The sequence below is a fragment of the Haliotis asinina genome, chromosome 2 (genome assembly GCF_037392515.1).
Source record: "Haliotis asinina isolate JCU_RB_2024 chromosome 2, JCU_Hal_asi_v2, whole genome shotgun sequence".
NCBI lineage: Eukaryota > Metazoa > Mollusca > Gastropoda > Lepetellida > Haliotidae > Haliotis > Haliotis asinina.
The window spans coordinates 5,947,839-6,069,734 of record NC_090281.1 but is presented as its reverse complement, the minus strand read 5'-3'; the positions used below and the strand labels follow the sequence as shown (position 1 = coordinate 6,069,734).

The window sequence follows — 121,896 nt, the reverse complement described above, 5'->3', positions numbered from 1 at the left end:
ATCACGTGCCAGATAAATGGAGACTGTGCTGTCTTTTCAACACCTTAACTTGCATTCGACTGTTGTAAATGATGCACAGTATGAGGAAACAGAAACTAACATCATAATCCCGAGAGACGTAAGGAGGAGTGTACTTGAAAAAGGAATTGAAAAATGCGTTTATTTTCTTCATGTAAGCACTTCCTGTGTTGTGGCTGTACAGCCATTTCGTGTTTCCTGCATTTGTCACATATTTATCGGTCAGACTATTTCAGGCAGACGGGTACAGCAGTAGAAGAGCTGAGTGGAAACAGTTTGAAACGAATATGGTAATGATTATGAAGGAAAAACAGAAAAACGAAATGCCCCGGGTGAGGATCGAACTCACGACCTTCAGATTGCTCTGACTTTGGAAGCTTGACTGATTATGAGACTGACGCAATACCTACTGCGCTACCGAGGCTTGAAACGTTGGTCGGAAATTTAGATATATATTTCTCAACTGTCACAAATGAAGTGCCAGACAATTGGATACTGTGCTGGTTTTTCAACACCTTAACTTGCATTCGACTGTTGTAAATGATGCACAATGTGAGGAAACAGAAGTTAACATCATAGTCCTGAGAGACGTAAGGAGGAGTGTACTTGAAAAAGGAATTGAAAAATGCGTTTATTTTCTTCATGTAAGCACTTCCTGTGTTGTGGCTGTACAGCCATTTCGTGTTTGCTGCATTTGTCACATATTTATCGGTCAGACTATTTCAGGCAGACGGGTACAGCAGTAGAAGAGCTGAGTGGAAACAGTTTGAAACGAATATGGTAATGATTATGAAGGAAAAACAGAAAAACGAAATGCCCCGGGTGAGGATCGAACTCACGACCTTCAGATTGCTCTGACATTGGAAGCTTGACTGATTATGAGACTGACGCGATACCGACTGCGCTACCGAGGCTTGAAACGCTGATCGGAAATTTAGATATATATTTCTCAACTGTCACAAATGAAGTGCCAGACAGTTGGATACTGTGCTGGTTTTTCAACACCTTAACTTGCATTCGACTGTTGTAAATGATGCACAATGTGAGGAAACAGAAGTTAACATCATAATCCTGAGAGACGTAAGGAGGAGTGTACTTGAAAAAGGAATTGAAAAATGCGTTTATTTTCTTCATGTAAGCACTTCCTGTGTTGTGGCTGTACAGCCATTTCGTGTTTGCTGCATTTGTCACATATTTATCGGTCAGACTATTTCAGGCAGACGGGTACAGCAGTAGAAGAGCTGAGTGGAAACAGTTTGAAACGAATATGGTAATGATTATGAAGGAAAAACAGAAAAACGAAATGCCCCGGGTGAGGATCGAACTCACGACCTTCAGATTGCTCTGACATTGTAGGCTTGACTGATTATGAGACTGACGCGATACCTACTGCGCTACCGAGGCTTGAAACGCTGATCGGAAATTTAGATATATATTTCTCAACTGTCACAAATCACGTGCCAGATAAATGGAGACTGTGCTGTTTTCTCAACACCTCAACTTGCATTCGACTGTTGTAAATGATGCACAATGTGAGGAAACAGAAGCTAACATCATAATCCCGAGAGACGTAAGGAGGAGTGTACTTGAAAAAGGAATTGAAAAATGCGTTTATTTTCTTCATGTAAGCACTTCCTGTGTTGTGGCTGTACAGCCATTTCGTGTTTCCTGCATTTGTCACATATTTATCGGTCAGACTATTTCATGCAGACGGGTACAGCAGTAGAAGAGCTGAGTGGAAACAGTTTGAAACGAATATGGTAATGATTATGAAGGAAAAACAGAAAAACGAAATGCCCCGGGTGAGGATCGAACTCACGACCTTCAGATTGCTCTGACATTGGAAGCTTGACTGATTATGAGACTGACGCGCTACCTACTGCGCTACCGAGGCTTGAAACGTTGGTCGGAAATTTAGATATATATTTCTCAACTGTCACAAATGAAGTGCCAGACAATTGGATACTGTGCTGGTTTTTCAACACCTTAACTTGCATTCGACTGTTGTAAATGATGCACAATGTGAGGAAACAGAAGTTAACATCATAATCCTGAGAGACGTAAGGAGGAGTGTACTTGAAAAAGGAATTGAAAAATGCGTTTATTTTCTTCATGTAAGCACTTCCTGTGTTGTGGCTGTACAGCCATTTCGTGTTTGCTGCATTTGTCACATATTTATCGGTCAGACTATTTCAGGCAGACGGGTACAGCAGTAGAAGAGCTGAGTGGAAAGAGTTTGAAACGAATATGGTAATGATTATGAAGGAAAAACAGAAAAACGAAATGCCCCGGGTGAGGATCGAACTCACGACCTTCAGATTGCTCTGACATTGGAAGCTTGACTGATTATGAGACTGACGCGATACCTACTGCGCTACCGAGGCTTGAAACGCTGATCGGAAATTTAGATATATATTTCTCAACTGTCACAAATCACGTGCCAGATAAATGGAGACTGTGCTGGTTTTTCAACACCTTAACTTGCATTCGACTGTTGTAAATGATGCACAATGTGAGGAAACAGAAGTTAACATCATAATCCTGAGAGACGTAAGGAGGAGTGTACTTGAAAAAGGAATTGAAAAATGCGTTTATTTTCTTCATGTAAGCACTTCCTGTGTTGTGGCTGTACAGCCATTTCGTGTTTGCTGCATTTGTCACATATTTATCGGTCAGACTATTTCAGGCAGACGGGTACAGCAGTAGAAGAGCTGAGTGGAAACAGTTTGAAACGAATATGGTAATGATTATGAAGGAAAAACAGAAAAACGAAATGCCCCGGGTGAGGATCGAACTCACGACCTTCAGATTGCTCTGACATTGTAGGCTTGACTGATTATGAGACTGACGCGATACCTACTGCGCTACCGAGGCTTGAAACGCTGATCGGAAATTTAGATATATATTTCTCAACTGTCACAAATCACGTGCCAGATAAATGGAGACTGTGCTGTTTTCTCAACACCTCAACTTGCATTCGACTGTTGTAAATGATGCACAATGTGAGGAAACAGAAGCTAACATCATAATCCCGAGAGACGTAAGGAGGAGTGTACTTGAAAAAGGAATTGAAAAATGCGTTTATTTTCTTCATGTAAGCACTTCCTGTGTTGTGGCTGTACAGCCATTTCGTGTTTCCTGCATTTGTCACATATTTATCGGTCAGACTATTTCATGCAGACGGGTACAGCAGTAGAAGAGCTGAGTGGAAACAGTTTGAAACGAATATGGTAATGATTATGAAGGAAAAACAGAAAAACGAAATGCCCCGGGTGAGGATCGAACTCACGACCTTCAGATTGCTCTGACATTGGAAGCTTGACTGATTATGAGACTGACGCGCTACCTACTGCGCTACCGAGGCTTGAAACGTTGGTCGGAAATTTAGATATATATTTCTCAACTGTCACAAATGAAGTGCCAGACAATTGGATACTGTGCTGGTTTTTCAACACCTTAACTTGCATTCGACTGTTGTAAATGATGCACAATGTGAGGAAACAGAAGTTAACATCATAATCCTGAGAGACGTAAGGAGGAGTGTACTTGAAAAAGGAATTGAAAAATGCGTTTATTTTCTTCATGTAAGCACTTCCTGTGTTGTGGCTGTACAGCCATTTCGTGTTTGCTGCATTTGTCACATATTTATCGGTCAGACTATTTCAGGCAGACGGGTACAGCAGTAGAAGAGCTGAGTGGAAATAGTTTGAAACGAATATGGTAATGATTATGAAGGAAAAACAGAAAAACGAAATGCCCCGGGTGAGGATCGAACTCACGACCTTCAGATTGCTCTGACATTGGAAGCTTGACTGATTATGAGACTGACGCGATACCTACTGCGCTACCGAGGCTTGAAACGCTGATCGGAAATTTAGATATATATTTCTCAACTGTCACAAATCACGTGCCAGATAAATGGAGACTGTGCTGGTTTTTCAACACCTTAACTTGCATTCGACTGTTGTAAATGATGCACAATGTGAGGAAACAGAAGTTAACATCATAATCCTGAGAGACGTAAGGAGGAGTGTACTTGAAAAAGGAATTGAAAAATGCGTTTATTTTCTTCATGTAAGCACTTCCTGTGTTGTGGCTGTACAGCCATTTCGTGTTTGCTGCATTTGTCACATATTTATCGGTCAGACTATTTCAGGCAGACGGGTACAGCAGTAGAAGAGCTGAGTGGAAACAGTTTGAAACGAATATGGTAATGATTATGAAGGAAAAACAGAAAAACGAAATGCCCCGGGTGAGGATCGAACTCACGACCTTCAGATTGCTCTGACATTGGAAGCTTGACTGATTATGAGACTGACGCGATACCTACTGCGCTACCGAGGCTTGAAACGCTGATCGGAAATGTAGATATATATTTCTCAACTGTCACAAATCATGTGCCAGATAAATGGATACTGTGCTGGTTTTTCAACACCTTAACTTGCATTCGACTGTTGTAAATGATGCACAATGTGAGGAAACAGAAGTTAACATCATAATCCTGAGAGACGTAAGGAGGAGTGTACTTGAAAAAGGAATTGAAAAATGCGTTTATTTTCTTCATGTAAGCACTTCCTGTGTTGTGGCTGTACAGCCATTTCGTGTTTGCTGCATTTGTCACATATTTATCGGTCAGACTATTTCAGGCAGACGGGTACAGCAGTAGAAGAGCTGAGTGGAAACAGTTTGAAACGAATATGGTAATGATTATGAAGGAAAAACAGAAAAAAGAAATGCCCCGGGTGAGGATCGAACTCACGACCTTCAGATTGCTCTGACATTGGAAGCTTGACTGATTATGAGACTGACGCGATACCTACTGAGCTACCGAGGCTTGAAACGCTGATCGGAAATGTAGATATATATTTCTCAACTGTCACAAATCACGTGCCAGATAAATGGAGACTGTGCTGTCTTTTCAACACCTTAACTTGCATTCGACTGTTGTAAATGATGCACAGTATGAGGAAACAGAAACAAACATCATAATCCCGAGAGACGTAAGGAGGAGTGTACTTGAAAAAGGAATTGAAAAATGCGTTTATTTTCTTCATGTAAGCACTTCCTGTGTTGTGGCTGTACAGCCATTTCGTGTTTCCTGCATTTGTCACATATTTATCGGTCAGACTATTTCAGGCAGACGGGTACAGCAGTAGAAGAGCTGAGTGGAAACAGTTTGAAACGAATATGGTAATGATTATGAAGGAAAAACAGAAAAACGAAATGCCCCGGGTGAGGATCGAACTCACGACCTTCAGATTGCTCTGACTTTGGAAGCTTGACTGATTATGAGACTGACGCAATACCTACTGCGCTACCGAGGCTTGAAACGTTGGTCGGAAATTTAGATATATATTTCTCAACTGTCACAAATGAAGTGCCAGACAATTGGATACTGTGCTGGTTTTTCAACACCTTAACTTGCATTCGACTGTTGTAAATGATGCACAATGTGAGGAAACAGAAGTTAACATCATAATCCTGAGAGACGTAAGGAGGAGTGTACTTGAAAAAGGAATTGAAAAATGCGTTTATTTTCTTCATGTAAGCACTTCCTGTGTTGTGGCTGTACAGCCATTTCGTGTTTGCTGCATTTGTCACATATTTATCGGTCAGACTATTTCATGCAGACGGGTACAGCAGTAGAAGAGCTGAGTGGAAATAGTTTGAAACGAATATGGTAATGATTATGAAGGAAAAACAGAAAAACGAAATGCCCCGGGTGAGGATCGAACTCACGACCTTCAGATTGCTCTGACATTGGAAGCTTGACTGATTATGAGACTGACGCGATACCTACTGCGCTACCGAGGCTTGAAACGCTGATCGGAAATTTAGATATATATTTCTCAACTGTCACAAATCACGTGCCAGATAAATGGATACTGTGCTGGTTTTTCAACACCTTAACTTGCATTCGACTGTTGTAAATGATGCACAATGTGAGGAAACAGAAGTTAACATCATAATCCTGAGAGACGTAAGGAGGAGTGTACTTGAAAAAGGAATTGAAAAATGCGTTTATTTTCTTCATGTAAGCACTTCCTGTGTTGTGGCTGTACAGCCATTTCGTGTTTGCTGCATTTGTCACATATTTATCGGTCAGACTATTTCATGCAGACGGGTACAGCAGTAGAAGAGCTGAGTGGAAATAGTTTGAAACGAATATGGTAATGATTATGAAGGAAAAACAGAAAAACGAAATGCCCCGGGTGAGGATCGAACTCACGACCTTCAGATTGCTCTGACATTGGAAGCTTGACTGATTATGAGACTGACGCGATACCTACTGCGCTACCGAGGCTTGAAACGCTGATCGGAAATTTAGATATATATTTCTCAACTGTCACAAATCACGTGCCAGATAAATGGATACTGTGCTGGTTTTTCAACACCTTAACTTGCATTCGACTGTTGTAAATGATGCACAATGTGAGGAAACAGAAGTTAACATCATAATCCTGAGAGACGTAAGGAGGAGTGTACTTGAAAAAGGAATTGAAAAATGCGTTTATTTTCTTCATGTAAGCACTTCCTGTGTTGTGGCTGTACAGCCATTTCGTGTTTGCTGCATTTGTCACATATTTATCGGTCAGACTATTTCAGGCAGACGGGTACAGCAGTAGAAGAGCTGAGTGGAAACAGTTTGAAACGAATATGGTAATGATTATGAAGGAAAAACAGAAAAACGAAATGCCCCGGGTGAGGATCGAACTCACGACCTTCAGATTGCTCTGACATTGGAAGCTTGACTGATTATGAGACTGACGCGATACCTACTGCGCTACCGAGGCTTGAAACGCTGATCGGAAATTTAGATATATATTTCTCAACTGTCACAAATCACGTGCCAGATAAATGGATACTGTGCTGGTTTTTCAACACCTTAACTTGCATTCGACTGTTGTAAATGATGCACAATGTGAGGAAACAGAAGTTAACATCATAATCCTGAGAGACGTAAGGAGGAGTGTACTTGAAAAAGGAATTGAAAAATGCGTTTATTTTCTTCATGTAAGCACTTCCTGTGTTGTGGCTGTACAGCCATTTCGTGTTTGCTGCATTTGTCACATATTTATCGGTCAGACTATTTCAGGCAGACGGGTACAGCAGTAGAAGAGCTGAGTGGAAACAGTTTGAAACGAATATGGTAATGATTATGAAGGAAAAACAGAAAAACGAAATGCCCCGGGTGAGGATCGAACTCACGACCTTCAGATTGCTCTGACATTGGAAGCTTGACTGATTATGAGACTGACGCGATACCTACTGCGCTACCGAGGCTTGAAACGCTGATCGGAAATGTAGATATATATTTCTCAACTGTCACAAATCATGTGCCAGATAAATGGATACTGTGCTGGTTTTTCAACACCTTAACTTGCATTCGACTGTTGTAAATGATGCACAATGTGAGGAAACAGAAGTTAACATCATAATCCTGAGAGACGTAAGGAGGAGTGTACTTGAAAAAGGAATTGAAAAATGCGTTTATTTTCTTCATGTAAGCACTTCCTGTGTTGTGGCTGTACAGCCATTTCGTGTTTGCTGCATTTGTCACATATTTATCGGTCAGACTATTTCAGGCAGACGGGTACAGCAGTAGAAGAGCTCAGTGGAAACAGTTTGAAACGAATATGGTAATGATTATGAAGGAAAAACAGAAAAAAGAAATGCCCCGGGTGAGGATCGAACTCACGACCTTCAGATTGCTCTGACATTGGAAGCTTGACTGATTATGAGACTGACGCGATACCTACTGAGCTACCGAGGCTTGAAACGCTGATCGGAAATTTAGATATATATTTCTCAACTGTCACAAATCACGTGCCAGATAAATGGAGACTGTGCTGTCTTTTCAACACCTTAACTTGCATTCGACTGTTGTAAATGATGCACAGTATGAGGAAACAGAAACTAACATCATAATCCCGAGAGACGTAAGGAGGAGTGTACTTGAAAAAGGAATTGAAAAATGCGTTTATTTTCTTCATGTAAGCACTTCCTGTGTTGTGGCTGTACAGCCATTTCGTGTTTGCTGCATTTGTCACATATTTATCGGTCAGACTATTTCAGGCAGACGGGTACAGCAGTAGAAGAGCTCAGTGGAAACAGTTTGAAACGAATATGGTAATGATTATGAAGGAAAAACAGAAAAACGAAATGCCCCGGGTGAGGATCGAACTCACGACCTTCAGATTGCTCTGACATTGGAAGCTTGACTGATTATGAGACTGACGCAATACCTACTGCGCTACCGAGGCTTGAAACGTTGGTCGGAAATTTAGATATATATTTCTCAACTGTCACAAATGAAGTGCCAGACAATTGGATACTGTGCTGGTTTTTCAACACCTTAACTTGCATTCGACTGTTGTAAATGATGCACAATGTGAGGAAACAGAAGTTAACATCATAATCCTGAGAGACGTAAGGAGGAGTGTACTTGAAAAAGGAATTGAAAAATGCGTTTATTTTCTTCATGTAAGCACTTCCTGTGTTGTGGCTGTACAGCCATTTCGTGTTTGCTGCATTTGTCACATATTTATCGGTCAGACTATTTCATGCAGACGGGTACAGCAGTAGAAGAGCTGAGTGGAAATAGTTTGAAACGAATATGGTAATGATTATGAAGGAAAAACAGAAAAACGAAATGCCCCGGGTGAGGATCGAACTCACGACCTTCAGATTGCTCTGACATTGGAAGCTTGACTGATTATGAGACTGACGCGATACCTACTGCGCTACCGAGGCTTGAAACGCTGATCGGAAATTTAGATATATATTTCTCAACTGTCACAAATCACGTGCCAGATAAATGGATACTGTGCTGGTTTTTCAACACCTTAACTTGCATTCGACTGTTGTAAATGATGCACAATGTGAGGAAACAGAAGTTAACATCATAATCCTGAGAGACGTAAGGAGGAGTGTACTTGAAAAAGGAATTGAAAAATGCGTTTATTTTCTTCATGTAAGCACTTCCTGTGTTGTGGCTGTACAGCCATTTCGTGTTTGCTGCATTTGTCACATATTTATCGGTCAGACTATTTCAGGCAGACGGGTACAGCAGTAGAAGAGCTGAGTGGAAACAGTTTGAAACGAATATGGTAATGATTATGAAGGAAAAACAGAAAAACGAAATGCCCCGGGTGAGGATCGAACTCACGACCTTCAGATTGCTCTGACATTGGAAGCTTGACTGATTATGAGACTGACGCGATACCTACTGTGCTACCGAGGCTTGAAACGCTGATCGGAAATGTAGATATATATTTCTCAACTGTCACAAATCACGTGCCAGATAAATGGATACTGTGCTGGTTTTTCAACACCTTAACTTGCATTCGACTGTTGTAAATGATGCACAATGTGAGGAAACAGAAGTTAACATCATAATCCTGAGAGACGTAAGGAGGAGTGTACTTGAAAAAGGAATTGAAAAATGCGTTTATTTTCTTCATGTAAGCACTTCCTGTGTTGTGGCTGTACAGCCATTTCGTGTTTGCTGCATTTGTCACATATTTATCGGTCAGACTATTTCAGGCAGACGGGTACAGCAGTAGAAGAGCTGAGTGGAAACAGTTTGAAACGAATATGGTAATGATTATGAAGGAAAAACAGAAAAACGAAATGCCCCGGGTGAGGATCGAACTCACGACCTTCAGATTGCTCTGACATTGGAAGCTTGACTGATTATGAGACTGACGCGATACCTACTGAGCTACCGAGGCTTGAAACGCTGATCGGAAATGTAGATATATATTTCTCAACTGTCACAAATCACGTGCCAGATAAATGGAGACTGTGCTGTCTTTTCAACACCTTAACTTGCATTCGACTGTTGTAAATGATGCACAGTATGAGGAAACAGAAACTAACATCATAATCCCGAGAGACGTAAGGAGGAGTGTACTTGAAAAAGGAATTGAAAAATGCGTTTATTTTCTTCATGTAAGCACTTCCTGTGTTGTGGCTGTACAGCCATTTCGTGTTTCCTGCATTTGTCACATATTTATCGGTCAGACTATTTCAGGCAGACGGGTACAGCAGTAGAAGAGCTGAGTGGAAACAGTTTGAAACGAATATGGTAATGATTATGAAGGAAAAACAGAAAAACGAAATGCCCCGGGTGAGGATCGAACTCACGACCTTCAGATTGCTCTGACATTGGAAGCTTGACTGATTATGAGACTGACGCAATACCTACTGCGCTACCGAGGCTTGAAACGCTGTTCGGAAATGTTGATATATATTTCTCAACTGTCACAAATCACGTGCCAGATAAATGGAGACTGTGCTGTCTTTTCAACACCTTAACTTGCATTCGACTGTTGTAAATGATGCACAGTATGAGGAAACAGAAGCTAACATCATAATCCCGAGAGACGTAAGGAGGAGTGTACTTGAAAAAGGAATTGAAAAATGCGTTTATTTTCTTCATGTAAGCACTTCCTGTGTTGTGGCTGTACAGCCATTTCGTGTTTGCTGCATTTGTCACATATTTATCGGTCAGACTATTTCAGGCAGACGGGTACAGCAGTAGAAGAGCTGAGTGGAAACAGTTTGAAACGAATATGGTAATGATTATGAAGGAAAAACAGAAAAACGAAATGCCCCGGGTGAGGATCGAACTCACGACCTTCAGATTGCTCTGACATTGGAAGGTTGACTGATTATGAGACTGACGCGATACCTACTGCGCTACCGAGGCTTGAAACGTTGGTCGGAAATTTAGATATATATTTCTCAACTGTCACAAATGAAGTGCCAGACAATTGGATACTGTGCTGGTTTTTCAACACCTTAACTTGCATTCGACTGTTGTAAATGATGCACAGTATGAGGAAACAGAAGCTAACATCATAATCCCGAGAGACGTAAGGAGGAGTGTACTTGAAAAAGGAATTGAAAAATGCGTTTATTTTCTTCATGTAAGCACTTCCTGTGTTGTGGCTGTACAGCCATTTCGTGTTTGCTGCATTTGTCACATATTTATCGGTCAGACTATTTCAGGCAGACGGGTACAGCAGTAGAAGAGCTGAGTGGAAACAGTTTGAAACGAATATGGTAATGATTATGAAGGAAAAACAGAAAAACGAAATGCCCCGGGTGAGGATCGAACTCACGACCTTCAGATTGCTCTGACACTGGAAGGTTGACTGATTATGAGACTGACGCGATACCTACTGCGCTACCGAGGCTTGAAACGTTGGTCGGAAATTTAGATATATATTTCTCAACTGTCACAAATGAAGTGCCAGACAATTGGATACTGTGCTGGTTTTTCAACACCTTAACTTGCATTCGACTGTTGTAAATGATGCACAGTATGAGGAAACAGAAGCTAACATCATAATCCCGAGAGACGTAAGGAGGAGTGTACTTGAAAAAGGAATTGAAAAATGCGTTTATTTTCTTCATGTAAGCACTTCCTGTGTTGTGGCTGTACAGCCATTTCGTGTTTGCTGCATTTGTCACATATTTATCGGTCAGACTATTTCAGGCAGACGGGTACAGCAGTAGAAGAGCTGAGTGGAAACAGTTTGAAACGAATATGGTAATGATTATGAAGGAAAAACAGAAAAACGAAATGCCCCGGGTGAGGATCGAACTCACGACCTTCAGATTGCTCTGACATTGGAAGGTTGACTGATTATGAGACTGACGCGATACCTACTGCGCTACCGAGGCTTGAAACGTTGGTCGGAAATTTAGATATATATTTCTCAACTGTCACAAATGAAGTGCCAGACAATTGGATACTGTGCTGGTTTTTCAACACCCTAACTTGCATTCGACTGTTGTAAATGATGCACAATATGAGGAAACAGCAGTTAACATCATAATCCTGAGAGACGTAAGGAGGAGTGTACTTGAAAAAGGAATTGAAAAATGCGTTTATTTTCTTCATGTAAGCACTTCCTGTGTTGTGGCTGTACAGCAATTCCCTGTTTCCTGCATTTGTCACATATTTATCGGTCAGACTATTTCAGGCAGACGGGTACAGCAGTAGAAGAGCTCAGTGGAAACAGTTTGAAACGAATATGGTAATGATTATGAAGGAAAACCAGAAAAAAGAAATGCATCGGGTGAGGATCGAACTCACGACCTTCAGATTGCTCTGACATTGGAAGCTTGACTGATTATGAGACTGACGCGATACCTACTGCGCTACCGAGGCTTGAAACGTTGGTCGGAAATTTAGATATATATTTCTCAACTGTCACAAATGAAGTGCCAGACAATTGGATACTGTGCTGGTTTTTCAACACCTTAACTTGCATTCGACTGTTGTAAATGATGCACAATGTGAGGAAACAGAAGTTAACATCATAATCCTGAGAGACGTAAGGAGGAGTGTACTTGAAAAAGGAATTGAAAAATGCGTTTATTTTCTTCATGTAAGCACTTCCTGTGTTGTGGCTGTACAGCCATTTCGTGTTTCCTGCATTTGTCACATATTTATCGGTCAGACTATTTCAGGCAGACGGGTACAGCAGTAGAAGTGCTGAGTGGAAACAGTTTGAAACGAATATGGTAATGATTATGAAGGAAAAACAGAAAAAAGAAATGCCCCGGGTGAGGATCGAACTCACGACCTTCAGATTGCTCTGACATTGGAAGCTTGACTGATTATGAGACTGACGCGCTACCTACTGCGCTACCGAGGCTTGAAACGTTGGTCGGAAATTTAGATATATATTTCTCAACTGTCACAAATGAAGTGCCAGACAATTGGATACTGTGCTGGTTTTTCAACACCTTAACTTGCATTCGACTGTTGTAAATGATGCACAATGTGAGGAAACAGAAGTTAACATCATAATCCTGAGAGACGTAAGGAGGAGTGTACTTGAAAAAGGAATTGAAAAATGCGTTTATTTTCTTCATGTAAGCACTTCCTGTGTTGTGGCTGTACAGCCATTTCGTGTTTGCTGCATTTGTCACATATTTATCGGTCAGACTATTTCATGCAGACGGGTACAGCAGTAGAAGAGCTGAGTGGAAACAGTTTGAAACGAATATGGTAATGATTATGAAGGAAAAACAGAAAAAAGAAATGCACCGGGTGAGGATCGAACTCACGACCTTCAGATTGCTCTGACATTGGAAGCTTGACTGATTATGAGACTGACGCGCTACCTACTGCGCTACCGAGGCTTGAAACGTTGGTCGGAAATTTAGATATATATTTCTCAACTGTCACAAATGAAGTGCCAGACAATTGGATACTGTGCTGGTTTTTCAACACCTTGACATGCATTCGACTGTTGTCAATGATGCACAATATGAGGAAACAGCAGTTAACATCATAATCCTGAGAGACGTAAGGAGGAGTGTACTTGAAAAAGGAATTGAAAAATGCGTTTATTTTCTTCATGTAAGCACTTCCTGTGTTGTGGCTGTACAGCCATTTCGTGTTTCCTGCATTTGTCACATATTTATCGGTCAGACTATTTCAGGCAGACGGGTACAGCAGTAGAAGTGCTGAGTGGAAACAGTTTGAAACGAATATGGTAATGATTATGAAGGAAAAACAGAAAAACGAAATGCCCCGGGTGAGGATCGAACTCACGACCTTCAGATTGCTCTGACATTGGAAGCTTGACTGATTATGAGACTGACGCAATACCTACTGCGCTACCGAGGCTTGAAACGTTGGTCGGAAATTTAGATATATATTTCTCAACTGTCACAAATGAAGTGCCAGACAATTGGATACTGTGCTGGTTTTTCAACACCTTAACTTGCATTCGACTGTTGTAAATGATGCACAATGTGAGGAAACAGAAGTTAACATCATAATCCTGAGAGACGTAAGGAGGAGTGTACTTGAAAAAGGAATTGAAAAATGCGTTTATTTTCTTCATGTAAGCACTTCCTGTGTTGTGGCTGTACAGCCATTTCGTGTTTGCTGCATTTGTCACATATTTATCGGTCAGACTATTTCAGGCAGACGGGTACAGCAGTAGAAGAGCTGAGTGGAAATAGTTTGAAACGAATATGGTAATGATTATGAAGGAAAAACAGAAAAACGAAATGCCCCGGGTGAGGATCGAACTCACGACCTTCAGATTGCTCTGACATTGGAAGCTTGACTGATTATGAGACTGACGCGATACCTACTGCGCTACCGAGGCTTGAAACGCTGATCGGAAATTTAGATATATATTTCTCAACTGTCACAAATCACGTGCCAGATAAATGGATACTGTGCTGGTTTTTCAACACCTTAACTTGCATTCGACTGTTGTAAATGATGCACAATATGAGGAAACAGAAGTTAACATCATAATCCTGAGAGACGTAAGGAGGAGTGTACTTGAAAAAGGAATTGAAAAATGCGTTTATTTTCTTCATGTAAGCACTTCCTGTGTTGTGGCTGTACAGCCATTTCGTGTTTGCTGCATTTGTCACATATTTATCGGTCAGACTATTTCAGGCAGACGGGTACAGCAGTAGAAGAGCTGAGTGGAAACAGTTTGAAACGAATATGGTAATGATTATGAAGGAAAAACAGAAAAACGAAATGCCCCGGGTGAGGATCGAACTCACGACCTTCAGATTGCTCTGACATTGGAAGCTTGACTGATTATGAGACTGACGCGATACCTACTGCGCTACCGAGGCTTGAAACGCTGATCGGAAATGTAGATATATATTTCTCAACTGTCACAAATCACGTGCCAGATAAATGGATACTGTGCTGGTTTTTCAACACCTTAACGTGCATTCGACTGTTGTAAATGATGCACAATGTGAGGAAACAGAAGTTAACATCATAATCCTGAGAGACGTAAGGAGGAGTGTACTTGAAAAAGGAATTGAAAAATGCGTTTATTTTCTTCATGTAAGCACTTCCTGTGTTGTGGCTGTACAGCCATTTCGTGTTTGCTGCATTTGTCACATATTTATCGGTCAGACTATTTCAGGCAGACGGGTACAGCAGTAGAAGAGCTGAGTGGAAACAGTTTGAAACGAATATGGTAATGATTATGAAGGAAAAACAGAAAAAAGAAATGCCCCGGGTGAGGATCGAACTCACGACCTTCAGATTGCTCTGACATTGGAAGCTTGACTGATTATGAGACTGACGCGATACCTACTGAGCTACCGAGGCTTGAAACGCTGATCGGAAATGTAGATATATATTTCTCAACTGTCACAAATCACGTGCCAGATAAATGGAGACTGTGCTGTCTTTTCAACACCTTAACTTGCATTCGACTGTTGTAAATGATGCACAGTATGAGGAAACAGAAACTAACATCATAATCCCGAGAGACGTAAGGAGGAGTGTACTTGAAAAAGGAATTGAAAAATGCGTTTATTTTCTTCATGTAAGCACTTCCTGTGTTGTGGCTGTACAGCCATTTCGTGTTTCCTGCATTTGTCACATATTTATCGGTCAGACTATTTCAGGCAGACGGGTACAGCAGTAGAAGAGCTGAGTGGAAACAGTTTGAAACGAATATGGTAATGATTATGAAGGAAAAACAGAAAAACGAAATGCCCCGGGTGAGGATCGAACTCACGACCTTCAGATTGCTCTGACATTGGAAGCTTGACTGATTATGAGACTGACGCGATACCTACTGCGCTACCGAGGCTTGAAACGCTGATCGGAAATGTTGATATATATTTCTCAACTGTCACAAATCACGTGCCAGATAAATGGAGACTGTGCTGTCTTTTCAACACCTTAACTTGCATTCGACTGTTGTAAATGATGCACAGTATGAGGAAACAGAAGCTAACATCATAATCCCGAGAGACGTAAGGAGGAGTGTACTTGAAAAAGGAATTGAAAAATGCGTTTATTTTCTTCATGTAAGCACTTCCTGTGTTGTGGCTGTACAGCCATTTCGTGTTTGCTGCATTTGTCACATATTTATCGGTCAGACTATTTCAGGCAGACGGGTACAGCAGTAGAAGAGCTGAGTGGAAACAGTTTGAAACGAATATGGTAATGATTATGAAGGAAAAACAGAAAAACGAAATGCCCCGGGGGAGGATCGAACTCACGACCTTCAGATTGCTCTGACATTGGAAGGTTGACTGATTATGAGACTGACGCGATACCTACTGCGCTACCGAGGCTTGAAACGTTGGTCGGAAATTTAGATATATATTTCTCAACTGTCACAAATGAAGTGCCAGACAATTGGATACTGTGCTGGTTTTTCAACACCCTAACTTGCATTCGACTGTTGTAAATGATGCACAATATGAGGAAACAGCAGTTAACATCATAATCCTGAGAGACGTAAGGAGGAGTGTACTTGAAAAAGGAATTGAAAAATGCGTTTATTTTCTTCATGTAAGCACTTCCTGTGTTGTGGCTGTACAGCAATTCCCTGTTTCCTGCATTTGTCACATATTTATCGGTCAGACTATTTCAGGCAGACGGGTACAGCAGTAGAAGAGCTCAGTGGAAACAGTTTGAAACGAATATGGTAATGATTATGAAGGAAAAACAGAAAAAAGAAATGCATCGGGTGAGGATCGAACTCACGACCTTCAGATTGCTCTGACATTGGAAGCTTGACTGATTATGAGACTGACGCGCTACCTACTGCGCTACCGAGGCTTGAAACGTTGGTCGGAAATTTAGATATATATTTCTCAACTGTCACAAATGAAGTGCCAGACAATTGGATACTGTGCTGGTTTTTCAACACCTTAACTTGCATTCGACTGTTGTAAATGATGCACAATGTGAGGAAACAGAAGTTAACATCATAATCCCGAGAGACGTAAGGAGGAGTGTACTTGAAAAAGGAATTGAAAAATGCGTTTATTTTCTTCATGTAAGCACTTCCTGTGTTGTGGCTGTACAGCCATTTCGTGTTTCCTGCATTTGTCACATATTTATCGGTCAGACTATTTCAGGCAGACGGGTACAGCAGTAGAAGTGCTGAGTGGAAACAGTTTGAAACGAATATGGTAATGATTATGAAGGAAAAACAGAAAAAAGAAATGCCCCGGGTGAGGATCGAACTCACGACCTTCAGATTGCTCTGACATTGGAAGCTTGACTGATTATGAGACTGACGCGCTACCTACTGCGCTACCGAGGCTTGAAACGTTGGTCGGAAATTTAGATATATATTTCTCAACTGTCACAAATGAAGTGCCAGACAATTGGATACTGTGCTGGTTTTTCAACACCTTAACTTGCATTCGACTGTTGTAAATGATGCACAATGTGAGGAAACAGAAGTTAACATCATAATCCTGAGAGACGTAAGGAGGAGTGTACTTGAAAAAGGAATTGAAAAATGCGTTTATTTTCTTCATGTAAGCACTTCCTGTGTTGTGGCTGTACAGCCATTTCGTGTTTGCTGCATTTGTCACATATTTATCGGTCAGACTATTTCATGCAGACGGGTACAGCAGTAGAAGAGCTGAGTGGAAACAGTTTGAAACGAATATGGTAATGATTATGAAGGAAAAACAGAAAAAAGAAATGCACCGGGTGAGGATCGAACTCACGACCTTCAGATTGCTCTGACATTGGAAGCTTGACTGATTATGAGACTGACGCGCTACCTACTGCGCTACCGAGGCTTGAAACGTTGGTCGGAAATTTAGATATATATTTCTCAACTGTCACAAATGAAGTGCCAGACAATTGGATACTGTGCTGGTTTTTCAACACCTTGACATGCATTCGACTGTTGTCAATGATGCACAATATGAGGAAACAGCAGTTAACATCATAATCCTGAGAGACGTAAGGAGGAGTGTACTTGAAAAAGGAATTGAAAAATGCGTTTATTTTCTTCATGTAAGCACTTCCTGTGTTGTGGCTGTACAGCCATTTCGTGTTTCCTGCATTTGTCACATATTTATCGGTCAGACTATTTCAGGCAGACGGGTACAGCAGTAGAAGTGCTGAGTGGAAACAGTTTGAAACGAATATGGTAATGATTATGAAGGAAAAACAGAAAAAAGAAATGCCCCGGGTGAGGATCGAACTCACGACCTTCAGATTGCTCTGACATTGGAAGCTTGACTGATTATGAGACTGACGCGCTACCTACTGCGCTACCGAGGCTTGAAACGTTGGTCGGAAATTTAGATATATATTTCTCAACTGTCACAAATGAAGTGCCAGACAATTGGATACTGTGCTGGTTTTTCAACACCTTAACTTGCATTCGACTGTTGTAAATGATGCACAATGTGAGGAAACAGAAGTTAACATCATAATCCTGAGAGACGTAAGGAGGAGTGTACTTGAAAAAGGAATTGAAAAATGCGTTTATTTTCTTCATGTAAGCACTTCCTGTGTTGTGGCTGTACAGCCATTTCGTGTTTCCTGCATTTGTCACATATTTATCGGTCAGACTATTTCAGGCAGACGGGTACAGCAGTAGAAGAGCTCAGTGGAAACAGTTTGAAACGAATATGGTAATGATTATGAAGGAAAAACAGAAAAACGAAATGCCCCGGGGGAGGATCGAACTCACGACCTTCAGATTGCTCTGACATTGGAAGCTTGACTGATTATGAGACTGACGCGCTACCTACTGCGCTACCGAGGCTTGAAACGTTGGTCGGAAATTTAGATATATATTTCTCAACTGTCACAAATGAAGTGCCAGACAATTGGATACTGTGCTGGTTTTTCAACACCTTAACTTGCATTCGACTGTTGTAAATGATGCACAATGTGAGGAAACAGAAGTTAACATCATAATCCTGAGAGACGTAAGGAGGAGTGTACTTGAAAAAGGAATTGAAAAATGCGTTTATTTTCTTCATGTAAGCACTTCCTGTGTTGTGGCTGTACAGCCATTTCGTGTTTCCTGCATTTGTCACATATTTATCGGTCAGACTATTTCAGGCAGACGGGTACAGCAGTAGAAGTGCTGAGTGGAAACAGTTTGAAACGAATATGGTAATGATTATGAAGGAAAAACAGAAAAAAGAAATGCCCCGGGTGAGGATCGAACTCACGACCTTCAGATTGCTCTGACATTGGAAGCTTGACTGATTATGAGACTGACGCGCTACCTACTGCGCTACCGAGGCTTGAAACGTTGGTCGGAAATTTAGATATATATTTCTCAACTGTCACAAATGAAGTGCCAGACAATTGGATACTGTGCTGGTTTTTCAACACCTTAACTTGCATTCGACTGTTGTAAATGATGCACAATGTGAGGAAACAGAAGTTAACATCATAATCCTGAGAGACGTAAGGAGGAGTGTACTTGAAAAAGGAATTGAAAAATGCGTTTATTTTCTTCATGTAAGCACTTCCTGTGTTGTGGCTGTACAGCCATTTCGTGTTTGCTGCATTTGTCACATATTTATCGGTCAGACTATTTCATGCAGACGGGTACAGCAGTAGAAGAGCTGAGTGGAAACAGTTTGAAACGAATATGGTAATGATTATGAAGGAAAAACAGAAAAAAGAAATGCACCGGGTGAGGATCGAACTCACGACCTTCAGATTGCTCTGACATTGGAAGCTTGACTGATTATGAGACTGACGCGCTACCTACTGCGCTACCGAGGCTTGAAACGTTGGTCGGAAATTTAGATATATATTTCTCAACTGTCACAAATGAAGTGCCAGACAATTGGATACTGTGCTGGTTTTTCAACACCTTGACATGCATTCGACTGTTGTCAATGATGCACAATATGAGGAAACAGCAGTTAACATCATAATCCTGAGAGACGTAAGGAGGAGTGTACTTGAAAAAGGAATTGAAAAATGCGTTTATTTTCTTCATGTAAGCACTTCCTGTGTTGTGGCTGTACAGCCATTTCGTGTTTCCTGCATTTGTCACATATTTATCGGTCAGACTATTTCAGGCAGACGGGTACAGCAGTAGAAGAGCTGAGTGGAAACAGTTTGAAACGAATATGGTAATGATTATGAAGGAAAAACAGAAAAAAGAAATGCCCCGGGTGAGGATCGAACTCACGACCTTCAGATTGCTCTGACATTGGAAGCTTGACTGATTATGAGACTGACGCGCTACCTACTGCGCTACCGAGGCTTGAAACGTTGGTCGGAAATTTAGATATATATTTCTCAACTGTCACAAATGAAGTGCCAGACAATTGGATACTGTGCTGGTTTTTCAACACCTTAACTTGCATTCGACTGTTGTAAATGATGCACAATGTGAGGAAACAGAAGTTAACATCATAATCCTGAGAGACGTAAGGAGGAGTGTACTTGAAAAAGGAATTGAAAAATGCGTTTATTTTCTTCATGTAAGCACTTCCTGTGTTGTGGCTGTACAGCTATTTCGTGTTTGCTGCATTTGTCACATATTTATCGGTCAGACTATTTCAGGCAGACGGGTACAGCAGTAGAAGAGCTGAGTGGAAACAGTTTGAAACGAATATGGTAATGATTATGAAGGAAAAACAGAAAAACGAAATGCCCCGGGTGAGGATCGAACTCACGACCTTCAGATTCCTCTGACATTGGAAGCTTGACTGATTATGAGACTGACGCGCTACCTACTGCGCTACCGAGGCTTGAAACGTTGGTCGGAAATTTAGATATATATTTCTCAACTGTCACAAATGAAGTGCCAGACAATTGGATACTGTGCTGGTTTTTCAACACCTTAACTTGCATTCGACTGTTGTAAATGATGCACAATGTGAGGAAACAGAAGTTAACATCATAATCCTGAGAGACGTAAGGAGGAGTGTACTTGAAAAAGGAATTGAAAAATGCGTTTATTTTCTTCATGTAAGCACTTCCTGTGTTGTGGCTGTACAGCCATTTCGTGTTTGCTGCATTTGTCACATATTTATCGGTCAGACTATTTCATGCAGACGGGTACAGCAGTAGAAGAGCTGAGTGGAAATAGTTTGAAACGAATATGGTAATGATTATGAAGGAAAAACAGAAAAAAGAAATGCCCCGGGTGAGGATCGAACTCACGACCTTCAGATTGCTCTGACATTGGAAGTTTGACTGATTATGAGACTGACGCGCTACCTACTGCGCTACCGAGGCTTGAAACGTTGGTCGGAAATTTAGATGTATATTTCTCAACTGTCACAAATGAAGTGCCAGACAATTGGATACTGTGCTGGTTTTTCAACACCTTGACATGCATTCGACTGTTGTAAATGATGCACAATATGAGGAAACAGCAGTTAACATCATAATCCTGAGAGACGTAAGGAGGAGTGTACTTGAAAAAGGAATTGAAAAATGCGTTTATTTTCTTCATGTAAGCACTTCCTGTGTTGTGGCTGTACAGCCATTTCGTGTTTCCTGCATTTGTCACATATTTATCGGTCAGACTATTTCAGGCAGACGGGTACAGCAGTAGAAGAGCTGAGTGGAAACAGTTTGAAACGAATATGGTAATGATTATGAAGGAAAAACAGAAAAAAGAAATGCCCCGGGTGAGGATCGAACTCACGACCTTCAGATTGCTCTGACATTGGAAGCTTGACTGATTATGAGACTGACGCGATACCTACTGCGCTACCGAGGCTTGAAACGTTGGTCGGAAATTTAGATATATATTTCTCAACTGTCACAAATAAAGTGCCAGACAATTGGATACTGTGCTGGTTTTTCAACACCTTAACTTGCATTCGACTGTTGTAAATGATGCACAATGTGAGGAAACAGAAGTTAACATCATAATCCTGAGAGACGTAAGGAGGAGTGTACTTGAAAAAGGAATTGAAAAATGCGTTTATTTTCTTCATGTAAGCACTTCCTGTGTTGTGGCTGTACAGCCATTTCGTGTTTGCTGCATTTGTCATATATTTATCGGTCAGACTATTTCAGGCAGACGGGTACAGCAGTAGAAGAGCTGAGTGGAAACAGTTTGAAACGAATATGGTAATGATTATGAAGGAAAAACAGAAAAAAGAAATGCCCCGGGTGAGGATCGAACTCACGACCTTCAGATTGCTCTGACATTGGAAGGTTGACTGATTATGAGACTGACGCGATACCTACTGCGCTACCGAGGCTTGAAACGCTGATCGGAAATTTAGATATATATTTCTCAACTGTCACAAATGAAGTGCCAGATAAATGGATACTGTGCTGGTTTTTCAACACCTTAACTTGCATTCGACTGTTGTAAATGATGCACAATGTGAGGAAACAGAAGTTAACATCATAATCCTGAGAGACGTAAGGAGGAGTGTACTTGAAAAAGGAATTGAAAAATGCGTTTATTTTCTTCATGTAAGCACTTCCTGTGTTGTGGCTGTACAGCCATTTCGTGTTTCCTGCATTTGTCACATATTTATCGGTCAGACTATTTCAGGCAGACGGGTACAGCAGTAGAAGAGCTGAGTGGAAACAGTTTGAAACGAATATGGTAATGATTATGAAGGAAAAACAGAAAAAAGAAATGCCCCGGGTGAGGATCGAACTCAGGACCTTCAGATTGCTCTGACATTGGAAGCTTGACTGATTATGAGACTGACGCGATACCTACTGCGCTACCGAGGCTTGAAACGCTGATCGGAAATTTAGATATATATTTCTCAACTGTCACAAATGAAGTGCCAGATAAATGGATACTGTGCTGGTTTTTCAACACCTTAACTTGCATTCGACTGTTGTAAATGATGCACAATGTGAGGAAACAGAAGTTAACATCATAATCCTGAGAGACGTAAGGAGGAGTGTACTTGAAAAAGGAATTGAAAAATGCGTTTATTTTCTTCATGTAAGCACTTCCTGTGTTGTGGCTGTACAGCCATTTCGTGTTTGCTGCATTTGTCACATATTTATCGGTCAGACTATTTCAGGCAGACGGGTACAGCAGTAGAAGAGCTCAGTGGAAACAGTTTGAAACGAATATGGTAATGATTATGAAGGAAAAACAGAAAAAAGAAATGGCCCGGGTGAGGATCGAACTCACGACCTTCAGATTGCTCTGACATTGGAAGCTTGACTGATTATGAGACTGACGCGCTACCTACTGCGCTACCGAGGCTTGAAACGTTGGTCGGAAATTTAGATATATATTTCTCAACTGTCACAAATGAAGTGCCAGACAATTGGATACTGTGCTGGTTTTTCAACACCTTAACTTGCATTCGACTGTTGTAAATGATGCACAATGTGAGGAAACAGAAGTTAACATCATAGTCCTGAGAGACGTAAGGAGGAGTGTACTTGAAAAAGGAATTGAAAAATGCGTTTATTTTCTTCATGTAAGCACTTCCTGTGTTGTGGCTGTACAGCCATTTCGTGTTTGCTGCATTTGTCACATATTTATCGGTCAGACTATTTCAGGCAGACGGGTACAGCAGTAGAAGAGCTGAGTGGAAACAGTTTGAAACGAATATGGTAATGATTATGAAGGAAAAACAGAAAAACGAAATGCCCCGGGTGAGGATCGAACTCACGACCTTCAGATTGCTCTGACATTGGAAGCTTGACTGATTATGAGACTGACGCGATACCGACTGCGCTACCGAGGCTTGAAACGCTGATCGGAAATTTAGATGTATATTTCTCAACTGTCACAAATCACGTGCCAGATAAATGGATACTGTGCTGGTTTTTCAACACCTTAACTTGCATTCGACTGTTGTAAATGATGCACAATGTGAGGAAACAGAAGTTAACATCATAATCCTGAGAGACGTAAGGAGGAGTGTACTTGAAAAAGGAATTGAAAAATGCGTTTATTTTCTTCATGTAAGCACTTCCTGTGTTGTGGCTGTACAGCCATTTCGTGTTTGCTGCATTTGTCACATATTTATCGGTCAGACTATTTCAGGCAGACGGGTACAGCAGTAGAAGAGCTGAGTGGAAACAGTTTGAAACGAATATGGTAATGATTATGAAGGAAAAACAGAAAAACGAAATGCCCCGGGTGAGGATCGAACTCACGACCTTCAGATTGCTCTGACATTGTAGGCTTGACTGATTATGAGACTGACGCGATACCTACTGCGCTACCGAGGCTTGAAACGCTGATCGGAAATTTAGATATATATTTCTCAACTGTCACAAATCACGTGCCAGATAAATGGAGACTGTGCTGTTTTCTCAACACCTTAACTTGCATTCGACTGTTGTAAATGATGCACAATGTGAGGAAACAGAAGCTAACATCATAATCCCGAGAGACGTAAGGAGGAGTGTACTTGAAAAAGGAATTGAAAAATGCGTTTATTTTCTTCATGTAAGCACTTCCTGTGTTGTGGCTGTACAACCATTTCGTGTTTCCTGCATTTGTCACATATTTATCGGTCAGACTATTTCATGCAGACGGGTACAGCAGTAGAAGAGCTCAGTGGAAACAGTTTGAAACGAATATGGTAATGATTACGAAGGAAAAATAGAAAAACGAAATGCCCCGGGTGAGGATCGAACTCACGACCTTCAGATTGCTCTGACATTGGAAGCTTGACTGATTATGAGACTGACGCGCTACCTACTGCGCTACCGAGGCTTGAAACGTTGGTCGGAAATTTAGATATATATTTCTCAACTGTCACAAATGAAGTGCCAGACAATTGGATACTGTGCTGGTTTTTCAACACCTTAACTTGCATTCGACTGTTGTAAATGATGCACAATGTGAGGAAACAGAAGCTAACATCATAATCCTGAGAGACGTAAGGAGGAGTGTACTTGAAAAAGGAATTGAAAAATGCGTTTATTTTCTTCATGTAAGCACTTCCTGTGTTGTGGCTGTACAGCCATTTCGTGTTTGCTGCATTTGTCACATATTTATCGGTCAGACTATTTCAGGCAGACGGGTACAGCAGTAGAAGAGCTGAGTGGAAACAGTTTGAAACGAATATGGTAATGATTATGAAGGAAAAACAGAAAAACGAAATGCCCCGGGTGAGGATCGAACTCACGACCTTCAGATTGCTCTGACATTGGAAGCTTGACTGATTATGAGACTGACGCGATACCTACTGCGCTACCGAGGCTTGAAACGCTGATCGGAAATTTAGATATATATTTCTCAACTGTCACAAATGAAGTGCCAGATAAATGGATACTGTGCTGGTTTTTCAACACCTTAACTTGCATTCGACTGTTGTAAATGATGCACAATGTGAGGAAACAGCAGTTAACATCATAATCCTGAGAGACGTAAGGAGGAGTGTACTTGAAAAAGGAATTGAAAAATGCGTTTATTTTCTTCATGTAAGCACTTCCTGTGTTGTGGCTGTACAGCCATTTCGTGTTTGCTGCATTTGTCACATATTTATCGGTCAGACTATTTCAGGCAGACGGGTACAGCAGTAGAAGAGCTGAGTGGAAACAGTTTGAAACAAATATGGTAATGATTATGAAGGAAAAACAGAAAAACGAAATGCCCCGGGTGAGGATCGAACTCACGACCTTCAGATTGCTCTGACATTGGAGGCTTGACCGATTATGAGACTGACGCGATACCTACTGCGCTACCGAGGCTTGAAACGCTGATCGGAAATTTAGATATATATTTCTCAACTGTCACAAATCACGTGCCAGATAAATGGAGACTGTGCTGTCTTTTCAACACCTTAACTTGCATTCGACTGTTGTAAATGATGCACAGTATGAGGAAACAGAAGCTAACATCATAATCCCGAGAGACGTAAGGAGGAGTGTACTTGAAAAAGGAATTGAAAAATGCGTTTATTTTCTTCATGTAAGCACTTCCTGTGTTGTGGCTGTACAGCCATTTCGTGTTTGCTGCATTTGTCACATATTTATCGGTCAGACTATTTCAGGCAGACGGGTACAGCAGTAGAAGAGCTGAGTGGAAACAGTTTGAAACGAATATGGTAATGATTATGAAGGAAAAACAGAAAAACGAAATGCCCCGGGTGAGGATCGAACTCACGACCTTCAGATTGCTCTGACATTGGAAGCTTGACTGATTATGAGACTGACGCGAAACCTACTGCGCTACCGAGGCTTGAAACGCTGATCGGAAATGTTGATATATATTTCTCAACTGTCACAAATCACGTGCCAGATAAATGGATACTGTGCTGGTTTTTCAACACCTTAACTTGCATTCGACTGTTGTAAATGATGCACAGTATGAGGAAACAGAAGCTAACATCATAATCCCGAGAGACGTAAGGAGGAGTGTACTTGAAAAAGGAATTGAAAAATGCGTTTATTTTCTTCATGTAAGCACTTCCTGTGTTGTGGCTGTACAGCCATTTCGTGTTTGCTGCATTTGTCACATATTTATCGGTCAGACTATTTCAGGCAGACGGGTACAGCAGTAGAAGAGCTGAGTGGAAACAGTTTGAAACGAATATGGTAATGATTATGAAGGAAAAACAGAAAAACGAAATGCCCCGGGTGAGGATCGAACTCACGACCTTCAGATTGCTCTGACATTGGAAGCTTGACTGATTATGAGACTGACGCGCTACCTACTGCGCTACCGAGGCTTGAAACGTTGGTCGGAAATTTAGATATATATTTCTCAACTGTCACAAATGAAGTGCCAGACAATTGGATACTGTGCTGGTTTTTCAACACCCTAACTTGCATTCGACTGTTGTAAATGATGCACAATATGAGGAAACAGCAGTCAACATCATAATCCTGAGAGACGTAAGGAGGAGTGTACTTGAAAAAGGAATTGAAAAATGCGTTTATTTTCTTCATGTAAGCACTTCCTGTGTTGTGGCTGTACAGCCATTCCCTGTTTGCTGCATTTGTCACATATTTATCGGTCAGACTATTTCAGGCAGACGGGTACAGCAGTAGAAAGGCTGAGTGGAAACAGTTTGAAACGAATATGGTAATGATTATGAAGGAAAAACAGAAAAAAGAAATGCCCCGGGTGAGGATCGAACTCACGACCTTCAGATTGCTCTGACATTGGAAGCTTGACTGATTATGAGACTGACGCGCTACCTACTGCGCTACCGAGGCTTGAAACGTTGGTCGGAAATTTAGATATATATTTCTCAACTGTCACAAATGAAGTGCCAGACAATTGGATACTGTGCTGGTTTTTCAACACCTTAACTTGCATTCGACTGTTGTAAATGATGCACAATGTGAGGAAACAGAAGTTAACATCATAATCCTGAGAGACGTAAGGAGGAGTGTACTTGAAAAAGGAATTGAAAAATGCGTTTATTTTCTTCATGTAAGCACTTCCTGTGTTGTGGCTGTACAGCCATTTCGTGTTTGCTGGATTTGTCACATACTTGTCGGTCAGACTATTTCAGGCAGACGGGTACAGCAGTAGAAGAGCTGAGTGGAAACAGTTTGAAACAAATATGGTAATGATTATGAAGGAAAAACAGAAAAAAAAGAAATGCCCCGGGTGAGGATCGAACTCACGACCTTCAGATTGCTCTGACATTGGAAGCTTGACTGATTATGAGACTGACGCGCTACCTACTGCGCTACCGAGGCTTGAAACGTTGGTCGGAAATTTAGATATATATTTCTCAACTGTCACAAATGAAGTGCCAGACAATTGGATACTGTGCTGGTTTTTCAACACCTTAACTTGCATTCGACTGTTGTAAATGATGCACAGTATGAGGAAACAGCAGCTAACATCATAATCCCGAGAGACGTAAGGAGGAGTGTACTTGAAAAAGGAATTGAAAAATGCGTTTATTTTCTTCATGTAAGCACTTCCTGTGTTGTGGCTGTACAGCCATTTCGTGTTTCCTGCATTTGTCACATATTTATCGGTCAGACTATTTCATGCAGACGGGTACAGCAGTAGAAGAGCTGAGTGGAAACAGTTTGAAACGAATATGGTAATGATTATGAAGGAAAAACAGAAAAACGAAATGCCCCGGGTGAGGATCGAACTCACGACCTTCAGATTGCTCTGACATTGGAAGCTTGACTGATTATGAGACTGACGCGCTACCTACTGCGCTACCGAGGCTTGAAACGTTGGTCGGAAATTTAGATATATATTTCTCAACTGTCACAAATGAAGTGCCAGACAATTGGATACTGTGCTGGTTTTTCAACACCCTAACTTGCATTCGACTGTTGTAAATGATGCACAATATGAGGAAACAGCAGTTAACATCATAATCCTGAGAGACGTAAGGAGGAGTGTACTTGAAAAAGGAATTGAAAAATGCGTTTATTTTCTTCATGTAAGCACTTCCTGTGTTGTGGCTGTACAGCCATTTCCTGTTTGCTGCATTTGTCACATATTTGTCGGTCAGACTATTTCAGGCAGACGGGTACAGCAGTAGAAGAGCTCAGTGGAAACAGTTTGAAACGAATATGGTAATGATTATGAAGGAAAAACAGAAAAACGAAATGCCCCGGGTGAGGATCGAACTCACGACCTTCAGATTGCTCTGACATTGGAAGCTTGACTGATTATGAGACTGACGCGAAACCTACTGCGCTACCGAGGCTTGAAACGCTGATCGGAAATGTTGATATATATTTCTCAACTGTCACAAATCACGTGCCAGATAAATGGATACTGTGCTGGTTTTTCAACACCTTAACTTGCATTCGACTGTTGTAAATGATGCACAGTATGAGGAAACAGAAGCTAACATCATAATCCTGAGAGACGTAAGGAGGAGTGTACTTGAAAAAGGAATTGAAAAATGCGTTTATTTTCTTCATGTAAGCACTTCCTGTGTTGTGGCTGTACAGCCATTTCGTGTTTCCTGCATTTGTCACATATTTATCGGTCAGACTATTTCAGGCAGACGGGTACAGCAGTAGAAGAGCTGAGTGGAAACAGTTTGAAACGAATATGGTAATGATTATGAAGGAAAAACAGAAAAACGAAATGCCCCGCGGGAGGATCGAACTCACGACCTTCAGATTGCTCTGACATTGGAAGCTTGACTGATTATGAGACTGACGCGATACCTACTGCGCTACCGAGGCTTGAAACGTTGGTCGGAAATTTAGATATATATTTCTCAACTGTCACAAATGAAGTGCCAGACAATTGGATACTGTGCTGGTTTTTCAACACCTTAACTTGCATTCGACTGTTGTAAATGATGCACAATATGGGGAAACAGCAGTCAACATCATAATCCTGAGAGACGTAAGGAGGAGTGTACTTGAAAAAGGAATTGAAAAATGCGTTTATTTTCTTCATGTAAGCACTTCCTGTGTTGTGGCTGTACAGCCATTCCCTGTTTGCTGCATTTGTCACATATTTATCGGTCAGACTATTTCAGGCAGACGGGTACAGCAGTAGAAAGGCTGAGTGGAAACAGTTTGAAACGAATATGGTAATGATTATGAAGGAAAAACAGAAAAAAGAAATGCCCCGGGTGAGGATCGAACTCACGACCTTCAGATTGCTCTGACATTGGAAGCTTGACTGATTATGAGACTGACGCGCTACCTACTGCGCTACCGAGGCTTGAAACGTTGGTCGGAAATTTAGATATATATTTCTCAACTGTCACAAATGAAGTGCCAGACAATTGGATACTGTGCTGGTTTTTCAACACCTTAACTTGCATTCGACTGTTGTAAATGATGCACAATGTGAGGAAACAGAAGTTAACATCATAATCCCGAGAGACGTAAGGAGGAGTGTACTTGAAAAAGGAATTGAAAAATGCGTTTATTTTCTTCATGTAAGCACTTCCTGTGTTGTGGCTGTACAGCCATTTCGTGTTTCCTGCATTTGTCACATATTTATCGGTCAGACTATTTCATGCAGACGGGTACAGCAGTAGAAGAGCTGAGTGGAAACAGTTTGAAACGAATATGGTAATGATTATGAAGGAAAAACAGAAAAAAGAAATGCCCCGGGTGAGGATCGAACTCACGACCTTCAGATTGCTCTGACATTGGAAGCTTGACTGATTATGAGACTGACGCGCTACCTACTGCGCTACCGAGACTTGAAACGTTGGTCGGAAATTTAGATATATATTTCTCAACTGTCACAAATGAAGTGCCAGACAATTGGATACTGTGCTGGTTTTTCAACACCCTAACTTGCATTCGACTGTTGTAAATGATGCACAATATGAGGAAACAGCAGTTAACATCATAATCCTGAGAGACGTAAGGAGGAGTGTACTTGAAAAAGGAATTGAAAAATGCGTTTATTTTCTTCATGTAAGCACTTCCTGTGTTGTGGCTGTACAGCCATTTCCTGTTTGCTGCATTTGTCACATATTTATCGGTCAGACTATTTCAGGCAGACGGGTACAGCAGTAGAAGAGCTCAGTGGAAACAGTTTGAAACGAATATGGTAATGATTATGAAGGAAAAACAGAAAAACGAAATGCCCCGGGTGAGGATCGAACTCACGACCTTCAGATTGCTCTGACATTGGAAGCTTGACTGATTATGAGACTGACGCGATACCTACTGCGCTACCGAGGCTTGAAACGCTGATCGGAAATTTAGATATATATTTCTCAACTGTCACAAATCACGTGCCAGATAAATGGAGACTGTGCTGGTTTTTCAACACCTTAACTTGCATTCGACTGTTGTAAATGATGCACAATGTGAGGAAACAGAAGTTAACATCATAATCCTGAGAGACGTAAGGAGGAGTGTACTTGAAAAAGGAATTGAAAAATGCGTTTATTTTCTTCATGTAAGCACTTCCTGTGTTGTGGCTGTACAGCCATTTCGTGTTTGCTGCATTTGTCACATATTTATCGGTCAGACTATTTCATGCAGACGGGTACAGCAGTAGAAAGGCTGAGTGGAAATAGTTTGAAACGAATATGGTAATGATTATGAAGGAAAAACAGAAAAACGAAATGGCCCGGGGGAGGATCGAACTCACGACCTTCAGATTGGTCTGACATTGGAAGCTTGACTGATTATGAGACTGACGCGCTACCTACTGCGCTACCGAGGCTTGAAACGTTGGTCGGAAATTTAGATATATATTTCTCAACTGTCACAAATGAAGTGCCAGACAATTGGATACTGTGCTGGTTTTTCAACACCTTTACTTGCATTCGACTGTTGTAAATGATGCACAGTATGAGGAAACAGAAGTTAACATCATAATCCCGAGAGACGTAAGGAGGAGTGTACTTGAAAAAGGTATTGAAAAATGCGTTTATTTTCTTCATGTAAGCACTTCCTGTGTTGTGGCTGTACAGCCATTTCGTGTTTCCTGCATTTGTCACATATTTGTCGGTCAGACTATTTCATGCAGACGGGTACAGCAGTAGAAGAGCTCAGTGGAAACAGTTTGAAACGAATATGGTAATGATTATGAAGGAAAAATAGAAAAACGAAATGCCCCGGGTGAGGATCGAACTCACGACCTTCAGATTGCTCTGACATTGGAAGCTTGACTGATTATGAGACTGACGCGCTACCTACTGCGCTACCGAGGCTTGAAACGTTGGTCGGAAATTTAGATATATATTTCTCAACTGTCACAAATGAAGTGCCAGACAATTGGATACTGTGCTGGTTTTTCAACACCCTAACTTGCATTCGACTGTTGTAAATGATGCACAATATGAGGAAACAGCAGTTAACATCATAATCCTGAGAGACGTAAGGAGGAGTGTACTTGAAAAAGGAATTGAAAAATGCGTTTATTTTCTTCATGTAAGCACTTCCTGTGTTGTGGCTGTACAGCCATTTCGTGTTTGCTGCATTTGTCACATATTTATCGGTCAGACTATTTCAGGCAGACGGGTACAGCAGTAGAAGAGCTCAGTGGAAACAGTTTGAAACGAATATGGTAATGATTATGAAGGAAAAACAGGAAAACGAAATGCCCCGGGTGAGGATCGAACTCACGACCTTCAGACTGCTCTGACATTGGAAGCTTGACTGATTATGAGACTGACGCGCTACCTACTGCGCTACCGAGGCTTGAAACGCTGATCGGAAATTTAGATATATATTTCTCAACTGTCACAAATGAAGTGCCAGACAATTGGATACTGTGCTGGTTTTTCAACACCTTAACTTGCATTCGACTGTTGTAAATGATGCACAATATGACGAAACAGCAGTTAACATCATAATCCTGAGAGACGTAAGGAGGAGTGTACTTGAAAAAGGAATTGAAAAATGCGTTTATTTTCTTCATGTAAGCACTTCCTGTGTTGTGGCTGTACAGCCATTTCCTGTTTGCTGCATTTGTCACATATTTATCGGTCAGACTATTTCAGGCAGACGGGTACAGCAGTAGAAGAGCTCAGTGGAAACAGTTTGAAACGAATATGGTAATGATTATGAAGGAAAAACAGAAAAACGAAATGCCCCGGGTGAGGATCGAACTCACGACCTTCAGATTGCTCTGACATTGGAAGCTTGACTGATTATGAGACTGACGCGATACCTACTGCGCTACCGAGGCTTGAAACGCTGATCGGAAATTTAGATATATATTTCTCAACTGTCACAAATCACGTGCCAGATAAATGGAGACTGTGCTGGTTTTTCAACACCTTAACTTGCATTCGACTGTTGTAAATGATGCACAATGTGAGGAAACAGAAGTTAACATCATAATCCTGAGAGACGTAAGGAGGAGTGTACTTGAAAAAGGAATTGAAAAATGCGTTTATTTTCTTCATGTAAGCACTTCCTGTGTTGTGGCTGTACAGCCATTTCGTGTTTGCTGCATTTGTCACATATTTATCGGTCAGACTATTTCATGCAGACGGGTACAGCAGTAGAAAGGCTGAGTGGAAATAGTTTGAAACGAATATGGTAATGATTTTGAAGGAAAAACAGAAAAACGAAATGGCCCGGGGGAGGATCGAACTCACGACCTTCAGATTGCTCTGACATTGGAAGCTTGACTGATTATGAGACTGACGCGCTACCTACTGCGCTACCGAGGCTTGAAACGTTGGTCGGAAATTTAGATATATATTTCTCAACTGTCACAAATGAAGTGCCAGACAATTGGATACTGTGCTGGTTTTTCAACACCTTTACTTGCATTCGACTGTTGTAAATGATGCACAGTATGAGGAAACAGAAGTTAACATCATAATCCCGAGAGACGTAAGGAGGAGTGTACTTGAAAAAGGTATTGAAAAATGCGTTTATTTTCTTCATGTAAGCACTTCCTGTGTTGTGGCTGTACAGCCATTTCGTGTTTCCTGCATTTGTCACATATTTGTCGGTCAGACTATTTCATGCAGACGGGTACAGCAGTAGAAGAGCTCAGTGGAAACAGTTTGAAACGAATATGGTAATGATTATGAAGGAAAAATAGAAAAACGAAATGCCCCGGGTGAGGATCGAACTCACGACCTTCAGATTGCTCTGACATTGGAAGCTTGACTGATTATGAGACTGACGCGCTACCTACTGCGCTACCGAGGCTTGAAACGTTGGTCGGAAATTTAGATATATATTTCTCAACTGTCACAAATGAAGTGCCAGACAATTGGATACTGTGCTGGTTTTTCAACACCTTAACTTGCATTCGACTGTTGTAAATGATGCACAATATGAGGAAACAGCAGTTAACATCATAATCCTGAGAGACGTAAGGAGGAGTGTACTTGAAAAAGGAATTGAAAAATGCGTTTATTTTCTTCATGTAAGCACTTCCTGTGTTGTGGCTGTACAGCCATTTCGTGTTTGCTGCATTTGTCACATATTTATCGGTCAGACTATTTCAGGCAGACGGGTACAGCAGTAGAAGAGCTCAGTGGAAACAGTTTGAAACGAATATGGTAATGATTATGAAGGAAAAACAGGAAAACGAAATGCCCCGGGTGAGGATCGAACTCACGACCTTCAGACTGCTCTGACATTGGAAGCTTGACTGATTATGAGACTGACGCGCTACCTACTGCGCTACCGAGGCTTGAAACGCTGATCGGAAATTTAGATATATATTTCTCAACTGTCACAAATGAAGTGCCAGACAATTGGATACTGTGCTGGTTTTTCAACACCTTAACTTGCATTCGACTGTTGTAAATGATGCACAATATGACGAAACAGCAGTTAACATCATAATCCTGAGAGACGTAAGGAGGAGTGTACTTGAAAAAGGAATTGAAAAATGCGTTTATTTTCTTCATGTAAGCACTTCCTGTGTTGTGGCTGTACAGCCATTTCCTGTTTGCTGCATTTGTCACATACTTATCGGTCAGACTATTTCAGGCAGACGGGTACAGCAGTAGAAGAGCTGAGTGGAAACAGTTTGAAACGAATATGGTAATGATTATGAAGGAAAAACAGAAAAACGAAATGCCCCGGGTGAGGATCGAACTCACGACCTTCAGATTGCTCTGACATTGGAAGCTTGACTGATTATGAGACTGACGCGCTACCTACTGCGCTACCGAGGCTTGAAACGTTGGTCGGAAATTTAGATATATATTTCTCAACTGTCACAAATCACGTGCCAGACAATTGGATACTGTGCTGCTTTTTCAACACCTTAACTTGCATTCGACTGTTGTAAATGATGCACATTGTGAGGAAACAGAAGTTAACATCATAATCCTGAGAGACGTAAGGAGGAGTGTACTTGAAAAAGGAATTGAAAAATGCGTTTATTTTCTTCATGTAAGCACTTCCTGTGTTGTGGCTGTACAGCCATTTCGTGTTTGCTGCATTTGTCACATATTTATCAGTCAGACTATTTCAGGCAGACGGTTACAGCAGTAGAAGAGCTCAGTGGAAACAGTTTGAAACGAATATGGTAATGATTATGAAGGAAAAACAGAAAAACGAAATGCCCCGGGTGAGGATCGAACTCACGACCTTTAGATTGGTCTGACATTGGAAGCTTGACTGATTATGAGACTGACGCGCTACCTACTGCGCTACCGAGGCTTGAAACGTTGGTCGGAAATTTAGATATATATTTCTCAACTGTCACAAATGAAGTGCCAGACAATTGGATACTGTGCTGGTTTTTCAACACCTTAACTTGCATTCGACTGTTGTAAATGATGCACATTGTGAGGAAACAGAAGTTAACATCATAATCCTGAGAGACGTAAGGAGGAGTGTACTTGAAAAAGGAATTGAAAAATGCGTTTATTTTCTTCATGTAAGCACTTCCTGTGTTGTGGCTGTACAGCCATTTCGTGTTTGCTGCATTTGTCACATATTTATCGGTCAGACTATTTCAGGCAGACGGTTACAGCAGTAGAAGAGCTCAGTGGAAACAGTTTGAAACGAATATGGTAATGATTATGAAGGAAAAACAGAAAAACGAAATGCCCCGGGTGAGGATCGAACTCACGACCTTTAGATTGCTCTGACATTGGAAGCTTGACTGATTATGAGACTGACGCGCTACCTACTGCGCTACCGAGGCTTGAAACGTTGGTCGGAAATTTAGATATATATTTCTCAACTGTCACAAATGAAGTGCCAGACAATTGGATACTGTGCTGGTTTTTCAACACCTTAACTTGCATTCGACTGTTGTAAATGATGCACAATGTGAGGAAACAGAAGTTAACATCATAATCCTGAGAGACGTAAGGAGGAGTGTACTTGAAAAAGGAATTGAAAAATGCGTTTATTTTCTTCATGTAAGCACTTCCTGTGTTGTGGCTGTACAGCCATTTCGTGTTTCCTGCATTTGTCACATATTTATCGGTCAGACTATTTCAGGCAGACGGGTACAGCAGTAGAAGAGCTCAGTGGAAACAGTTTGAAACGAATATGGTAATGATTATGAAGGAAAAACAGAAAAACGAAATGCCCCGCGGGAGGATCGAACTCACGACCTTCAGATTGCTCTGACATTGGAAGCTTGACTGATTATGAGACTGACGCGCTACCTACTGCGCTACCGAGGCTTGAAACGTTGGTCGGAAATTTAGATATATATTTCTCAACTGTCACAAATCACGTGCCAGACAATTGGATACTGTGCTGCTTTTTCAACACCTTAACTTGCATTCGACTGTTGTAAATGATGCACATTGTGAGGAAACAGAAGTTAACATCATAATCCTGAGAGACGTAAGGAGGAGTGTACTTGAAAAAGGAATTGAAAAATGCGTTTATTTTCTTCATGTAAGCACTTCCTGTGTTGTGGCTGTACAGCCATTTCGTGTTTGCTGCATTTGTCACATATTTATCAGTCAGACTATTTCAGGCAGACGGTTACAGCAGTAGAAGAGCTCAGTGGAAACAGTTTGAAACGAATATGGTAATGATTATGAAGGAAAAACAGAAAAACGAAATGCCCCGGGTGAGGATCGAACTCACGACCTTTAGATTGGTCTGACATTGGAAGCTTGACTGATTATGAGACTGACGCGCTACCTACTGCGCTACCGAGGCTTGAAACGTTGGTCGGAAATTTAGATATATATTTCTCAACTGTCACAAATGAAGTGCCAGACAATTGGATACTGTGCTGGTTTTTCAACACCTTAACTTGCATTCGACTGTTGTAAATGATGCACATTGTGAGGAAACAGAAGTTAACATCATAATCCTGAGAGACGTAAGGAGGAGTGTACTTGAAAAAGGAATTGAAAAATGCGTTTATTTTCTTCATGTAAGCACTTCCTGTGTTGTGGCTGTACAGCCATTTCGTGTTTGCTGCATTTGTCACATATTTATCGGTCAGACTATTTCAGGCAGACGGTTACAGCAGTAGAAGAGCTCAGTGGAAACAGTTTGAAACGAATATGGTAATGATTATGAAGGAAAAACAGAAAAACGAAATGCCCCGGGTGAGGATCGAACTCACGACCTTTAGATTGCTCTGACATTGGAAGCTTGACTGATTATGAGACTGACGCGCTACCTACTGCGCTACCGAGGCTTGAAACGTTGGTCGGAAATTTAGATATATATTTCTCAACTGTCACAAATGAAGTGCCAGACAATTGGATACTGTGCTGGTTTTTCAACACCTTAACTTGCATTCGACTGTTGTAAATGATGCACAATGTGAGGAAACAGAAGTTAACATCATAATCCTGAGAGACGTAAGGAGGAGTGTACTTGAAAAAGGAATTGAAAAATGCGTTTATTTTCTTCATGTAAGCACTTCCTGTGTTGTGGCTGTACAGCCATTTCGTGTTTCCTGCATTTGTCACATATTTATCGGTCAGACTATTTCAGGCAGACGGGTACAGCAGTAGAAGAGCTCAGTGGAAACAGTTTGAAACGAATATGGTAATGATTATGAAGGAAAAACAGAAAAACGAAATGCCCCGCGGGAGGATCGAACTCACGACCTTCAGATTGCTCTGACATTGGAAGCTTGACTGATTATGAGACTGACGCGCTACCTACTGCGCTACCGAGGCTTGAAACGTTGATCGGAAATTTAGATATATATTTCTCAACTGTCACAAATCATTTGCCAGATAAATGGAGACTGTGCTGGTTTTTCAACACCTTAACTTGCATTCGACTGTTGTAAATGATGCACAATGTGAGGAAACACAAGCTAACATCATAATCCTGAGAGACGTAAGGAGGAGTGTACTTGAAAAAGGAATTGAAAAATGCGTTTATTTTCTTCATGTAAGCACTTCCTGTGTTGTGGCTGTACAGCCATTTCCTGTTTGCTGCATTTGTCACATACTTATCGGTCAGACTATTTCAGGCAGACGGGTACAGCAGTAGAAGAGCTGAGTGGAAACAGTTTGAAACGAATATGGTAATGATTATGAAGGAAAAACAGAAAAACGAAATGCCCCGGGTGAGGATCGAACTCACGACCTTCAGATTGCTCTGACATTGGAAGCTTGACTGATTATGAGACTGACGCGCTACCTACTGCGCTACCGAGGCTTGAAACGTTGGTCGGAAATTTAGATATATATTTCTCAACTGTCACAAATCACGTGCCAGACAATTGGATACTGTGCTGCTTTTTCAACACCTTAACTTGCATTCGACTGTTGTAAATGATGCACATTGTGAGGAAACAGAAGTTAACATCATAATCCTGAGAGACGTAAGGAGGAGTGTACTTGAAAAAGGAATTGAAAAATGCGTTTATTTTCTTGATGTAAGCACTTCCTGTGTTGTGGCTGTACAGCCATTTCGTGTTTGCTGCATTTGTCACATATTTATCAGTCAGACTATTTCAGGCAGACGGTTACAGCAGTAGAAGAGCTCAGTGGAAACAGTTTGAAACGAATATGGTAATGATTATGAAGGAAAAACAGAAAAACGAAATGCCCCGGGTGAGGATCGAACTCACGACCTTTAGATTGGTCTGACATTGGAAGCTTGACTGATTATGAGACTGACGCGCTACCTACTGCGCTACCGAGGCTTGAAACGTTGGTCGGAAATTTAGATATATATTTCTCAACTGTCACAAATGAAGTGCCAGACAATTGGATACTGTGCTGGTTTTTCAACACCTTAACTTGCATTCGACTGTTGTAAATGATGCACAATATGACGAAACAGCAGTTAACATCATAATCCTGAGAGACGTAAGGAGGAGTGTACTTGAAAAAGGAATTGAAAAATGCGTTTATTTTCTTCATGTAAGCACTTCCTGTGTTGTGGCTGTACAGCCATTTCCTGTTTGCTGCATTTGTCACATACTTATCGGTCAGACTATTTCAGGCAGACGGGTACAGCAGTAGAAGAGCTGAGTGGAAACAGTTTGAAACGAATATGGTAATGATTATGAAGGAAAAACAGAAAAACGAAATGCCCCGGGTGAGGATCGAACTCACGACCTTCAGATTGCTCTGACATTGGAAGCTTGACTGATTATGAGACTGACGCGCTACCTACTGCGCTACCGAGGCTTGAAACGTTGGTCGGAAATTTAGATATATATTTCTCAACTGTCACAAATCACGTGCCAGACAATTGGATACTGTGCTGCTTTTTCAACACCTTAACTTGCATTCGACTGTTGTAAATGATGCACATTGTGAGGAAACAGAAGTTAACATCATAATCCTGAGAGACGTAAGGAGGAGTGTACTTGAAAAAGGAATTGAAAAATGCGTTTATTTTCTTCATGTAAGCACTTCCTGTGTTGTGGCTGTACAGCCATTTCGTGTTTGCTGCATTTGTCACATATTTATCAGTCAGACTATTTCAGGCAGACGGTTACAGCAGTAGAAGAGCTCAGTGGAAACAGTTTGAAACGAATATGGTAATGATTATGAAGGAAAAACAGAAAAACGAAATGCCCCGGGTGAGGATCGAACTCACGACCTTTAGATTGGTCTGACATTGGAAGCTTGACTGATTATGAGACTGACGCGCTACCTACTGCGCTACCGAGGCTTGAAACGTTGGTCGGAAATTTAGATATATATTTCTCAACTGTCACAAATGAAGTGCCAGACAATTGGATACTGTGCTGGTTTTTCAACACCTTAACTTGCATTCGACTGTTGTAAATGATGCACATTGTGAGGAAACAGAAGTTAACATCATAATCCTGAGAGACGTAAGGAGGAGTGTACTTGAAAAAGGAATTGAAAAATGCGTTTATTTTCTTCATGTAAGCACTTCCTGTGTTGTGGCTGTACAGCCATTTCGTGTTTGCTGCATTTGTCACATATTTATCGGTCAGACTATTTCAGGCAGACGGTTACAGCAGTAGAAGAGCTCAGTGGAAACAGTTTGAAACGAATATGGTAATGATTATGAAGGAAAAACAGAAAAACGAAATGCCCCGGGTGAGGATCGAACTCACGACCTTTAGATTGCTCTGACATTGGAAGCTTGACTGATTATGAGACTGACGCGCTACCTACTGCGCTACCGAGGCTTGAAACGTTGGTCGGAAATTTAGATATATATTTCTCAACTGTCACAAATGAAGTGCCAGACAATTGGATACTGTGCTGGTTTTTCAACACCTTAACTTGCATTCGACTGTTGTAAATGATGCACAATGTGAGGAAACAGAAGTTAACATCATAATCCTGAGAGACGTAAGGAGGAGTGTACTTGAAAAAGGAATTGAAAAATGCGTTTATTTTCTTCATGTAAGCACTTCCTGTGTTGTGGCTGTACAGCCATTTCGTGTTTCCTGCATTTGTCACATATTTATCGGTCAGACTATTTCAGGCAGACGGGTACAGCAGTAGAAGAGCTCAGTGGAAACAGTTTGAAACGAATATGGTAATGATTATGAAGGAAAAACAGAAAAACGAAATGCCCCGCGGGAGGATCGAACTCACGACCTTCAGATTGCTCTGACATTGGAAGCTTGACTGATTATGAGACTGACGCGCTACCTACTGCGCTAACGAGGCTTGAAACGTTGATCGGAAATTTAGATATATATTTCTCAACTGTCACAAATCATTTGCCAGATAAATGGAGACTGTGCTGGTTTTTCAACACCTTAACTTGCATTCGACTGTTGTAAATGATGCACAATGTGAGGAAACACAAGCTAACATCATAATCCTGAGAGACGTAAGGAGGAGTGTACTTGAAAAAGGAATTGAAAAATGCGTTTATTTTCTTCATGTAAGCACTTCCTGTGTTGTGGCTGTACAGCCATTTCCTGTTTGCTGCATTTGTCACATACTTATCGGTCAGACTATTTCAGGCAGACGGGTACAGCAGTAGAAGAGCTGAGTGGAAACAGTTTGAAACGAATATGGTAATGATTATGAAGGAAAAACAGAAAAACGAAATGCCCCGGGTGAGGATCGAACTCACGACCTTCAGATTGCTCTGACATTGGAAGCTTGACTGATTATGAGACTGACGCGCTACCTACTGCGCTACCGAGGCTTGAAACGTTGGTCGGAAATTTAGATATATATTTCTCAACTGTCACAAATCACGTGCCAGACAATTGGATACTGTGCTGCTTTTTCAACACCTTAACTTGCATTCGACTGTTGTAAATGATGCACATTGTGAGGAAACAGAAGTTAACATCATAATCCTGAGAGACGTAAGGAGGAGTGTACTTGAAAAAGGAATTGAAAAATGCGTTTATTTTCTTGATGTAAGCACTTCCTGTGTTGTGGCTGTACAGCCATTTCGTGTTTGCTGCATTTGTCACATATTTATCAGTCAGACTATTTCAGGCAGACGGTTACAGCAGTAGAAGAGCTCAGTGGAAACAGTTTGAAACGAATATGGTAATGATTATGAAGGAAAAACAGAAAAACGAAATGCCCCGGGTGAGGATCGAACTCACGACCTTTAGATTGGTCTGACATTGGAAGCTTGACTGATTATGAGACTGACGCGCTACCTACTGCGCTACCGAGGCTTGAAACGTTGGTCGGAAATTTAGATATATATTTCTCAACTGTCACAAATGAAGTGCCAGACAATTGGATACTGTGCTGGTTTTTCAACACCTTAACTTGCATTCGACTGTTGTAAATGATGCACATTGTGAGGAAACAGAAGTTAACATCATAATCCTGAGAGACGTAAGGAGGAGTGTACTTGAAAAAGGAATTGAAAAATGCGTTTATTTTTTTCATGTAAGCACTTCCTGTGTTGTGGCTGTACAGCCATTTCGTGTTTGCTGCATTTGTCACATATTTATCGGTCAGACTATTTCAGGCAGACGGTTACAGCAGTAGAAGAGCTCAGTGGAAACAGTTTGAAACGAATATGGTAATGATTATGAAGGAAAAACAGAAAAACGAAATGCCCCGGGTGAGGATCGAACTCACGACCTTTAGATTGCTCTGACATTGGAAGCTTGACTGATTATGAGACTGACGCGCTACCTACTGCGCTACCGAGGCTTGAAACGTTGGTCGGAAATTTAGATATATATTTCTCAACTGTCACAAATGAAGTGCCAGACAATTGGATACTGTGCTGGTTTTTCAACACCTTAACTTGCATTCGACTGTTGTAAATGATGCACAATGTGAGGAAACAGAAGTTAACATCATAATCCTGAGAGACGTAAGGAGGAGTGTACTTGAAAAAGGAATTGAAAAATGCGTTTATTTTCTTCATGTAAGCACTTCCTGTGTTGTGGCTGTACAGCCATTTCGTGTTTCCTGCATTTGTCACATATTTATCGGTCAGACTATTTCAGGCAGACGGGTACAGCAGTAGAAGAGCTCAGTGGAAACAGTTTGAAACGAATATGGTAATGATTATGAAGGAAAAACAGAAAAACGAAATGCCCCGCGGGAGGATCGAACTCACGACCTTCAGATTGCTCTGACATTGGAAGCTTGACTGATTATGAGACTGACGCGCTACCTACTGCGCTACCGAGGCTTGAAACGTTGATCGGAAATTTAGATATATATTTCTCAACTGTCACAAATCATTTGCCAGATAAATGGAGACTGTGCTGGTTTTTCAACACCTTAACTTGCATTCGACTGTTGTAAATGATGCACAATGTGAGGAAACACAAGCTAACATCATAATCCTGAGAGACGTAAGGAGGAGTGTACTTGAAAAAGGAATTGAAAAATGCGTTTATTTTCTTCATGTAAGCACTTCCTGTGTTGTGGCTGTACAGCCATTTCGTGTTTGCTGCATTTGTCACATATTTATCGGTCAGACTATTTCAGGCAGACGGGTACAGCAGTAGAAAAGCTGAGTGGAAATAGTTTGAAACGAATATGGTAATGATTATGAAGGAAAAACAGAAAAACGAAATGCCCCGGGTGAGGATCGAACTCACGACCTTCAGATTGCTCTGACATTGGAAGCTTGACTGATTATGAGACTGACGCGCTACCTACTGCGCTACCGAGGCTTGAAACGTTGGTCGGAAATTTAGATATATATTTCTCAACTGTCACAAATGAAGTGCCAGACAATTGGATACTGTGCTGGTTTTTCAACACCTTAACTTGCATTCGACTGTTGTAAATGATGCACAGTATGAGGAAACAGAAGTTAACATCATAATCCTGAGAGACGTAAGGAGGAGTGTACTTGAAAAAGGAATTGAAAAATGCGTTTATTTTCTTCATGTAAGCACTTCCTGTGTTGTGGCTGTACAGCCATTTCGTGTTTCCTGCATTTGTCACATATTTATCGGTCAGACTATTTCATGCAGACGGGTACAGCAGTAGAAGAGCTGAGTGGAAACAGTTTGAAACGAATATGGTAATGATTATGAAGGAAAAACAGAAAAAAGAAATGCCCCGGGTGAGGATCGAACTCACGACCTTCAGATTGCTCTGACATTGGAAGCTTGACTGATTATGAGACTGACGCGCTACCTACTGCGCTACCGAGGCTTGAAACGTTGGTCGGAAATTTAGATATATATTTCTCAACTGTCACAAATGAAGTGCCAGACAATTGGATACTGTGCTGCTTTTTCAACACCTTAACTTGCATTCGACTGTTGTAAATGATGCACAATGTGAGGAAACAGAAGTTAACATCATAATCCTGAGAGACGTAAGGAGGAGTGTACTTGAAAAAGGAATTGAAAAATGCGTTTATTTTCTTCATGTAAGCACTTCCTGTGTTGTGGCTGTACAGCCATTTCGTGTTTCCTGCATTTGTCACATATTTATCGGTCAGACTATTTCAGGCAGACGGGTACAGCAGTAGAAGAGCTCAGTGGAAACAGTTTGAAACGAATATGGTAATGATTATGAAGGAAAAACAGAAAAACGAAATGCCCCGGGTGAGGATCGAACTCACGACCTGCAGATTGCTCTGACATTGGAAGCTTGACTGATTATGAGACTGACGCGATACCTCCTGCGCTTCCGAGGCTTGAAACGTTGGTGGGAAATTTAGATATATATTTCTCAACTGTCACAAATGAAGTGCCAGACAATTGGATACTGTGCTGGTTTTTCAACACCTTAACTTGCATTCGACTGTTGTAAATGATGCACAATATGAGGAAATAGAAGCTAACATCATAATCCTGAGAGACGTAAGGAGGAGTGTACTTGAAAAAGGAATTGAAAAATGCGTTTATTTTCTTCATGTAAGCACTTCCTGTGTTGTGGCTGTACAGCCATTTCGTGTTTGCTGCATTTGTCACATATTTATCGGTCAGACTATTTCAGGCAGACGGGTACAGCAGTAGAAAAGCTGAGTGGAAATAGTTTGAAACGAATATGGTAATGATTATGAAGGAAAAACAGAAAAACGAAATGCCCCGGGTGAGGATCGAACTCACGACCTTCAGATTGCTCTGACATTGGAAGCTTGACTGATTATGAGACTGACGCGCTACCTACTGCGCTACCGAGGCTTGAAACGTTGGTCGGAAATTTAGATATATATTTCTCAACTGTCACAAATGAAGTTCCAGACAATTGGATACTGTGCTGGTTTTTCAACACCTTAACTTGCATTCGACTGTTGTAAATGATGCACAGTATGAGGAAACAGAAGTTAACATCATAATCCTGAGAGACGTAAGGAGGAGTGTACTTGAAAAAGGAATTGAAAAATGCGTTTATTTTCTTCATGTAAGCACTTCCTGTGTTGTGGCTGTACAGCCATTTCGTGTTTGCTGCATTTGTCACATATTTATCGGTCAGACTATTTCATGCAGACGGGTACAGCAGTAGAAGAGCTGAGTGGAAACAGTTTGAAACGAATATGGTAATGATTATGAAGGAAAAACAGAAAAAAGAAATGCCCCGGGTGAGGATCGAACTCACGACCTTCAGATTGCTCTGACATTGGAAGCTTGACTGATTATGAGACTGACGCGCTACCTACTGCGCTACCGAGGCTTGAAACGTTGGTCGGAAATTTAGATATATATTTCTCAACTGTCACAAATGAAGTGCCAGACAATTGGATACTGTGCTGGTTTTTCAACACCTTAACTTGCATTCGACTGTTGTAAATGATGCACAATGTGAGGAAACAGAAGTTAACATCATAATCCTGAGAGACGTAAGGAGGAGTGTACTTGAAAAAGGAATTGAAAAATGCGTTTATTTTCTTCATGTAAGCACTTCCTGTGTTGTGGCTGTACAGCCATTTCGTGTTTCCTGCATTTGTCACATATTTATCGGTCAGACTATTTCAGGCAGACGGGTACAGCAGTAGAAGAGCTCAGTGGAAACAGTTTGAAACGAATATGGTAATGATTATGAAGGAAAAACAGAAAAACGAAATGCCCCGGGTGAGGATCGAACTCACGACCTTCAGATTGCCCTGACATTGGAAGCTTGACTGATTGTGAGACTGACGCGCTACCTACTGCGCTACCGAGGCTTGAAACGCTGATCTGAAATTTAGATATATATTTCTCAACTGTCACAAATCACGTGCCAGATAAATGGAGACTGTATTGGTTTTTCAACACCTTAACTTGCATTCGACTGTTGTAAATGATGCACAATGTGAGGAAACAGAAGTTAACATCATAATCCTGAGAGACGTAAGGAGGAGTGTACTTGAAAAAGGAATTGAAAAATGCGTTTATTTTCTTCATGTAAGCATTTCCTGTGTTGTGGCTGTACAGCCATTTCGTGTTTCCTGCATTTGTCACATATTTATCGGTCAGACTATTTCAGGCAGACGGGTACAGCAGTACAAAAACTGAGTGGAAACAGTTTGAAACGAATATGGTAATGATTATGAAGGAAAAACAGAAAAACGAAATGCCCCGCGGGAGGATCGAACTCACGACCTTCAGATTGCTCTGACATTGGAAGCTTGACTAATTATGAGACTGACGCGATACCTCCTGCGCTTCCGAGGCTTGAAACGTTGGTCGGAAATTTAGATATATATTTCTCAACTGTCACAAATGAAGTGCCAGACAATTGGATACTGTGCTGGTTTTTCAACACCTTAACTTGCATTCGACTGTTGTAAATGATGCACAATATGAGGAAACAGCAGTTAACATCATAATCCTGAGAGACGTAAGGAGGAGTGTACTTGAAAAAGGAATTGAAAAATGCGTTTATTTTCTTCATGTAAGCACTTCCTGTGTTGTGGCTGTACAGCCATTTCGTGTTTCCTGCATTTGTCACATATTTATCGGTCAGACTATTTCAGGCAGACGGTTACAGCAGTAGAAGAGCTCAGTGGAAACAGTTTGAAACGAATATGGTAATGATTATGAAGGAAAAACAGAAAAACGAAACGCCCCGGGTGAGGATCGAACTCAGGACCTTCACATTGCTCTGACATTGGAAGCTTGACTGATTATGAGACTGACGCGATACCTACTGCGCTACCGAGGCTTGAAACGCTGGTCGGAAATTTAGATATATATTTCTCAACTGTCACAAATCACGTGCCAGATAAATGGAGACTGTGCTGGTTTTTCAACACCTTAACTTGCATTCGACTGTTGTAAATGATGCACAATGTGAGGAAACAGAAGTTAACATCATAATCCTGAGAGACGTAAGGAGGAGTGTACTTGAAAAAGGAATTGAAACATGCGTTTATTTTCTTGATGTAAGCACTTCCTGTGTTGTGGCTGTACAGCCATTTCGTGTTTCCTGCATTTGTCACATATTTATCGGTCAGACTATTTCAGGCAGACGGGTACAGCAGTACAAAAACTGAGTGGAAACAGTTTGAAACGAATATGGTAATGATTATGAAGGAAAAACAGAAAAAAGAAATGCCCCGGGTGAGGATCGAACTCACGACCTGCAGATTGCTCTGACATTGGAAGCTTGACTGATTATGAGACTGACGCGCTACCTTTTTTTTTTCATGAAAATATTTATTCACAAAATTGTAGAAGTAAAGTCGCAGACAGTGCTTACACTACCACCTCAAAATTAAATATGTATCACAGATTTGTGGTGGCAGTGCCTAACATTTCAGTTGAAAAGAGAGGAAGTATATTTTCATAGAAATGTTCAGAAGTTTTTTATAGGTTACAATGAAGAAATATACCCGAATAAATGTATAATATGTTTAATGTAGCTAATCTGAGTACCCCAGTATTTATAAAGCATTATGTAATATTCTAATCTAACGGTGAGTGTAGAACAATCTCATTTCCATCCAACGATATGAATGTATTGCTCATGACATATTTTTGAATGAAAATGTGTGATTGATTTGCTTTGGAATATTTAAAGAACAACAGGCTAAAATGACGTCTTATCAATGATTTGAAAAAAGCCTTCATGTGAAATGAAATCATGTTTTGGCTCAATATCACCCTCCTTTTAAATACAGCTAGACGATAAATTGAGAATACAATGTCCATGAATGCTTTAGACGACAACTTCTTTTCCGGTAAGAACCCAAACAATAACCAGATAGATAACTGTCCAAAACTAAAGCCTGTGTCCTGGCACACATCTGTCAACATTTCAGTGATGAGGTCTTGCAAGGGCGATAACTCCTTGCAGAAGACGAACAGATGTAAAATGTCTTCTGTTTGTATGTGACACACTGGACAATCATCAGTGTTTGACAGTCCAATTTTTAGAAGTTTATCATATGTGAAAACAATATTATGTGCAATTTTAAAATCTAACTGTATGGAGTCTGTTGATTTATCTTTTTCCCATACATTCATCCAAATATCTTTCCAATTAATATCCAGTGCAAGCTGATTCCACCAAGCGATAGCTACTGGTTCCTTGAAATGTTTTTTCCTGAGAACTTCATAACAAAATTTTGTTGTGAATAAATCAACAGACAGATCCTGGTTTTGAACAGTGCATGTTATGTCTCTTGATGGGGAGTTAGTGGCAACCTCTGACAAAATGATCTTTTTCCACTCTGACGGAAGCGCTAATAAAATAATGGCATAACATTGTTGTATGGTACTTACATCCATCTCAGGTAAGGTGTCATGGATTATATTAACAATAATGTGTCCAGACATGAATTTTGGAATAACTTCAAAACAAATATGCTTGATGCAAATAATTCCACTTGAAATAAATGACTGAAACATAAGAGCTTTTCCATTGAATGTAATCAATGGATTCTTAAATATTGGCTGATTCATGATATCATCTACCTTTTTAAGTAATGGTCTTTTTCCTTCATTCAATTCATTCGATGCAGCTAGTAACTCTGCATAAAATGGACTTATATTCTGTAAATAGGCTTTATCATATTCAAGGCTTAAAGCATCAATTCCTAAGTTCATGTTCAGAAGATGTGACATAAAATATACAAATGTTTGTTTCCAAATACAACTGAGCTGACAATTGACATAGGCTCTCAGTAATTTCAGCCTTAAAGCATATTTTTTAAAACGTAAATCTGGTATATTAAGACCTCCATCTAAACAAACACCAGTGCATGTACCGTGTGCTATTTTGGCAGGTTTGTTATCCCATAAAAAGTCTCTAAACATTTGTGTAAATTTTTTCTCCACCCAATATGGAACAGATAGTACAGTGAACATATACCACAAACGAGAGCTCATAAGGATATTAATAACAATGGCTCTGCCTTGTAAGGTTAACTGTCTACGCAGCCATGAATTTAACAGTGCTTGTATTTTGTCCATTTTCTTCCTCCAGTTTAAAGTTTCACACATCGCTTTGTCGATGCCGAAATAAATGCCAAATACTTCTATACAATCTCTTTTCACTTTAACCGGAATGTTGATTGAAAAATCTCTAAACCTTGTTTTACCCAATAACAAAATTTGCGATTTTTCAACATTGATTTTTGCACCCGTTGCCTCACAATAGAAGTTAACTGTACTAAATGTTTCAAGGACAGAGTTAACATCTGAGACAGTAACTGTTGTGTCATCAGCATGTTGGTATATCAAAGAATTAATATCATTACTGATGTTAATTCCATGAATATCAGGATTGTTTTTTATTATTAAATTCAGTGGCTCTGACACCAACACATATAGCATAGAGCTCATTGGATCCCCCTGCCTAACTCCACGAGTTAAAGTGAAGTATGGTGTCAAATGACCATTGCATTTCACAGAACTCTTTATATCAGTATATAGGATCTTAATCCATGAAATGAAAAAATCTCCAAAGTTAAATTTCCTAAGAATTTGAAATAAATATTGGTGCGATACCCTATCAAAGGCGTTTTCTTGATATATTTTAATGAGATAGGAGTCATCATTATGATTACTGACAACATCAATGACATCTCTAACAGAATGTAGGTTACTGGCTATGTCTCTTCCTGGTATGCAACAAGATTGTTCAGGGGAGACAACTGAAGCCATCACATTTCTCAATCTCAACGACAACACTCTAGAAATGAGCTTAGAGTCTACATTAATCAATGAGATAGGTCTGTAACACTTAATGTCCCTTTTGTCACCTTTCTTTTTATAAAATAAACTAATAATACTCTTTTTCATGGAGCGAGAAAGATTATGCTCTTTGTATATACCATCTACAACTTCTAAAAAGAAGGGACATAAAATATTCCAAAACTTTAAATAAAACTCAACAGTTAGGCCGTCCGGACCCGGTGATTTATTCTTTTTCATTCCTTTGAGTGCTTTTGTAAGCTCACTCTGAGAAATAGGTACGTCACATGATTGTTTTTCTTCTTCAGAAAGTTTTTTCCCAATATTATCAATGAGACTTTGTTGTTTTACGAAATCACATTGCTCAGCAGTAAATAAGGATGAGTAAAATTGCTGAGCAGTATCTAAAATATCCTCTGTATTCCTGGCTATAGTACCATCTTCCTTGTACAGTGATTTTATTGAATTAGCCTGTTGTTTACTTTTTTCAAGGTTCAAAAAGTAAGTGGTGTTTCTATCTGACTCCAGCGTGCACTGAGCTTTTGACCTGAGAATAGCACCCTTGCATTTATTATTCTCATACACCTCTAGTTCACTTTCCAATAATTGTAAATCGGTAGATTTATAGCCAGGAATGGAGGATATTTTATGATATTCAATTCTAAGCTTATTTTGAATTTTATAATAATCACCTTTTGCTTCCCTGTTTTTCTTAGATGCATAAAATCTGGAAAATGTTTTAAATTTGTATTTTAAGTTATCCCACCATATCAATGGATCTGTTTTAAGTAAAGGGCATTGTTTTGCCTCCTCTATTAATGCAATAATTCGTAAGTAGAATGTGAAATCTTCCAGAAGCTGATTATTAAAAATCCATACCCCAGGACCTCTTTCTACTGAAGAAAAGTCCACTCTGAGGGCTACTATACTGTGATCGCTCACAGAGGAATATCTAATGTAACTATTTACAGCACTTGTAATGAGATCTCTTGAGACAAGTATCAGATCAATTCTAGATTGTTTCATACTTCCTAACACAGACTGTATTCTGGTAAATTCTTTTTTGTCATAGGTTTTATATCTCCATATATCAACTAGGCTGTTGTCAGAGAGAAAATCGTTTAAAACATTGCTACTTTGAATATCAAACGATATATTGTTGATGCCTTTATCAAGTAAAGGATTTAATATCTCATTAAAATCCCCAGCACAAATTATGTGTTCTTTCTCAATCCATGTTGTCAAATTCTTGAAAAAATCTATTCTCTCTTTATTCTCATTTGGGGCATACACGTTTAATAAAGCAACTGATCTATCTTCAATAACTAGGGAAGCCTTTATTAATCTTCCTTCTTCATCTTTCCTAAGCAGCTTAACATTTTGCTCAAAACCATCTGAGACTAATATAGCTACACCTCTTCTATCATTTTCTGCATTAGAATATAAAATAGTTCCTGGCCACAAATGTTTATATTTTTCTATATATTCATCCGACCAAAACGTTTCCTGCAAAAAAGCAATATTGACTTGAGAATTCCTAATTAGTGCAAATACATTTTGCATTTTGGCTATATCCCGGAGTCCATTTACATTCCATGACCATACTGTGACCATTGCAGAAAAGAGAAATAGATGCTTACTAGACAACATTATGGAGTTTCCATAACATTTTCCAACACACCTGATAATTCTCTTCTGTCATTGACCTTTTCTGCTTTCTTTTTCTTTTGTTGGTCTTTTTTACTTTCTCTCATTTTATTTTTCAAGTCATTGTTTTGTAATACCGTCTCTGATAATTTAGGCTGCAGTTTGTGCCTTCTTGCACGTTTACGCGAAGCAATTGTCCACTTTGCAGATGATACACCGGTTGGTTTTTGAATGTCTTTATCCTCTTCTCTTGTGTCCAGGCTTTCCTGAAGCAAAGCGTTCTTGTCTGTGGTGTCCTTGTCCTCCTTCTCGCAATCAGAAATATCCTCAGCAAATGGAATTACTTGCGTATTATCTTCCTTCGCCGTTTTTTCAGTTCCTTGTAATTTTGTCTCTTCTTTTTGATTTCTCTTGGTTTCTTCTGTTCCATCTGCATGATTCTCCTTTGACGCGGAAATATGTTCCAGAGGAACCTCATCCCAGGATTTTGTTGGGGCTAACTCCCTCTCCAAATCCGAATCAGAATCGCTAAACCTTTCCTCATCCTCTATATCGGAGAAACAGTTGCAGATTTCAATTGAACGAAAACAGATATGACAACTACGTTGCTGATTTTCTTCTGCTTTGCAATTTCTGGCAATGTGTCCACTTCCACTGCATTTATAACATTTGGTGTTAGGACAATCCTTCACCACGTGACCTCCAGAATTGCACTTGAAGCATAACCGTTCTTGGTTATTGTGTATAACTCTAAAATACCTGTATCCATCCAGGGTGTTAAACCCCATTGAATACGGTAATGAGTTACATTCAGGGGGAAATACCACCCTCACATATCTTGTACCATCAAAAATGTGTGTGCCTTTAAGAGTTCTGTGCTTGATGTCACTTTTCATAGTTATTCCTCTCTTACTGAGAACTTTTTCTATTTCTTCATCATCGATGTACGGTGGGAGATGAAGAAATGACACCACTACACTGTCACTCTGAAGCAGTCTGAATGAGATCTTCTGATCTTCTATAACTAGGTCATTTGTTTCAGCAAGAATCCTTGCCTCGGTGCTGTCAGGGACTGTTACATCAAAGCAATCTGTGCCTTTCAACACACATGCCCACACATCAGATACATATTCCAACAAAACATTGCAAAGCGTGCTTGCGGATACAACTGTTGTCTCCTACATGAAATTCAATTGTGCAATCCTTCTGATACTTTCTTTTTGAATAAGAGTCCGCCATTTTGTCTCCAGTCAGCAAGATGTCAACAATACAGCGACCGTATATAGCATGCACCTAAGTGCTTGCTAACGAGGTAGGTTCACATACAATTACATTGTAAATGTTATCCTACCTTTGGGCACCAAATTCAAGTTCAGACGTCCCTTTAAATGACGATCTCCGAGAAAACTTGTCACTCTTTCGTAAATCCGTCCATACACCTCCAATTCAAGGGAGGTAACCACAGCAGTATTTATGAGACAGACGCGCTACCTACTGCGCTACCAAGGCTTGAAACGTTGGTCGGAAATTTAGATATATATTTCTCAACTGTCACAAATGAAGTGCCAGACAATTGGATACTGTGCTGGTTTTTCAACACCCTAACTTGCATTCGACTGTTGTAAATGATGCACAATGTGAGGAAACAGAAGTTAACATCATAATCCTGAGAGACGTAAGGAGGAGTGTACTTGAAAAAGGAATTGAAACATGCGTTTATTTTCTTCATGTAAGCACTTCCTGTGTTGTGGCTGTACAGCCATTTCGTGTTTGCTGCATTTGTCACATATTTATCGGTCAGACTATTTCAGGCAGACGGGTACAGCAGTAGAAGAGCTGAGTGGAAACAGTTTGAAAGGAATATGGTAATGATTATGAAGGAAAAACAGAAAAAAGAAATGCCCCGGGTGAGGATCGAACTCACAACCTTCAGATTGCTCTGACATTGGAAGCTTGACTGATTATGAGACTGACGCGCTACCTACTGCGCTACCGAGGCTTGAAACGCTGTCAGAAAGTTAGATATATATTTCTCAACTGTCACAAATGAAGTGCCAGACAATTGGATACTGTGCTGGTTTTTCAACACCTTAACTTGCATTCGACTGTTGTAAATGATGCACAATGTGAGGAAACAGAAGTTAACATCATAATCCTGAGAGACGTAAGGAGGAGTGTACTTGAAAAAGGAATTGAAACATGCGTTTATTTTCTTCATGTAAGCACTTCCTGTGTTGTGGCTGTACAGCCATTTCGAGTTTCCTGCATTTGTCACATATTTATCGGTCAGACTATTTCAGGCAGACGGGTACAGCAGTAGAAGAGCTGAGTGGAAACAGTTTGAAACGAACATGGTAATTATTATGAAGGAAAAACAGAAAAAAGAAATGCCCCGGGTGAGGATCGAACTCAGGACCTTCAGATTGCTCTGACATTGGAAGCTTGACTGATTATGAGACTGACGCGCTACCTACTGCGCTACCGAGGCTTGAAACACTTGTCCTAAAGTTAGATATATATTTCTCAACTGTCACAAATCACGTGCCAGATAAATGGAGACTGTGCTGGTTTTTCAACACCTTAACTTGCATTCGACTGTTGTAAATGATGCACAATATGAGGAAACAGCAGTTAACATCATAATCCTGAGAGACGTAAGGAGGAGTGTACTTGAAAAAGGAATTGAAACATGCGTTTATTTTCTTGATGTAAGCATTTCCTGTGTTGTGGCTGTACAGCCATTTCGTGTTTGCTGCATTTGTCACATATTTATCGGTCAGACTATTTCATGCAGACGGGTACAGCAGTAGAAGAGCTCAGTGGAAACAGTTTGAAACGAATATGGTAATGATTATGAAGGAAAAACAGAAAAACTAAATGCCCCGGGTGAGGATCGAACTCACGACCTTCAGATTGCTCTGACATTGGAAGCTTGACTGATTATGAGACTGACGCGCTACCTACTGCGTTACCGAGGCTTGAAACGTTGGTCGGAAATTTAGATATATATCTCTCAACTGTCACAAATGAAGTGCCAGACAATTGGATACTGTGCTGGTTTTTCAACACCTTAACTTGCATTCGACTGTTGTAAATGATGCACAATGTGAGGAAACAGCAGTTAACATCATAATCCTGAGAGACGTAAGGAGGAGTGTACTTGAAAAAGGAATTGAAACATGCGTTTATTTTCTTCATGTAAGCACTTCCTGTGTTGTGGCTGTACAGCCATTTCGAGTTTCCTGCATTTGTCACATATTTATCGGTCAGACTATTTCAGGCAGACGGGTACAGCAGTAGAAGAGCTGAGTGGAAACAGTTTGAAACGAACATGGTAATGATTATGAAGGAAAAACAGAAAAAAGAAATGCCCCGGGTGAGGATCGAACTCACGACCTTCAGATTGCTCTGACATTGGAAGCTTGACTGATTATGAGACTGACGCGCTACCTACTGCGTTACCGAGGCTTGAAACGTTGGTCGGAAATTTAGATATATATCTCTCAACTGTCACAAATGAAGTGCCAGACAATTGGATACTGTGCTGGTTTTTCAACACCTTAACTTGCATTCGACTGTTGTAAATGATGCACAATGTGAGGAAACAGCAGTTAACATCATAATCCTGAGAGACGTAAGGAGGAGTGTACTTGAAAAAGGAATTGAAACATGCGTTTATTTTCTTCATGTAAGCACTTCCTGTGTTGTGGCTGTACAGCCATTTCGTGTTTGCTGCATTTGTCACATATTTATCGGTCAGACTATTTCAGGCAGACGGGTACAGCAGTAGAAGAGCTGAGTGGAAATAGTTTGAAACGAATATGGTAATGATTATGAAGGAAAAACAGAAAAACTAAATGCCCCGGGTGAGGATCGAACTCACGACCTTCAGATTGCTCTGACATTGGAAGCTTGACTGATTATGAGACTGACGCGCTACCTACTGCGTTACCGAGGCTTGAAACGTTGGTCGGAAATTTAGATATATATCTCTCAACTGTCACAAATGAAGTGCCAGACAATTGGATACTGTGCTGGTCTTTCAACACCTTAACTTGCATTCGACTGTTGTAAATGATGCACAATGTGAGGAAACAGCAGTTAACATCATAATCCTGAGAGACGTAAGGAGGAGTGTACTTGAAAAAGGAATTGAAACATGCGTTTATTTTCTTCATGTAAGCACTTCCTGTGTTGTGGCTGTACAGCCATTTCGTGTTTGCTGCATTTGTCACATATTTATCGGTCAGACTATTTCAGGCAGACGGGTACAGCAGTAGAAGAGCTGAGTGGAAATAGTTTGAAACGAATATGGTAATGATTATGAAGGAAAAACAGAAAAACTAAATGCCCCGGGTGAGGATCGAACTCACGACCTTCAGATTGCTCTGACATTGGAAGCTTGACTGATTATGAGACTGACGCGCTACCTACTGCGTTACCGAGGCTTGAAACGTTGGTCGGAAATTTAGATATATATCTCTCAACTGTCACAAATGAAGTGCCAGACAATTGGATACTGTGCTGGTTTTTCAACACCTTAACTTGCATTCGACTGTTGTAAATGATGCACAATGTGAGGAAACAGCAGTTAACATCATAATCCTGAGAGACGTAAGGAGGAGTGTACTTGAAAAAGGAATTGAAACATGCGTTTATTTTCTTCATGTAAGCACTTCCTGTGTTGTGGCTGTACAGCCATTTCGTGTTTGCTGCATTTGTCACATATTTATCGGTCAGACTATTTCAGGCAGACGGGTACAGCAGTAGAAGAGCTGAGTGGAAATAGTTTGAAACGAATATGGTAATGATTATGAAGGAAAAACAGAAAAACTAAATGCCCCGGGTGAGGATCGAACTCACGACCTTCAGATTGCTCTGACATTGGAAGCTTGACTGATTATGAGACTGACGCGCTACCTACTGCGTTACCGAGGCTTGAAACGTTGGTCGGAAATTTAGATATATATCTCTCAACTGTCACAAATGAAGTGCCAGACAATTGGATACTGTGCTGGTTTTTCAACACCTTAACTTGCATTCGACTGTTGTAAATGATGCACAATGTGAGGAAACAGCAGTTAACATCATAATCCTGAGAGACGTAAGGAGGAGTGTACTTGAAAAAGGAATTGAAACATGCGTTTATTTTCTTCATGTAAGCACTTCCTGTGTTGTGGCTGTACAGCCATTTCGTGTTTGCTGCATTTGTCACATATTTATCGGTCAGACTATTTCAGGCAGACGGGTACAGCAGTAGAAGAGCTGAGTGGAAATAGTTTGAAACGAATATGGTAATGATTATGAAGGAAAAACAGAAAAACTAAATGCCCCGGGTGAGGATCGAACTCACGACCTTCAGATTGCTCTGACATTGGAAGCTTGACTGATTATGAGACTGACGCGCTACCTACTGCGTTACCGAGGCTTGAAACGTTGGTCGGAAATTTAGATATATATCTCTCAACTGTCACAAATGAAGTGCCAGACAATTGGATACTGTGCTGGTTTTTCAACACCTTAACTTGCATTCGACTGTTGTAAATGATGCACAATGTGAGGAAACAGCAGTTAACATCATAATCCTGAGAGACGTAAGGAGGAGTGTACTTGAAAAAGGAATTGAAACATGCGTTTATTTTCTTCATGTAAGCACTTCCTGTGTTGTGGCTGTACAGCCATTTCGTGTTTGCTGCATTTGTCACATATTTATCGGTCAGACTATTTCAGGCAGACGGGTACAGCAGTAGAAGAGCTGAGTGGAAATAGTTTGAAACGAATATGGTAATGATTATGAAGGAAAAACAGAAAAACTAAATGCCCCGGGTGAGGATCGAACTCACGACCTTCAGATTGCTCTGACATTGGAAGCTTGACTGATTATGAGACTGACGCGCTACCTACTGCGCTACCGAGGCTTGAAACGTTGGTCGGAAATTTAGATATATATTTCTGAACTGTCACAAATGAAGTGCCAGACAATTGGATACTGTGCTGGTTTTTCAACACCTTAACATGCATTCGACTGTTGTAAATGATGCACAATGTGAGGAAACAGCAGTTAACATCATAATCCTGAGAGACGTAAGGAGGAGTGTACTTGAAAAAGGAATTGAAACATGCGTTTATTTTCTTGATGTAAGCACTTCCTGTGTTGTGGCTGTACAGCCATTTCGTGTTTGCTGCATTTGTCACATATTTATCGGTCAGACTATTTCAGGCAGACGGGTACAGCAGTAGAAGAGCTGAGTGGAAACAGTTTGAAACGAATATGGTAATGATTATGAAGGAAAAACAGAAAAACGAAATGCCCCTGGTGAGGATCGAACTCACGACCTTCAGATTCCTCTGACATTGGAAGCTTGGCTGATTATGAGACTGACGCGCTACCTACTGCGCTACCGAGGCTTGAAACACTTGTCCTAAAGTTAGATATATATTTCTCAACTGTCACAAATCACGTGCCAGATAAATGGAGACTGTGCTGGTTTTTCAACACCTTAACTTGCATTCGACTGTTGTAAATGATGCACAATATGAGGAAACAGCAGTTAACATCATAATCCTGAGAGACGTAAGGAGGAGTGTACTTGAAAAAGGAATTGAAACATGCGTTTATTTTCTTCATGTAAGCACTTCCTGTGTTGTGGCTGTACAGCCATTTCGTGTTTGCTGCATTTGTCACATATTTATCGGTCAGACTATTTCATGCAGACGGGTACAGCAGTAGAAGAGCTCAGTGGAAACAGTTTGAAACGAATATGGTAATGATTATGAAGGAAAAACAGAAAAACTAAATGCCCCGGGTGAGGATCGAACTCACGACCTTCAGATTGCTCTGACATTGGAAGCTTGACTGATTATGAGACTGACGCGCTACCTACTGCGCTACCGAGGCTTGAAACGCTGATCGGAAATTTAGATGTATATTTCTCAAGTGTCACAAATGAAGTGCCAGACAATTGGATACTGTGCTGCTTTTTCAACACCTTAACTTGCATTCGACTGTTGTAAATGATGCACAATGTGAGGAAACAGAAGTTAACATCATAATCCTGAGAGACGTAAGGAGGAGTGTACTTGAAAAAGGAATTGAAACATGCGTTTATTTTCTTGATGTAAGCACTTCCTGTGTTGTGGCTGTACAGCCATTTCGTGTTTCCTGCATTTTCTCACATATTTATCGGTCAGACTATTTCATGCAGACGGGTACAGCAGTAGAAGAGCTGAGTGGAAACAGTTTGAAACGAACATGGTAATTATTATGAAGGAAAAACAGAAAAAAGAAATGCCCCGGGTGAGGATCGAACTCACGACCTTCAGATTGCTCTGACATTGGAAGCTTGACTGATTATGAGACTGACGCGCTACCTACTGCGCTACCGAGGCTTGAAACACTTGTCCTAAAGTTAGATATATATTTCTCAACTGTGACAAATCACGTGCCAGATAAATGGAGACTGTGCTGGTTTTTCAACACCTTAACTTGCATTCGACTGTTGTAAATGATGCACAATATGAGGAAACAGCAGTTAACATCATAATCCTGAGAGACGTAAGGAGGAGTGTACTTGAAAAAGGAATTGAAACATGCGTTTATTTTCTTGATGTAAGCACTTCCTGTGTTGTGGCTGTACAGCCATTTCGTGTTTGCTGCATTTGTCACATATTTATCGGTCAGACTATTTCATGCAGACGGGTACAGCAGTAGAAGAGCTCAGTGGAAACAGTTTGAAACGAATATGGTAATGATTATGAAGGAAAAACAGAAAAACTAAATGCCCCGGGTGAGGATCGAACTCACGACCTTCAGATTGCTCTGACATTGGAAGCTTGACTGATTATGAGACTGACGCGCTACCTACTGCGTTACCGAGGCTTGAAACGTTGGTCGGAAATTTAGATATATACACCTGGAAATTAATCAAGCAACACCCCAATTTTTTCTATTGGAGCAACTTTGAAGTGTTCTGACAATCAAAATATGCCGGGTTGATATAGTTTGACACTTTTTTATTCAACAGACGATCTCTGACAAACAACTTAAAGGGAAAAAGTATCAAGACTTTGCTTTATTGCAACGAAATCCAAATTCTTAAAACTGTCTTAAATTCATGAAAAAATGGACACAATTTACTATTCATCCACAGACGTTGTTGTCAGGTGTATTAACACAAATGTCACATGGAAAGAAAGAACAGTCATCTGAGAGTCTGCACACCGACTTTCATCAATATCTAGTGTGTCCTCCCTGCGCACGCACCACCGATTCCAGACGCCTCCTCATTCCTTGGATGAGTCTCCGGATCTGATTCTGGGGGATCCTGTTCCACTCCTCATGCAGGGCAGCCGTCAATTCGTTGAGATTATGGACTGGTGGGTCTCTCTGCCTCACACGACGGCCAATAAAGTCCCACAAATGTTCAATGGGGTTGAGGTCAGGGCTCATGGCAGGCCATGGAATTCTGTCAATTGCATTTTGCCGCAAAAAATCATTTACAGCATGCGCCCTGTGAGGTCTAGCATTGTCGTCCATAAATATGGGTCTCGTTGCCAGAGGATGGTTCTCAAAATGAGGTACCACAGCCCTGTCAAGAACCTCCTGTTGGTAACGAACACCGTTAAGGTTGCCACGGATGGTAATGATATCCAACTTGCAGTTCATGGAAATGCACCCCTATACCATAACGGAACCTCCCCCAAAGGCCACAGTCTCCTGGATGTTCCGTGGAGCCATTGCTATGTTCCTCTGCCTCCAGACCCGAGTACGACCGTCCACCATGTGCAGCAAGAACCGGCTCTCATCTGAGAAATGGACCTTCCTCCAAGAGGCAATGTTCCAGTGCAAACGGTCATTACACCAGGCCAGTCGGGCTGCCTTATGGGCTGGAGACAGTCTGGGTCGCTTGATTGGCCTCCTTGCCCGGTATCCTGCAGCTTTCAGACGATTCCGAACAGTCCTGTTCGAGATGGGTCTCCCTGGAAGCCACTCCTGTCTCAACCGAGAGCTCGAGTCGAAGGACCTGCGCCGTACAAGTCTCAGTAAAGCTCTGTCCTCCCGGACTGTGGTCTTCCTGGGTCTTCCTGGTCTAGGCAGGTCTTTAACTTCATTAGTGGCCCGGTATTTTTTCAAAAGTTTTGAAATTATGGAATGATGTCGTCCGATTTGAGTCCCGATTTGTCTTAGAGACATACCAGCATTCCTCATGCCGATTATTTGCCAACGAGTGGCCTCTGATAATTTCCTACGTGCCATGACATTGAAATGAATGAAAAACCGAATGCAATCGACAACCTGCGCTTGTAAACACCCCAGGGAAAAAGTGCATTTTTCGAAAGTTGAGGTTAAAGCAATGCACGTGCGCTGTGCAAGCTTCACGCGCGTCATATCAACCCATGAAAAGCTCATGCTGTATGTCAATACATCAAAATTGAATAATCAATCATCAAAATTACTTCGTTAAACTTTGTTAAGTTTTTATGTGTCTTTGAATTTGGTGTTGCTTAATTAATTTCCATATGTATATATCTCTCAACTGTCACAAATGAAGTGCCAGACAATTGGATACTGTGCTGGTTTTTCAACACCTTAACTTGCATTCGACTGTTGTAAATGATGCACAATGTGAGGAAACAGCAGTTAACATCATAATCCTGAGAGACGTAAGGAGGAGTGTACTTGAAAAAGGAATTGAAACATGCGTTTATTTTCTTCATGTAAGCACTTCCTGTGTTGTGGCTGTACAGCCATTTCGAGTTTCCTGCATTTGTCACATATTTATCGGTCAGACTATTTCATGCAGACGGGTACAGCAGTAGAAGAGCTGAGTGGAAACAGTTTGAAACGAACATGGTAATTATTATGAAGGAAAAACAGAAAAAAGAAATGTCCCGGGTGAGGATCGAACTCACGACCTTCAGATTGCTCTGACATTGGAAGCTTGACTGATTATGAGACTGACGCGCTACCTACTGCGCTACCGAGGCTTGAAACACTTGTCCTAAAGTTAGATATATATTTCTCAACTGTCACAAATCACGTGCCAGATAAATGGAGACTGTGCTGGTTTTTCAACACCTTAACTTGCATTCGACTGTTGTAAATGATGCACAATATGAGGAAACAGCAGTTAACATCATAATCCTGAGAGACGTAAGGAGGAGTGTACTTGAAAAAGGAATTGAAACATGCGTTTATTTTCTTGATGTAAGCACTTCCTGTGTTGTGGCTGTACAGCCATTTCGTGTTTGCTGCATTTGTCACATATTTATCGGTCAGACTATTTCATGCAGACGGGTACAGCAGTAGAAGAGCTCAGTGGAAACAGTTTGAAACGAACATGGTAATGATTATGAAGGAAAAACAGAAAAACTAAATGCCCCGGGTGAGGATCGAACTCACGACCTTCAGATTGCTCTGACATTGGAAGCTTGACTGATTATGAGACTGACGCGCTACCTACTGCGTTACCGAGGCTTGAAACGTTGGTCGGAAATTTAGATATATATCTCTCAACTGTCACAAATGAAGTGCCAGACAATTGGATACTGTGCTGGTTTTTCAACACCTTAACTTGCATTCGACTGTTGTAAATGATGCACAATGTGAGGAAACAGCAGTTAACATCATAATCCTGAGAGACGTAAGGAGGAGTGTACTTGAAAAAGGAATTGAAACATGCGTTTATTTTCTTGATGTAAGCACTTCCTGTGTTGTGGCTGTACAGCCATTTCGTGTTTGCTGCATTTGTCACATATTTATCGGTCAGACTATTTCAGGCAGACGGGTACAGCAGTAGAAGAGCTGAGTGGAAATAGTTTGAAACGAATATGGTAATGATTATGAAGGAAAAACAGAAAAACTAAATGCCCCGGGTGAGGATCGAACTCACGACCTTCAGATTGCTCTGACATTGGAAGCTTGACTGATTATGAGACTGACGCGCTACCTACTGCGTTACCGAGGCTTGAAACGTTGGTCGGAAATTTAGATATATATTTCTGAACTGTCACAAATGAAGTGCCAGACAATTGGATACTGTGCTGGTTTTTCAACACCTTAACATGCATTCGACTGTTGTAAATGATGCACAATGTGAGGAAACAGCAGTTAACATCATAATCCTGAGAGACGTAAGGAGGAGTGTACTTGAAAAAGGAATTGAAACATGCGTTTATTTTCTTCATGTAAGCACTTCCTGTGTTGTGGCTGTACAGCCATTTCGTGTTTGCTGCATTTGTCACATATTTATCGGTCAGACTATTTCAGGCAGACGGGTACAGCAGTAGAAGAGCTGAGTGGAAATAGTTTGAAACGAATATGGTAATGATTATGAAGGAAAAACAGAAAAACTAAATGCCCCGGGTGAGGATCGAACTCACGACCTTCAGATTGCTCTGACATTGGAAGCTTGACTGATTATGAGACTGACGCGCTACCTACTGCGCTACCGAGGCTTGAAACGTTGGTCGGAAATTTAGATATATATTTCTGAACTGTCACAAATGAAGTGCCAGACAATTGGATACTGTGCTGGTTTTTCAACACCTTAACATGCATTCGACTGTTGTAAATGATGCACAATGTGAGGAAACAGCAGTTAACATCATAATCCTGAGAGACGTAAGGAGGAGTGTACTTGAAAAAGGAATTGAAACATGCGTTTATTTTCTTGATGTAAGCACTTCCTGTGTTGTGGCTGTACAGCCATTTCGTGTTTGCTGCATTTGTCACATATTTATCGGTCAGACTATTTCAGGCAGACGGGTACAGCAGTAGAAGAGCTGAGTGGAAACAGTTTGAAACGAATATGGTAATGATTATGAAGGAAAAACAGAAAAACGAAATGCCCCTGGTGAGGATCGAACTCACGACCTTCAGATTCCTCTGACATTGGAAGCTTGGCTGATTATGAGACTGACGCGCTACCTACTGCGCTACCGAGGCTTGAAACACTTGTCCTAAAGTTAGATATATATTTCTCAACTGTCACAAATCACGTGCCAGATAAATGGAGACTGTGCTGGTTTTTCAACACCTTAACTTGCATTCGACTGTTGTAAATGATGCACAATCTGAGGAAACAGCAGTTAACATCATAATCCTGAGAGACGTAAGGAGGAGTGTACTTGAAAAAGGAATTGAAACATGCGTTTATTTTCTTGATGTAAGCACTTCCTGTGTTGTGGCTGTACAGCCATTTCGTGTTTGCTGCATTTGTCACATATTTATCGGTCAGACTATTTCATGCAGACGGGTACAGCAGTAGAAGAGCTGAGTGGAAACAGTTTGAAACGAATATGGTAATGATTATGAAGGAAAAACAGAAAAACTAAATGCCCCGGGTGAGGATCGAACTCACGACCTTCAGATTGCTCTGACATTGGAAGCTTGACTGATTATGAGACTGACGCGCTACCTACTGCGCTACCGAGGCTTGAAACGCTGATCGGAAATTTAGATATATATTTCTCAAGTGTCACAAATGAAGTGCCAGACAATTGGATACTGTGCTGCTTTTTCAACACCTTAACTTGCATTCGACTGTTGTAAATGATGCACAATGTGAGGAAACAGAAGTTAACATCATAATCCTGAGAGACGTAAGGAGGAGTGTACTTGAAAAAGGAATTGAAACATGCGTTTATTTTCTTCATGTAAGCACTTCCTGTGTTGTGGCTGTACAGCCATTTCGTGTTTCCTGCATTTGTCACATATTTATCGGTCAGACTATTTCATGCAGACGGGTACAGCAGTAGAAGAGCTGAGTGGAAACAGTTTGAAACGAACATGGTAATTATTATGAAGGAAAAACAGAAAAAAGAAATGCCCCGGGTGAGGATCGAACTCACGACCTTCAGATTGCTCTGACATTGGAAGCTTGACTGATTATGAGACTGACGCGCTACCTACTGCGCTACCGAGGCTTGAAACACTTGTCCTAAAGTTAGATATATATTTCTCAACTGTCACAAATCACGTGCCAGATAAATGGAGACTGTGCTGGTTTTTCAACACCTTAACTTGCATTCGACTGTTGTAAATGATGCACAATATGAGGAAACAGCAGTTAACATCATAATCCTGAGAGACGTAAGGAGGAGTGTACTTGAAAAAGGAATTGAAACATGCGTTTATTTTCTTGATGTAAGCACTTCCTGTGTTGTGGCTGTACAGCCATTTCGTGTTTGCTGCATTTGTCACATATTTATCGGTCAGACTATTTCATGCAGACGGGTACAGCAGTAGAAGAGCTCAGTGGAAACAGTTTGAAACGAACATGGTAATTACTATGAAGGAAAAACAGAAAAACTAAATGTCCCGGGTGAGGATCGAACTCAGGACCTTCAGATTGCTCTGACATTGGAAGCTTGACTGATTATGAGACTGACGCGCTACCTACTGCGCTACCGAGGCTTGAAACACTTGTCCTAAAGTTAGATATATATTTCTCAACTGTCACAAATCACGTGCCAGATAAATGGAGACTGTGCTGGTTTTTCAACACCTTAACTTGCATTCGACTGTTGTAAATGATGCACAATATGAGGAAACAGCAGTTAACATCATAATCCTGAGAGACGTAAGGAGGAGTGTACTTGAAAAAGGAATTGAAACATGCGTTTATTTTCTTGATGTAAGCACTTCCTGTGTTGTGGCTGTACAGCCATTTCGTGTTTGCTGCATTTGTCACATATTTATCGGTCAGACTATTTCATGCAGACGGGTACAGCAGTAGAAGAGCTCAGTGGAAACAGTTTGAAACGAATATGGTAATGATTATGAAGGAAAAACAGAAAAACTAAATGCCCCGGGTGAGGATCGAACTCACGACCTTCAGATTGCTCTGACATTGGAAGCTTGACTGATTATGAGACTGACGCGCTACCTACTGCGTTACCGAGGCTTGAAACGTTGGTCGGAAATTTAGATATATATCTCTCAACTGTCACAAATGAAGTGCCAGACAATTGGATACTGTGCTGGTTTTTCAACACCTTAACTTGCATTCGACTGTTGTAAATGATGCACAATGTGAGGAAACAGCAGTTAACATCATAATCCTGAGAGACGTAAGGAGGAGTGTACTTGAAAAAGGAATTGAAACATGCGTTTATTTTCTTGATGTAAGCACTTCCTGTGTTGTGGCTGTACAGCCATTTCGTGTTTGCTGCATTTGTCACATATTTATCGGTCAGACTATTTCAGGCAGACGGGTACAGCAGTAGAAGAGCTGAGTGGAAATAGTTTGAAACGAATATGGTAATGATTATGAAGGAAAAACAGAAAAACTAAATGCCCCGGGTGAGGATCGAACTCACGACCTTCAGATTGCTCTGACATTGGAAGCTTGACTGATTATGAGACTGACGCGCTACCTACTGCGTTACCGAGGCTTGAAACGTTGGTCGGAAATTTAGATATATATTTCTGAACTGTCACAAATGAAGTGCCAGACAATTGGATACTGTGCTGGTTTTTCAACACCTTAACATGCATTCGACTGTTGTAAATGATGCACAATGTGAGGAAACAGCAGTTAACATCATAATCCTGAGAGACGTAAGGAGGAGTGTACTTGAAAAAGGAATTGAAACATGCGTTTATTTTCTTGATGTAAGCACTTCCTGTGTTGTGGCTGTACAGCCATTTCGTGTTTGCTGCATTTGTCACATATTTATCGGTCAGACTATTTCAGGCAGACGGGTACAGCAGTAGAAGAGCTGAGTGGAAATAGTTTGAAACGAATATGGTAATGATTATGAAGGAAAAACAGAAAAACTAAATGCCCCGGGTGAGGATCGAACTCACGACCTTCAGATTGCTCTGACATTGGAAGCTTGACTGATTATGAGACTGACGCGCTACCTACTGCGCTACCGAGGCTTGAAACGTTGGTCGGAAATTTAGATATATATTTCTGAACTGTCACAAATGAAGTGCCAGACAATTGGATACTGTGCTGGTTTTTCAACACCTTAACTTGCATTCGACTGTTGTAAATGATGCACAATGTGAGGAAACAGCAGTTAACATCATAATCCTGAGAGACGTAAGGAGGAGTGTACTTGAAAAAGGAATTGAAACATGCGTTTATTTTCTTGATGTAAGCACTTCCTGTGTTGTGGCTGTACAGCCATTTCGTGTTTGCTGCATTTGTCACATATTTATCGGTCAGACTATTTCAGTCAGACGGGTACAGCAGTAGAAGAGCTGAGTGGAAACAGTTTGAAACGAATATGGTAATGATTATGAAGGAAAAACAGAAAAACGAAATGCCCCTGGTGAGGATCGAACTCACGACCTTCAGATTCCTCTGACATTGGAAGCTTGGCTGATTATGAGACTGACGCGCTACCTACTGCGTCACCGAGGCTTGAAACGCTGTCAGAAAGTTAGATATATATTTCTGAACTGTCACAAATGAAGAGTCAGATAAATGGAGACTGTGCTGGTTTTTCAACACCTTAACTTGCATTCGACTGTTGTAAATGATGCACAATGTGAGGAAACAGCAGTTAACATCATAATCCTGAGAGACGTAAAGAGGAGTGTACTTGAAAAAGGAATTGAAACATGCGTTTATTTTCTTCATGTAAGCACTTCCTGTGTTGTGGCTGTACAGCCATTTCGTGTTTGCTGCATTTGTCACATATTTATCGGTCAGACTATTTCAGGCAGACGGGTACAGCAGTAGAAGAGCTGAGTGGAAACAGTTTGAAACGAATATGGTAATGATTATGAAGGAAAAACAGAAAAACAAAATGCCCCGGGTGAGGATCGAACTCACGACCTTCAGATTGCTCTGACATTGGAAGCTTGACTGATTATGAGACTGACGCGCTACCTACTGCGTTACCGAGGCTTGAAACGTTGGTCGGAAATTTAGATATATATCTCTCAACTGTCACAAATGAAGTGCCAGACAATTGGATACTGTGCTGGTTTTTCAACACCTTAACTTGCATTCGACTGTTGTAAATGATGCACAATGTGAGGAAACAGCAGTTAACATCATAATCCTGAGAGACGTAAGGAGGAGTGTACTTGAAAAAGGAATTGAAACATGCGTTTATTTTCTTGATGTAAGCACTTCCTGTGTTGTGGCTGTACAGCCATTTCGTGTTTGCTGCATTTGTCACATATTTATCGGTCAGACTATTTCATGCAGACGGGTACAGCAGTAGAACAGCTGAGTGGAAACAGTTTGAAACGAATATGGTAATGATTATGAAGGAAAAACAGAAAAACGAAATGTCCCGGGTGAGGATCGAACTCACGACCTTCAGATTGCTCTGACATTGGAAGCTTGGCTGATTATGAGACTGACGCGCTACCTACTGCGCTACCGAGGCTTGAAGCGCTGGTCGGAAATTTAGATATATATTTCTCAACTGTCACAAATCACGTGCCAGATAAATGGAGACTGTGCTGGTTTTTCAACACCTTAACTTGCATTCGACTGTTGTAAATGATGCACAATGTGAGGAAACAGAAGTTAACATCATAATCCTGAGAGACGTAAGGAGGAGTGTATTTGAAAAAGGAATTGAAACATGCGTTTATTTTCTTGATGTAAGCACTTCCTGTGTTGTGGCTGTACAGCCATTTCGTGTTTGCTGCATTTGTCACATATTTATCGGTCAGACTATTTCAGTCAGACGGGTACAGCAGTAGAAGAGCTGAGTGGAAATAGTTTGAAACGAATATGGTAATGATTATGAAGGAAAAACAGAAAAAAGAAATGCCCCGGGTGAGGATCGAACTCACGACCTTCAGATTGCTCTGACATTGGAAGCTTGACTGATTATGAGACTGACGCGCTACCTACTGCGCTACCGAGGCTTGAAACACTTGTCCTAAAGTTAGATATATATTTCTCAACTGTCACAAATCACGTGCCAGATAAATGGAGACTGTGCTGGTTTTTCAACACCTTAACTTGCATTCGACTGTTGTAAATGATGCACAATATGAGGAAACAGCAGTTAACATCATAATCCTGAGAGACGTAAGGAGGAGTGTACTTGAAAAAGGAATTGAAACATGCGTTTATTTTCTTGATGTAAGCACTTCCTGTGTTGTGGCTGTACAGCCATTTCGTGTTTGCTGCATTTGTCACATATTTATCGGTCAGACTATTTCATGCAGACGGGTACAGCAGTAGAAGAGCTCAGTGGAAACAGTTTGAAACGAATATGGTAATGATTATGAAGGAAAAACAGAAAAACTAAATGCCCCGGGTGAGGATCGAACTCACGACCTTCAGATTGCTCTGACATTGGAAGCTTGACTGATTATGAGACTGACGCGCTACCTACTGCGTTACCGAGGCTTGAAACGTTGGTCGGAAATTTAGATATATATCTCTCAACTGTCACAAATGAAGTGCCAGACAATTGGATACTGTGCTGGTTTTTCAACACCTTAACTTGCATTCGACTGTTGTAAATGATGCACAATGTGAGGAAACAGCAGTTAACATCATAATCCTGAGAGACGTAAGGAGGAGTGTACTTGAAAAAGGAATTGAAACATGCGTTTATTTTCTTGATGTAAGCACTTCCTGTGTTGTGGCTGTACAGCCATTTCGTGTTTGCTGCATTTGTCACATATTTATCGGTCAGACTATTTCAGGCAGACGGGTACAGCAGTAGAAGAGCTGAGTGGAAATAGTTTGAAACGAATATGGTAATGATTATGAAGGAAAAACAGAAAAACTAAATGCCCCGGGTGAGGATCGAACTCACGACCTTCAGATTGCTCTGACATTGGAAGCTTGACTGATTATGAGACTGACGCGCTACCTACTGCGTTACCGAGGCTTGAAACGTTGGTCGGAAATTTAGATATATATTTCTGAACTGTCACAAATGAAGTGCCAGACAATTGGATACTGTGCTGGTTTTTCAACACCTTAACATGCATTCGACTGTTGTAAATGATGCACAATGTGAGGAAACAGCAGTTAACATCATAATCCTGAGAGACGTAAGGAGGAGTGTACTTGAAAAAGGAATTGAAACATGCGTTTATTTTCTTGATGTAAGCACTTCCTGTGTTGTGGCTGTACAGCCATTTCGTGTTTGCTGCATTTGTCACATATTTATCGGTCAGACTATTTCAGGCAGACGGGTACAGCAGTAGAAGAGCTGAGTGGAAATAGTTTGAAACGAATATGGTAATGATTATGAAGGAAAAACAGAAAAACTAAATGCCCCGGGTGAGGATCGAACTCACGACCTTCAGATTGCTCTGACATTGGAAGCTTGACTGATTATGAGACTGACGCGCTACCTACTGCGCTACCGAGGCTTGAAACGTTGGGCGGAAATTTAGATATATATTTCTGAACTGTCACAAATGAAGTGCCAGACAATTGGATACTGTGCTGGTTTTTCAACACCTTAACTTGCATTCGACTGTTGTAAATGATGCACAATGTGAGGAAACAGCAGTTAACATCATAATCCTGAGAGACGTAAGGAGGAGTGTACTTGAAAAAGGAATTGAAACATGCGTTTATTTTCTTGATGTAAGCACTTCCTGTGTTGTGGCTGTACAGCCATTTCGTGTTTGCTGCATTTGTCACATATTTATCGGTCAGACTATTTCAGTCAGACGGGTACAGCAGTAGAAGAGCTGAGTGGAAACAGTTTGAAACGAATATGGTAATGATTATGAAGGAAAAACAGAAAAACGAAATGCCCCTGGTGAGGATCGAACTCACGACCTTCAGATTCCTCTGACATTGGAAGCTTGGCTGATTATGAGACTGACGCGCTACCTACTGCGTTACCGAGGCTTGAAACGCTGTCAGAAAGTTAGATATATATTTCTCAACTGTCACAAATGAAGAGTCAGATAAATGGAGACTGTGCTGGTTTTTCAACACCTTAACTTCCATTCGACTGTTGTAAATGATGCACAATGTGAGGAAACAGCAGTTAACATCATAATCCTGAGAGACGTAAAGAGGAGTGTACTTGAAAAAGGAATTGAAACATGCGTTTATTTTCTTCATGTAAGCACTTCCTGTGTTGTGGCTGTACAGCCATTTCGTGTTTGCTGCATTTGTCACATATTTATCGGTCAGACTATTTCAGGCAGACGGGTACAGCAGTAGAAGAGCTGAGTGGAAACAGTTTGAAACGAATATGGTAATGATTATGAAGGAAAAACAGAAAAACAAAATGCCCCGGGTGAGGATCGAACTCACGACCTTCAGATTGCTCTGACATTGGAAGCTTGACTGATTATGAGACTGACGCGCTACCTACTGCGTTACCGAGGCTTGAAACGTTGGTCGGAAATTTAGATATATATCTCTCAACTGTCACAAATGAAGTGCCAGACAATTGGATACTGTGCTGGTTTTTCAACACCTTAACTTGCATTCGACTGTTGTAAATGATGCACAATGTGAGGAAACAGCAGTTAACATCATAATCCTGAGAGACGTAAGGAGGAGTGTACTTGAAAAAGGAATTGAAACATGCGTTTATTTTCTTGATGTAAGCACTTCCTGTGTTGTGGCTGTACAGCCATTTCGTGTTTGCTGCATTTGTCACATATTTATCGGTCAGACTATTTCATGCAGACGGGTACAGCAGTAGAAGAGCTGAGTGGAAACAGTTTGAAACGAATATGGTAATGATTATGAAGGAAAAACAGAAAAACGAAATGTCCCGGGTGAGGATCGAACTCACGACCTTCAGATTGCTCTGACATTGGAAGCTTGGCTGATTATGAGACTGACGCGCTACCTACTGCGCTACCGAGGCTTGAAGCGCTGGTCGGAAATTTAGATATATATTTCTCAACTGTCACAAATCACGTGCCAGATAAATGGAGACTGTGCTGGTTTTTCAACACCTTAACTTGCATTCGACTGTTGTAAATGATGCACAATGTGAGGAAACAGAAGTTAACATCATAATCCTGAGAGACGTAAGGAGGAGTGTATTTGAAAAAGGAATTGAAACATGCGTTTATTTTCTTGATGTAAGCACTTCCTGTGTTGTGGCTGTACAGCCATTTCGTGTTTGCTGCATTTGTCACATATTTATCGGTCAGACTATTTCAGTCAGACGGGTACAGCAGTAGAAGAGCTGAGTGGAAATAGTTTGAAACGAATATGGTAATGATTATGAAGGAAAAACAGAAAAAAGAAATGCCCCGGGTGAGGATCGAACTCACGACCTTCAGATTGCTCTGACATTGGAAGCTTGGCTGATTATGAGACTGACGCGCTACCTACTGCGCTACCGAGGCTTGAAACGTTGGTCGGAAATTTAGATATATATCTCTCAACTGTCACAAATGAAGTGCCAGACAATTGGATACTGTGCTGGTTTTTCAACACCTTAACATGCATTCGACTGTTGTAAATGATGCACAATATGAGGAAACAGCAGTTAACATCATAATCCTGAGAGACGTAAGGAGGAGTGTACTTGAAAAAGGAATTGAAACATGCGTTTATTTTCTTGATGTAAGCACTTCCTGTGTTGTGGCTGTACAGCCATTTCGTGTTTGCTGCATTTGTCACATATTTATCGGTCAGACTATTTCAGGCAGACGGGTACAGCAGTAGAAGAGCTGAGTGGAAATAGTTTGAAACGAATATGGTAATGATTATGAAGGAAAAACAGAAAAACTAAATGCCCCGGGTGAGGATCGAACTCACGACCTTCAGATTGCTCTGACATTGGAAGCTTGACTGATTATGAGACTGACGCGCTACCTACTGCGCTACCGAGGCTTGAAACGTTGGTCGGAAATTTAGATATATATTTCTGAACTGTCACAAATGAAGTGCCAGACAATTGGATACTGTGCTGGTTTTTCAACACCTTAACATGCATTCGACTGTTGTAAATGATGCACAATGCGAGGAAACAGCAGTTAACATCATAATCCTGAGAGACGTAAGGAGGAGTGTACTTGAAAAAGGAATTGAAACATGCGTTTATTTTCTTGATGTAAGCACTTCCTGTGTTGTGGCTGTACAGCCATTTCGTGTTTGCTGCATTTGTCACATATTTATCGGTCAGACTATTTCAGGCAGACGGGTACAGCAGTAGAAGAGCTGAGTGGAAATAGTTTGAAACGAATATGGTAATGATTATGAAGGAAAAACAGAAAAACGAAATGCCCCTGGTGAGGATCGAACTCACGACCTTCAGATTCCTCTGACATTGGAAGCTTGGCTGATTATGAGACTGACGCGCTACCTACTGCGTTACCGAGGCTTGAAACGCTGTCAGAAAGTTAGATATATATTTCTCAACTGTCACAAATGAAGAGTCAGATAAATGGAGACTGTGCTGGTTTTTCAACACCTTAACTTGCATTCGACTGTTGTAAATGATGCACAATGTGAGGAAACAGCAGTTAACATCATAATCCTGAGAGACGTAAAGAGGAGTGTACTTGAAAAAGGAATTGAAACATGCGTTTATTTTCTTCATGTAAGCACTTCCTGTGTTGTGGCTGTACAGCCATTTCGTGTTTGCTGCATTTGTCACATATTTATCGGTCAGACTATTTCAGGCAGACGGGTACAGCAGTAGAAGAGCTGAGTGGAAACAGTTTGAAACGAATATGGTAATGATTATGAAGGAAAAACAGAAAAACAAAATGCCCCGGGTGAGGATCGAACTCACGACCTTCAGATTGCTCTGACATTGGAAGCTTGACTGATTATGAGACTGACGCGCTACCTACTGCGTTACCGAGGCTTGAAACGTTGGTCGGAAATTTAGATATATATCTCTCAACTGTCACAAATGAAGTGCCAGACAATTGGATACTGTGCTGGTTTTTCAACACCTTAACTTGCATTCGACTGTTGTAAATGATGCACAATGTGAGGAAACAGCAGTTAACATCATAATCCTGAGAGACGTAAGGAGGAGTGTACTTGAAAAAGGAATTGAAACATGCGTTTATTTTCTTGATGTAAGCACTTCCTGTGTTGTGGCTGTACAGCCATTTCGTGTTTGCTGCATTTGTCACATATTTATCGGTCAGACTATTTCATGCAGACGGGTACAGCAGTAGAAGAGCTGAGTGGAAACAGTTTGAAACGAATATGGTAATGATTATGAAGGAAAAACAGAAAAACGAAATGCCCCGGGTGAGGATCGAACTCACGACCTTCAGATTGCTCTGACATTGGAAGCTTGGCTGATTATGAGACTGACGCGCTACCTACTGCGCTACCGAGGCTTGAAGCGCTGGTCGGAAATTTAGATATATATTTCTCAACTGTCACAAATCACGTGCCAGATAAATGGAGACTGTGCTGGTTTTTCAACACCTTAACTTGCATTCGACTGTTGTAAATGATGCACAATGTGAGGAAACAGCAGTTAACATCATAGTCCTGAGAGACGTAAGGAGGAGTGTACTTGAAAAAGGAATTGAAACATGCGTTTATTTTCTTCATGTAAGCACTTCCTGTGTTGTGGTTGTACAGCCATTTCGTGTTTGCTGCATTTGTCACATATTTATCGGTCAGACTATTTCAGGCAGACGGGTACAGCAGTAGAAGAGCTCAGTGGAAATAGTTTGAAACGAATATGGTAATGATTATGAAGGGAAAACAGAAAAACAAATGCCCCGGGTGAGGATCGAACTCACGACCTTCAGATTGCTCTGACATTGGAAGCTTGACTGATTATGAGACTGACGCGCTACCTACTGCGCTACCGAGGCTTGAAACGTTGGTCGGAAATTTAGATATATATTTCTGAACTGTCACAAATGAAGTGCCAGACAATTGGATACTGTGCTGGTTTTTCAACACCTTAACATGCATTCGACTGTTGTAAATGATGCACAATGCGAGGAAACAGCAGTTAACATCATAATCCTGAGAGACGTAAGGAGGAGTGTACTTGAAAAAGGAATTGAAACATGCGTTTATTTTCTTGATGTAAGCACTTCCTGTGTTGTGGCTGTACAGCCATTTCGTGTTTGCTGCATTTGTCACATATTTATCGGTCAGACTATTTCAGGCAGACGGGTACAGCAGTAGAAGAGCTGAGTGGAAATAGTTTGAAACGAATATGGTAATGATTATGAAGGAAAAACAGAAAAACGAAATGCCCCTGGTGAGGATCGAACTCACGACCTTCAGATTCCTCTGACATTGGAAGCTTGGCTGATTATGAGACTGACGCGCTACCTACTGCGTTACCGAGGCTTGAAACGCTGTCAGAAAGTTAGATATATATTTCTCAACTGTCACAAATGAAGAGTCAGATAAATGGAGACTGTGCTGGTTTTTCAACACCTTAACTTGCATTCGACTGTTGTAAATGATGCACAATGTGAGGAAACAGCAGTTAACATCATAATCCTGAGAGACGTAAAGAGGAGTGTACTTGAAAAAGGAATTGAAACATGCGTTTATTTTCTTCATGTAAGCACTTCCTGTGTTGTGGCTGTACAGCCATTTCGTGTTTGCTGCATTTGTCACATATTTATCGGTCAGACTATTTCAGGCAGACGGGTACAGCAGTAGAAGAGCTGAGTGGAAACAGTTTGAAACGAATATGGTAATGATTATGAAGGAAAAACAGAAAAACAAAATGCCCCGGGTGAGGATCGAACTCACGACCTTCAGATTGCTCTGACATTGGAAGCTTGACTGATTATGAGACTGACGCGCTACCTACTGCGTTACCGAGGCTTGAAACGTTGGTCGGAAATTTAGATATATATCTCTCAACTGTCACAAATGAAGTGCCAGACAATTGGATACTGTGCTGGTTTTTCAACACCTTAACTTGCATTCGACTGTTGTAAATGATGCACAATGTGAGGAAACAGCAGTTAACATCATAATCCTGAGAGACGTAAGGAGGAGTGTACTTGAAAAAGGAATTGAAACATGCGTTTATTTTCTTGATGTAAGCACTTCCTGTGTTGTGGCTGTACAGCCATTTCGTGTTTGCTGCATTTGTCACATATTTATCGGTCAGACTATTTCATGCAGACGGGTACAGCAGTAGAAGAGCTGAGTGGAAACAGTTTGAAACGAATATGGTAATGATTATGAAGGAAAAACAGAAAAACGAAATGCCCCGGGTGAGGATCGAACTCACGACCTTCAGATTGCTCTGACATTGGAAGCTTGGCTGATTATGAGACTGACGCGCTACCTACTGCGCTACCGAGGCTTGAAGCGCTGGTCGGAAATTTAGATATATATTTCTCAACTGTCACAAATCACGTGCCAGATAAATGGAGACTGTGCTGGTTTTTCAACACCTTAACTTGCATTCGACTGTTGTAAATGATGCACAATGTGAGGAAACAGAAGTTAACATCATAATCCTGAGAGACGTAAGGAGGAGTGTATTTGAAAAAGGAATTGAAACATGCGTTTATTTTCTTGATGTAAGCACTTCCTGTGTTGTGGCTGTACAGCCATTTCGTGTTTGCTGCATTTGTCACATATTTATCGGTCAGACTATTTCAGTCAGACGGGTACAGCAGTAGAAGAGCTGAGTGGAAATAGTTTGAAACGAATATGGTAATGATTATGAAGGAAAAACAGAAAAAAGAAATGCCCCGGGTGAGGATCGAACTCACGACCTTCAGATTGCTCTGACATTGGAAGCTTGGCTGATTATGAGACTGACGCGCTACCTACTGCGCTGCCGAGGCTTGAAACGTTGGTCGGAAATTTAGATATATATTTCTCAACTGTCACAAATGAAGTGCCAGACAATTGGATACTGTGCTGGTTTTTCAACACCTTAACATGCATTCGACTGTTGTAAATGATGCACAATATGAGGAAACAGCAGTTAACATCATAATCCTGAGAGACGTAAGGAGGAGTGTACTTGAAAAAGGAATTGAAACATGCGTTTATTTTCTTCATGTAAGCACTTCCTGTGTTGTGGCTGTACAGCCATTTCGTGTTTGCTGCATTTGTCACATATTTATCGGTCAGACTATTTCAGGCAGACGGGTACAGCAGTAGAAGAGCTGAGTGGAAACAGTTTGAAACGAATATGGTAATGATTATGAAGGAAAAACAGAAAAACGAAATGCCCCGGGTGAGGATCGAACTCACGACCTTCAGATTGCTCTGACATTGGAAGCTTGAATGACTATGAGACTGACGCGCTACCTACTGCGCTACCGAGGCTTGAAACACTTGTCCTAAAGTTAGATATGTATTTCTCAACTGCCACAAATCACGTGCCAGATAAATGGAGACTGTGCTGGTTTTTCAACACCTTAACTTGCATTCGACTGTTGTAAATGATGCACAATATGAGGAAACAGCAGTTAACATCATAATCCTGAGAGACGTAAGGAGGAGTGTACTTGAAAAAGGAATTGAAACATGCGTTTATTTTCTTGATGTAAGCACTTCCTGTGTTGTGGCTGTACAGCCATTTCGTGTTTGCTGCATTTGTCACATATTTATCGGTCAGACTATTTCAGGCAGACGGGTACAGCAGTAGAAGAGCTCAGTGGAAACAGTTTGAAACGAATATGGTAATGATTATGAAGGAAAAACAGAAAAACAAAATGCCCCGGGTGAGGATCGAACTCACGACCTTCAGATTGCTCTGACATTGGAAGCTTGACTGATTATGAGACTGACGCGCTACCTACTGCGCTACCGAGGCTTGAAACGTTGGTCGGAAATTTAGATATATATCTCTCAACTGTCACAAATGAAGTGCCAGACAACTGGATACTGTGCTGGTTTTTCAACACCTTAACTTGCATTCGACTGTTGTAAATGATGCACAATGTGAGGAAACAGCAGTTAACATCATAATCCTGAGAGACGTAAGGAGGAGTGTACTTGAAAAAGGAATTGAAACATGCGTTTATTTTCTTGATGTAAGCACTTCCTGTGTTGTGCCTGTACAGCCATTTCATGTTTGCTGCATTTGTCACATATTTATCGGTCAGACTATTTCATGCAGACGGGTACAGCAGTAGAAGAGCTGAGTGGAAACAGTTTGAAACGAATATGGTAATGATTATGAAGGAAAAACAGAAAAACGAAATGTCCCGGGTGAGGATCGAACTCACGACCTTCAGATTGCTCTGACATTGGAAGCTTGACTGATTATGAGACTGACGCGCTACCTACTGCGCTACCGAGGCTTGAAACACTTGTCCTAAAGTTAGATATATATTTCTCAACTGTCACAAATCACGTGCCAGATAAATGGAGACTGTGCTGGTTTTTCAACACCTTAACTTGCATTCGACTGTTGTAAATGATGCACAATATGAGGAAACAGCAGTTAACATCATAATCCTGAGAGACGTAAGGAGGAGTGTACTTGAAAAAGGAATTGAAACATGCGTTTATTTTCTTCATGTAAGCACTTCCTGTGTTGTGGCTGTACAGCCATTTCGTGTTTGCTGCATTTGTCACATATTTATCGGTCAGACTATTTCAGGCAGACGGGTACAGCAGTAGAAGAGCTCAGTGGAAACAGTTTGAAACGAATATGGTAATGATTATGAAGGAAAAACAGAAAAAAGAAATGCCCTGGGTGAGGATCGAACTCACGACCTTCAGATTGCTCTGACATTGGAAGCTTGACTGATTATGAGACTGACGCGCTACCTACTGCGTTACCGAGGCTTGAAACGTTGGTCGGAAATTTAGATATATATTTCTCAACTGTCACAAATGAAGTGCCAGACAATTGGATACTGTGCTGGTTTTTCAACACCTTAACTTGCATTCGACTGTTGTAAATGATGCACAATGTGAGGAAACAGCAGTTAACATCATAATCCTGAGAGACGTAAGGAGGAGTGTAGTTGAAAAAGGAATTGAAACATGCGTTTATTTTCTTCGTGTAAGCACTTCCTGTGTTGTGGCTGTACAGCCATTTCGTGTTTGCTGCATTTGTCACATATTTATCGGTCAGACTATTTCAGGCAGACGGGTACAGCAGTAGAAGAGCAGAGTGGAAATAGTTTGAAACGAATATGGTAATGATTATGAATGAAAAACAGAAAAACGAATTGCCCCGGGTGAGGATCGAACTGACGACCTTCAGACTCCTCTGACATTGGAAGCTTGGCTGATTATGAGACTGACGCGCTACCTACTGCGCTACCGAGGCTTGAAACGCTGATCGGAAATTTAGATATATATTTCTCAACTGTCACAAATGAAGAGTCCGATAAATGGAGACTGTGCTGGTTTTTCAACACCTTAACTTGCATTCGACTGTTGTAAATGATGCACAATGTGAGGAAACAGCAGTTAACATCATAGTCCTGAGAGACGTAAGGAGGAGTGTACTTGAAAAAGGAATTGAAACATGCGTTTATTTTCTTCATGTAAGCACTTCCTGTGTTGTGGTTGTACAGCCATTTCGTGTTTGCTGCATTTGTCACATATTTATCGGTCAGACTATTTCAGGCAGACGGGTACAGCAGTAGAAGAGCTCAGTGGAAATAGTTTGAAACGAATATGGTAATGATTATGAAGGGAAAACAGAAAAACAAATGCCCCGGGTGAGGATCGAACTCACGACCTTCAGATTGCTCTGACATTGGAAGCTTGACTGATTATGAGACTGACGCGCTACCTACTGCGTTACCGAGGCTTGAAACGTTGGTCGGAAATTTAGATATATATCTCTCAACTGTCACAAATGAAGTGCCAGACAATTGGATACTGTGCTGGTTTTTCAACACCTTAACTTGCATTCGACTGTTGTAAATGATGCACAATGTGAGGAAACAGCAGTTAACATCATAATCCTGAGAGACGTAAGGAGGAGTGTACTTGAAAAAGGAATTGAAACATGCGTTTATTTTCTTGATGTAAGCACTTCCTGTGTTGTGGCTGTACAGCCATTTCGTGTTTGCTGCATTTGTCACATATTTATCGGTCAGACTATTTCAGGCAGACGGGTACAGCAGTAGAAGAGCAGAGTGGAAATAGTTTGAAACGAATATGGTAATGATTATGAAGGGAAAACAGAAAAAAGAAATGCCCTGGGTGAGGATCGAACTCACGACCTTCAGATTGCTCTGACATTGGAAGCTTGACTGATTATGAGACTGACGCGCTACCTACTGCGTTACCGAGGCTTGAAACGTTGGTCGGAAATTTAGATATATATTTCTCAACTGTCACAAATGAAGTGCCAGACAATTGGATACTGTGCTGGTTTTTCAACACCTTTACTTGCATTCGACTGTTGTAAATGATGCACAATGTGAGGAAACAGAAGTTAACATCATAATCCTGAGAGACGTAAGGAGGAGTGTACTTGAAAAAGGAATTGAAACATGCGTTTCTTTTCTTGATGTAAGCACTTCCTGTGTTGTGGCTGTACAGCCATTTCGTGTTTGCTGCATTTGTCACATATTTATCGGTCAGACTATTTCAGGCAGACGGGTACAGCAGTAGAAAAGCAGAGTGGAAATAGTTTGAAACGAATATGGTAATGATTATGAATGAAAAACAGAAAAACGAAATGCCCCGGGTGAGGATCGAACTCACGACCTTCTGATGGCTCTGACATTGGAAGCTTGACTGATTATGAGACTGACGCGCTACCTACTGCGCTACCGAGGCTTGAAACGCTGATCGGAAATTTAGATATATATTTCTCAACTGTCACAAATGAAGAGTCAGATAAATGGAGACTGTGCTGGTTTTTCAACACCTTAACTTTCATTCGACTGTTGTAAATGATGCACAATATGAGGAAACAGCAGTTAACATCATAATCCTGAGAGACGTAAGGAGGAGTGTACTTGAAAAAGGAATTGAAACATGCGTTTATTTTCTTCATGTAAGCACTTCCTGTGTTGTGGTTGTACAGCCATTTCGTGTTTGCTGCATTTGTCACATATTTATCGGTCAGACTATTTCAGGCAGACGGGTACAGCAGTAGAAGAGCTGAGTGGAAATAGTTTGAAACGAATATGGTAATGATTATGAAGGAAAAACAGAAAAACGAATTGCCCCGGGTGAGGATCGAACTCACGACCTTCAGATTGCTCTGACATTGGAAGCTTGACTGATTATGAGACTGACGCGCTACCTACTGCGTTACCGAGGCTTGAAACGCTGTCAGAAAGTTAGATATATATTTCTCAACTGTCACAAATGAAGAGTCAGATAAATGGAGACTGTGCTGGTTTTTCAACACCTTAACTTGCATTCGACTGTTGTAAATGATGCACAATATGAGGAAACAGCAGTTAACATCATAATCCTGAGAGACGTAAGGAGGAGTGTACTTGAAAAAGGAATTGAAACATGCGTTTATTTTCTTGATGTAAGCACTTCCTGTGTTGTGGCTGTACAGCCATTTCGTGTTTGCTGCATTTGTCACATATTTATCGGTCAGACTATTTCAGGCAGACGGGTACAGCAGTAGAGGAGCTGAGTGGAAATAGTTTGAAACGAATATGGTAATGATTATGAAGGGAAAACAGAAGAAAGAAATGCCCCTGGTGAGGATCGAACTCACGACCTTCAGATTGCTCTGACATTGGAAGCTTGACTGATTTTGAGACTGACGCCCTGCCTACTGCGCTACCGAGGCTTGAAACGTTGGTCGGAAATTTAAATATATATTTCTCAACTGTCACAAATGAAGAGTCAGATAAATGGAGACTGTGCTGGTTTTTCAACACCTTAACTTGCATTCGATTGTTGTAAATGATGCACAATGTGAGGAAACAGCAGTTAACATCATAATCCTGAGAGACGTAAGGAGGAGTGTACTTGAAAAAGGAATTGAAACATGCGTTTATTTTCTTCATGTAAGCACTTCCTGTGTTGTGGCTGTACAGCCATTTCGTGTTTGCTGCATTTGTCACATATTTATCGGTCAGACTATTTCAGGCAGACGGGTACAGCAGTAGAAGAGCTGAGTGGAAATAGTTTGAAACGAATATGGTAATGATTATGAAGGGAAAACAGAAGAAAGAAATGCCCCTGGTGAGGATCGAACTCACGACCTTCAGATTGCTCTGACATTGGAAGCCTGACTGATTATGAGACTGACGCGCTACCTACTGCTCTACCGAGGCTTGAACCCCTGGTCGGAAATTTAGATATATATTTCTCAACTGTCACAAATCACGTGCCAGACAATTGGAGACTGTGCTGGTTTTTCAACACCTTAACTTGCATTCGACTGTTGTAAATGATGCACAATGTGAGGAAACAGCAGTTAACATCATAATCCTGACAGATGTAATGAGAAGTGTACTTAAAAAGGGAATTGAAACATGCGTTTATTTTCTTGATGTAAGCACTTCCTGTGTTGTGGCTGTACAGCCATTTCGTGTTTGCTGCATTTGTCACATACTTATCGGTCAGAATATTTCACCCAAGCGGGTACAGCAGTAGAAGAGGTCAGTGGAAATAGTTTGAAACGAATATGGTGATGATTATGAAGGAAAAACAGAAAATAGAAATGCCCCGGGTGAGGATCGAAGTCACAACCTTCAGATTCCTCTGACATTGGAAGCTTGACTGATTATGAGACTGACGCTCTACCTACTGCGTTACCGAGGCTTGAAACACTGGTTGAAAATAGAGATTTACACTTCTGAACTGTTAGAAATCACATTTTAGAGAAGTGGAGACTGTGCTGGTTTTCCAACACCCTAAGTTGCATTCGACCTGGTTGTGTGATGTAGAACGCCAGTTAATATCATAATGCTGATAGAGCCAATGAGGAGTGTACTTGGAAGCGGAAATTAAAACATGCGTTTACATTGTTTATGTGAGCACTTCCTGTGCTGTGGCTCTACAGCCATTCCGAAATGCAGCAGTACTTCAATGTATCGCATATTCATTTCCATTGAGATATGCTGCTTCTTTATTAGTGTCGGATTTTTTTCTTTAATGGTTTTTGTACCACCCGTGTACTGGATAACACTAATATAGAGAAACAGGACATATCGACTTTTTGTTGTACGTTCCCTGGGTCTATCGACTCGTTTCGCTAATAAGCCATTCACACGATTCAGGGACATTTATGGTCGGTGCTGTACAAGCGTAGCCTCAGATAAAAACTGACTACTCTTGATCATGATTTTGAGAAATAAATGATCTTTCATGACTCCAATTTCATAGACGAACCCTCTTGACTATTTTGATTTCAATCGAAAGTGGGTCAGTTATAATCATTAAACCACTTGGGAAGGTTATGTCTATTGTTCTTGGAAGTGTTATGTTTGCACCATTTTTGATTAACTGCGCGCCCTAAGGGAATTATTTCCATTAAGAATTAAAACTGTCATTACATTACTTTTGTTGTCTTGTGGCATTGTGTAGTAGATTTTCATTGGTACTGATGGGCCTGTTGTCACTAGCAATGCACCTTTGCGCATCATTTAGTTGGTTTATCAGTGTTTGTAGTTGTAAGTGTCTCTTGGTGTCCAGCGAACTCTAGAGCTCCATTCAGCATTGTTTGCAAAATGTGTTTGAATCTTCAGTTTTGGTGTACAGAAAGGATTAATGTGTTTACGTGTTGTGAAAGGCGGGGGGCGGTTGCGACGTAGTTGAGAGCAGAATTACTTCCAGTTTTTAGCTTTGGGGGTTTTAAATAGGCGTTGCACGTGGTGATTTAGTTGATATGCTGTATTGATATGTATCAAGAGTTCTCCACTTAGCTTTATTTAATAACCTTTTGAGAATTGGTTAGTGTGTTTAATTTTCTTTTCTGTTTTCGGACATTTCAGGCGGGATGGATTCTTGTTGTATGCATGTATCTTAACTATACAGTTTGCATGATTTGGAAAAAAAGTGGGGTTCCTTCTAGTTCAGTTTGGTTCAGGCAGGTCTTGGAATATTTCCAAGCTTTTTTATGTTTTTCTCAAGATTTATCCCTTTATAATGCCAACTGCCCTGGAAAGGACCATGGTTGCTGCCCAACGACCGGATCATTATGCACTTTCCACTGAATACTTGGCGCATATTGTAAAATCTATGGCAGAAATAAGTTTTTTTTACCACCATACCTAACCACATCGTTGTGTAGTATTTCAGGTTAGTTTGATCGATCCAGTCGACCATTGGCCGTATTGATCTCCTCCCTAGGAGAGTCGGTGGGTATTAATATCCCCCAAATAGATGGTGAAATATGCGCTTACCTACTTAAGGACCCAGCGATCTTCATGCTTTTTCGTTTATTTTTGTTATGGTCTTTGATGACGACATTTATTGTTATTCTTTTTTTGCTTTCTAGGTTGGGAGAATTTAGGGTTATCTCTTTGTGATTTATGCCCTTCCTGACATGATCCCAAGCTCCCGCTGGCTCTACTTGGAGGCGATTTGGCTCAGTAAAGTCTAATTTTGATTTGTTAAGTTTCCTTAACACATATGATATGGGGACAATTGCTTTTTGTTGAGTTTAACTGTTAGTTCGTGATGGCTGTGAAGGAGCCGCACCATTTGTATTCAACTGTAAATTATGCATGCAGCCTCGTTATTATTTGATTACGGATACGATTCATTATGTTTTGTGTTTTGTGGTATATTTAATTGTTGGAGGTTATTTTAGGATTTGGTTGGGATATGTAGTAGCACAGTAAATGACACCGATGTTAGCTTTGATTTGTACTATACTTAGCCAGGTTGGTGATGTGCTGGTGGATTTCTGCGAGAAGTGTGAGATTATGTAGGGTTGTTGGGTTGATATTTTTGGTCTGCTGGGAAAACCACGAGTCGTATATCGGGACTGTACTTGACGTGGAATTTCGCTATTAGTTAGAATGACGCCATTTGCATGAATGTAGCATTGACGAGGGTGCATGTAAGGTGTTGATACAACCGTTGACTATGTGGATGTCGTATGTTGTCTAACATCTATGTCTGAGGAACTTTAAATACCAGTTATCACACAAAACGTTGGATTCTGTGCACAATCCATATATCTTGCCAATATTTGACTATTGACTATTATATTGGGATAACTGAATGCCCGAACAATCGTGTTATAGCCTGGATACCATTTTGAAAGGAAGCAAAGAATTTACTCGTCGTGAATACCAGAAAATAGTTGAGTCCGCCCACGATTATATCATCAACACACAACGCTCAGGAAAATAATTGCATTTCCTCAACAACCCTCTCATGAATAACTCATATTTCTACGATGGCTTGCTAGACACACACGGCTGTTACTATCTAACTTATGACTAGTTAGTTATATTTGATGTAATCTGTATATATACTGAGTCAAAGAAAGGAACTTCACAAAATGAAATTTTTGAAAACTAATGAATATTTTTTCCCTGATTATACATCTGTGTATCCGAAATGGGATCTGTATCTTTCGACTCTAGAAAAACGTTAGCGAAACCCACTTAAAACCCATCCATTCTTCGTACAAATGACGTTAGTGTCAAATCAGATTTTGCACGTGCAGGCGATCACGTGCTCTTCGCATCGAAGTTTTCTTCATTTGCACGCGTCTGTATTGGCCTCAAGAATGAAAGAAAAACACTTTTAAACCACAGTTCTAACGGTACTTTAAATGCCACGATTGTCAAATATGTAACGTGAATGGGCCGTTGGCATGTTGCAAGCGGGAAGATCAGTTATTGGTGTCGCAAGAGCAATGGAGGGGGGGCAGCTGTCGTACTGTGTATAATTTGCGAGGTCGTCTACAACAAACTGGCACCACTTCTGATCGCCCAAAGTCGGGTCGTCCACGTGTGACTTCACGTGCAGAAGACCGTCAAATCGTCCTACGTCACCTACGTGACAGATTTCTGCCGGCTACACGAACCAGGGCTGAGATGTTTAGAGGTCAACTGTCCTCACACAACATTGGAAAACGGTTGCGGGCTGCCAATCTAATGGAACTGATTGTGGCACTGTCAGTGTATCGAGTACATCACACATATCTCAGCAATGCAATAATAACAATTAAACCACTTTAACATCTCTTGTTATTTTATAGTGCCGTGAAGAAAGAATGTGAAGTTTCGTTTTTGTCTGAGTATATTTATATATATTTTAAAAATATTAATATATTTATGCAATAGTCAGTATCGATGACGTCAAATCCTCCATTTCATGTTGTATTTCATGTTGTATGGGAGTGGTGTTAAGATGAGCAGTGATGCTTGCTGACCAATCTCAATTCACTTTCATGAATAACAATATGTTTAAACCGTGTTTAAATCTGTTCTATCTGTCGAAAGCAGTTTTTCTACCTCTTGGCCAATGTGCATTTGTATTGTATGGTATATTCGGAATTACACTAAGCATATAGATTCCACTGCTTTTGTTCGGTTGGGTCCCATTAGGGATTTGAACCCATACCAAACGCATTTACTGAAAAATGGTGGAAGTCGCGGTGACCGAGCAGGTTAGGCGACTGACTTTGTGTGCTGGCGATCAACCCATAGTGTGTGTTCGAATCACGAATGGGACTCAGGAAAATACTTCTTTTCACCGCAATTCTTTTCCAATGCAATTAGATTCTCTTACTGAATTGGTTTATATGCAAATAGTTTTTGTTGTATGAAGTGAATGTGGATGCTATCATATATTCTCACGTAACTTTCAAAGAGTAATTACATACTGGTCAAGACATTTAAGGTACAGGCCACAAATATATAGAGATGCTAGTATGTAAAATGTTTCAGTGTCTGATAGAAAAGAACTATGTTTCAAAAGTTATGACTGCTTCACGTTCACAAGGATTTATGTTTGTGTGGTTAAACCCAGGAGCAGAAAACGTTAGAGTTGTTTCTGGCACAGCATAAGAAATGGATGAAAAATACATTTGCAATGTATTGCAATTCTGCTATTAAGAGTATGTCCAAATTACAGAAATTTAAACATTTTGAGAGTAACTTTGAACCGGGAAGGTTTGTCACTGCAATCAGTTTTAATATATTTAGAAGCATTTTGGCACATGGAAGGTACTATGGAGATGTGCACAATGAATACTACTTTCTTATGATCTTTACGTCGTCCGCCAAAACAGCCATTCACACTCCTCATGTCTTGTTTTCTTAAACTTTAGAAATCTGTACTTGTTTCGATACTGGTACATGTACGAGAAACATGAATCATGAAATTAGTATTTATAATGTATTTATGTGGTAATAGGCCTGTGGTCTATTTATCGACATAACAAAATGTCTCTGAAAGCATTAAGGAATTTTGGATACATTATGGCTTAAATGGAAATAATTTAAATGATTGACCGAATACCTACAAAAACGTAAACACATGGTAATAATCAAAGGCTCCCTTACTGCAACACATACAGGCGTGCGACTGGGATCAGTGTTAGTACCTTTCCTGTTTTAGTTTATATAAATAACACAAAAGAGGAAACTGAAAGCAATATCATACATATTTTTCGCAAATGACACATCATTATATTAATTTTGGATGCTTATATAGAGACAGCTACTATTTGAAAATAAGGATCTATAACGAGTTCTAAAAGTTTAAATACATGGTAAATTCATTCAGTCCACAAACAGTTCTGTTTATAAGGAAAATAACTTTATAAGGAAAATATAATCTCTAGTGACCTGGCAGCAAAATCACTAGACTATCACAGATATGAACATAAAACAATTAGCATAAAAACTATACAATAAATAACACGGGCTATAGATCACCAACGTCTGAAGGTAGATCACCATACCAAGGGCCAAGGTGACTTACAGTACCTTAGCTATCTCCATGGATACTAGCTGGATTCACATCATCCCTTTAGCCATTGGTAATAGAAGACAAATCTAATATAATATATAATTTTTATCAAAGCGATAAGTAAAATGGACAAACACGTAAACATTCTTCATCCTCAATCAGTTCTAAGTTACATAGTTTGCAACATCTAAGAAATCATGGAATGAGCAACGGATACGATAAAACGCTATCCTAAATTATATTACCAAAACAGTTTTCTGTACTGGATGTGTTTTGAAAAGTTTATAATAAAATGGTAATGATATGGATTCGGTCCATGACTGCACACAGAAGTTTTTCAATCTTTGTGACCCAGTAACCCAGTATTGTTTTCCATTATTGTCATGCGTGGTCCTCATGCTATAACATTATTTCGGTATTCTTTTGTCAAAAGTTCCTTTTTGAAAATAGGATATTGTCATGGGGCATTTTTTTCAAAGGCAAATCTTAGACTTTTTCCCTAGTAGAAAAGCCGCATTACAAATGAACTTTATTGATACAACAAAAGGAATGCCACAAACAATTGTAAAGATAGTGCCCCCCTATGGTAAATTGTTTTCGAAGTTTTAAATGTACAAATTATATATCTTACTACTATGATTTGTACAGTTCTCAACATGCATGTCATGAAAACGAGCAAATACCTAGGAACTAAATTTCAATCTCTCGGGAATACACAATTATTAAAAAGTTATGCTCTTATAAAAATGCCTATCTTTCTGATTTAGTTCCCTCGCATGTTGCCACTTAACTCGTTAAGGATTCCCACTACCAGTTATCCGACTTCCTCTTTTGTGGAACCTGAGGTGGCTGTGTGTGTTAGACTGTGGATTACATACCTAACTCGAAGATTGTGGGTTCGAATGGTAATCGTGGGTCCCGGATGGTAATCCACCTAACCAAAGTGAATCTCTACTTTACTGAGAACGTGCAATCTTTAATACAACGTATGTTAAACTTGAATAATGTCGTGTTCTATTAAAATGAGGTTCTTGAGAGGCATTTAGAAGTTTGTATTCTAAAATAAGACACAATGTTATGGATGTCAACGTCTTCTTTATTATCTACACAACGATTCCGGACTATTTCCTGCCCCTTCGTTAGGTGGCAAGGAATAGCCCAGAAACATCCATAACGCTTTGTTTTATATTGTATTGAAATGGCTTTCAAGACATATCTTGGTCACCAAATATAATACATGGTCATTATCATGCTTTGGTTTTTGCTTCAGTAAGGATACCTCATGAACTGCAGTAGCATAATGAAGTAAACATCGAGGCTAACTTAACTTTCTGACCAGTGATACGTTTATTTGTATATTAGTTTATTTGCACATTGCTCCTGAGCTTCCTGAAAGGGTAGTTTTACCAGTCTCCGTATTATTGTTCTATATTGCTGGGTAAGGGGGATGTCTAAATCAAATATATAGTAAAACAACTGAACTGAGATCCAAAGTTAATGAAAACGATTATATAGGAAACGCGTATTTGAGTTCAAGATTACTCTTGAATTGGCAGATTTCCTCGGAAACAAATCCCACTTGAAAAAACAATTTCTGAAAAATGACGCTTGAATCGGTAGGAAATGTAGTCTACATTCAGGACATATTCTTGCGGTAATGACGAATTAACAACAAACTTCTAAATCAAAAGAAGATGAGATCACGCGTGACCTGTAAGTCAAAAACATAAAATGTACTTCTACCTATAACGTTTTCAGGAACACAGCGATTTCCTTCACTATCAGCCATTGTTTGTGCTTCTCGGTAAGCCTTATCTGTAAACACTGTACATCTGAAATGGTTCCGTTGCGATAATCAAGGCGGCCTCCCACAAATACTCCTATCACAGCAAGAGGAATACAAGATGGCGGTTTCACCAAAGCAGTATACCGCCTACCATATTCCAAAATGGCACCATGTGCCCGGTCTCTTTCCGGATCAGCGAAATGACCCGTTTCTATGGCAACACCACTTATATTCTGAGGACCATCAAATATTACAGTAATTGTATCTCCAGCATTGGGGTTTCGTCCCCAGAAAAATCTCCCTGTGTTTGATTTGTTATAAGCCATGCTTATATAATTGTCTTCAAATGTGTCTATAGTGGAATACAACTTAGCTGGTGGATTATCTCCCTTGTGTTTTTTAACACGACCTTCAAAGTACACATCCACCATATCACGGGTCGTATTACTCAATGAGGAATGATAACCCACGTGATTAAACAGCGTCGGAATTCTTACAAATCGTTTCTTTTGTAACATCAAATTCAGAAAATGCAACAACAAGAAGTCACATGGCTGTTCGTTGTAGAAAGATCGCAAGAGGTTTGCCAATTTGGGAATATCAATACTCTTGTAAAGTTTTCCAATATAACCCATGACTGAAAAGTCCAGCATCGTCCACGGGTGCTTCCGCTCTTGAATGTACGACCCTATTTTTTGTACGTATCCTTCCGCGGCTGTGACGTCATCCTCCAACTGCAAGTAATACTCTGATAAATCTTTGGCATAGTTCATTAAAAATGCATAGTCAAGATTCTGTTTTGACCTCCACCTGACTCTGTATTCTGAATCTCCGAATGTTGATCTCAGTGAGTTTAGAGGCGGGTAGTAACTATCCGGTGGTGTTATCACGTGAATAAATCCGTTTAGAATATATGTAGAAAACTCATCAGCGAGAGCATGTTTCAATTCCGATATATAGGTGGCGTTGTGATCGTTCACAGAAACAACAACAGTTGTTTTCCGGCGTTCGGTTTCAGAGCTGTGGTCGATCAGTGACTGTAAAGTTGACAAGAGGTATGTTCCATTTTCTCTACACACTGTTGGTATTCCAATCGTTAGGAAACCTGAAAAAGAAGCCATAATGAACATATGTTTACATTGGTTCTTGTGTGTTTCCATGTGATATATATTAGTTTTTTCATCTTGGAACATTTGGACACCACGCAATGTAGATTTGAGACACCTGTCAGTAGAAGAATATTGCGGTGTGTGATTCACTATCACGGCTCGTGAATCATCTATCTGAACTGTTGCTGGACACGCTACCTGTTAAATGCCACACTGCTTTGTGAGCGTGAGATGGAGTCGGCTCATTGGACAAGCTTGCCAGTTCAGGCGAGAGAGTATTCTTTGTGAGGCATGGTCGGCATTTGTCGCAAAAGGGATCCAAATGTACCGGTGGCTAGACACTGTGGCATCGTTGACTACCAACGTACCCCACGAACCGTAGTCCACTGATACCTACCATGACATCCGTGCCCTAACCGATTTGATTATGCCCTCCATGTAAACTAACTGATCTAACAAGCATCACTCTATTATGCCCTCCATGCACCCTAAACGATCTGACAGATATTTGGTGTGTTATCCCACTTCGGTGTTCTGATAGTATGCTCTTTCCATAAATGTTACCTTTCTGCAGTCTCGGTTTCCCAACAACTGAAATGGCTTCAGCCCAGGTGTGTTCTCGCGGTTGCTGCAAATGGAATGAACGAGCTCAGAATTGTTTAGAATTGTCTTCATAAAATATTCTTAAGCACGACGTTAAACCCCATTTCTACTCACCTGACCACATCTCACCTTCAAGCTGTATATAACTGTCTTCAGGACACTAAATTTCATGAATGAGAAAGGTCATACTACCATAAAAAGAATGCGCCAACAAACTACTGTGTGTACATAAACTCCTAATTACAAATATCCTGTAAGATTCTCCACAAGGAAAGGTATAGAAGGACTGCTAAAGACTGTCAAGTGGTGTTAGTCATATACTGTTTTCCATACACCCGAACCCATTGATCCAAATAACTTTTACCAAGGAAAACAAATCTGCAATCCAACTGTTATTTTGACAGTTTCTTACCGTGTAACGTCTCGCTGAGTTGTTGTCGTCCAGTATCCAGCCTGAAAAATAAATGTTGAATGTACTTTCTCGTTGAAGTGGTTACATGTAACAATGTTCTACACAGACACTAATGCTGGTATGCAGACCACAGGAAAGATGTTGCGCGACTAGTCGCAAGATGTTCGCAGTTATTCTGTGGATGCTGACATGAATCAGTGAATGTGGTGGTTTGAGTCTCATACAGTTTTGGATTTCCAGCTACATGACTTTGTCAGCTTGATGCTTGGAAAATCCAAATTGATTAGATGGAAGCCACTATCAATGTTACAGTAGAGACAAACAAATCACTAATCGCGACATTCGACTAAAGATCGTGATAAAACTGAGGGACAAAGCTCTAATCATGTCATTCGACTGCAGATCATGCTAAGCCCAAGAGATAGTTCTAATCATGTCATTAGACTACAGAGCATGGTAAACCTTAGGGACCAGTTCTAATCATGTCATTCGACTACGGGTCATGACAAGCCTGAGGGACACAGCTCAAATCATGCCGTTCGACTACAGATCATGTGAAGCCTAAGGAACACAGCTCTAATTATGACATTTGACTACGGGTTATGTTAAGCCTGAGGGACGCAACACTAATTTGAATTTCCGCCCGAAACAACCAATTAACGACTCAGTGGAAGCTATCGGAAATGCTATAACCTGGTTATGGTCGAGGGGACATGGTTTAATATTTATTATGGTCATTATATAAAACATCGATTGCAATATATTGCATATGACACATAAGGGATATACATCGGAGCTGAACTTGAAGATACTTGAGTATTTACAATGGCAGGTATCCAGTGTCATAGAAACCTGTTGAAGAAGTATAACATTTCGTATTAACCGGTAAACGTTATATTGAGACATGCTAACTTTGCAAAAACGGAATAGGGTATGAAAAACAATCCTTTCTATAATCAAATCAGGTCAGTGCTCAAATCAGAATCTATTGTCGGATTTATGAACCAGTATCAGATGTTAGATGATAGTGTTCTGTCTAAACGATTAAACGTTTTTATTTCCAATGAAAGGGGCCCGAAAGGTAGACAAGCATAGACTTATATATTATTACCGCTCCGGTAAACAGTGGAAAGAAGGGTGAACATGTCATAATGAATGTACAATGCAAATGATTTATAAATATGGAAAAAACGAGAAATAGCGCCAATCATTGGTAAATAATAGATGTCATATGCACAAATTATTTTGGATCAAATCTTCCTGTTGAATTTATAAACGAGTGCACTAAACATTTATGTTCTATATTTGCTATTAAAAGTTTACTATTCCTTTCCAAACCAAACTGATTTTAAGTTCAAATAGTTATGCTGATCACTGGGCATGGATCATCTGGTCCAGACACGATTATTTACAGGCTGATTTTAAGTTCAAGCAGTTTTGTTGATCACTGGATTGTCTGCTCCAGACACGATTATTTAAAGACCGCCGCCATATCGCTGGAATATATGTGGCGTAAAACTAAACTCACTCACCATCTCAAACACATCTGTCCTGCCCAATAAAGACATTAACGCAAAGCTTACCATTTGCGGAAGAGCAGGAGGTAGTCTTAGGCGGAAATGTCCAGAGTAACGATGTGAACGTGAACGTCATTATGATGATCAGCAGCCAGTGTCTGACGCTGCATCGTGGCCAACGTCGAATAAGCATGGCGGATACTCAAACTAGTTTCAGCCCAGTTGCCTCTGTCGAGCAATACTGAATCCAAACGAACGCTTGTCGCACCAGTGAGAGTTCAATGAACCTTCTCTGCCACAGTTCCCTATGATCCTTTGGTTGTTTGAAGATATATGGTTGCTTGACTCGGTTGCTTGACTTTATGTGATGTCGTGACTGCTAAAACAGAAACGGATCATGCTTAAATGTTGTAATTCTATACATTTTATGACACCTTACAACATTTTATCGTCACTGCTGCTAGCAGTTCTTTGACTCCATTGTTAGAGAAGATAACAATAAGCAAATGAAGAGTATCTTTGACATTAAAACAGAATGAAATAGACTGTTGAAAGAAGCCACTCTCCATATACAAATCAATGACTCGACATCGGTTACCTGGAGACGGTCGTAAGAGTCATTGATTATTTTCTGCTCACGAATGACAAACTTTCCGACGCTGACTGGAATAATGCAAGTATTGTGACTAAGAAAGCATACTTATCGTGTCAAATACCCACGACTCTGGGGGCCACGACTAAATCTGTCTTTGCATTTAAAGGAAATCGTAGGCTGCATGGTGTGTATGTACTTCTCTCCTCCTTGGGTGATCATGATTAGATTAATCTGAGATATGGTTCCCTTTCTCCAGCTCTTGTGCTTCCAACATGTGATGTGTCTGATTGTAAATCAAACTTGACAACAGAGTGGGGCATTTGGCAACATGCACGTGCGCTCTCCATTCACTTATTCATTGCCGCCTCAAACACATACGCACATACACCACTAACGAACCAATCACATACGCTTGTACATTCACACAATTCACATTCCCTTACTCAGTGAGTGAGCCAGTGTGTTCAATTTTATAGTCATAGTGGCCGTCTTTCACCATATCGTGCCTAAAAAACGCAGTATAAATACATAAATTTTAAAAAAGGTCGACGAAAGACATTAATACCAAATAGAATATCACAGTATAAAGAATTAAATCTAGCGTCTAGGTCTAGAATTTGATTTCAAATTTAGCCCATACAATATGAAAAGGGGCTGAGTATCTCCAGCAGTTAAAGGTAGATCACTATACTATAGCAAACTCAGACACAGACACAGATGCATAACACTACACATATATGGCACACACTCACCTCAAACGTGAACGCACATACGCACAATCAGACAACCTCTTAATCCGAATAAGCTATTCTGTACGTTACATTGCCATCATGCGATACAAAGGTTTTGCCACATATTATCTAATGATGCATATATTCGTACTGACAGAAACCAGATAACCACTGACGATGACCGTGAACATTGGAGAATAACGCTTAAAACCTATGAACGCTTCCTCATATGTTACACCAAGTATGAATAATATTCCAGTCAATATTCAGCTTTGTCCGATATTGATATATTCAAACTATGGCCAGCATGTTATGATGATACGTTCTAAGATCTCTTACCTTCCACTGCGACAATAGCAAGTGAGAGGATTCCAATCTGATCATGCTACCTGTGACACTGAATAATAACGGCCTTCTTTTCGAGTACCCTTTCATACGCGTTAGCGGTGTACTGGAAATGACTGAAGGTATTGTGACAGATTAATCTTCAGGAAGAAAGCCACGTCGCAGTGAAAAGACATTAACGCACAGGTACAGTCAACGTGATATACTGAACTTTGTGTACATGGGCGGTCGTCACAACTGCTCTATAGCTCATTGATCTGTTATACAGCGACGAATCTACTTCCACCTTGTTCACTGTGGAAGCCTGACGCTCAACCTTCATCCGTACTACACCGGCAATACAGGGTGTCCCCAGGGAGTCCATGTTAGCTATGCAATATTCCAGTAATATTCCGGCAGGACCCATTCACACTCTATAAGTTCTTTAGTCCGACACCCTTTTCCGTTGTATACTTTATTCCTAATTTGAGTTCTTAATTTGGTTATACTATGCAATAATGTCATATTTAGTTTTGGATCGATCTCCGGTCAGATAGCTAGTTGTGAATGCAGATGACATGTTTGACACACATTCTGTCAGTGTTGACGAGCTTTCTGTCATCCTCCCCTCTTACCCGACCTCCTCCCTCCTCCCTCCTCCCTCCTCCTCCATCCTGAACCCAAACCCGTAAGTTGATGTCAGCAAACGAAGAATGAAAAAACAATTTGAGATGACAAACTTTAAACCCAAATGCGTAAATTGATGTCAGTAAAGGAAGAAAGAAAAAACAATTTGAGATGACAAACTTTAAACCTCAAAGAACAGAAATAGCATATAACTTATTGTCATATATCAATGTGCTCGGGCAAATTAATTCGCTTGTATCTAGGTGAAGAAAGTAATGGCAACGGATTTGGCAGAATCCCCGAAGACCAGCATAGAGTGGGTTCTTGTAAATGGGATCCTTAGTTTAACAAGGATCACAGAGATGAGTATTTCTCACTGCATGCTGTCGAAGTTTGAAGTTCACACTTACAACGAATATCGGACGCTTGTGAATAGCCGCGTCTGGACCATACAATCGAATGATTGATATTCGCAGCAACCCCCGAGGTGTATGAAGACATAGAAGTCACTGAGCCTGTGGAGTCTCGAACCAGTCAAGCAAGACTCGGTACTTTGATTACACAATAGACGTGAGATCAAATGATACTGACGCTCTAAAGTAAGCTCTCTAGGCTATGCCGAGACGAAATACTTAATGTCAAGTAACTAAATACTGAATGGTCACACACGTGTCAGCTCTCATATGTTGTATATTTGCACTAAATGTTTTGGAAGGCTAAAATGGGAATATCCTAAGAAAACTGCCCCCGTCTAAATAAACAAGCAATCTAAATCTTTGTTGATTATGAAGGGAAGTCATCCTCTGCTTTACTGAACATTTTATGTGATATGTGATATGTGATATGTGATATGTGATATGTGATATGTGATATGTGATATTTGATATGTGATATGTGATATGTGATATGTGATATTTGATATGTGATATGTGATATGTGATATTTGATATGTGATATGTGATATGTGATATGTGATATTTGATATGTGATATGTGATATGTGATATGTGATATGTGATATTTGATATGTGATATGTGATATGTGATATGTGATATGTGATATTTGATATGTGATATGTGATATGTGATATGTGATATGTGATATTTGATATGTGATATGTGATATGTGATATGTGATATGTGATATTTGATATTTGATATGTGATATGTGATATGTGATATGTGATATGTGATATTTGATATGTGATATGTGATATGTGATATTTGATATGTGATATGTGATATTTGATATGTGATATGTGATATGTGATATGTGATATGTGATATGTGATATGTGAAGGCATAACAATATCCAAAAGGTAGCAAAGGACAAATCTTTTTCCATTATCGGCATTTTTTTCAGAATTTTCATAAATCCAGATGTGCTGTGATGCCTAATATCTCGTCAACCACATTACCCACATAATGTAACGTTGCTAATGATCCTTCAAAATAAAATGGAGGCTATTCAAACACTGGACATCGAGAATATAGTTAAGCTGCTTTATTTTCCATTGCCCTTCGTAACATAATAGAAGAGAAAAAGGCATTCGATCTCTGAATAGTTCTGACCTATTTAGAAAAAAACACACAAAGAAATAAAGTAAATAATCTGAAAAAAATAAACTATTATTCTAAGTTTAATAAATATTCATCACCTTAGGCTAATCAATCAGGTGGTTATTGGTTTATCTTTATGTTTTGTTGAAAAACCTTCTTCGGGGCCCATTCTCCTCTTGTAACTGATGGTTCTAGGATACCTTCAGCTTTTACAGATTTGGATAAAACTCAGACATTAAATGAATATTTCAACTGTTAATTATGGCGGCGGACTTTAAGTAGCCATCGCTGTGTTAACAGAACGAGAAATATTCCTGCAACCAACAAGGAGGTATCTCATATGATTAATACTTTACAAGCAAACAAGTCAAGTGGACCTTATCGTATTAACATGAGAGTGTTAAAACGAATGTGTACATCTATAGCTGAACCCCTTCTTTTTGCATAATGCATCGCTCTGAAACTGTATTTTCTAATTATCTCATACACTTACACCCTCCGTCTACTGAAACTATTTTTCAATACAATTTGCGAATCAAGTCTAATTTGGCTATTCCTGAGTTTCGAACCACTGTTCTTTAAAAGTCAGTTATGTATGATTGGGCTTGGGATAATCTCTCGCCCACAATAAAATATATCAATTCATTTTCATCATTTAAATTGAAATTATCTGAGAAAGTTATTTAGAAGACGCCTACTTAGAAGCAACGTCACGTCATAACATTGGTCATGATGTAATTTCACCATGACAAAGCGATATTTTACGTGGTGCATGTCATATGAAAACACAATATTTGAATGTATGGACGAAACATAAATCACAATAATATCGCGTATGATCAAAACATCAAATTAACTTCTTGCCCTTGCGTCAGCATTGAAAATCATTCCAAGATGAAGAAGAATAAACATAACGTAATATTAACAATTTCATGAAAATACCACGCTGGTCCTCAATAATTTTATTTACACGTTCGAGGCCATGTTCATAAAGAAAACACTCAAGATCATTTACATACTGACGTCACCGCCAACATCCGGTTGCATTGGTGAATAACACGCTGACACCGACCCGGTGTTTCGACTTCTCTCCTGGTTCCTCATATTCAAGCGGCGAAACTCGTAGAAATGTTTTGGTTGCATTTCGGCAAATGAAGCATGATGATTGATTTCTAAACAACCAATGTTCTTCAATAAGTTTACTAGTTGGAACGCATATTTTGGGACTGCATCAACAATTACACCTGAGCACTTTCTTTTGCTCGTCAGTTATCTTTACGTGACTTGCTGCACATTTACTAGTATCGAGTAATATTTTCAGGCCGTATTGTTTAACTCATCAATATGTATGTATGTATGTATGTATGTATGTATGTATGTATGTATGTATGTATGTATGTATGTATGTATGTATGTATGTATGTATGTATGTATGTATGTATGTATGTATGTATGTATGTATGTATGTATGTATGTATGTATGTATGTATGTATACACACACACATATACACACACACACACACACATACATATATTATTATATATATATGTGTTTAACTGAAATCGCTTCTCCCTGAAGATACACGATTGAAACATGTAGGAGAAGATCTGTGTTGTTATTTCGGAAACTATTTCTTATATATCTACAACTATACGCTTGGTATCCTCATCACATGCGAAAGGTTGCTCCAGCCAAACGTTTAAACTCTACACGCGTCCATCGGGTTCCACGCATGATTTCAACACTACAAAAGAAAGCTGACTGATCTCTGTGTACCCTTGTTTCTTTTAATCATCTTACTTAATAATCATTGGTCACTTGATTCATGAAGGAGCAATGCAAATTCTGCATAGCGTAATAATATATATATATATATATATAATATCAGTTTAAAACAAAACTAACAACATACAGCATATGTGAGTGCGTTCTAGTCTGTACACCGTTACCCTAAGACACATCCGAAAGGTTGCTCCTGCCAAACGTTTAAAACGTACACTCAAATATTTATCGATGATAAATAAGAATTGCAGAATATCAAAACGAAATCTGCACATCTGGGTACATACACTTCATGCATTCGCAAAAGGCTAGTTTAATTGAAAATATATAGTTAACGATGAAGTAAAAACTAAACAATTGCAATGACTACATACCGAGTGTCCTGTAGAAGTGCACTGTATTGTGGTGATAGTTACTTCACTTAGCGTTCAGCGTCCCGGGCAGGAAGTGGCAGTGTTTCAACCTGTAAATGAAAATACAGTGTGTATTGGTGTTCTTTAATTAACCTTTATTGTCTCATGCTGAACCAGCACAGGATCTTTATGTTAATGAGAAGTGGGTATTAGCGAAAGTCAATGGGCAAGTCTAATTCGCCGATTGTTGAACAGTCACACAGACTAATCTGTTGACTCGTTGCTAATAGGTCGGTTCGCGGCGTGCAACGAATCTGGGAGAAGCTGAGTTCATTAATTAAGCCATTCACTGGTATTGGATTAGGTTTTATGTCTTCGGAAATAAGTAAGGTATTTTGCAATGAATTCAGCTATCCTCTTTTGTTTCACTACTGGATAGCAGAATTTTGAGTAAGAGTATCAGTACACTGTGAGAATTTCTTCATATATATACATATAAAATGTGGATCACTTCATACTTGGCAAAATGGCAAACGCAACTGCTTAAGGTCTGTTAAAAATGCTAGAGGTACTAACCACAAGGGATTCAAGTACACAGCCGACAAGGCAGAGAATGATAACAATGTTACATTAGTGAGGTATCGTTTATCGTCTGCAGTGACTCTGCTTAAAATGAGAAATGATTATTTTGCAAACTACTGCTAATTTCCTTTTTGGTCCTAGTTTGTTAAGGTGAAACAGCTGCAACATATGTCATATTTGGGATTTCACTTTCTTAGTAATATGACATATGTTGCATTTGACCACTTTCTAAATGGCATCGTGTAATCGTGAAACAGCTGGTTCGCTTTCTACAGAAATGGCCATAAATATATAATTTTTCTTTCATTGACCAAATAAACAAAACGTGAAATTCATTTCTAATATCATTTGCATTACACAGTGTACATGATCTTTCATTTTGTGAGAGTTTTAATCCATCGTCATGTTTCAGCTGGTAAGTAATGATTTGAAGTTCTGAAATTAAGCAACGCCATCCCATTATTAGATAGAGAACATTTTTCAATTCAGAAATTTTAGTAAATAATATAAACAGCGAATTTGGAGGATTTTGATGTTTTTGATATCTAGGTCTGTAGATTGGTGTCTTGGAGTCCAATTACAACAGTGCTTTAAGACTGTTTTTATTAGGACATTCCTTGTAGCACAAATGTAACTCATTCCAATTTTGTCAAAAGTGTCATTATACAAATCCTTTCATAGCCAGATATGTTACACGTTGTATCATTATATTGTAATTTATTAACTAGGAAAGAAGCTTTAGAAGCCTTTCCTGAGGTGAGGTATCCTTAAATGATAAATATTCACCTTGACAAACGCCAGACGTACATGGTAAGACACTGGTCTTCACTACATTACATTGTTCACAAATATTCGATGTTTTGATTCATGTTATTAACCAGGAAGCATTGTGTTGTTTGGTATCAATGTTTGCCACAGTCACAATCGCCAAGCAGTATCAGAGGCGTTTTGGAAATCAATGAAAGCACCACATAATCGTTTTCTACTTTTTAGCAGTTCAGAAAGGTGATTAAATTGGAAAATATGGTCCAATGTATGATCTTTTCTAAATCAAGCTTGTGGTTCAGATAAAACCGTATTATTGTTTGTGGAATTATGTATGGGGATTATTTAAAATAGATGTAAATAATTTCCTAAGATAACTCAAAAGTAATGGGTCTATCATTCTCTGTTTTTTAGGATCAAGGTCTTGATTATAGATAGGCATTATTAATCTATTTAGGTTTCTGGAAAACTCCGTGGAAAAGCCTTGCATAAATATCTACAATTACAGCAATGGAAGAAATGTACTCATTTATGACATCATTAAACCCAGCAGATTTATTGTGTTTCAGTTTTTGAACTGAGGCGAATCCAGACCTGTAACCACCGCACCAGCACCACCCTCTGGACTAATAACACCTTAGAAGGTTAGCATTACAAGAGAAACTATGCCACTGACGTCATGCCATCCCAACGTCTTCAACTTCATCACTTCGATCAAGTGAGAAGGGTCGGTCAAAAATGTGAAGATGACACAGCGTGATGGTTATCTGCGAGAGGTACTTGTGTTTGTACGGGGATGGCCTAAAAGTCGGGCCAAGAAAAGTCGGGCCGGGTCGGGCCACCGGGTACTACTATAACTGGACTGCAGAATATTAAAACGGAATCTGTGGATTTGGGTAGCTAGAATTCCAAGTACGGTTTGGTTGAAAATGTATAGTTATAACCAGGGATACTCTACAATCTATATAGGGTCCCTGTTAAAGCCAACATTAATAACATACGGAGAGTCCCAGAGAAAAGACATTGTCTTGTTGTTATGTGTTGCCCTTGATATATCTGTGTGAGAAGGTTACTTACTTCTCTTAGCGCGTGAGGTATGACATCCTGGGGTTCTGGGGAGGAAGTGACAGTGTTTTTACAGTTTTTCTTTCCTTAATTAAAACAATTGGGTTTTCCTAATTAACTTTTATTGTTTCATGCTGACGTTTATGTTAAAGAGGAGTGGGCATTGGCGAGAGCCAGTGGGCAACTGTTACATGATTATAAATATGTCTTAAAAGACATTTATTAAATCACAACATTTTGTAATATATTGTAAAGGATAATAAAAGGAAAAATGCATTCGCACGCGCAAAAAATCGTATGTATTACCACTATATTCTAAAAAGCATAAATCCACCAAAAATCCAATGTATGTAAATGCCTAAATTTACTTGTACACATGACAGACAAAGTGCAATAATATCTACCTAAATAACACTTAGCAAAGCATGTGCAAACACGTTTCCTCAAAGCGCAGCACTCTTTGCTGCATAGTCTTAACATACATATTGTATCACAGGTGTTCGGTCTGACTTTGCACGTTCCGTCAGAAGTATCTTTCACCTCTCAAATGTATCTTGAAGTGTATTTAAATCCATAGGTTCGTATCATATCTACCTAAAGATCACGTTGTAGTGTTACAAAATGCAACGTGTAAAGATAGCTGGTCCCTTAAAGAGAATTAGCCTCGACCCAAAGTGTTAAGTCCCTGTTCGGTCCGACTTGGCGAGGCCTCTCAAAAGCACCTTACGCCTCACAGAAAAATTGAAATACAAATAAACAGTCTACCTTGTTTGTATAATTGATGCAATGAAAGCTTTCGACAGGGTCAACAGCCAATGCTTATGGTATAAATTGCTTCAACTGGGAATTAATGGTAAATTTCTTCATGCAGTTCAGTCAATGTATGAAAATACTCCTGGAAGGGTTCGTGTTAACGATATACTTACAGATGTTTTTGGTATAAATTCTGGAGTTCGCCAGGGTTGCACGTTATCTCCGACGTTGTTTTCGGTATACATTAACGATCTTGCCACGAAAATTAATAAGCTTGGGTGTGGTGTCGACATCGATGGAGTTGAGTCTTCTTCATGCAGATGACATAGCTTTGCTAGCACCGGGTGAATTGTCGCTGCAGAGGATGCTGGGCGTCGTATCTGAGTGGTGCTCTAAGTGGCGTATGTTGGTAAACATTCAGAAAACTAAAGTCGTTCATTATCGCCCGTGTTCTGTTTCCAGACCAAGCTTCACTTTTAATATTGGTGGTAATGTATTGGATTATAACTCTGCATATAAGTATCTTTGAATTTGGTTGCAAGAAAACGTCGACTTAAAGTATACAGACAAAGAGATTGCTAAATCGGCTAATATTGCTCTGGGTGTGATTTTCTGCAAATTCAGGACTCTAGGTGGTATGGCTTGTAATGTTTATAATACCTTGTACAATAACTTAATTCAACCTATATTGTCCTATGGCGCTGCTATCTGAGGAACAAAGGAATTTTGTTGCATAAATGCAGTTCTGCAGATGTTTTCTCGGAGTCGGTTGTAAAACACAAATTTGGCAGTCAGGGGAGAGATGGGTTGGACAAGTCCTTTCTGTAAACAAAAGATAGAAATATTGAGATTTTGGAATAAATTGAATGAAACGCCAGATTTTAGATTATCAAGTGTTCTTACGAGGTGGTCTCGGAAGTTTATAGATCCTGGATTAATGTTACTAATAAGTCACTCTTGAGTTTACAGCTCCCAGTTCAGGACTTGTATAACACGACTGAACTTGATGTTAAAATGTCCTGTGAGTGGATCCAATCTCTTGATGAACAACACGGCTTCACTTCAAGGGGCCAGTTTTCTTTACATGTTGCACTTGATAACATTATGAAGTAGTATTTAGGTACATATGATACCACTCTAAGGTTTTAAATACATTTCTACATACATGAGTTAGGTTTAAGTTGCTTTTGAGAGGTCGGGCCAAGTCGGACCGAAAGTTTGCGATATTGTGCCTTTATTGAGAATGTCAAGAAAATAGGGTTGACTTTAAGCAACGTGCTTGCTTCAAATACTACGTTTTGAGACTCACCAAAGAGGTATTTAGGTAGATAGAATAGTCGTCTGTAATTGTAAACACAAAACAGTACACGTGTGATAGGTTTAAGCTGCTTTTAAGAGGTCGGGCCAGGTCGGGCCGAACAAAGACTTGAGTCTATGTTGAGAATGAAGTGAGAACAGGACTTCACCTTAAGGGGCCAGTTTTCTTTACATGTTGCACTTGATAACATTATGAAGTAGTATTTGGGTAGATAAGATGCCACTCTGTATTTAATTACAATTGAAGATGCATGTTCTAGGTTTAAGCTGGTTTTGAGAGCTCGGGCCAAGCCGGACCGAACTCTTTGTGGTTTAGATGATGTTTAAAGTGTAGGGAAGAGATCATTTCTTGCATGCATTAAATACTATGAATAGTGAATTTATGGGGTGGTATTAATTGGATGTAGACATGGGAAACATTTTCGTGCCGATGGAAGCCTGTATCCGAATGAAGTCAAATATTTATGCATTTTAAATCATGTTTCGTTTATCGATTCCACTTTTAGACGTAACCTCGGTCAGCCAACTCGCAGGAAACTTATCTTCATGAGTTTTATCCGATTTATTCGTAGTAAACTATATATGGTACGCGCTTGTGGCTTATAATTTGATTATTATTATCAAGGATGTTTCTTAATTAATTAATCATTTGTAGGCATGGTGCTCATTAATGGGATCATTATCCCATAAGAAATTTGGCCCGCCGTGACCCGGCCCGGGCCGACTTTTAGGCCATCCCGTTTGTATGTATAGGACTACGCAAAGGGAAGAATGTAAATAAAAAGATACCCAAGACCTAACGTATTACGCTCACTCACTGACGGTAAAATTGTGACCGATACAAAAAATGTAAATAAAAAGGCACAGCCCTTGTGTCTTTTTTGGCATGTTCCCATGTGTAATAAACTAATTAACATGTAAGATCGCATTTTACTAATCTAGTGTTAGGAATTCGACTGATTGGTGTGCGGGTATGGGCAAATATGATATGTTTATTATCATGAGTGTATGTTGTCACTTGATCATAAAACAAGGTCCAGTGACAGTGAGGCCTTACCCGCTCATTGTTCTTCAATCGTCGAGCTTGACGTCATGATAGTCATTAGGGAATTCAATTGCCCGATTTAGGTTAGGTACCTTTGTCTTCTCCTATCACGTTATGCTATCAGTCTATCAGAGTAGAATTTCATTGTTCAGTCCATGTGACTTTAAATAATCAGTAAGTCTCCGCCTCATTGTCCAAACACATTTTATGGGTAGTCCTATCACATTCCTTTACTTTTGTTTGTTTCTTGTCTAGCACACACGTCAATATTTCAGCTATAGAAGAAGAAGAAGGAGAAATGTATATCAACGTCTCACTCGTGCACAAATAAAAGTCATTACAACATATATATAAAATTGTATACGACCAATCGTAAAACGATTTATGAGAGAGAGACACACAAAAAAGGTTACAACAAATATTAAAATGCATATATACAATACAATATGAAAAGGTAAAAGTTATTTATGTAAATATTTCTTCTTTTAGAGAGAATGTTATTACAGGTTCTGGCCGTTTCAAATATCACACTTGGACTTGATAATATATCATAAAATTTATCACAGTCAGATAACATGTTAAAAGTAGGACAGACAGTCATGCAAACATTAAGCAGTCTCTCTTTTTCCCTCTCACACAATGGGCAGTTTAGTAGCGTGTGGAGCTCATATTCAATCACATCAGGGCAATTAAAACAATGTCTTCCACACAGTGGGATAGCGTCCGGTCTCAATCTTAAATGGGGCAACTCCAGTCCGGAACTTAGCAAGGGCACTCTTGTGGGCACGAGGCATAGGGCACTAAAGATATTCCTCAGTAGAATATGCAGATTCAAAATGTCTATATTGACGCAACTTATTCCTTCCATTTTGTGTGGTGTCCGATTTAACCAGATTGTTCCACGCCATTACATATTCGTCAAATACAATTCTCTGCACATCTCTGGAAAGAAGACGCACCTCTATGTCACCGTTAAGATAATAAATATGAGATAAATTATTCCTTGTCATAAAATCTCCAATCCTTGTAGCTGAGGTGTTCGGTCAGATGCAAGCCTAGTTATTGGTAGCTCTCTGTAGTCTAAAGTATCTTATAACCACACATAAAAGTATTCACAGTCCTGGGAACTGATTCTCCTCTAAAATGCACCACTTTGGACTTGTCCTGGTTCACAGTCATTATAAACGTAGAACGCCAATCATTCAGTAAACTCCATCAAAAAGATCTGATTCACTTTCAGCAACAAGAACTATATCATCTGCATACGCTAAAATATTTATTTGCTCTTCTCCACACTAGACCCCAACACCGCATTCATTCACTGTTCGTAAAAGGTCATCTATGTACAGGTTGAAAGAAAGGGGAGATAATATACATCCCTGCTTCAGTCCTCTTGTGACGTCAAACCATGGGGTATGTTGATGGTTAACTCGTACAGAGCACTGCACATCACTGTTTATAGATTTGATGGCGTTGAACATTCTGCCGTGTACACCACAATCATGTAGTCTCTCCCACAGCTTTGCCCTATCAGTCCCATCATAGGCCTTCGTGAACTTTATAAGGGCTGTATAAGTGGATTTTCTTAACAGTTTTCGTGTCTCTATAATGGATGTTAAGGTACTAACATGATCAACTGTTGACCGACTCCGTCGGAACCCATTCAGTTCATCGCTAATTACTCCATTCTGTTCCGCCCATGAATACAGTCTCTCGTTAAGTATACTACAGCAGATCTTGTCGACAGCAGGCGCGAGTCCTCGATATCCCAGTGGATCCCTGGGTCTGCCGCTGTATGGGGCATACTATTCCTCTAGACCACATGATCTAGGATTGATGACTTAAAACATATATTATACTGTCTGTGTAAGATGACAGCTATAGAGTTACACTTAAGAATATGCACAGGAATCTCATCTACACCAGGGGCTTTGCCAGACTTGGCTTTATCTAGAGCGCGGCGCACCTCCTCCAGTGATATATCATCATGTTGTGGCTTTCAGCAAGCCAGAATTACTCACTGTGTAGAGCGTTGAGTTGATTAATTCAAAGGTAATTGATCACAGCTGACGTAATTTGCATTTGATCGATTGTCTTGTCAGTGTTTTTTGGGTTAATGTTTGTAATAGTCGCTATGCTTTGGGGACTGGATCTCTTAGATTTCTTGTCTTCGGTTACAGTTACGGTGAATAATCAAACGGTGATCACCACGGTTTGGGGTATAAATATATTCATTTACATTATAAAGACACGGGCACCTTATTTTACAATCAGCTTAAAACGCTTCTCTTATCATGTGACAGCTTTACATACGGTTTGTACGTGTTATATTCAGAATGACACCTTGTGCAAACACTACTGGATACACACATGCACTAAACAAAAGCTGCGTGCAACCTTCCACGATTGTTTATGGTTGACAACACTAATTATTTTATTATATAGCCCACAACTATAGTCGATAGTCCTAGCCCGTTTGCACTGCCAGCGATGTGAATCCCATTGAACATCTTTCGGAATATCATGGATCCTGTTGCCGTTGTATCGTTTCATTTGTTCTGAATGTGCCAATGTCCTTGTGTTTATGGTATGAGCCGCTAGTGTTGAGCTGTGTCCGCAGCATAATGCAGTTAGCAGGGTTTTATATACCATTCCAAGCATACCACTAGCCAATGCCAAACCATATTGGAAAGTATAATGTATCCATACAGAAGAAACATTTCCAACTGTCCAAATGAACTGTCACATTTTCTCTTAGTTTCTCTTCATCATCTGTTTCCTTCTTCACTTCATCAAATGCATTTTATCAATCTTGTATATCCAGTACTCTCTACCTTTTTGAATATTTGGAACTATCCAAAACAACATGTACAGATTATAAGGATCACTATTTAGAGATATTCAGTCTATCTGACATTTACAATTACCCTGAAATGTAATTTCAGAGAAAATAGAAGGTAAAGGAATTTGGAAACAACTTCATCTAAGACCTCAAAAAGACTGTCTAAACCGTTATAATTTTGCATGCGTATTTTCTTTTCATCGTTGTATTTCAGGGCCTGTAGGAAAGACTGCTCATGTGGGGTCATCGCGTGTTTTGCCCTATGCATTGGCCAGCTAGGCTAATGTCCTCATTCATTATCTATAGATGGCCACGAAGTCATCAGTGCAACATGTGTGAATCAATTAGACAAACACAAGTCATGATATGCGCCACACCGACAATATAGATCTTATTATACCAATAGACATGGTTTTTTAATCAGTTAATATTATTGTTTCATAATATGCACTTATTCTGTTCACACTGAAAGTGAAACGCTCTAATACAGTCTTGAAGTGTTAGGACTTTCTTAGACGTTTGTTTTCAGACTGGAGTCACCAGCCATGGATTATGACGTAATTGGTGCCACTTGATTTAGACTCGCCTCCCGTCTAGGTAGAATGGAAAATATATTAGAAGTAAAATTAATCGTGTTAAGAAATGCCACGACATAAATTGTAAATTATAAATTAAACTGTAAGCAGTAGGGTAGACTGACCGTGTGTTTTTCCAGTTATAAACGTCAGCAAAATGAAAATACTTTCTATTACGGAAAAAAGTGGTGTCACTATCTCCTATTCTGGACATACTATCTCCTACGTATAATTTAATATCTTCGTAAAGCTTCGTAGAACTTAGTGTCTCCTCCGTAGGACATACTGGTTATTAATTTGAGACACGTTTGGCTTTCGATGACGTTAGACAGAAGAAATGCAAGTCAGTGAATAACACAGTGCTAGAACACAGTGTTATTTTGTGTGTGTTACATTATCCTAACGTGAACCTTATCCTATTGCAGTTATGGAGTTTTGGATATGGTTATGTTTTATCTATCACACATTCATCGACACACACACGCGCGGGTTGGGTGTGTTTATAAGATGCTGACATGAAAATCTGGTTATAAGACATCCTCCGCAAGTGCTGTCTTGTCTTCTTATGGAGCTAGGCTGCATCGATTACAACGATCATTTGCGGATTGTTTCTTTTTTTCGTGATTGTTTACATGTTGACTTAGCTGGGGTGGAAAACTATCAAGTCAACTTGTGGTGTAGAACGATACAAAATTCAAATCAGCACAAGACTGTCGTTATAGTTGTTTGTATAGGTATCAGGGTGAGGGTGAGTTTAGTTTTATGCCGCACTAGGCAATATTCCAGTCATATGGAGGTGGTCTGTAAATAATCGTGTCTGGACCAGACAATCCAGTGATCAACAACATGAGCATCTGCTTAATTGGGAACCGATGACATGTGTCAACCAAGTCAGCGAGCCTGGCCACCTGATCCCGTTAGTCACCTCTTACGACATGCATAGTCGCCTTTTATGGCAAGCATGGGTTGCTGAAGGCCTGTTCTATCCCGGGACCTTCACAGACCTTCTATAAGTATAAAGGGACAAGTAAGCATAGATGGCTACCAATACTCGTAGTCATGTATGTACACCGCAGAATATGATTCATGTGCAACGACCTGTGAAATATCCAACGCATAATAGTAAAGTGCAACATATAACAGTGGACTAACTGCAACGCGTAGCAACAGAGCAAGCTGAACGCAAGGCATTAAAGTACAAGGCAGTAGTGTGCAAACACATTGTTGAACACATGACGCTAATGGTGAAGAAACGGTATACTCTATATAGCACATGAAGCACGTTATAGTAGACTCTCATGGTAAATGTAACACATAGCTGTAGACTCTAATGGTAAATGTAACACACAGCTGTAGACTCTAATGGTAAATGTAACAGTCATAGCCGTAGACTCTGATGGTAAATGTAACACATAGCTGTAGACTCTAATGGTAAATGTACCACACAGCTGTAGACTCTAATGATAAATGTACCACACAGCTGTAGACTCTAATAGTGGATGAAACACATGGCTGTAGACTCTAATAGTGAATGAAGCACATGGTTGTAGACTCTATGAGTGATTGAAACAGTGAAACAGGAGACTGACCGCATCATTTGTATCTGGAGATTTAAGTCGAATAATGTATATGATAGATAGCCATCACCGGGTGGTACTCAGTCATTCGTAGGAGATATTATGTCCTACGCAGGAGATACTATATTCAACGTAAGAGATAATGAGACTGAGAAAAGAGAATTTCACCATGGCTTTACTACGCTTCCGCACTATGTGTAACCATTCTGAGGTGAGACATTAACGCATTCACCTACACCAGTACGCGGAAAAACTGGAAGGAGACTGTATTTGGATTATATGTGCAAAAATGTGACATATAAGAAACATTTTGACAAACTATGTCTTCACTGTATAGTCAGAAATGGGGATAAGTGTGCGTGAGTTTGCATCACTCATGGTGTCATGCTAAACGGAAACTGTAATATATTGTATTGAATGTGCCAATTCATTCAAAATACATCCGTTTTATATTTTCCCAAAGTTTTGCTCCGGTACTCTTTCCATTCATATTTTATAAGTCATCAGCAAGTGTAGATCTCAAACATTAGGAATAAAATTATGCACAGGGTAGATTCTGTTTGCTTTATTGACACTTCAATGAGTGTTATTTTCAAAGCACGGCGATCGATTTCGCAGCTGATTTATTTAATTGATTTTACCGAGACGCATTATATTGTTGAAAAAGACCATATACCATTTTATATTAAAATTGTAAGAGGAATTCAGGGACTCCTATAGTGGAAGCTGGGTTTGAATTTTACGTGATGTCGTAAGTTAAGCCACATCCATGTAACATGAGCTTCTACACAACCCACCGACATGATCAGCGATTCTAGGTCATCGACAATGTTTCAGTGGTTGCTTGATGAAAACACAGTACCCGCCAGCACCAACACGATTCTTTATTATTCAGTTAATATTCGACATTTAGATTTCAAACATTCACTTTGTAATGCATGTACGACGTATGTAGTTTTCTTATAATATGAGGAAGGCATCTCAAAAGAAGGAATTTAGAACGAAATTCAACACTGCGAAGTTCATTAATGATTGTGGTGTATTGATAATTCTTTCAATATCAAAGCGGGTATTGGAAAAGCGAGAACATGATTAACGATTCAAAGAAAACTGACATACCTGCACAGTGTTGACTATGAAACTACAAGATTACTATCTTAACACCAATATCCAGAGACCGGCTGATTTTGAAGATATATATATATATATAATATATATATCAATTGTCTGTTGTGAAATTTATATTTGAGGCATTACCTGTTGTCAACATCGGTGTGATATTGCTGACACTGACTGATAATATCCATTATAAACTTGCGCTAGGATTTACATGTTAAACCCTTGACGAACCGCCTTTGAATGTGTCGTTCATGACAGTCAGGGGAGATTGTGAGATTCGAGTAAGGTATCCGATGACGAAGTGCATCTATTTGGTTGACGCACGCCGCTGTATGCCAAGTACAAAAACTGGTGTTCATAGTGTCAAAGTTCCAGACATGACTATTTTCAAACAACTGTCATGTATCGGGAATGTTCGACAACAAACTCTACTAAAGTAAGATGATTTCGTTAAAACAGAAACAAATTAGTTACAAAAAACGACAGATTTGCTATGACGGTTTGAAATTAAAGAACTCTCTAAAATATTCCTAATGGTAAGTGTACACGATTTTGTTAAAGTCAACCTATTAAAATCAACATGGACTACACTCAGGTGTTGTAAACTCCTTAAACGTTCAGCCAGACAACTCGTCTGGTTCCTCTCAAAAGTTACCAGACCGCTTGGAAAGTTGCCAGTCCAGAATTTTCTGGATTAAGAAAAATGATATGGACGTGTATAAGAGGAGAGAAACTGCTTATTGTTTTCGTTTCTGCTTAAGTCAAGACTTTTGTCATGATACTCAAAGTCAGATTCGCCATAGACGACCAGGCTTGCAACTTTATAAAACTGATCGTCCTCTCGCAAAACACCCAGAGGTCGGGCAACCCCGCTACACTCTGCACTGTTTTACACTGTTTTTACAAAATCAGTTAGCGAAACCTGGAGTTTGGTGTTGTCATACTTATTCTCAAGGCGCTGAGATACCAGGAAGTTAAATTGTACGTTATCGTAGTATTCCTGTAGAAATAAGGGCAGAAATTGTACTGAAAGTCACAAAGGCCTGCAGATATTTGTAACAGCCAGTGCTGGGTCCCCGAGTCGGCGGTTATTTCGATCGCTGCTGCGGGGATCCTGGATGGGTAAGGACACATGTAAATGTGTGCACATCTACTTTACAATGCTCGGCATACATGTAAATATAACAATGCCATGTAAATTACTTGGAAGCGACGGCATTTACATGGATAACAAAACTCTACTTCATACGTCAAAAAATCGTTTTTCTCGTGCACAGTAACGTTTATCTTGTAAATACAGTATGGTTCAAAATTATTGAGAATAGCTAAAGCATTTCATATTATTAAACGAGAACAAATCAGATAAAATTGAATGTATTGTGAAAGTGAACTGACCTTTTCACGTTGTGTAGGTAACAATTTAATATTTTATCAAGTCTCCTTGAGCTTCACGGCACAGTCTGAGACGGGTAGGCATACTTCCTATCAGAGAGGTTAGTGTCTCATGAGTTATGCTGTCCCAGTATCGGACCACTTCTCTCTTCATGTCTTCAATTTTTGTCAACCCCTTTTGATTCACACATTCCTTCATCATCCCCCAAATGTTCTCAATGGGATTTAAGTCAGGACTATATGCAGGAAATGGTAATGCAGTCACATTTTTCTCCTGAAACCACTGCTTGGCATGTTTTGCGGTGTGTTTAGGATCATTATCTTGCTGCAAAATCCAGTCATTTCCATAAAACACATGTGCACTTGGAAGGAGAAAATTATCTAATATGTTAGTGTAGCGTTGACTAGTCAGATTTCCCTCAAACACACACAGTGGGGTCGTTCCTAATAAGGATATCCCTCCCCATGCATGAAACTTTGGGCTGTATTTAGGTCGTCGATACAACGGTGCTGACGCAGACTTTGTCCATATTTTCACATTATTGGGATATACCCATATTGAGCTTTCATCAGTACAAATCACATTTTCCCAGTCAAAGTTTTCATGTGCCAAACACCACTCAACACGCCTGTCTTTATGTTCTTGTTTCATGAGAGGAGAAGGAATTCCAGTCTTTTTCTCCCATCTAAGATCAATCAAATTTCTTCTAACTGTAGATTTTGATACAACTGTTGATCCCCTTTCTATCATTTCATACCTGATGTTGGAGATGCTTGCCCTTTGCTTTTTAGACGCTAAAATTCCCAGCCGGACGCGATCTGAGAAGTCCAATTTTCTGGGGCTCCCTGCTCCTTTCTGGTGCCCAAAATCCTTTCCCTCTTTAAAATTCTTCCTAATCCTATACACAGTAGAAAGAGGAGTTCCTGTTCACACTGCCAATGTATTTACATCATCAATTCCTTGATTACACAACTCAAAAATCAACCTTCTTTTATCTTCAGCAGACATTGTTGACAGTGCTGAGGAAAATGACGTCTGCTACAAATTCAGGGGAGGTAACTCTAATTGTACTATACTCAGTAGGCCAAGATGAGTTACCTCCCTTATACCATTACTTAGTTTTAAGTATCAGTGAATCAGTTGAGGTGTTAGGATAGCTCAAAGTAAGAAGAAAAATTCTCAATAATTATGAACCAGACTATACAATATTGTGTATTAGTCAAGAGACAAAGTATATACGTATATGTTGTGCTCTAATCATTATACGAACTGTACTTTGTGTGTTTTGCCAATGGATTCACCATCAGCTCCATGTGATACTCCGATGATCTCTCGCACACGACACACATGTGATTGTTAGAATTGTTACAGTCAAACATGGCAGGAATACAACCAGGAAAATAAACATAACTATCCAAATTCAGGGGAGGTAACTCTAATTGTACTGTACTCAGTAGGCGAAGATGAGTTACCTCCCTTATACCATTACTTAGTTTTAAGTATCAGTGAATCAGTTGAGGTGTTAGGATAGCTCAAAGTAAGAAGAAAAATTCTCAATAATTATGAACCAGACTATACAATATTGTGTATTAGTCAAGAGACAAAGTATATACGTATATGTTGTGCTCTAATCATTATACGAACTGTACTTTGTGTGTTTTGCCAATGGATTCACCATCAGCTCCATGTGATACTCCGATGATCTCTCGCACACGACACACATGTGATTGTTAGAATTGTTACAGTCAAACATGGCAGGAATACAACCAGGAAAATAAACATAACTATCCAGGATCTCGTTCAACGAGACCACTTAAGTGTTACGACTGTCGTAAATCTATGTTCAAGCATGGGGTGGTGGGACAAGTTCCACAACGGAATGGAGGCAATCACCTACAAATACACTTGACTCCGCGTTCCAAAATATCAAAGAAATGATAGCATTCCAAATACACTGAGCGGAAAATGTAGTAGTCAAGAAACATGGAATCATCTATTTAATACCTACGGATCAGCTGATCTCTCTAACAAGTGCTAATTAAAATTGTTTCACTGAACGGGACTAAAACGTACGTGCTCCACAGATCATTCTGTTGAAATTACAATAACGTTAGACATGGGACATCTCTCTCAAAAGGGCATGACTAGTCGCCATGGCAGTAGAGGAAAACAACAAGTTAAACAGAGAGAATCAATATTCTACGGAAACGTATTAGGGCCACGGTGAAAACGTTTTTCAGTTTCATTATCTCCTACGTAGCGTGGCCCTACTATGCTTCTGTAACATACACATCTCTGTGTCACCAAGGCTGTTTTGATAATGTTTCCTGACACAAATATTATGACTACAACATGCGTTCAGCTAAGCTCTAAATATGTATAGGCCTTCTTACAGCGGGAAATAGTGAAACAGGCAGCCCGCAGTATCTCTATGTGCCAGAAACAGAAAAAGTTAAAGTTACACGTAGCTCAAATCATTCTGTTTTGGAGAGAGATAGCTAGATAGCTCACTTACCTATATTGTGCTTGTGTTATACCGTCTCCTTGGGAACATACTAGATGTACGTTTCAGCCCTTGTACGGCATAACTACCAACAAAGTGAAAAGATCAAGTTTAGTAGGTCTTCCCGACCAGTCAACTGGAGAAAACACGAAAGGCGAGATCGTTCGATTGCCAGTGTATAGCCTGTAGTTCTGCCATGGGGCGTTTTCAGCGTACTGAGTATTCCCGCTGTATGTTGTAACTTGGTGTTGCCTTTCGGATGGTTTTACATAATTCACGATCTTCTGTTGCAGTGTCAAGTGCGTGACTGAAAAGGGCACGAAAACGAGCCTTTAAAAAGTTTATCTCTGATTTCCTTTTCGAAAGTGAACGACCTTTCTCAGTGAGGCACCGACCGCAAAGACCGTAGCGTGTTTCTGTAGAATCATTTAACATTTTCAACACGATTTCATTGCTTGTAAATAGGCTGGTAGAGCTGTCGAAGGCGTCTTTTCTTTTCTGGATTATCCACTATCCTCCGTCCGCCCTCTTAACTTTCTCTCTCTCTCTATCTCACTATCCTATGTGGTCACCCTGCCTCTCTCTATATATATTTCACTATCCTCTGTCCGTCACCCTACCTTTCTCTGTATATCTCACTATTCTCTGTCCGCCACCCTACCTTTCTCTCTATATCTCACAATCCTCCCTACCCTCCCTCTATCTCATAATCCCCCTCCGTCACCCTACCCTTCTCACTATCACTCTGTCCTCCGTTCCTCACCAAACCCTTCTCTTTGTCTCACCATCCACCGTCTGACACCCTACCATGTCCTTCAGTCTACCCTCTCCCTGTCTCACTATCCTCCGATCCTTACCCTCCCCTTCTCTCTGTCTCACTATCACCCGTCCCTTTCTTAAAGTTTACTTTCCCTATCGTCCGTCCGCCTTACCTTTCTCTCTCTATCCTTAGTCACTCACCCTACCTTTTTCTCTCTATCAAGTATTCTCGCCATTCTCTCTTTGTCCCTGGGCCGTTGATGTAGCCTAGTAGTTAAAGCGTTCGCTCGTCACGTCCGGCAAATGAGCCACGCTCATTTCTGGATCCCCTGACTGTGATATTTTCTGAATACTGCTGTAAGCGGCGTAAAATGACTCACTGACTCGCTATCCCTGACTCACTATCCTCCCTCTCCTCACTGTTCTCCCTGTCCAAGTATGACTGCCTTCAGACTACTCTACTTCCACTGCCTTCCGTCTTGCCCAGCGCGATTTCTCTCTAAATTCTAAATACAACAGCAACACTCGAACCCTTGTCCCTTACATCTCATGTACATTTAGTGTCATTATATAACTCTTGAAGTTTCGATTTACTTCGATCACAGTGGTCTTGAGAGGACAATCTGAAAACCTCCACTAGAAATGAGAGTCCTTAGCGGACATTCCCGGACGTACGTGTCTGTAATACGTATGGGTCGTTGCACGGTTATCGCTCCGCGCACATTTTGATAAAACTCTGGATTTGACGGGAGATCCGAGCACATTTGTGTGGCCTGAAACAGGACTTTCCTGTTAACAGTCACGATCTGAAGCCGTTTAGGAGGTGAAGATTGATTACTACAACATCCAGCGTCGTCTCCAACTGCCTCCTTGGAGATCAAAAGGACATGACTAGACGCAAGGCTCTGGAGGAAGGCCAATAGTTACACAGAATCAATATACACCTCTTTGTGTCACTAAAGCTGTTTTGATAAGTATTTGTAAAACAGGTTAATTGTGTCACCTGCCACAGATATTGGTAAGACTACGTGAGGCCAGGCCCAAAATGAGCCACAAACATTAGACATAGGAAGTTCATTCTCTCTCTCTCTCTGTGTGTGTGTGTGTGTGTACCTGCCCGCCTCTGTGTGTATCAATCCACCTCGTGCACAACTGTTTGCCTTAGATTTCCAGTTAGGTTAGGTGTAATCATTCAACCGTGACGATTTGATCTGAACTAATTATCAGGATGGTATCATAGGTACATTACCTTTGATACTCAAGTTATAAAGACTCACAGGATAAGTGTATTACGTCGAAGTACATCACAGTGGTGCCATGTAAATAACTCATCAGCTTGGCAGCGCACGAATCGATGTGGTTGTCGTGTAACGTCATGGTGACTGCCTCTACGATTGGATCCCCTCCATGCAACTTTAAACGTTAACTTCACATCCGCTGACTGTGCCTACTTTATTGTACAAGCTGTGGGACAGAATACTTATGCATGTTTTTACGTAACTATAACATACAGAGGTAGGTGGATTCTCACCAAGGCACTTCAAACTACGGGCCAACATTGAACATTTTCATAGTTCAAACAACAGCATCACTTACCTCAGCTGATTATGACGGAAGGAGTGAGTGAGTGAGTGAGTGAGTTTAGTTTTACGTCGCACTTAGCAATATTCCAGCTATATGGCGACGGTCTGTAAATAATCGAGTCTGGACCAGACAATCCAGTGATCAACAACATGAGCATCGATCTGCGCAATTGGGAACCGATGACATGTGTCAACCAAGTCAGCTAGTCTGACCACCCGATCCCGTTAGTCGCCTCTTACGACAAGCATAGTCGCCTTTATGACGGAAGGAATGACGTTATCATGTTCAGGTGCTGGAATAATCCTGTGATGACCTATTGAGTATTCCAGCACGACGTACAATGGTCCTCGTTTAACAATGTTCGTTTAACAAGGTTATGTAAGAGTGCGCCCAGAAACTAAATTATTAATATGTAGTCCAAATCGTTTTAGAGCAAAATTTTCTTTACTTCCTTTACAGTCCAGAATCATTTCATTCTTTTTGCATGTTGCTGTTTTAAGGTAGGTTTTAAAGTTACGCACATCCGATTCCGTGCGTCCAAAACCCGCACTGAAAATATTTTTTTGTGTTTGTGTTAATTGTTTGCGTTAAAAACGCAGATTTCTCCGTTAACGCGAACGCTGTTTAACACTATTATGTGCATAGCTTTGAGTCTGAGAGCATTCCCCAGCCATACCAGGCAAGGCTGCACTGACCTGCTATTGGGGGTAACTGATATATGCTGTTGAATGTGCATCGCACAACAAACATGTTACACTGCTTTTGCCAACTGATATTATATTACACAGCTGAGGCACAGTCACACAGTCAGTGACGACACCGACCCTGTCTCGTCGGTGTACGATGACACGCAATCTACTGTCAACCAACATGATCAAGCCAAGAATGAGTGAGTGAGTGAGTGAATTAAGTTTGCAACCCGTATAAACTGCTGGTGACTTTACCCAAGGCACACCAGAATATGTGGTTTATTTTTCTAAAGCATGACAAGTGTTGAAAGTAGCGCACGACTGCGAGTATGATTTCCCCGTAACCATCCTTGGGGTGAAAACCATTTTAAGCAATTTAAGACAAAACATCGATCTATAAACGTTATTTTTGCATTTTGATGACTATTGTGGAGTAGTTTGTTTAAGTGAGTGTATCTTTTAAAACAGTGATAAAGATCCTGTATCAAAATGTACATTGTATGTACAAATTAGAAAAAGGGGCAAATGCTCCTCAAAATCTATAGTACGGGTCGGATGTAAACTGATTGAGTCTTTACGTTGCATCCCGAATAATATATGTCGAGTGAAGTTTATATCCAGTCATTCCAAGGGGCCTCACTCGCGCTAAACATTAATCCTCACTCACTAATCTGTGCACAGGCATAGTGCACAAGTTTCCACAGTGAAAACAACAATAACCCTCCCCCACTAATCTCTGATGTTGTTCAATATCTTTCGCTCCGGTAATGTGACTGTTGGGGATGTGACGTAGGATAAGGCTCACGTTCACGGTGATTACACTAAGTGTTGTTGTGACTTACAGAGACTATTGTGTGTCGACACAAGCCATACCTAGTGAGTGCATAGGGTTAAATATATACTGATGGCAGACAAAGTCGATCAGAGGTATTCTCACGTGAGAAACGGTCCTTTATTACTGTCACTGGCAAGAATGGCTTCATCTTCTCGTTCCTTATGCTCGTTATTGATCTGGTACATACACACATACTTTAACACTATGGAATTGAGAAGACAGCTCCTTAAGTTACGTTTGGTGAAACGCGTGGACAGCGGATCGCTTAGCAACAGTCTTATTGTCTGTCGGCTGCTGGATGAAATAAGCACATTTTCCGTTTTAGTTACATTTATACAGAAAAGCTTAATGTGTAGTTTAAACACATCACTTAGTAAACTGCAGCGCACTGTTTTATAAGCAACATAGTCTGTGGTCAAAAAAGACCCGTTTTGTCCTTCATTGCTATAATTTAGGATATAGTTATGCATTTGCATGTGTCTTCATAAAAATCAGGCTTGCTTAATATTTGTATTAACGTGATATAATATCTGACACCGACCTCTGAGATAATTCGGTTTATCTTGGTATATTATCGACATCTGTTGTATGGGAAAAAAATCTGATTTGATTCATTGCCGATTTATCCTCTGACTTGACGCATATGCCGCATAGACTGGAGAACCTAGCGACTCTCTCGCTTAACGAAACGCCGCTGGGCACATTTGTACATCTATTCGATTATCAATAACAGATCGTTGATAAAACAGTCCACGCTTGTTTGTCATACAGATGCTATAAATTCCATGTCCTAAATCGAAACCGTCTCTGTATGTGGAAGAACTGTTGCTTGCCCCATCACTATTTTCTGCAGTTATCAGTGATTTAGGAAAAGGATTTTATAACCTGCATGTATTTATAAGATCCGACCAGCTTCTCGTGTGGTGAGGAGTTCGTACGCATTGCACGTTGCTATACATATCCGAGAACAGGTGTACAGGAACATGTTGATCTGAATTAAAGACTATGTTGGTGCAGTCATCAGTACATTGGGGTTTCGGCGGAATGCCGTTTGGTGTTTTCAAAACTAAGCGCAATACCATAGTTCAAACCATTTTGTAGGCTTCTAGCTTGTGTTATGATCGTGAATCTAGCTGTACCAATATTGTCTTGGTAGGGGTGGCTAACTCTTGATATTGAAACCAGATAGGAAGAGTGCTGCTTATCACAAAACAGAGAATGGCTATTCTTTCTGGATAAGATGAGCAAAGAGTCTCCAAATCGATTAATTCTGACCCCTGCATCATGGTGCCGTAATACAAATTTGTCAGGGATAACATTGTGCTGAAATTTGTTTTCACTTTGTAGGGATTTATTTCAGACGTGTACACTATAACATTAAAAAAGAAGGGAATGATTCATTTTGCAAGCATACCACTAGCCATTACCAGTGCATATAAGAAAAAGTAATTTATATACATAGGTATGAAACAAATCTTTTATGACAAGCATGGGTACCTGAAGGCATATTCTACCCCGGACCTTCACTGTTCTCATCAGCAGAGGGTACATGAATTGCGTATCTGTATAACGCTAGTGTGGCCATTCCCCAAGGACTATTAATCTCAATAGCTAAAGTGTTTCTGGCTTTTATTTGCAGATGAAAACATCAGTTATAACTCTACCTCACTTCTTGAGTTATATAGACCACGGTGTTCAGTAAGCTCCTGCGTGTCTAGGCTAGAGATAACACTCACAGACACCCGTGATGTGGCGGTGACGTCACCATGAGCGATGTAAAAAACAAACCGGTCACCAAACAAATGCGTGATGATCAATAGACCTTGGAACAAAAACGGAAGACTGAAACGAAACAATGCGTCCACTATGTCAAGTTCCTTTTGATTAAAGATTTAACGGACAAACTACTGAACAATACGCATCACCTTCATGGCGCGATCAGCCGCCGTCAAGCAGCATTCATGGGCGTAACTAAGGAAAAATAAATTGTATGCAAATAGCAACAGTACACTAGATAAGTCTAGAGGACCCAGCTCTACAGCCGACGCATACTAAGATGTTGTATATCCTGATTTATCTCAATACTCATCCCTAAAGACAAATTGTACGATTAGTCACAACTTTCTATGGAAATTCCAAAAACAATTTCAATATGTGCAGAGTCTGAAATGATATTGAAGTGTGAATCACCCTTGAACTCAAAACAGATATAACGATTTCAAAGAGAAAGTGATTTAATACATGCGGAAACACAAGTTCAAACTTGTTCAAACAAGTTCAAACTGTTAACATAATGACGTCAGGAGACAGTAATACATGCGGAAACACATGGAAGTTCAAACTGTTAACATAATGACGTCAGGAGACAGTAATACATGCGGAAACACATGAAAGTTCAAACTGTTAACATAATGACGTCAGGAGACAGTAATACATGCGGAAACACATGGAAGTTCAAACTGTTAACATAATGACGTCAGGAGACAGTAATTTTCCTTGTAAGGCAAAACTATAAAGCTATTAAATTCGCAGATGACACTATCAGTGTCAAATTCTAAGTCAGGTGGATATGAAGGAAAGCCAAAGATGTCAGTATGGAGTGTGAGACTCTCTCAGTGGATATGTGAAAAGCCTTTCACGCGTATCAGGGTTGAAATAATAGCAAAAAATATGCTTTTTTGGGTAAATCTACATAAAACATTAAAGATGGACAAAATTGCTGTAACTGAATGCGTACTTTGCGTACTAGAAGTTACGCCCATTGCATACTGTGGGAAGAAGTATTCATTTCCACTGTCATTTGCATTATTGATTTCCAGTGACACTGATACTTTGCAGTACATACCACCAACCTGGTCTCGTTTCAAACATTTTCACATGAAGCAGGGATCACGTCACATTGTAGCAGGGATCACGCCCAATCGCACAGGAGCCTCTATTTGCTGAATATTGCGTCTCTGACATACGTCCGAATCCAGGATTCATCTTCATTATGTTTCCTGGTTTGACAGCACCACAGCTGTGTTCATTTTCAGACATGTAACTGAAACATTACTGTATACCACTCACTCACTCCACACACACACGCACTCATTCACACATCTACCCACACTCACTCACCCACAAAAAAACTCACTCAGGCACCCACGCATCCACTAACCCACACCCACACACTCTCTCGCAAACACACTGACTCACCCACACACACCCACTCAACCACTTACACACACACACACACGCACACCCACTCACCCACAAAAAGTCTCGCTCATACACCCACTCATCCACTCGACAAAACAACAAACACTCACCCATACACTGACAAAGCCACTTATCCCCTCATCCACACACCTACACACCCACTCAACCACTCCCCCACACATCTTCACAGCCACTCACCCACAAACTCACTCGCAGAAACATCCACTCACCCACTCAACTAAGCACCCACACACCTACTCACCACTCGTCCACACAGCAACACACCCACCTGTCAACAAATTAACTCAGCCTCTGACTCATTCACTCTCACTCGCCCATCCAATCACCAACACACAAACTCACCTCCCCCCACCAACACACTAACTCATCAGCTCACCAGGACTCACAAAGACTCCTAGCTCATTCACTCAACCACGTACCAGCTCATTCATTCAAGCACCAGCACACACTCACCCATTCACTCTCACTCGCCAGTCCACTCTCTCACACACACTCTCACTCATACACTCTCCCGCATACCAACTCACTCATCCACACACACACACACACACTCAAGCATTCACGCACCAACACAAACGCTCACTCATTCATCTACCCCCCCCCCACCCCCACCCCCCACTCACTTATTCACCCACTTACACTCACACTCACTCATTCAGCCACCCACAGACATACTCACTTATTCACTCACCTACACACACACTCACTCATTCATCAACACAGCCACTCACTCATTCAATCATTCACACGCATACTTACTCATACACTCACCCACTCATCAACAAACCCACACATTCACTGGTCTGAGCTCTCACTCACTCACCTGCATACGCACTCACTCATTCACTCATCAACACACACACTCACTCATTTACTCACCAATACACACACTCACTCATTCACACCAACCCACACACACGATCATTCACCCCCACACACTCTCACCCATTCACTCACAACAACACACTCACTCATTCACTCACCTGCATACCCACTCAATCATTCACCCAGCAACACACACACTCACTCAGTCACGAACACAACAACTCACTCATTCGGTCATCCACACACATACTTACTCATCCACTCTAGCGATCAATGACAAACCCACTCATTCATCAGCATACCCACTCAATCACTCACTCGCCAACACACACACTCACTCACACAGCAACTCAATCATTCACTCATTCACACACATACTTACTCATCCACTCACCCACTCACCCAAACACACTCATTCACTTACCCACGCACCCACCCACTCATTCACTCACAAACACACACACTCATTCACCCGCACCCGCACCCGAATCCACTCACTCACTCATCGACACACATACTTACTCATCCACTCACTTACTCACCCACAAACCCACTCATTCACTGGCCTACACACTCAATCATTCACTAGCATAAACACTCACTGACTCACTCACCAACACAGACACTCACTCATTTACCCCCTCGCCACCCCCCACCCCCACACACACTCATTCACACTCTCACACACAGTCGATCACACACAGACGAACATTCAACCCCTCACACTCTAACTCA

The 121,896-nt window shown here is 40.3% G+C and overlaps 1 protein-coding gene and 40 non-coding genes across 41 annotated transcripts; all 41 read right to left on the bottom strand.

The window, feature by feature from the left end:
• Positions 1–12,592: 12,592 nt before the first annotated feature.
• On the bottom strand, positions 12,593–12,692 carry Trnam-cau (transfer RNA methionine (anticodon CAU)). The gene is made up of 2 exons: positions 12,656–12,692; positions 12,593–12,628 (listed from the first exon to the last, which is right to left on the bottom strand). It is a non-coding gene; the product is annotated as a tRNA-Met (tRNA).
• A 4,310-nt stretch (positions 12,693–17,002) lies between these two features.
• Trnam-cau (transfer RNA methionine (anticodon CAU)) lies at positions 17,003–17,102 on the bottom strand. Its single transcript has 2 exons — positions 17,066–17,102; positions 17,003–17,038 (listed from the first exon to the last, which is right to left on the bottom strand). It is a non-coding gene; the product is annotated as a tRNA-Met (tRNA).
• An 880-nt stretch (positions 17,103–17,982) lies between these two features.
• Positions 17,983–18,082, bottom strand: Trnam-cau (transfer RNA methionine (anticodon CAU)). The gene is made up of 2 exons: positions 18,046–18,082; positions 17,983–18,018 (listed from the first exon to the last, which is right to left on the bottom strand). It is a non-coding gene; the product is annotated as a tRNA-Met (tRNA).
• An 880-nt stretch (positions 18,083–18,962) lies between these two features.
• Positions 18,963–19,062, bottom strand: Trnam-cau (transfer RNA methionine (anticodon CAU)). Its single transcript has 2 exons — positions 19,026–19,062; positions 18,963–18,998 (listed from the first exon to the last, which is right to left on the bottom strand). It is a non-coding gene; the product is annotated as a tRNA-Met (tRNA).
• An 880-nt stretch (positions 19,063–19,942) lies between these two features.
• Positions 19,943–20,042, bottom strand: Trnam-cau (transfer RNA methionine (anticodon CAU)). The gene is made up of 2 exons: positions 20,006–20,042; positions 19,943–19,978 (listed from the first exon to the last, which is right to left on the bottom strand). It is a non-coding gene; the product is annotated as a tRNA-Met (tRNA).
• Positions 20,043–20,432: 390 nt separating this feature from the next.
• On the bottom strand, positions 20,433–20,532 carry Trnam-cau (transfer RNA methionine (anticodon CAU)). Its single transcript has 2 exons — positions 20,496–20,532; positions 20,433–20,468 (listed from the first exon to the last, which is right to left on the bottom strand). It is a non-coding gene; the product is annotated as a tRNA-Met (tRNA).
• Positions 20,533–20,922: 390 nt separating this feature from the next.
• On the bottom strand, positions 20,923–21,022 carry Trnam-cau (transfer RNA methionine (anticodon CAU)). The gene is made up of 2 exons: positions 20,986–21,022; positions 20,923–20,958 (listed from the first exon to the last, which is right to left on the bottom strand). It is a non-coding gene; the product is annotated as a tRNA-Met (tRNA).
• A 3,330-nt stretch (positions 21,023–24,352) lies between these two features.
• On the bottom strand, positions 24,353–24,452 carry Trnam-cau (transfer RNA methionine (anticodon CAU)). The gene is made up of 2 exons: positions 24,416–24,452; positions 24,353–24,388 (listed from the first exon to the last, which is right to left on the bottom strand). It is a non-coding gene; the product is annotated as a tRNA-Met (tRNA).
• A 1,860-nt stretch (positions 24,453–26,312) lies between these two features.
• Positions 26,313–26,412, bottom strand: Trnam-cau (transfer RNA methionine (anticodon CAU)). Its single transcript has 2 exons — positions 26,376–26,412; positions 26,313–26,348 (listed from the first exon to the last, which is right to left on the bottom strand). It is a non-coding gene; the product is annotated as a tRNA-Met (tRNA).
• Positions 26,413–26,802: 390 nt separating this feature from the next.
• Trnam-cau (transfer RNA methionine (anticodon CAU)) lies at positions 26,803–26,902 on the bottom strand. Its single transcript has 2 exons — positions 26,866–26,902; positions 26,803–26,838 (listed from the first exon to the last, which is right to left on the bottom strand). It is a non-coding gene; the product is annotated as a tRNA-Met (tRNA).
• A 392-nt stretch (positions 26,903–27,294) lies between these two features.
• On the bottom strand, positions 27,295–27,394 carry Trnam-cau (transfer RNA methionine (anticodon CAU)). Its single transcript has 2 exons — positions 27,358–27,394; positions 27,295–27,330 (listed from the first exon to the last, which is right to left on the bottom strand). It is a non-coding gene; the product is annotated as a tRNA-Met (tRNA).
• A 390-nt stretch (positions 27,395–27,784) lies between these two features.
• Positions 27,785–27,884, bottom strand: Trnam-cau (transfer RNA methionine (anticodon CAU)). The gene is made up of 2 exons: positions 27,848–27,884; positions 27,785–27,820 (listed from the first exon to the last, which is right to left on the bottom strand). It is a non-coding gene; the product is annotated as a tRNA-Met (tRNA).
• Positions 27,885–29,254: 1,370 nt separating this feature from the next.
• Trnam-cau (transfer RNA methionine (anticodon CAU)) lies at positions 29,255–29,354 on the bottom strand. Its single transcript has 2 exons — positions 29,318–29,354; positions 29,255–29,290 (listed from the first exon to the last, which is right to left on the bottom strand). It is a non-coding gene; the product is annotated as a tRNA-Met (tRNA).
• Positions 29,355–31,214: 1,860 nt separating this feature from the next.
• Trnam-cau (transfer RNA methionine (anticodon CAU)) lies at positions 31,215–31,314 on the bottom strand. The gene is made up of 2 exons: positions 31,278–31,314; positions 31,215–31,250 (listed from the first exon to the last, which is right to left on the bottom strand). It is a non-coding gene; the product is annotated as a tRNA-Met (tRNA).
• A 1,860-nt stretch (positions 31,315–33,174) lies between these two features.
• Positions 33,175–33,274, bottom strand: Trnam-cau (transfer RNA methionine (anticodon CAU)). The gene is made up of 2 exons: positions 33,238–33,274; positions 33,175–33,210 (listed from the first exon to the last, which is right to left on the bottom strand). It is a non-coding gene; the product is annotated as a tRNA-Met (tRNA).
• An 880-nt stretch (positions 33,275–34,154) lies between these two features.
• Positions 34,155–34,254, bottom strand: Trnam-cau (transfer RNA methionine (anticodon CAU)). The gene is made up of 2 exons: positions 34,218–34,254; positions 34,155–34,190 (listed from the first exon to the last, which is right to left on the bottom strand). It is a non-coding gene; the product is annotated as a tRNA-Met (tRNA).
• A 3,330-nt stretch (positions 34,255–37,584) lies between these two features.
• On the bottom strand, positions 37,585–37,684 carry Trnam-cau (transfer RNA methionine (anticodon CAU)). Its single transcript has 2 exons — positions 37,648–37,684; positions 37,585–37,620 (listed from the first exon to the last, which is right to left on the bottom strand). It is a non-coding gene; the product is annotated as a tRNA-Met (tRNA).
• An 880-nt stretch (positions 37,685–38,564) lies between these two features.
• Positions 38,565–38,664, bottom strand: Trnam-cau (transfer RNA methionine (anticodon CAU)). The gene is made up of 2 exons: positions 38,628–38,664; positions 38,565–38,600 (listed from the first exon to the last, which is right to left on the bottom strand). It is a non-coding gene; the product is annotated as a tRNA-Met (tRNA).
• Positions 38,665–40,524: 1,860 nt separating this feature from the next.
• Positions 40,525–40,624, bottom strand: Trnam-cau (transfer RNA methionine (anticodon CAU)). Its single transcript has 2 exons — positions 40,588–40,624; positions 40,525–40,560 (listed from the first exon to the last, which is right to left on the bottom strand). It is a non-coding gene; the product is annotated as a tRNA-Met (tRNA).
• Positions 40,625–42,484: 1,860 nt separating this feature from the next.
• On the bottom strand, positions 42,485–42,584 carry Trnam-cau (transfer RNA methionine (anticodon CAU)). Its single transcript has 2 exons — positions 42,548–42,584; positions 42,485–42,520 (listed from the first exon to the last, which is right to left on the bottom strand). It is a non-coding gene; the product is annotated as a tRNA-Met (tRNA).
• Positions 42,585–42,974: 390 nt separating this feature from the next.
• Positions 42,975–43,074, bottom strand: Trnam-cau (transfer RNA methionine (anticodon CAU)). Its single transcript has 2 exons — positions 43,038–43,074; positions 42,975–43,010 (listed from the first exon to the last, which is right to left on the bottom strand). It is a non-coding gene; the product is annotated as a tRNA-Met (tRNA).
• Positions 43,075–43,954: 880 nt separating this feature from the next.
• Trnam-cau (transfer RNA methionine (anticodon CAU)) lies at positions 43,955–44,054 on the bottom strand. Its single transcript has 2 exons — positions 44,018–44,054; positions 43,955–43,990 (listed from the first exon to the last, which is right to left on the bottom strand). It is a non-coding gene; the product is annotated as a tRNA-Met (tRNA).
• A 390-nt stretch (positions 44,055–44,444) lies between these two features.
• Trnam-cau (transfer RNA methionine (anticodon CAU)) lies at positions 44,445–44,544 on the bottom strand. The gene is made up of 2 exons: positions 44,508–44,544; positions 44,445–44,480 (listed from the first exon to the last, which is right to left on the bottom strand). It is a non-coding gene; the product is annotated as a tRNA-Met (tRNA).
• Positions 44,545–44,934: 390 nt separating this feature from the next.
• On the bottom strand, positions 44,935–45,034 carry Trnav-cac (transfer RNA valine (anticodon CAC)). The gene is made up of 2 exons: positions 44,998–45,034; positions 44,935–44,970 (listed from the first exon to the last, which is right to left on the bottom strand). It is a non-coding gene; the product is annotated as a tRNA-Val (tRNA).
• Positions 45,035–56,454: 11,420 nt separating this feature from the next.
• On the bottom strand, positions 56,455–56,554 carry Trnam-cau (transfer RNA methionine (anticodon CAU)). Its single transcript has 2 exons — positions 56,518–56,554; positions 56,455–56,490 (listed from the first exon to the last, which is right to left on the bottom strand). It is a non-coding gene; the product is annotated as a tRNA-Met (tRNA).
• Positions 56,555–57,434: 880 nt separating this feature from the next.
• Positions 57,435–57,534, bottom strand: Trnam-cau (transfer RNA methionine (anticodon CAU)). Its single transcript has 2 exons — positions 57,498–57,534; positions 57,435–57,470 (listed from the first exon to the last, which is right to left on the bottom strand). It is a non-coding gene; the product is annotated as a tRNA-Met (tRNA).
• Positions 57,535–57,925: 391 nt separating this feature from the next.
• Trnam-cau (transfer RNA methionine (anticodon CAU)) lies at positions 57,926–58,025 on the bottom strand. Its single transcript has 2 exons — positions 57,989–58,025; positions 57,926–57,961 (listed from the first exon to the last, which is right to left on the bottom strand). It is a non-coding gene; the product is annotated as a tRNA-Met (tRNA).
• Positions 58,026–61,993: 3,968 nt separating this feature from the next.
• Positions 61,994–62,093, bottom strand: Trnam-cau (transfer RNA methionine (anticodon CAU)). The gene is made up of 2 exons: positions 62,057–62,093; positions 61,994–62,029 (listed from the first exon to the last, which is right to left on the bottom strand). It is a non-coding gene; the product is annotated as a tRNA-Met (tRNA).
• Positions 62,094–62,973: 880 nt separating this feature from the next.
• Positions 62,974–63,073, bottom strand: Trnam-cau (transfer RNA methionine (anticodon CAU)). Its single transcript has 2 exons — positions 63,037–63,073; positions 62,974–63,009 (listed from the first exon to the last, which is right to left on the bottom strand). It is a non-coding gene; the product is annotated as a tRNA-Met (tRNA).
• A 390-nt stretch (positions 63,074–63,463) lies between these two features.
• Positions 63,464–63,563, bottom strand: Trnam-cau (transfer RNA methionine (anticodon CAU)). The gene is made up of 2 exons: positions 63,527–63,563; positions 63,464–63,499 (listed from the first exon to the last, which is right to left on the bottom strand). It is a non-coding gene; the product is annotated as a tRNA-Met (tRNA).
• Positions 63,564–65,423: 1,860 nt separating this feature from the next.
• On the bottom strand, positions 65,424–65,523 carry Trnam-cau (transfer RNA methionine (anticodon CAU)). The gene is made up of 2 exons: positions 65,487–65,523; positions 65,424–65,459 (listed from the first exon to the last, which is right to left on the bottom strand). It is a non-coding gene; the product is annotated as a tRNA-Met (tRNA).
• A 1,859-nt stretch (positions 65,524–67,382) lies between these two features.
• On the bottom strand, positions 67,383–67,482 carry Trnam-cau (transfer RNA methionine (anticodon CAU)). Its single transcript has 2 exons — positions 67,446–67,482; positions 67,383–67,418 (listed from the first exon to the last, which is right to left on the bottom strand). It is a non-coding gene; the product is annotated as a tRNA-Met (tRNA).
• Positions 67,483–68,852: 1,370 nt separating this feature from the next.
• Positions 68,853–68,952, bottom strand: Trnam-cau (transfer RNA methionine (anticodon CAU)). The gene is made up of 2 exons: positions 68,916–68,952; positions 68,853–68,888 (listed from the first exon to the last, which is right to left on the bottom strand). It is a non-coding gene; the product is annotated as a tRNA-Met (tRNA).
• Positions 68,953–70,811: 1,859 nt separating this feature from the next.
• On the bottom strand, positions 70,812–70,911 carry Trnam-cau (transfer RNA methionine (anticodon CAU)). The gene is made up of 2 exons: positions 70,875–70,911; positions 70,812–70,847 (listed from the first exon to the last, which is right to left on the bottom strand). It is a non-coding gene; the product is annotated as a tRNA-Met (tRNA).
• A 390-nt stretch (positions 70,912–71,301) lies between these two features.
• On the bottom strand, positions 71,302–71,401 carry Trnam-cau (transfer RNA methionine (anticodon CAU)). Its single transcript has 2 exons — positions 71,365–71,401; positions 71,302–71,337 (listed from the first exon to the last, which is right to left on the bottom strand). It is a non-coding gene; the product is annotated as a tRNA-Met (tRNA).
• Positions 71,402–72,770: 1,369 nt separating this feature from the next.
• On the bottom strand, positions 72,771–72,870 carry Trnam-cau (transfer RNA methionine (anticodon CAU)). The gene is made up of 2 exons: positions 72,834–72,870; positions 72,771–72,806 (listed from the first exon to the last, which is right to left on the bottom strand). It is a non-coding gene; the product is annotated as a tRNA-Met (tRNA).
• A 389-nt stretch (positions 72,871–73,259) lies between these two features.
• On the bottom strand, positions 73,260–73,359 carry Trnam-cau (transfer RNA methionine (anticodon CAU)). Its single transcript has 2 exons — positions 73,323–73,359; positions 73,260–73,295 (listed from the first exon to the last, which is right to left on the bottom strand). It is a non-coding gene; the product is annotated as a tRNA-Met (tRNA).
• Positions 73,360–74,728: 1,369 nt separating this feature from the next.
• Trnam-cau (transfer RNA methionine (anticodon CAU)) lies at positions 74,729–74,828 on the bottom strand. The gene is made up of 2 exons: positions 74,792–74,828; positions 74,729–74,764 (listed from the first exon to the last, which is right to left on the bottom strand). It is a non-coding gene; the product is annotated as a tRNA-Met (tRNA).
• Positions 74,829–75,708: 880 nt separating this feature from the next.
• On the bottom strand, positions 75,709–75,808 carry Trnam-cau (transfer RNA methionine (anticodon CAU)). Its single transcript has 2 exons — positions 75,772–75,808; positions 75,709–75,744 (listed from the first exon to the last, which is right to left on the bottom strand). It is a non-coding gene; the product is annotated as a tRNA-Met (tRNA).
• A 390-nt stretch (positions 75,809–76,198) lies between these two features.
• On the bottom strand, positions 76,199–76,298 carry Trnam-cau (transfer RNA methionine (anticodon CAU)). The gene is made up of 2 exons: positions 76,262–76,298; positions 76,199–76,234 (listed from the first exon to the last, which is right to left on the bottom strand). It is a non-coding gene; the product is annotated as a tRNA-Met (tRNA).
• Positions 76,299–85,985: 9,687 nt separating this feature from the next.
• On the bottom strand, positions 85,986–113,396 carry LOC137272220 (alpha-1,3-mannosyl-glycoprotein 4-beta-N-acetylglucosaminyltransferase C-like). Its single transcript, XM_067804580.1, has 7 exons — positions 113,260–113,396; positions 101,050–101,698; positions 97,733–97,821; positions 91,805–92,117; positions 90,222–90,262; positions 89,771–89,834; positions 85,986–89,202 (listed from the first exon to the last, which is right to left on the bottom strand). Exons 4-7 carry the CDS (start codon positions 91,929–91,931, stop codon positions 88,055–88,057), a joined length of 1,380 nt encoding a protein of 459 aa, XP_067660681.1. The 5' UTR covers positions 91,932–92,117; positions 97,733–97,821; positions 101,050–101,698; positions 113,260–113,396; the 3' UTR covers positions 85,986–88,054.
• Positions 113,397–121,896: the final 8,500 nt, after the last annotated feature.

Bases quoted from the DNA above. Each gene is read 5' to 3' on its own strand.
- LOC137272220 (XM_067804580.1), bottom strand. From the start codon at position 91,931: ATGCTTATTCGACGTTGGCCACGATGCAGCGTCAGACACTGGCTGCTG. The intron at 89,835-90,221 runs GTAAGAAACTGT...TTCCATTTGCAG, and splicing joins ACTCAGCGAGACGTTACACG to CAACCGCGAGAACACACCTG. The intron at 89,203-89,770 runs GTAACATTTATG...CTTCTTTTTCAG, and splicing joins GAAACCGAGACTGCAGAAAG to GTTTCCTAACGATTGGAATA.